This window comes from Xiphophorus maculatus, chromosome 20 (genome assembly GCF_002775205.1).
Source record: "Xiphophorus maculatus strain JP 163 A chromosome 20, X_maculatus-5.0-male, whole genome shotgun sequence".
In the NCBI taxonomy this organism is placed as follows: Eukaryota; Metazoa; Chordata; class Actinopteri; order Cyprinodontiformes; family Poeciliidae; genus Xiphophorus; species Xiphophorus maculatus.
The window spans coordinates 19,191,799-19,314,073 of NC_036462.1; the positions used below are offsets into that span (position 1 = coordinate 19,191,799).

The 122,275-nt window shown below is 37.1% G+C and overlaps 2 protein-coding genes across 5 annotated transcripts; both read left to right on the forward strand.

Moving 5' to 3' along the window:
- The first annotated feature begins 1,463 nt into the window (after positions 1-1,463).
- On the forward strand, positions 1,464-74,182 carry srgap3 (SLIT-ROBO Rho GTPase activating protein 3). Of its 3 annotated transcripts, none has more exons than XM_023324887.1 (22): positions 1,469-2,049; positions 19,962-20,157; positions 38,709-38,871; positions 42,878-42,940; positions 50,396-50,581; positions 51,996-52,124; positions 56,006-56,227; positions 56,331-56,432; positions 56,992-57,189; positions 57,396-57,480; positions 59,960-59,987; positions 60,740-60,842; positions 62,484-62,544; positions 63,096-63,173; positions 63,278-63,412; positions 63,905-64,010; positions 64,849-65,076; positions 65,238-65,311; positions 67,605-67,785; positions 67,889-68,038; positions 68,131-68,449; positions 69,315-74,182. In XM_023324887.1, exons 1-22 carry the CDS (start codon positions 1,986-1,988, stop codon positions 69,759-69,761), a joined length of 3,318 nt encoding a protein of 1,105 aa, XP_023180655.1. In that variant the 5' UTR covers positions 1,469-1,985; the 3' UTR covers positions 69,762-74,182. The 3 variants fall into 3 exon arrangements, 2 of the variants coding, with proteins under 2 accessions (XP_023180655.1, XP_005799942.1); XM_005799885.2 differs by lacking the exon at positions 60,740-60,842 and adding an exon at positions 61,307-61,337 and having other exon boundaries at positions 1,470-2,049; XR_002751856.1 differs by lacking the exons at positions 63,096-63,173; positions 63,278-63,412; positions 63,905-64,010; ... (4 more) ...; positions 68,131-68,449; positions 69,315-74,182 and having other exon boundaries at positions 1,464-2,049; positions 60,740-61,337.
- A 9,449-nt stretch (positions 74,183-83,631) lies between these two features.
- rad18 (RAD18, E3 ubiquitin protein ligase) lies at positions 83,632-112,660 on the forward strand. 2 transcript variants are annotated; one of them, XM_005799886.3, is made up of 13 exons: positions 83,632-83,772; positions 86,073-86,151; positions 88,111-88,172; positions 88,926-88,996; positions 93,449-93,855; positions 95,294-95,393; positions 96,591-96,778; positions 98,650-98,720; positions 99,028-99,088; positions 104,191-104,322; positions 104,994-105,120; positions 107,772-107,816; positions 112,426-112,660. In XM_005799886.3, exons 1-13 carry the CDS (start codon positions 83,722-83,724, stop codon positions 112,523-112,525), a joined length of 1,494 nt encoding a protein of 497 aa, XP_005799943.1. In that variant the 5' UTR covers positions 83,632-83,721; the 3' UTR covers positions 112,526-112,660. The 2 variants fall into 2 exon arrangements, with proteins under 2 accessions (XP_005799943.1, XP_023180940.1); XM_023325172.1 differs by lacking the exons at positions 83,632-83,772; positions 86,073-86,151; positions 88,111-88,172; positions 88,926-88,996 and adding an exon at positions 89,017-89,665.
- Positions 112,661-122,275: the final 9,615 nt, after the last annotated feature.

Here is a 122,275-nt window from a genome sequence, read left to right on the forward strand (position 1 = left end):
AATTATAGATTGCCAAAAATGCCTATTGCATAATTATTTTTTATTTAATCATAATTAAACATTTTAATTCGTAATAATGAGCATAGTAGTTTGAACTTAAAATGGCATAATGTACTGAACATGTGGGTATATGTACATATATTTCTCCCCAAGTTTCTTTTTCTTTTACTTTCCCTCTTGAGCTGCAGATATAAATGATACACAAACATCTCGGTGTGTGTCAGTATGCCATTTTCCACCGACACAGGATGTGAGTTAACAGCCTGCTCCTTTTTGAGCTCAGAATAGCTAAGGTGACAGATAACAAACACAGTGTCACCTCCTCCTCCCCTCACCTACTCCTCTGCCCTCAACCCCCCAAAATGATGAAGCATCATCCAGATGACACTATCTGCCAGTGAGCGTAAAGGGAGACTGTCACCATATTGCTTTGCAAAGTCCTTCTTATTTTCATGACATGCATGACAAAAGGTAGGGAAACCTTGGAGGACAATTTGTTTTCATGTATAAGAGGACTATGGCTTCAGAGAACATTCATTTTCCAGCAAGATGACTCAAAGCATCCAGCTAAAGCTACACAGAAATAGCTTAAGCAACAAGGTGGAGTGGTCCAGTCAAAGTCTAGACCTCAATCTGATTTGCTGCAGGTCTTGTAAAGGATTGTTCACGGCCAATCTCCATGTAACCTGACAAAGCTTGAACAGCAAGGAAGAATAGAGTAAAATCTTCAAGTGAAAGCTTCAACGTGCCTCAACTAAATACTGACGTAAAGGGATGAATATGTTCATACAATGCCTTATTATGTGTCACATATTTTTAATTTAATTATTATTTTGTAGAAACCAGTCTTCACTTTGATATTAAAGTTATTTGTTGTTGTTAAAGAAGGCCAACTTTGTTTATCTTGATTGATTTGTAAAAGCAATGAAAAGAGTAAAACATCCCAGGGTGAATACTTTTTTACTGACTGTCCTTACTCATTCATTTAATGTGAATTAGGTTTAGCTACTTTTTAAGGACAAATGCCCGAAATCCTCAAACTGTAGTGGTTGAAATGCACACTACTCAGATTTTTATTTGCATTTTTTAAGATGACAGTTCCAGTCTAATTTGTGTTGCCTCATCATGTGAATCTCCCCACTCCCCCCTCGCCCAAACTACCCTTTTACAATAAATGCAAGGTTTCCATGGCAGTGAAATGCACAGAGAAAGCTTTTACTCAACCATCTATGATAATTAATGTTATTGTTACATTTAATTACACTAATTGCCCAATGCGGGGACTCGCAGTTAGTCAAAGGGTGACAAATGCATGTGGAAAGTGGTGCATATGACCAGGGGAGGCTTCAGGAAATTGGTGGTAAGTCATAAGGTGATGTCCTCTGAAGTGATGCAAATGCGTGCGTGGGTGCAGGAGGGGGCGTGGGGTGGAGGGGAAGGAGATCTGGTTGGCAATGCGAGGAGGCTCACGTGATGATCTTTTAAAATTCCTGTTTCCCCGCAGCGCAGTTTGTCAGCCTCATCTCTCTGTGTGTGTGTGCGTGTGTTGTCTCGCTGCTCGTACGCATGTCTGATGATTCGTGCCACAGAAGGACCTGCCTGACTGCCTGAGACCTTCTAGCTCCGCTCATCCTCCTCATCATGTTCTTGTTGTAGTCCGAAGCTCTTTTTGTTTTTCCCGCTGAAAGCCTTTAAGTAGACTCGAAGCAGGAGGAGAAAGCAGGGGGGGGAAAAGCAACAAAAAACCAAACACATGCAGTACTGACTGGACCGATGACCAAGAGCTGTGTGTACGCTGATTTCAGGACTGCAGGACTACAATAGCGAAAAGCCCTCCTTGCCTTTTTAGAGGCCACAAGAAGGGGGGGAAAAGGAAAAGAGAAAAAACGGAGGAAAGGCGCCGCAGTCCTGCAAGTCGGAGGGGGGAGATCGACACCGAAGAGAGTCCTCGATCATCGGGGTCTCACCCTGAAGCCTGAGGAGCCATGTCATCCACGAAAATCAAGAAGGATAAGGAGATCATAGCGGAGTACGAGACCCAAGTGAAAGGTGCGTGAGGAATCCGGTGCTATTGAGTCCTTGGTGCTTACTTATTACGGGATGAAGTGGCACCACCTTTGGACTGTAAAGCGCTGACAGACCGCTCCAGTCAGGTGACAGGTAATCCGCGACAGCCACTGAATGCACTCTTGAGGCTGACATGCCTTAAGAGTGCAAAAAAACCGTAGCTACATTTCCGTGTCTCCTTCTCCTTTCACTAATTCACCAGCAGCCGGTGGGGTGGATGTGTGGATGTGGGTTGAAGGTGGCTTTGCACGCTTTGTTGCTGGGTGAAATGATCCCAGTGTGGAAATGACTGCAGGATGGTGGTCCGGTTTGTGATCTTTTCTTCTGTCAGTCTGGATTTGGCTTGTTGTTCTGGTTGCATATGGTTGATGGAAAAAATTGGGTTAAACAAATTAAATGCACACAGTGACATGAAATGCTAATTATTGCAATTATAATGGATGGATGGTTCCTTCCCATGAATCCCATTTGCTAGGGTTACCTCAACCCTCAGCCTTTGACACATTTATGCTCCCACAATAAGCTGATATATCATCAGTTCTCATGGGTATCAAAGCATACCAAGGTTTAACACAGTAACTGTTTCAAAATCACCAACATTTTCCACCATACTCTTTAAATGATTCCTGGAGCGACTGATGTTTTCTCTGGCTGCATGGATCATTGCCCTTACCCTGTTTGTTACTGCACATTGCCAGCCAGATGGCTGAAATAAGCCAACTACACATTATCTTCAGTTACAAGAAGACATTATATTCACTGTTTGGAAATATCCCTACACCATACACCCTGTTTATATTTATTCAGAGATGCTCCATAAAGTTAATTTAAATCTGTGTAAGTCTTAAAAAGTTATGGATTAAAAAATTCTGCCGGTCAGAAAAGCGACAACACACTGTTATTTAATTGAGGTTTCAGTAAGCGGTAAGGCTCCTATATATCTATATTACCCTATCACATAATGTAATTTTGCTACCTTGTTCATGTTATATGATGGAACAATTTGACTTTCCTGCTTGGTTTTTACTTGTTCCGCTCGATTATATCATTTCATTTCTCCATCTGGGATTTCTGCCATTGAAATGCATTGCGAAATGTTATAATATTATTTGCCCTTAGCACTTGAAAACTATTACTCTGTGTAAATTTATTGTTTTGTTCTTAATTCTTTGTATAAATGTTTACTACATTGTCGTAACTCAGATAATCATATCTTATATTTTTAAGATTTTGCTGCTTTTTGAATCCTTCGTAAATAACAGGATCAAGTCAAGTCAATTTATCTTTATTTGTAAAGCACATTTCAGGAACAGGGAAGTTCAAGGTGCTTTGGAAGTTTTATTTTTTTTTACTCATGTTTAGTAAGAATCTCAACCAGCCCATGCCTGTCCTGGAACACCAAATTGGACATTACGGTGGTTATTGTGGCATTAAACTTATGCTAACTGAGAAAACATATATACATCTTTGAGTGGATTTGCAAGAACAACTTTGATCACCTCACTTGTAAGTGTTCATCTTAAAAAATAAGACAAATTTTAAGGGTTAAGAGCTCTGCCCATTCACTCTCCACTGAAGCTGTAATTGAGCCACCTTTCTTTGTGTTTAAAAAATAGGCCCCTGTAAAAGATTTGTGTAAACATGTCACTGCTCATCTATCCCGTCTTGCTTGGTGCTTTTCTGCAGGCCATTTCTGGCAACTCAGGCATCATTTATTCAGCTCAGATCCGACGGTATTGTGGCTGAATTGCTCCCGTGTCACATATCCGGGCCCCGCTTGCAGCCTCTTTTTCGTTAGGCAGCACCCCTTCAAACTGTGGACGTTAATTCACGCAGACTGCTGCTTGTTTCTCATTCACAGCTGGTGTGTTGTATACGGCCTGCGGGCACATAGAGCGCCCTTGCTCTCCACAGCCACCACCTCACAGGCACAAAGGCGACGTTACGAGCCGGAGCAGGCAGTGAGTGAGCCATAATGATATTCAGATTGGAAATTGCACCTGTCTCATTGTGAGTTATTACTTTATGGTTAATGTGTAGTCAACATGGCAGATGGGGCCATATCATCCGAGTGTCACTGATTAGGTCATAACAAGGCGGCGGGGGTGCTTTATTATGTATGAGCTTTAATAGACAAGTGACAGAAAAATAGCTGGTTTCAGCAATACAACAAAGGATAAGAAACTGTTCGTGCATTTGTCAGGGATAAATAATAGACTTGTTTGAATCCACAAGCTGCAGATGACATGAAATGTAACCTCCTCCCCTTATAGAGCTGCAAACCGCTGTGCTAAAATTTGAACCCCCTGCCACTGATGAATTCCTGACGACCCCCGAGACCGGCTGCCTAAGCAGAGACTCTTAAAGACCCTGGGTGAGGGTGTTGACTTTGTTCAAGCTGTTCAGCTGGCTGATCTTTCATTTGCATGTCAATAGGGGAGGGCTCCAGGCCTGAACAGGGAGGGAGAGACAGAGTGGCTGAGGAGCTTGGACTCTGTTTTGTAGCTCACCACCATGTGGTTGCTGGACTGCGGCGCTGCCTCCTCCTTTTTGCCAAGTTTTACAGGAAGCTTGTGAAGTGGGCTCAACTAACAGCAGCTGCTTGACATTTACGATAAAATCTGTGTCCGTAAAGCTATGCTCCCTCATTATTATATACACATATGTGCTTTAAATGTTTAAAAAACTGGATAAGAAGTAGAAGCTTTCAGCCTGAATAGTCAAACACCTGAACGTTTGTTTCAGCAGGACTGGTTTTTATTTAACTGGTATGGTGTTTAGTTTTTTTTTTTTCTTTTCCTTTTGCTGCACTTTAAATTGACTTAATTAACTGCAGGATCTGTTGGCTGCGTTTCCTGAATGCCACACAGTAATTAATCACTGATTCCATCCACTGGATTGGAGTTCAGTAAAACTTCACCCCTACTGTTTTCATCTGGTGTTTTCACATAATAGTGTTTTTCTTATGGTGTTTTACATGCAAACGATGGAGTGATCTGTTTTTCTTTTGTTTCGGATTATTGCATTTAAAAGTGCACAGTAATTATCACGTTTACGTTCAATTAAATAATTTACAGTGTCTTGCAAAAGTATCTATATCTGCGTTTTGATATTTTGCCATGTTACAGACACACACTTCAGTGTATTTTTTCAGAATTTATTTTGAATTACACCAAGAACAAACAGAGCCTTGTCTTAAAAGAGAAGAATTTTGTTTAAAATGATGCTTAAATAAAACTGTAAGTTCATTGACAGTTTTACGTTGGTGCCTTTTCTTATCCGCCAAATAACTCAAGCTCAATCATATTTAATTCAGCGTTTTTGATTTGACTTAGATTCAAGCACATGAATGGGCTTTGATCTAAAACATTCCTTGAAGTCGGGTTGTATGTTTGGACTTGTTATCCTGCTGGAAGGTGAACGTCGGTTCTCAGGTTTTCAACCTGGACTGCGCTGTATTTACCTCTGCCCATCTTCCCGTTAGCTCTGAGCAGCTTCCCTGTCACCACAACTTGAAGCTGCTGCCATCATTTTTTATGAAGACGATGTGAAGACGATGGTGTGATCAGAGTGATATCCTGTGTCAGTTCTGCACCACACATAAATTAGAATAAGCTGACATCTGAAGGTATTTGGTTGCATGGTATTCTATTTAGTAGTATAAAAGTTAAGGGGGTATACCATACTTTTTAAAAACCAAATACCGTTTTTCTTTAACTTCACAATAATTTGCTACTTTCTGTTCATCCGTGACATAAAATCCCAATTGAAAATGTTGTTTGTGCTTGTAATTTGACAAAATACGGGCTTAGAGTTTTAAAATGATCTTATCTGGGCTACTTGCTCTTCTAAAGAACTGCCTTGAGTTGGTAAATTAGGACATAAAACAACTCATGAAAAATTATCAGTATCCTCCAGCTGTACAAAGTTATGACACCTTAAGTCAAAAAAGCACACTTCAAATGAACAGGAGGTGAAATTTTAATACCTCTGCGTTAAGGCTTCAGTTTGAACTTTTACTGCTTAAATTTACAAAGAGAAGTTAAAAAAAACAACAACAAAAAAACAGAAAAGCAGTGTTTTTACACTCATAATGTTGTCACCATCATGTTTTACTGTGATAGTGTTTTCAGGGGGTGAGCATTATTCGCTTCTGCCACAGAAAAAGTTTATCATGTATGTATCATGTAGCACTTCAGTGTAATCTGACCAGAGATGCCACGTTTTAAACTTCATCCCTGACCTCCTGCTGTTTTTGTTGGTCTTCATGATGCTATTTTATTAATTCAATAATTGTCTCTGACAAACCTCTGATGCCTTTACATAATAACTGGTTTCAAACTGAGATTAAGTGACATGTAGGTGGATTCTGCTTACCAATAGGCAACATCAGAAGATGTTTGGTTGCACAGGATTTTATTTATTTACTTACTTAGTGTCAAAGTAAAGGATCCTGTCAAAAAAAAAAACACAGCTTGTTTGACCTCCAAATTTATAGAAAAGTTTAAAGATCTAGTTTTCTTTCTACTTCAGCATTGTATGCTACATTGTGTTGTTCTGTCATACAAAACCCCAGTAAAGTGTATTAATTTGAAAATATTCCAGGGATACTAATGCTTTTGGAAGTAAATTTGGTCCAGTGTTAGCTGAACTCTGGGTTTTTGGTTAGTTGGTTGTTGAGGTCTTGCCAGGCAGCAGGAAGCTGCAGGAACAGACAGAGAGCAGAGGAGTTGGTCACGCTGAGTCATTTAATGTGGACCCTCCAGCTTCCTGCTTGTTGGGCAAACCTGCTGCAGACTAAGTGAACATTGGCAAAGGAAATTTAATTAATTTGCTGTTAGGGCATTAATCTTGAGTGGGACAGCTTGTTTATTGTACGGCCCAATAAATTCACCTCCTCTCTGGGCTGCTTTGGTTTGTGTGAAACTGCAGTGAGTTATTAAAACATGACAAAGCTGGAGATTGCTTCTGTTGGATTGTTGGATTCCCTCTTGTTAATCACTAAGAAACATTTATTAAATGCACTTACTTACTCTGTTGTTGAAAATAAAATAAAAAGATTGATTATCTTGATTTGTTCATAATGAAGTCTTTTTAGAGCTTTATTACGAGCATAACTGGGGCATTGGGAAATCTGTTTGCTAATATTTCCATCTAAGTTATATATTTTTTCTTCTTTTGCTTTTCTAAGCTTTGTGTTTTTTTATTTAAAAGTGTCTAATCAAGTGATAGTTGACTGACTGATGGGTAAATCAATTTTCAACATACAAGTAGGAACATGTTCTAAATGCAATGGTTGGTCTGGGGTGGATTTCCCCTCTCATTGCAGAGACAGAAGGCTGCAGCAGGCAAAATGTAAACTTTAACGAGTTACACTATATTTGCAAATCTGGATTTTCCTAACCAGTCTGTTGGACCCCATCAACAACTTCCCTCTTGCACTTTATTTCATGAATTCCCCAAGTTATTAAATAAAAGATAATGTGGTGTTTGAATTGTTAAAATAAGCAGTGATAGGCGTTTTAAAAAAGCGGTCTCAAATATTCACAGATTTTTGGCTATTAGCAATTATTCGTGACGCTTAAGTCCTTTGAATAACAGGGTTCACTGTGTTAGTAATTGTTTACCATAATGTGCCAGAAATGTATTAAATGCCTTAATAAATGTGCATCATACTTAAATTGTCCATCATAATTTTAAGTAAAAAAGATTTATAATTATTTCAATAATTATTAATAAATTGTCCTGTGCTATAAATTAATTATGGTACATTTATTTTATCTGGAAGCCTTAACCGTTGTAGTCAGTGGACGGTGGTACAATGGCTCTATGTAATTGGCTACCAAACTCGATAGGAGTAGTTGGTGTTTTTTAAAATTGGTTTACAAAAGACTGTAGCACCTACAACGTAAAATAATAAATGGGTTTCTAAAGTTTCATTCATTATTCATTTTTGTAAAGCAAATCTATTAATATTTAACAAAGTATTTATTATCTAAAAACTATCTGAGTTTTCAGCAGCACAGAAATTGGTATCGATCAGTGAAATACTATCATTTATTTGTATTTATTGGACTTTTAAAATAGGATTATTTCAAGATGTCTTCACTCATAACTGGAGCCTTGATAACCTTTAAACATTTTCAAGGGGAGATAAATATGTGAATTCAAATGTCAGCTTGCATAAATGTATTAATAATAACCGATAAATATGCATAGAAATCAACCAACCGTACATGCCGCTAATGTATTTTGCTTTTTTCTTTCATCTTGTCATTTTTATGTAGTTTATTTTTTAAACTTTAAACAGTACAGACATAAAATCACACAACATTACAATTACAAAGGGAGACCTAGATGTTTTCTTAGATGCATATAAAATAGTGTATCATGTCTTATCACTAGTGAGCTGTTCATAATATCCTTTTATTACACACTGTATGTCATCCTAAATAATAATGACCATTTACAGCAGGAAGGCTTCAAAAAATGTATTTAATATTGTTCATTTTCCCTCCCCACAGTCTAAAACTATGACTCTTAAGTTAATTAGTGTCTTTAAATTGCTCTCCGTGTGTGTGTGTGTGTGTGTGTGTGTGCTCATTGTTGTGCTGTGCGTTGCTGTTTCCCCGTAAAGAGTGTACCCAACCTTTTACCCAATTAAAGCTGGAGATAGCACCAGTGACCCCACAACCCTGCAAGAAAAGCAGGTACAGACAATCAGAATGCTGGTTGAAGCTTTGGAAAACCTAAAAATTGGCCTAGGAAATTTTGAGCAGAGCACCTTTAAAATGCACAACCAAATTTGACCTTTTACAAAACATTTTTTGAGTTGTCATGCTTGTGTACTGTATCATTCAGCTCTGTCTGTTTTGCTTCAGAGTTCAGAATCAGCTTTTATTTGGTGTCTTAAGGCTCAGTATGATGAATGCAGCTGCGACTTGATTAACAGAGACGTTGTTCTGTCTCTTTCACAAGTTCTCTAGATATAATTAGCCTTTCAAGAAAATGCAGATCTGTCAAGCGTTATTTATCATTTAACAGTATTTGAATAGTTCCTCAATTCATGTGTTGGCATTAATGAAGCTAACAAAGGCCCTTTGAAAGCAGACAAACAGCTTCGTTTTCATGGTTACTCAGTGCCAGTCAGTCCAAGTGTTCACTTTTCATTTAAGCCATTCAATTTGTTTTAAAAAAATAAAAGTCAGCATTTCCTGTAAAAGTGACCCTTTAGCCCCATTCCAGTAAGAGACTGCTGCGTACTGGGAAACTAGAGATGAATTAGAGGCAGTTTTACATATTTTTCAGTTTAAACCTATAAAAGATTTGTAAAAACCAAAATTAGACTCTCCCCACTTCTCTTTTATTGCCACCACTGCACTTCTAAAGCGAGAAACCTCAATAGGTTTGATATTTGCACCATCAACACTGATGGTTGTCTGTCCTTTTCTTTCTGTTTTACGACCAGAAACGCATAACAAAGCCAAAAAATAAAATTGTAAAAATGAGATTAATATGTCCACAACCCGAGTGACAAGAACATTAGTGATAAAAACAAAGCATCATTTAGCGTGTATCTTAAAGGTGAACTCTTTTTCTAGAGAAGTTGAAAGGTAATCTTTTAACCCTTTAAGTGGCCCTCAAAATGCTTACATGTAAGTCAATGAGGACATCAGTGTCATCGTGAGAGTTAAACACAGACTCATTTCCTGTCAGCACATACTATATTTTAATCTTTGTGTCATACCTTAAAGGACAGCAACAGCTCCTTTGCACCAACAGCAACCAAATGCAAAAAAAGTTTTTATAAGCAGCAATGGTGTTAACAAAAATTTCAGTTTCAAATGAATCGACACTTGTTCCTGTTTATGAGGACAAGGTAATGTTTGCACTGCAGCACAGGTGTTTGTTGCAGGAAATAAGGAAAAGCAATAGTTTAAGTTTGGATTAGCCATCTCTTCTGAAGTTGTTTGGTGATTAATAATCATCATAATGGAAGTTGCACTTTGACACTGTAAAAAGCTAAAGCAATATATCTGTGCGTGAGACATCTGCAGTGAGACGTTCTTGTTAAGGATGCTGCAAATTTGCAGTCAAAATAAGATAAAACTGAATATTAACTTTAAATGTTCAACATGATTTTTTTTTTATCAAGAGATAAGCAGTTAAGTTCAGATGGAACCATATTTCCCCCCCACTGTGACTGTTTACATAAAAACTGGCTTCAGCACAGCAAGCTCCTACACAAAGGTAGGAAAGTAGTAGTTAAAAATTGATGGCCAATCAGGCAGAAATTTATTGTACTCACCGTGTTCAGTGTTTTGCAACAGAGATGTTGCTGAGTATGGCTCACATTCGTGCTGCCAGCATTCCAAGGTTGGAAAAAGATAAAGTAACAGACATTGCATCAGAAATGTGCAAAACAATGTTTCCAAATGTGTCCATATATGGACTATAGGGGAATTATCGCTCCCCCCTGCAAAGCCTGCTGCTCTGCAAGCCTGGTTTGAGACTAAAGGAGATTTTATTTCTCTCTCTTTTTTTCAGAAAATAAACCTGCCTGTGACAACACTACTGATCTGTTCAAATTAAAATCTTCTGAGAGCATACAGGCACTGTAACCATAGCAACAGCTACAACAAGAATGCTCAGCAAAAAAGAAAATGCAGAAAGTCTCTCAAAGCTCACTATCTGATGAAGCAATTAGTTAAGTGGTAATATTTTAAGCTCCAGAACTGCTAGATTAACTTTATCTTAGCATGTCCCACAGAAGACTTTAGATAATTAAACAGTCCACCTATTTGCAGCTCACAAATCCCTCTTGTACACTAAGGAGTATAGAAATAGGATCAAAAGTGGCACACTCTAAGAAGCTCAAAACTGTAACATTTCACTCTATAGCTTTTAAGAGGTTAATTCAAATTTTATTTTAACTTTGATGGCGATTGCATTTGTTTGGCTAACACATTTTTAATTTGCTGCTATATCATCAATGTACAGCTTTGAAAACAGCGGTATAAAGTTAGAAAGCTAAAATACTGAGAAAATGTATCGTTTTCTGAAGTCAGAATCTGATTCCCTGACTAGATTGAAACCAGAAAATAACTGGCATTACAGAGGCTTGACAAATGGCAATGGCAGGTCTGTCATCTTAGTCTTTTCCTTGTTTCAATTTTAGGCGAGGTGAAATCTTATCTACTTTTAGAACTTGTGCAAGTTGTTTCAAAGGCTCACACAAATAAAATATTTATTTGAACCCCTAAAACATTAGTTGTCTCTATTCTACTGCATGTGAATTGGTATTTTATTCTAATTTAGCTTAATCAATGCTGTTTAGGGGAAAAGACTGTTTTACTGCTGTAATCAGATGCTGCTGCATTCTGATAAACATAAATCGTGTCCATCTAACTCCACCTCACTCAGCGTGCCACCTCTCCATGTCCGCCAGTTTTAACCCTTTCCTCCAATAGGCTTCTCCCCTGAGACTGGTTTACGCCCATGTTGCCATGGAGACACTTTGCAGCCTGGTCCTGCGTAGCCGGATGCTGGATACAGCAAATGATTGAAAGCTGGGTAGGATTCTTCAGCTTATGCCTGGATTTAACCATATATGGTGATGAAATGGCCCTCTTCAATATGGCTTGGCAGAGATAGACAAGCGTTCTGCCTTTTTATTACTATTGCAGTCAATACTATTTGTCTTGGTAGTATTCAATTTCAATACAAAGAGGATCTTTGAGGAGAGGAGAGCTTGGGGCAAGTCAAAATGATGCACAAGTCAATCTGATCTGTTGGGTTTTTTCTTTCAGTCTGGATTGATTTTTAGTTTAGTGGACAGAACATCCAGTGGAAAATCCAATAAACCAGCTGATAATTAGGAGGACCAACACAGAAACTGACAGCTGACATCTTGCTCTAAGACGCTCGACCGGTTCATCTCTACCCAGCTATTGATTGGGCTCATCTAAAGTTCTCTTATCTTTGAGCACACGTGCTGCAGCAGCCTGGACTACAGAGAGAGACCGGGTTTGATAGAGACAGGCAAAGAACTCACAGCGACATCAGCTGCACGGCCCCATGAATCCAAAATTGTGCTAATCATTAGAGGATTAAAGCTGAACAGAGAAGCAGGGGGATTTGTTCAGCACTGGGACTTGTATTCTGAGACTTAGTATAAGGGGCAGACAGAGTGAACTGAGGTCTGGATAAGGGCTGCTTTCTTCTATGTGTCTTCTTTTCACACAAATTTGGCTCTGAAGTGTAGAACCGAAATGCTGCAGAGCTGGAGTCAGAGATTAGGTTGGAGAAATTTGGCTTGTAGTTGCTTTTGTCTATTTTTGTGTGCTCCTCTTGCTGCACAGTGACATTGTGACACTTTAAATGCTGCCCCCATCTGCAGTTATCTCCAAGAAGAAAATACCCTCAAGATCAGGGTCACCCATTTTCAAAAATTATTGTAGACTTCTTATTCAGTAATAAAATGCAAACATAATGCATGGTTGACTTAAAAGGCTAAACAAAACTTAAATGGCTAAACAAAAGATTTGAGACATGAACAGATGCTGACACATTGTGAGCATAAATGGATTTTAACATGGTAAATATAAAGCTTCCATTTAAAGCTCTTAGTCTGAATGTCCTAATAAAAAGCAGCAGATAATAGTGAAGTGGAAAAAAATTACTAATGTCTTTTATGAAAAAAAAATATATATTGTGACATGGATTTGTATTCATTCCCTGTTAATTAACTTTCATTAAGATTAACTGCATTGAACCAGTTGTCTGGTTTATCACAGCTTGTTAGGAAGTCGAGGTCAGTCAGAATGTCGTTCCCCTCCAGGGTCAGTGACCAACAATCACAGCTGAAAGGTGCTCGGCATTGAACCTCTGACCTTCAATAAGTCAGAGTGTTAACTGCCCCGTCGACACCGCTCTCGAGGCAACACCAGTAAAAACTTAAAAATCACTGAAGCTCTGCATCTGGTAGTAATTTTGGTGCCATTCTCTTGCTGGGGAGCCAACAGGAAGTCAGGCGGAGCAGCTAGAGGAAGTCTCGAATGCAGATGCTCTCGACCAGATGACTGTGCTACACAAAGACTGCAAAATAAAAAAAAGATCTCATAGCACATTTGAAAGGCTAACAATCATGTAGAAATGTGTCAGGCACCAGTTTAAGATGTTGCAGTCAATCTCACTTAGATCTCAATACCTTTTCTTCAGACATTTCACAAAGGAGCTTTGTTAAATCTAAATCTTGTTTTATGAAATTTATTATAAATTCCCCCAGAATGTGGTTCAGCACTGTTGTCCCTGCAGGATTTTGTCTGGAAGGATCAAAGTTCATGCATGTCTGACATCCTGCTATTGTTTTTAGAGGTTTTCCTGTTACTGTCCTATGAGTATCCTTATGTTGATCGATGTACATAAAAAATCTCTTTATGGAGTATGTGTAGATGAGGATGATGATTAGGATTGTAATACTGTCACATATACATGATACAGATGTTTTAAAAACCTGGATCTCATAATTTAGTCACTGTAAAACTATAATTTACTGTACGTCTTCCCAGACGACACCTATTTAATTTCTGTGCAAAAGTTTTGCTTTACCATAAAATTATCTTTTGATTGCAAGTTTTAGTGAAAGTGTTATATTTGGTCATCCTGTTTAATCGTCCAGTTGACCCTGGATGTGCTCTTCTGCCACAACTTATGAAAACATTTGGATCGCAAGGGTTGACCACAGGATTATTGATTATTATTATTATTCACACTCTCACCTCAGATTCCAGTCGCTAATCAACGAATGCAGACTGTTGCCACGGTGCCAATGAAATCGCTCATAACACCTGAGGTGGTTTTGAAAAAACAGGGAGGAACTGAACAGGGTCTTTAAATAGAGCTGAATCTGGTTGGGGTGGACTGTGAGAGAACTGGTTAAAACCACACCTGTGTAGAAGAAGATTTTGTTTCCTAGGTCAGTCGTCATGGAGCAGGGTGGAGTACAGCTGCTGTTTCCCCATCCATAACTTGCTGGAGATATTTTAGATCCATTCGTGCCTGGGAATGCCATGTGATTCTCCAGACTGAGCTGGAGAGGAATGTCTGGGATTTGATCTGTTACTTTCACAAACTAATCTCGGAGAAGCAGAAAACAACAGATATTAGTGTTCGACAAAATGATTTTATGGTTTGCTGCCTCATCACACTCTCCTGTGATGAATGCAAAGTGGCATTACAAATAATTTAGGAGTGTAATTTAAAAAATAAAGATGTTGCAGAAAAGTAACAATGATAGTAGAGTAAATAAAGTAGAGTAGATGTTAGATGTATTAGATGTTGCTGGTGTGAGCAAAGTAGTGTTTATGCATTTCACACACAAAGACAAAAGAAAATGTTGCTGGGTTTCATAAATGCTCAATATAACACATTTACAGTATGGGTTATGTTAAACATTAACAACATTTTAATTGCTGTTTCTTTTAAACCATTAGACTGCAGTTTATTTTAGATATCATTTTTGTGTTTGTGTAGAATATATCAAACTGTTCATAGGTGCTATTTTGGAGCAAAGAACTGGATAAAAAATAAAATAGTTCTTTCAGAAAAGATGCAATTTATGCTTAGCTACACCAGCAAAAGTGAATCATCAAAGTCTGTGTGGTGGCCTAATTCTAATTAGGTTGTTACAAAGGTTGTAAAAGGAGAATTTATCCAAACAGAAGTGCATCCTTCATTTGTGTGATCCCACTAGACTGTTAATCATATTTCAGATGCTCTTGGCCCCCCCGCCCCTAGTCGGCCTCTTGTCACATCCGTCCCTGTTTCTATTAAAGAAAAGATCCCACACAAAAACAGAGCAGATGGCTGCATTGCTGCTTGGAGATGACAAGATCCAACAAAGCAGAAACATTAAAGGCTTAACTTAACTCGTGTTGAGTTTGACGAGTCATGTTTTTGGTTCATTGCCCAGATAATCCCTTTCCAAACTGGAGGTGTGAGGATTTTTCTGTCACTTATTTAATAGAATAATGAGAATCACTGTTTGAAATGCTAATCCTACATGAGCTGCTCCAAATGACCAAGTTATTTTAGGAAGAAATGCATAAATCAGAGATTTGTGGCGAATTTCCGATGGATTTTGGAAACGTTTGACCTGCTGATGTGAGATTTAGTCTTTTTCAACTTACTAATTTTGATTAAAATTAAAATTCAAGAATATTTTATTTATCCGCCCCCCCCCCAAAAAATAAACAATGTGTTGGTGGACCTCTCATTGTCTAAGTTTCCAGCTACTAGGAACTATGAATAGCAAACTAGTTTTAGTAAATTATTTTAAAACTAAAAATACTTTATATTAATGATAAAATAAAAACAGTTCTTTAAAAAAACATCTCTGAAAAACTGGAAATGTACAAAATAGTTAAATCTTCAGGTATTTACACAGATTAAAAATAGAACCATGTCAAAACAAAGAAAATTTCTAATCTGGATCATTTTGATTTTAAAAAAACAACTGATGCCACACTGCTTTATTAATTTGGTTTAACTACACAGAAAAATTAACAATTTCTCTCAATTAGGATTGTTGACAGTTTATCCTTATTAGCATGAATAACTTTCTCTGTGTGTATTCCCGATAGAGCAAGTGTAATATTTCAAAAAGACTACCAACTCTCTCTAATCCAACACTAATTAACTACAGAAGATTAACCCGGCAACCAATACGAGACGTTTCTCATATCTGCTGATGTCCTAAAGGTTTTCATGGTTGAACTGAAGTCTAACAATCAACCCTTGGTCACATGGCTGCAGGACGTTCGTTTCTGCACACACTATTCAAGCTCCACAAGACACACTGAGCCAAACTCCTGAAATTCCTCTGCGAGTCAAGTAGTAGGAGCTGTTTTCCACATAAACAAATGTGCAACTGCTGTTGAGCTTACAGTGAAAACTGATTTCGGCACGTCGGCCATATGCGTAGCCATCAACTCCCTCAGTGACGAAGCGTGAATGACCAGCTGGGATGCCACTGCTTTCTCTGGCTTCATTCTACATGCCTCACTACTGCTGAAGACAGCGGAGTGTTTATTCCCGCAGCAACAGCTTGTTGTCAACCAGCTACTTTTTGGTATGATGAGGTCACTGATCTGAAGAAATGGTGCGATTTTTAGATTTTGATTAGTTGACTTCTGTCAAAATGAATACTTGCATGCTTACATCTGCCTTTATCTATAATTGACTTTGATTTGGATCAGCTGTATTGAATCCACATGATTTATCTGTTCTTTAATTCTTTGATTATTTTTTTTATAGAAGTCCAATCTAATTTTACACTTCATTAAGATAATTCTTGTTGAAAATTGAAGAAGACAGCCTAAGGCAGATTTACAAAATATCTTGTAGCTGCAATAATGTAACACGTCACTTACATTGAATCTGAATTATTCTGACAGCTGCATTTACATTAGCCTAGCAGAATCTCCCCTACTCGTTCATTTTCTTTGCAGAGACCATTAAGTAAAGCAGTAAATCTTCCTCCCGTGAATGGACAAAAAGAATGACAGAACCTGCTTTGATGGTGTTCAACAAGATAAACATGCATAATCAATTTAACCACAGACATACAGTACTTCCACAACATTTCTTCTCTTCAAAGACCGAACAGAAGCACAGAGGGGTCGCTCTCTTTGAATAAGCCGCAGCGAATGAGGCTTCTCAAAGGGCTGGGAATAGCTGGGGAATAATTCTCCAATTGCTCATGGTCTCTGAGAGGAATGGGCACACTTCTGGTGAGGGTGTGTGTGTGTGTGTGTGCATGACCTATTTCTGTCTTCGATTGTGTCTTTTAAAAGTGAGGATGCAGCTTGTGGTTCAGACTTGCCTTTTTAGACAGAATGTTTTCAGAACTAAATCCTGTCACTCTGGCATATCGGTGTCACATTTTCCTCAGGCGGTCCTCTTTGCTCTCTTGCGTCGCCTTTCTCCTGGAAGAAAGAACACAAAACGGGGAACACAACGGCACGTCTGGCACCACTAGTCCTGAAAGTACTGGAGTAGTAAAGTGGTGTCTGGTTCCGAGCTTCCACTTTAAACTGAGCTTTCGGCTTTTTGAGATGGTGGGAGAAAAGGAGGCCCCTGGATAAAGTGGAAGGCAGGAACAATGGTTAACCGCAAAGTGGAGTTCAGCGTTTAGGGCTGAAGCCAGGCGGCACGACATCATAGAGGCTGCTGCTGCACAACAGCACTGTTTCCTCGTCACATATCTATGATGAGGGCTTGGCTCTGACCAAATTGCACCATCAACAGCACAAAAACACAGTCTGTGTGGTTTTATCATTCAGCTAGCAGCTCCTGTGCCTGCCAAAAATCACCCTGTTCTTGTTTTTTTTTCTGAGGCTATTACTTGCAGTGACTCACTCTGCAACAGAAGGGTGTCGCAACATGATGTGACTCTCATTATGAAGTTCAAGTTGCTTTTGGTAATGTTGTACAATTTAAGGCAGACTTGTTAAAGACAAACATAGCACAAGAAGGTGGAGTTTAGGGCACAAAGGGTATTTGCAAACAAATAACCATTAAACTGTTTTTTCTGTGTAAATCCGCTGCCTCTCGTAAACTGAGCTATAAAAGAGAGATTTAAAAAAGAAAAACAGCTAGTGCATGTATCTTTCGTTTTTATTCAGTTTTGCTTGTACGTTTAATATAGAAACCCAGATCAGATTGGGAAACTTCTCTTATCAGACCTGGAGGCTTCCTTCCTTCTGTGAAGTAACACCGTTCTGCTTCTGGTAGATCCGCCTCATCGTTCTCTTTTTTCTCTCTCTCTCTGTGGGATAGGTCTGTCTCTGTTCATGAGTTGAGGCATCGTTGCTGCTGATGACAGCACTATAAAGCGGAATCAGGTTATGCTCGTGGCTCCCACAGGCACGAAGGATCCTTGCTCTGCCTCGTAGTGTCAGGTTCCTCTTGAAGAGAAATGTGACTCGTCTTCTTTTCCGAGTGTGGGAGTGCATTACCTTCTCATTAGATCAGTCTGACAAATTCACAGGGACAATTATGAGAAATCATTGATGCAGGTCATCCTACTTGCTTTTGCATGGAGCTCAATTTTTATCTTTACTTTAAGCAGACTCTTTATAACATGCGTGTCTTTGATACTTGAAGATCAAAGTGAACTTTTGAGATTCAGAAGGGTCCATTCTTGATAATATTACAGCCTTGCACTGTTTGCTGTTTTATTTATCATAAATATTTCCTGTCCAAAACCTTTATAAATGACTCTCACTTGAATATCTCTTGTATTGCAGAGATATGTAGCACTTTTCTGTTTTAGCAGGTGTGTTCCCCAGCTTTTTAAAACATCCTGTTGTGGAACCGTGAAGAACAAAGTGCAGTTTATTTATAACAAACGTCTCCCTTTTTGGATTAATTGTGAGTTATAACAGATTTCAGTCTAGTTTCCATAAACACCACTGACTAGAAAACAGTGGCATGTTGATGAACCTTGAATGGGTTTTGAATTCTAGTATTACTTGATCTGACAGCTTTATTTGAATCTAGTGGTCATGATATTTTTGATTGGCAGTCTGTGCATTACTGTAGGAGAGTCTAGCGAAGTTTTTCCCACACATTACTGTCAGAATATGCATTTTTTGCAAACCGGTTAATCTCTTAATCTAGACGTGTTTCATGTGGAGTACCACAGGGTTCATACATTCTTCCCCCTGATGTTTCTTGCAACCTTTATTCAGATGATATTCAGATTTATTCGGTACTAATTTAAGTCCACTGCATGTCAGAAACTGTCTCTAACCAGCTATCTGTAGGGTAATGCAGAAAAGACTGAATTCCTTACCGACACCGCCAATCTGATTATGCATACTTTAGCTATTGGAGTCTTGGGTCTAAATGGCCGTTTTGGTCTAATTTTGAATTTACCCTTATATTTTCACCATAAAAACTATTTACCTTACCTTGTTTGGTATCATTATTTTCAGAACATCCTAAACTTTGTGATTTTACAGTGTTTGTTTCATTTTGACAAAATTTATTATCACATTGGAGCAAAAAACACACACAGAAACATGACGTCATGCCCGCCACAGGGCGGGCGTCGACCTCAAAGGGTTAAGACCTGGATTATTGCAGCAGCATTTTTATATGTTTAAATAAAAAGAAGCTCTGTAGTCAGTCCGGAATGCTGCAGAAAGGCTTTTAACTAACATGGGAAACAGAAAACATTTTTTACCCTCCATCTGTATGTGCTTGATGATTTTAGTGACGGCATTTGACAAAATGTACTGTTTATAGCTTCTTTCATAATTGATGCTGTTTTTATGATCTAAACTTTGAACTGCGTTGTCGCTGAAATTTGCTATACAAATAAATTTGACTTGATTTAATATGTTAGTCACATGGTACCTTTTGTAATTATATTTTTGAGTCCATTATAAAAACTTTAGTCCTCACTTTTAAATCCCTGTGTTGGTCTGCTCCTGTTTACATCTCTGACTTCTTGGAGAGTCGTGTCAAATCTGACAAAAAGAGTCAAATTGTTTGAAATGTGTTGCTAATCCTTTTATTCACTTTAATCTTTTACAAGGCCAACTTTACATTAGTTAAGGGGTTATTTTTATATGCTTTGATTGCTTTACAGTAATACGTATTTGCTTTAGAACACATTTTACTTTATTCATAATTTTTCTTCTTACCAATATTGCACGTTTAATTGCATTACTATTTTCTGTGTTACTTCTTTATATCATCTAAATGTGCTTTGGAAACAAATCCTCTTCAACACAGTCTTTAAGTATGGCTTTAATTATCAGTGCCATCATTTGTTGTTTAATTTGTCTAATAATGTCATTTCTGTGTTGTTTTATAATGAACAGAGATCCGTAACCAGCTTGTGGAGCAGTTTAAATGCTTGGAGCAGCAGTCGGAGTCTCGTATCCAGCTGCTGCAGGACCTGCAGGAGTTCTTCCGACGCAAAGCTGAGATCGAACTGGAATACTCTCGCAGCTTGGAGAAACTGGCTGAGAGATTCTCCTCAAAGATCCGCAGTTCCAGGGAGCATCAGCAGTTTAAGTGAGTTTTCCCCTCAGCAGACAAAATGCATTACATCTGCCATTATAACAGCAAGATTCTTTTTGTTCGTTTAATGGAAAATTAAAGATTTGTCATGTTTTTCAACACTATTTATTGAAATAGTACTTTGTCAGTGTGCACTTTAAGCCTGTTTCTAGAATCTATCGCTTCCTCTCTATTCAGTTTAAACTCAAATCATAGAAAGCTTCATGTGTTTTATTCTCTATTTGGAAAAAACAACAACAAAAAACAGGGTATTCGCAGCATGAGGCTGTCTGAATATACTAAACATTAAGACAGAAAACAATGAACATTCATAAGAAATTTTCAAAGACGAATATTCAAAAAAATATTTGTAATAGATTCTGGACTTTTTTTTAAATTTAAGGATCGAGGGTAAATTAGACCGATGATAATTTTGTGCCCAGTTTCTGATTCCCAGAATGCGAAAATCTTTGATGTACTGATTTTACATTATTCTGGTTTATTTTTTTTATTATTTATTTATTCAGATTATTTTTAAGAGCCATAATAAAAATATTTTTTCTAACTATTTTACAATAATAATCACAGGAGCAGAGGCAACACCCTTTAAGGGAGTTGTTGTGCTCAGTATTTTACTATTATTTCAAAACTAGAGGAAAAAATTGCATTTCATATTATTATACTGTATTTTTCTGTATATCATTTCCCTATTTTTCATGTATCGAACAAATAACTCACTGAATAGAGACTTAGATGGACAAAAACAGCTTCTGAAAGTTATGTGGTTTAAATCTGATTTTCTAAGATTTAAAGAAAATGTTTTATTGGGGCCTGCCATGCAAAGCAATGGCAGGAACCTATTACTATTGTCGGAGAGAAGCGTCTCTTTAATCTTTATTTTTCTTCCGTAACCGTTAATGCGGCTCGTACCGCTGGGTGCACACCTACAAATGAGGTATCAAAACGTGCAGAAAATTCACGCCATTGGAGCTATTACTTTTGGTGGGATTTGGGCTTAACGTGGCGACATAATTCGCAAAAAACTACGAAAAAAACCCCATTATAAGTCAATGGGAAAAATCCTAGAAATACCCTATTTGAGGATTTTCTGTGTCGTCACGAATTCACGTAGAAATGCCATTCAAATTTAATTTTGTAGATACGTCTGTGATCTCTTCGAAAGTGAAGACGGCTCGTCGATACCAGTTACGGTTTGTCCACAATTTGTCTCTAAGCGACCCAAAGTTTCTCATTTTTCCGAAAATTAGAGTGAGAGCCAGGGCCTTTAGATCTCGGCTAGAGTGAGAAATGGAGAGATTTTTTGAGCCCAAGATAATTCTGAAATCGGCATCACGCCCACAAATATCGCACGATTGGTATCAAAATCGGTCCTCACATTGATACGCATGTCTGCTCCGGTAAAATGTTTTCGAAATTTATCTAGACCGTACGGTTTTCTGTCACGGTGCTTCAGAGGAAAGTCATGCGACAGGATTTTCTAGGCTGTCTCAGGCTCTGTCACTAACAGTTCACAACTTGGTGAGAAACTTATTTACCATAGCAACGGAACTCAAGAGGCTATTGGCTGCTGATTAGGACTACAAATACGCATCACTGTAGTTCTATCTATAGTGGAACCCTCAGTCAAAATAATTTCAAAATAAAAGCCTTGAATATATTTAAATCAGATATTTGCTCTGTTGGGCATTATATAACTGATTTAACCCAATGACTGTTATACATGGTATTAGTTTGGCCCTTTGAAATGAAGTTTAACAAAAATTCCAAAATAAAAGCCTTGAATATTTTTACATGACGTAATTGCTCTTTTTGGCTTTATTTGACTTTTTCATCCAAAGCACTGTTACACATGGTATTAGTTCGGAACTTTAAAATGAAGCATACTGAAAATTTCAAAATAAAAGTCTTGAATATTTTTACATGACGTAATTGCTCTTTTTGCCTTTATTTGTCTTTTTCATCCAAAGCACTGTTACACATGGTATTAGTTTGGCCCTTTGAAATGAAGCTTAACAAAAATTTCAAAATAAAAGCCTTTCATATTTTTACATCATGTAATTGCTCTTTTTGGCTTTATTTGACTTTTTCATCCAAAGCACTGTTACACATGGTATTAGTTCGGAACTTTAAAATGAAGCATACTGAAAATTTCAAAATAAAAGCCTTTCATATTTTTACATCAACTACTTGTGTTTTGAGCATTATATAACTATTTTAACCCAAGGACTATTACGCATGGGATTAGTTTGGCCCTTTGAAATGAAGTTTAACAAAACTTCCAAAATAAAAGCCTTGACAACATTTTAAATCATACTGAATGGTGCACGTCCACCTCACTTAACGTTCTTGTGGTTCTCCGCATGCAATTGATTACGTTGCGGCGTTCTTTAGCATCGATGCTAATTTGTAGCGTGAAAACGCCGGGCCCAAACCCGACGGGCGCGCCTTGGCAGGCCCCGGCTAAATTTCTTCCGAAATTTTCTAGTTTTATTTTCTGTGTACTCTCAAAGAATCCAACATAACCCTTTGCACCAATTATGCTTTGCACAAATGTATGTCGCCCATTTTCATTCCTCTGCTCGAAAATTACAAAAACATGTGCAAGTGTAGAAATCTGGCATCATTTGCCCAGAATTTCCCACCAACTCTCGGCTACATGGCTCACGCAGGGCATGAAATTAAGCTCCGCTGCTCTCCAAATCAAATATCTACAGCAAGCAGAAGAGCTTAGCTCAGTCTGCTAATGGGAGCGCCGGGGCAGCTGTGTACTGGCAGCAGTTCTCAGGTCTGAATCTGTGTTGGCATTACATTGCCATAATGTCTGCTTGGAATTTTTTTAAGTTAATGCTGCAGGACTCTAGGTGTTCATCTTTTTTTTTTTAAATCCTCTTTTACATTTGGTAATGTGAAAAGGCGTCGCGGTTTTGACCTTCTGGAGTGAAGTTAATAGAGTTACAGATTAACACAAGCAATTATTAAATGGGAGGTTTAAAACAATTGACAGATTAATTGGTAAGATTTGAAAATGGTGTTTTATTGTGACATCAAAATATCCCCTAACAGAAACAAACAAGCAAACATAAATGCACCTTTTCAAAATAATTCACTAAGCCTAGGCAATTTAAATTAATATCAGCTGGATGCATAATTTCTAAAATTATGCATTCAGAAAGATGAAAAGATTTCTGAAATGTAACAACATACAAGCTTGAATTTTGTAATTACTTCTGCATCTTACATTTTTAAAACATACAAAAGATCAAAATAGAGACTCTTCACTTTCTCCAACTGACTTCATTTTATCAAAAATATTTGAACTTATCTTAACTTTGATGTTAGAAACTCAGAAAAACTTTCAGGTCAAACTTGTTTACCACTGTGTTACATCAGACTTCCATTGAATCACATATTTTAATCATTTAGGAACTGAGAATACCAACTGCTGCAGTTTTGAAAGGAGGTCCGGTGTCCATTTTCTTGAAGCAAGCTTTCAGTTACTCAGCATTGTGTGGTTGTAGTGTCTGATTGTGTTTCTCACACATTTCTATGAGGAGACAGATCTGGACTGGTTAATGCACACTATAATTCTCTAAGTTATGCAGGATTTGTTCTGCTAAGAATATCCATTATAGACACAGGACCTCAGGACACAGGATTCTAGAAGTCTGTGTACTCTCAAAGAATCCAACATAACCCTTTGCATCAATTATGCTTCGCACAAATGTATGCCGCTCATGCTTCATGCAACCTATGCATTCATTGATGGTGTTTTAATGAACTTGTGTTGGTCTTTTCTATTTGGCACCCAGAGCCCTAACATCAGATGTAAACTCATCTGACCACAAAACATCTGTCCGCTGACTTTCGGTTCATCCTTTATGAGCTCATGTATGGAGAAATTACAAGCAGACTGCTGCTGTTTGTGTGAAATTCACAGTGATGTACTGGGATAATTGATCCCAGACGGTTTTAAGGAGTAAAGGCTTGACTTATACTGTAGTAGATATAAATGTCCTGCAGTTGATGCATCACTGTAGTGAACCACTGGAGTCTACAGATTATCTTCTTCAATCAGCAAGGGATTTGTCAGAAAAGTACACCTAAAATGACATGTTTAAAGAAAACTTTCCAAATCCAAGATCATAATTTTCATGAGCGTCAGACACATCCACATTTTCTAACATACATATTATCATTTGGCAGCTCTGGTGATAATCAAGCTCACTCCCGATTTTTTACTATATAGCTTCACAAATAATAATAATTAAAAAAATGTAGAAAATACAGCTACGTTATAGCTCTGGAGGAGGTGCAAAAATCTGCAGGTTGGGTGCAAGAATTTATCCTGCAAACATGTGGAAGAAAGGGCTCTGGTCACATGAGATCAAAATTAAACTTTATGTGGTAGAAGACTAAATCTACAGATCCCCCTAAATACATGATGCTCACTGAGCGACACGATACTGGCAGCATCATTCTTTGTGAATGCTTTTTTTTACGAGACAAGGCAGCTGCTCAGAGTTAATGGTGAAGTGGATGGAGCTCAATACCAGGAAACAATGGAAGAAAAAACATGTTAGAGACTGGAAAATACTTAACACTGCAGCAGAGGTTCATCTCCAAGTTAGACAATAAAAATAAACATGGCACCAGTACAATGGAATGGTTTAGATCAAAGCATAGTATATGTTGGCATAAGTCAATCAAACTCCAGGCTTACATCTAGTAGACCTTTTAAAAATTAAATTAGTAAAAAAAAAAAAGAGAGATTAATGGATTTTAGTTTTCATTGAATTCACCAATTCCATTAAGAATTTGTGACAAGACTTGAAAAATACTGACTGAGCTTGAGGAAATTTGTAAAAGAAAAAAAAAAAAACATGCAAAAATGCTATTTACTAAATGACCAAATCTACCCTGAAATACTTGTGGCTGAGATTGTTGAGAATTGACTTAGATCACACTTTTAAGATTTTTATTAAATAATAAAAATAAAAACCACAAATTCCTTTACTTCTCCATCATTCTGCACTATGTTGTCAATGTCAATGTCAAATTTATTTATATGGCACTTAAAAACAGGCATAAAACTGCACCAAAGTGCTGTACAAGAATGACAATAACACAAATGAATAAAAACAGAGTATCAAAACACTAGTTTAATTAAATTGTTGTGTTGATCTATCACAAAACAATAAAATACATCAATAAAAACTTCTCAAAATAGGAAAGATAAGCAAACCATGGAGTTAAGTAGATGTATTTTCATCTTTACATTGAATGACTTCAAGACAAAATTTGACTTAACTTGCCCACACTGAGCAGGACGGTAGAATGAGGTAAAAAGGAGGTAGTAATATCTCAAGATCAATTTCACAGAGTGGCAGTAGATTTTTCAGTTTTATGTTAGAGCAATTTATTTTAAAGCTTTTGAGAGTAAATCTGGGGGGCCATTATGTTCAGATTTAATCTGGAGTTATACTCCGTTTGTAGCCAGTGCATATTGAACTGGATCAGATTGCCAAGACTGTAAAATTAAGACTTAGAAGGGTTATTACCTTCCATTTTTGCCACGTTTGCATATATTACAGGCACACTTCCTTATTTTCTACAAGAATATGACCTCTGTTTCAATAACTGATTCCTTTCTGCTCAGTGTGTGCGAACTTTTCACACTGCAACAACAAAAAAAAAACAAACATGCAAAGCAATGTTTCACCTTGTGTGGACTCTAGATGCTTGTAATCAGCTGTGACACACCCTTTGCTGTGGTTCTCTTTCTACTTACGAGTAGTTAGGATAATCACAAGCCACCAAAAACACCTAATGAGCCCAGACTTGAAAACCACTTGTGTTTGTCCAATCAGAACAGTTAGCTGGCAGAAAACCAAAACAATCTGTATGTATCATCGGAAAGAAATGCAAAGCCTTATATTCTGACATTTTAATTTTCAGAGTTTTGTTATGAACTTACTGATTTTTAATAAAGCTTTATCTCCGTCTCTATGTACATTAACAGGAAAATCGTTTTGGCTACAGCCTTCCTCGTACAGTAGCTGTCATTACATCCTATTTTATGCATGTAGCTGTGTTTTTATGCTCAGTAATTAAATATTTTTAAAGGGACAAAACAATAAAACAGCACAGCAGAGTCATCCCGACCAGGATGGACTTGCGTATGTCCTGGATCCAGGCCTAAAGTGTGTTGGCTGAACTCTTTTCCCTGCTGATTTATTATCAAGCTGTAGATTCTTGTGATTTACAGCTACTGCAGCTACAGCCACACCGCAGCAAAACCAGCCAGGAATCATTTTGCTCTTCCCACTTAACCTCACTTGCAACAATGAAATCTAATACTTCAGGAGAACGTGCGGCCCTGTGCGACGCTTTTTGTTTTCTGTAGCTGAATCCACAGTTTTCAGTGCGAAAACAAGACAAGGTTGTTAAAATGCAGCACGTGATATGCCTTCAAAAATAAAAATTAGGTGCACAAGTCTGGTTATATTGTGGGTTTTTCCTAATTGCAAAGAGTCATAAATATACATTTAAGGTTCATATTCATACACACAGTTAGACTAATATTTCAAAACATCATCCTTGCTTGGGCATAGTTCTGCCAGGATTTTGACCACGCTTTTGGTAGAACTAGTAGAAATTATTTAAACTGGTGGCTTCCTGGCACAGGTCCAGTGTTTGGGATCACTGGAAATCATTTAGAGTAAACCCTATTATGTCAAAGATATTCTGTTTAGCTGTTGATCTGAGATGAAGTTGAAGAACTTGGAAGCAGACATCTTTCTTCATTATTTCGCCCACTGGTAGATGGAAAGACTAAGCATAATACTACCAACACCATGTTTAACAGTTTGCACAATGTTCTTGTGTCTTAAAGTCTCTTATTGACTTTTTTGTACGCACTTCTTGTGATTGTGGTCAGGTAGCTCAACACATGTCTCATGCAACCCTAAATTTTTCTTCAGAAGTCTTTTAGTTTTGCTATGTAGGAAGGTACACAGTTCTATCAAGCACAAAGAGGTAGTTTTTGGAGAAGGGCCTGGGTGAACCACCTTTCTGACGCCCCATCCCCAGAAAGGGAAATTTGGGCACAATTAGGGGTTGTAATTTACAATGATCCTAAACATATGCACATTTTGGAACAAAGAAAGCAGGATAAAAGTAAACTAACCTTATTGAAACATTGCAGACTATTATTAAAAGCTTTGTCCTAACTCTGCCTGTTCTTCTAGTGACAGTGGGCACATATCCATCTATTCCAGAAGGTTGTTAATGGCTACAAATACATTTGCTAAGGGACATTCAGTTGAATAGCCTTAGGGGTGTAGTTATATATTTTAGCATATGCATGCATGCAAATGCGAGACTGCTCAATAAATCCAAATTGTTCACCCAGTGCTTGTTTTACAAAAAATATTAAACATCCAAATTATATAATCACCATACCCAGAAAAGTAAGTCTTCAATAACATAATTAAAAGCACCAGATTAATGTGGCTTTCATGTCTATGATAATAAGTAGATAAAAAATGATATTGAATTTTTTTCTTTTTTAATGGCTCCAGTATGAAAGAAATTTTTTGTTTGTTTTTTGGTATGAGGTCCTTTTCCCACTGAATTGATGTTTCTCTGTATGTCGTATTTATCAGGAAGTGGAGTTATTTGGTTTGAAGAGATTCTTGAAGCCATTATCCCCGTTAGTTACGATGTAACATTGTAGAGTGATGTTTGCTGCTGTTGGTGATGCTTCAAACACTGACACTGAGTGGCTTGTACAGCTTTATACCCATTGAGTGCAACTATGTTCTTGAAGCAAGTCTCCTTTCTGGTGGCCTGCAGGGCAGATGGCAGGAGGTTGAGCTATATCTCACCAGGGTTTGTTGGTTTGAACAGAGGAGCCAGTACTCGGCTCTTGTCAGGTTGGCGAGCCCAGCTGGCAGATGTCAGCTCATAGACGATGAATAGATCAGCTGGTTTGCAGCTTGTTTCATGTTTTTTGTATCTTTTCAAATCCCCATCTTGTCTTCACCAATGGTGCCCTGCTTTGGCCTGTATGTGTATACAGCTGTGAGATGTCAAATCATGAAACTCTTAATAGAAAAGACTGAAATGGCGACTTGTGTGTCAATGTAGAATAAGAAACAACGCGTAAAATGGAGTCAAAGTAAATTTTATTCCCAAAGCTTGAACATGTGCCTCCTCCTTGTCTTTTGAAACTATTTGTCTCTTTTTTCCTTTTTCTTTGACTGTTTTATGGAGATGTGGAAGCGAGGCAGTGTGGAAGAGATTAAAGGCTACACAGAGTGGAGCCCTGAGTTGATAAATACAGACTTCCTTCTGGAAATCCTGGCTCAGACGCATCACAGGCTCTGAGGGATTGGATGGTGGAATTCAGTACATATATAAGTAAAGCAATGACCCTGTTTTATGACTGTCACTGATGTTGGTTGCAAGCATTATGAGGGAAACTTCATTTTTGTTTATCATTGTGTGAAGGGATTATTGCAATGTGTTTCAATTTAGGAGTTTAATCCTCATCCAGAAAATTTAAGAACTTATGAATCATTCTATGTTGATCAAAGTATTATTGCTTTTCACATAGAGTTTAATGGCTTGGTGATTTGTGCCATTTTCAAATTGAAAGGTTTTGTGTCAGATGTTTAAAGCTTGGCATATTGTTTTAAAACATAACTCTGCTTTAAACTTTTACACATCTTTTTCTCTGCACTGAGGAACACAGCAAACATTTCTAATATTATCTGCTAAATCTGTGAACCCTTTACAGCTCAGCTGTATCAGATTAAATCCCAGCCCTGTTTAGTCCGCTTTAATCTATCTCTAGTTTGTTTGCCTAGAAAGCCTGTTAGTTTGGGGAGGTGTGAGCACCCAATGCGGCCAAAAAAGTGAACTTTGGTCCACCTTAAAACCTAGGTCTCTATTCAGTTGAAGTGAACTCTGGCGCAGTTCGAATGCACGTGTGAATGCCAGGCGGACAGTAGAGCCCTCCAAAAGCAAGAAGTGACAACAGTGTAGGGATTCTGGATAAATACAACCGAAACATGTGTCTAGCACTAAAGGAAGAAATAGATTGTGGCCTTTTACCAAAGACAGTAGAGAAATCCTACAACTAAAATCTGATGCCACTTCATTTTGGTTTAGATTTGGAGAATAAGGAAGTTGCGCTCATTGTCTTTATTTTTAGTGGTTTTCATGTTTTCTCCAGTGGGTCTTCGTGCAGCACCAGGAGAAGAGGTCAACAGGTTTTTCAAAAGGTTTGGTTCATTTGAGACAGTGCAGTGGGAAAGTGAACAGCAGCAGCTGAAAATTTAACATGTTGTAATTTTGGTCCCCAATTGAACTGAGTTTCCCAGACTATGAGATGTGAAAACACCCTAAGTTACTAGTTATATGACAAAATGGGAAAAAGTTCAAGGGATATAAATAGTTTTGCAAGACACTGTGGTCAATTACTACTGGGTGAAAACGATGCAGTAGAAGCAAAAAGACTGTGTATAACTCCTTTTTTCACCGCAAACGTCAACGGAAACCTTTCAGCTCAGTGTTTGGCCTTTTCTACTTGTTAGTGATATATCTTGGTTATCAGAGGGCATGCAATCTGCAGGTCCTTTGTAGGAAGATGGAGGGAGGTGCAAAGAAAAGAATTTGTGGTGCAGTTTGTCTTTCGTGATTGACAGTCCCCTGAAGACATAGAAACTGGTCTGTGTCAGTGCCATAAAACAAGCCAAAGAGCTACAATTAGTACAGTGTTAACAGACTCGGCTCCCAGAGACGCTGCTGGTGAAGCACTCCGGCCTAATTAACGGCCCTCTGCTCCTCATTTCTGTGAAATGAGGGCATCAGCGAGGGAACAACAGATTTTGTGCCCTCTGTTTCTTTCAAGTCTTCACAGCTTTTGTCCTCCGTATGAAGCATTTGCACTCTTCACATTTCAGGCTCTCTCATTCCTCAACTTAATTCTCATCCAGCTACCATGTTGAATATATGTCTGTTTTTATTCTCACTTGTCGTTGTGTTTGTTTTTACTAAGTATTAATAGGCACATCACTAAAGACACACAGTGTCTTTGAAATATTGGGTAATTGGTTTATAAATGCTAGATATACAGTATACTGTTACTTATTATTTACATAACTTTACCGTAGATGTTTGATAAAAGAGCAGTATTCTAAAGGCTAAATCAATGCATGTCTTTTAGGGACAACACTTTAGAGACAACACAAGTAATGCAACACTTGTGTTGAACAGCTAATAAGCTCATGAGGGTAGTTTAATTGATACACACATCTTCTTGTGTTTTTAAGAGAATGAAGTAGGAGGAGCAACAACAAACTAGAAGTTTAAACGGGGCCTGCATCATTCTGATGCTAAAAATTAGCATCAATGCTAAAGTAAGCTACAGCGTACTCAATAACATGTGAAGAGTCACAAGCATGTTGAGTAACATGGACTTACTCCATTCAGTATGTTAAAATTAGCATATTAGATAAAATCATCCAAAATGCTAATGTTAGCCTAAATACGTCCAGTGGCATGTGGAACTTCACTTGCATGTTGTCTTACATTGACTTCCTCCATTCAGTGTGCTAAACATGGCTAATGAATAAAAAAATAGCTAAAAAGCTTATTTTATGGAAAAGGCTACTTCTAGTAGACCTTTGTCCCTAATGTTGGTGTTAATGTTGATGCACTGCCTTCTGATTTTTACTTTAAAAAAAGTAAAAGTCAGATGTTTACTGATGAGCACGTTTTCTGATTACCAGAAAACTCGCTCATCTCCTAGCAACAGAATAACAACAAATATTATTATTGTTCAAAAAGAATAAGATTTCTTCTGCTCTTTTGAAATACCAGTTATCTTCTACTACTTAACAAGAACAGTGCAGTTGGTGAATATTACAGAAAAGTGAAAATGTTTTTTTTATTTTTTGTCATTGTTGGTAATTATAAAACAAATATTCAACACAAAAGTAAAAATCAGATTTTTACTTCGTGGCAGTTTGTTACGCAAAAAACCCCCGCTCATCTCTTAACACTAAATTAGTAATATTGTTTATAAAACATAAGCTGTTTTGAAATACTGCTTATCTGCTTAGACACAAGAAATTTACAATTGGTAAATCTTGCAAAAGATCAGATGTTTACTTCCTGGCACTTGGTTACCAGAAAAAGCACTCATCTCCTAGCAACAGATTAACAACAAATATTGTTATTGTTCAAAAAACATAAGATTTCTTCTGCTCTTTTGAAATACCAGTTATCTTCTACTACTTAACAAGAACTGTGCAATTGGTGAATTTTACAGAAAAGTGAAAATGTTTTGTTTTTTTCTATGTCATTGGTCGCAAATATATGATAAAACAGACATTCAACACAAAAGTAAAAATCTGATTTATACTTCGTGGCATTTCGTTGCCAGAAAAAAAGCTAATTTCTTAACACCAAATAATAACAAGTAATATTATTTTTTATAAAACACAAGCTCTTTTGAAATACTGCTTATCTGCTTAGACACAAAAAAATTACAGTTGTTAAATTTAGCAAAAGTAAAAATCAGATGTTTACTTCGCTTTAACTCGCTCATCTCCTAGCAACAGATTAACAACAAATATTATTATTGTTCAAAAAGAATAAGATTTCTTCTGCTCTTTTGAAATACCAGTTATCTTCTACTACTAAACAAGAACAGTGCATTTGGTGAATTTTACAGAAAAGTGAAAATGTTTTTTTTTTTTTGTCATTGTTGGTAATTATAAGACAAATATTCAACATAAAAGTAAAAATCGGATTTATACTTCATGGCAGTTTGTTACTAGAAAAAAACAAAACTTCCATCTCTTAACACCAAATTAATAACAAGTAATATTATTATTTATAAAACATAAGCTCTGTTGAAATACTGCTCATCTGCTAAGACCCAAGAAATTTACAGTTGGTAAATTTTGCGAAAGATCAGATCAGATTTGTGGCACTTGGTTACCAGAAAACATGCTCGTCTCTTAGCAACAAATAATAACAAATATTGTTATTGTTCAAAAACCATAAGATTTCTTCTGCTCTTTTGAAATACCTGTCGTTTTCTACTACTTAACAAGAACTGTGCATTTGGTGAATTTTGCTGAAAAGTGAAAATGGTTTTTATTGTCAATTTGACATGACGGCTCCGCCCCCTTGCGGAAGTAGAGCTTTCCTCCGACAAGCAAACTTATTCAGGCAGACTAACAGACCTCAATGCGTTACCAGAGACATTTTTGCCTTATAAACCAACATTGAGGCAAAGACGGCGGGCAAGAAAATTCTGTAACTAGTCCTATGTCAGGTCTATATGGTTATTAGCGGGGAAATAACGGTGAAATCAACAAAGCCCAAAAGGAAAACGAGGAACAAAAAACATCTGATTGGATGTGAGTTTGAAGCTGTCGATGCATTTTGCATGTACAAAATGGGTGAGTAATTACTTAACTAATACCGGCTTGTGAAAATCTGCCGTCAGGAAAATGCTTAGAAATAAACAGTAGCATGAAATGGTGTTTAAATGTCAGTATAACAGTAACTTCAGTCTGTTTTCATGCTGCCATAGAGCTACTGTTGGAATCTACACGCTTAAAATCCAGCATAACTACAGTACCTTAACTTATTGATCTGGAAATGATTAGATGTTTAGCATTGTTATTTTAATTTAACTGAGTTGTGCGTTTTTGACGTCGTTAGCACAGAGCCTGAGTCGTTAGCACGGAGCTAACAGTAAGTGTCATAACAAAAAAAAAAAAGAAGGGGATGTTTACTCCCGGTTACCTTCGTGGTGCTGACTAACTTGGTAGTTTCCGTCCATCAGTTTCACTCAACTGGACGTCAGGAGGGCTGCAGTCCATGATCCATTTCTTGCGTTATTCCAGACTCCTTTTTGATTTTGGAAATGTGATTAATTGTATTCCGCCCTCTACACGTTCTGGGTAACGGCTGTCGGGATTGCATATTACCCACTTGGACCGTGATTATCTATTATATTCCTCAAAATCTCTCTGACTGCAGCATGGACCTTACCAAGCTCCGCCCACAACCGACCCACGTGACCGCAAGTCTCACAAACAAAGTCTCGCAGCGCTGTTGTTTCTATGTAAACATGACTCGATTAGTGCATCAGTTTTACCGGATTTTCACAATATATCAGCTACTGCAATGGACAGAGGAACTAACAAGTTCATGTCATCGTCTGGGAGGAGGTTTCTGGTTTCTCAGTCACAAGCTGGTTGCAAACCTGAGGCCAGCAGGTGTCAGTCAGTTATGGTAGATCTGAAATTTGGTTTGATGACGTCAATATGAGAAGCTACAGACTGATAGGAGGAACCAAAGAGCTCTGTAAAGGTAAAGGCAAATCTTCTGAAGTTGGGATATAATTAATTTAATTTCACATAATTATTGCGGTAGAAGCCATTTGTTTGTTAAAATTTTATTAAATATATTTACAGCAAGGCAGTTCATTAGCATTAGCCTTTTACCTTAAATAAGCTATTAGCTATTTTCTTACTTATTAGCCATGTTTAATATACTGAGTGGAGTAAGTCAATTACAGACAACATTCTAATGATATCCCACATGCTATTGACAGCATTTAGAGAAAGATATGTTCAGCCTGCTTTGATCAGAAAAACTAACTGCTTCAAACAGAATCCTGTCTCTCCCTCTCTGTCTCACTCACACAACAGCTGAGCTGCTCTTTAGAACTACAATGACTGAATGTCAGAACTACAACATGGTGGAACTGTCAGTTACTACAGAGGAAGTCTGAGCTGGCCTTTAGAACTACTTGTGTTTTGGCTTTTTATAACTGATTTTACCCAACCATTGTTACACATGGTATTAGTGTGGCAATTTAAAATTAAGCTTAATGAAAATTTCAAAATAAAAGCCTTGAATATTTTTACATCATGTAGTTGCTCTTTTTGGCTTTATTTGACTTTTTCATCCAAAGCACTGTTACACATGATATTAGTTTGGTCCTTTGAAATGAAGCATACTGAAAATTTCAAAATAAAAGCCTTGACAATTTTTACATCAGATAATTGCTCTTTTGAGCATTATATAACTGATTTAACCCAATGACTATTAGACATGGGATTAGTTTGGCCTTTTGAAATGAAGCATAAAGAAAATTTCAAAATAAAAGCCTTGAATATTTTTACATCAACTACTTGTGTTTTGAGCATTATATAACTGATTTAACCCAATGAGTATTAGACATGGGATTAGTTTGGACCTTTGAAATTAAGCTTAACAAAAATTTCAAAATAAAAGCCTCAATATGCCCCTTAGATTAGTTAATATTATTATTCTGCATTATCTTTTTCTCTCAGGTTAGGGAACTGCCTTGCACAGCAAGGCAGTTCATTAGCATTAGCATTTTAGCTTAAATAAGCTATTAGCTATTTATTTCACTTATTAGCCGTGTTTAGTATACTGAATGGAGTAAGTCAATTATAGAAAACATCCTAGTGATGTCCCACATGCTACTGACAGCAATCACGCTAACATTAGCATTTTTGCTAATTTTAGCTGATACACTTACTTTATCATAATGAATGGTGCAAGTGAATGTTAGTCAACAGTCTTGTCAATCTCCTCATACTATTGCAGCTTTCTCTAGCATTGATGCTAATTTCTAGCATCAGAACGCTGGGTCCAAACCGACGGGCAAACTTTGGCAGGCCCCGGTTAAATTTCTTCAGGAATTTTCTAGTTATTTCTCTATTATTAATCAGCGCTTCCCTGAACACAGCGATGGTTGACTGACTAGCTGTACTTGGTGCTAGCGTGGCTAACACGAGTAACAGTTTAGTCCAAAGCCTTTTCTGCTAAAATAAAATCTTTAGTGTATGTCAGATACAGACACATTGCATATTGACCTGTTTAGCTAACGAAAGACTGTGTAGCAGACAGGCTTCAAGGTGTAGAAGTTGTATCAGTTCTGCCATTATGCTGTACTTAGCTAACGGGAAGCTAAGCGTGTTTGTGAGACGGCCACGCACGTGACCACGTAGAATGGGCATCAGCCAATGAAAAGCGGCCCCTGTGGTAAGGTCCATACTGATTGGTCAGTTGCTGACAAGTGCCCTGGAATGATTGGGGGAGGATTTTTTTTTTTTTTTCTTTCGAAAAATTTTTATTGTTACTGTAAACATTTAAAAACATTACATTGTTGCAATTATTCAGAAATTTCTAAAAACTTACAAATTCATCAATTTAGGCTAAAAGAAGCTAAGAACAAGAATTATAAAATACAAAATCTCTGTGTGTTAAAAGTTGAGCAGGACCGGGGTGACTCCCTCCCAAGTCCGGAGCCGTCCCGTCCTTCCAGACAGCGCTTGGTGCTCAGAGGGGATCCCGCCCTAAAGCTCCTTCCCTCCTGCCTCACCCGGAGAGCCAGGCCGCCGCTGCTTGGACCTCTACTCGTGGAGCGCCGGCTCCTTCGTCCACGGAGGCGCAGGCGATTCTTCTTGGTGGCTGTGTCCTTGGCGCGCCACCTGCAGCCCTTGATGTTCCTCTTTTGCTGCTGCCATCCGGAGCACAGCCACGGGGGGCATCTGCCTGCGCCTGCTCACCAGCAAGTTTCTGGAGGTCCAAGTGGCGTCTTTGGGGTGAGCCACATCTCAGCGAAGTCTTTGGGGTGAGCCACATCTCAGCGAAGTCTTTTTTAGTCATTTTCTGCTGGCTCACCCCGTACAGCACTAGCTGTGCATGGAGGACCTCCCTTGCTGGCAAGTGTGGGAATTGCAAGGAGCCGGCCTTCGCCCACAGGTCCACAGCAGCGCTGCACTCCCACAGCAGGGGCCTCACCGACTCCGGCGCGCCACAACCGGGTCGGGGGCAGATGGACGTTGCAGACATGCCGCGGGAGTGCATAACGGCTCTGACCGGCAGGATCCCATGAGCCACCATCCATGACAGGTCCTGGAGTCTGTTTGGAAGGACGGGATGGCTCACATTGCGCCAAACGGTGGAGGCGTCTCCGTACAGGAGGCCGCGCACTGGAGTCACTGGTTCCCGATCCTGCACAACAGGGACAATAAAACGATTAGTTAAAATCTTGTTCTCCTCTCCTTCCAGTCCAAAATGTTCTAAAAATTTCCGAATAAAAGCATATATAAGAGAAAGGTTAAAACCTACTGGGGTTCTAAAATCTCTTATTTTTAATTTTCTGTTTCTTTTTCTGTCTAAAAAGTCATACCTGTCGTGTTTGTCATTAAAGCCATAAATATTTAAGAGGTTAAAATCCTGTCCGTGAAAAGTCAGATTTGCTAAAAGTGCTCGTCCCTCTCTCACCACGGTGCTCCCCTCCACCAAGATGTGCGGGTTGTTTATTAAAATGGCCACGCCGTCATTTTTATTTTCGTTGGAGCCGCTCCATATAGACGGCCGTGGCCACAAGTCCTGCCACCAGGTGTAAGTCTTTAAAAACGGGAGTGAACATTCTTGTAGTAAAAACACATCTGACTGTACGGAGCTTAAAAAGGATAAAACACTCTGGGTTCTAACTCGCGACTTCACACTTCTAACATTGATGGTTGAGAAGGTGAGAGTCATGAGTATGATGGCTAAAATCAAGTACGACATTTTAAAGGATTAAAGACAAGATAAGACTAATTTAAACCCATGTTAAAAAACTGGCGGTCATTAAAACAAAGCGGGTTCAGAGACTGTCCTGTGAACAGAGCTCTTCCTTCCCACATGGTGGTGCAGGTCGGGTTGGAGCTCCATTCCCCCTTCGGGCTCTCGGTGTCGGCCGTCTTGGGGGTCTTCCCATTGTTTAATGGGGACCCGCCAAGCACAGTTCCAAATGCCGTCCACATCCCGCACCTTCATAGCCTGGCCTCTCACAGTGCAGTATCTACCCAGCCACATACAGATGTCTTCAGCACTGACAGTCTCATTGAACATCCTGACAATCACCGTTTTCAGGGAGTTGTCAGTCAGTTTCTCGACGTCAAAAGCTGAAAACTGGGTCTTAGCATTTTCAAACCGTGTCCAAAACTCCTTAAGAAGTGCGGCAGAGCAAAAACTTACGTCATATCCTTTGTTGAAAGGCAGGGTAAGGATACAATTCAGGTCATCTGGCCGAAACTTCAGCACCTGTTGGATTAGTTTTCTGGAAAAGTCCAATCTTGTTACTCTATTTTCTTCTTCTTTTTCCTTAAATAAAAATCGTACACTGTGGTGCCTCCGCATGCCGGCATGGCTAGCCGCCATGGTGGAGGCACCACCAGTTAAAGGTTTAAAACCTTTACTAAAACCAATAAATAGTTAAAAAACACCAATAAATACAAATAAAAGGTAAAAGATATTTTCCACTACTTAGTGGTCAATATCTCACCCGGGGACTAAATTTACTGAACCTCAAAATCAGTGGCAACAGCCAAGTCACAAAGACTACCGCTATCACCACCCAAAGGAGGGGACCGCTGTCTTAGCCAAAAGGCCGAGAAGGGGGAGGGGGAGGATGGGGGAGGATTGCTCTAGGTTAGCATGGGGGGGGGGGGTGGAGCCGGCGTCGAGTGCAGTTGGTAAATTTTGCAGAAAAGTGAAAATTTTTTTTCTGTTTTGTCATTGGTTGTAAATATATTATAAAACAAACATTCAACACAAAAGTAAGTCAGTCTTGTGTCAGTATTGTAGGTTAAATTAATTGTGAAAATTAAGTATAAATATATGCATGGGGCTTTTAATAATATGGCTAAAAGAGACCTAGGATTCTACCCATCATGCATTGCTATTATTTATATGTGTGCGAGGGTGCAACAATAGCATCTGTTTTTAAACGATTTGGCTGTCCAAGAGATCAAAACCCCTGACCACTTAATGAAAATGTAAAATCGCTGAAAAGAAAACCTGATCTGTGTTTTCTTAGGATGATAAGGTTTTTGTATCTTTGTTCACTTAGATATAAAGATGAACCCACTTTATTTGCCACTTATCAACTTCATTCAATGCGATCGGCATCATGAAAGCTCTCTGCAGAGGATGCCTTTGATGTTTGTGGTGCTTATCCATTTCTCTCCACAGTGAAACCCAATTCCCCACTCTGTCCTGGTTCTCTTCCTGCTTCACTCTCATTTCCCCCTTGCTCTGTTTAGTCTATGCCCCTCCCCCAGGGTTGTTTGATTGATTAAAACCCCAATGTGGCAGAGACAGGTCTGGATTGGTCACGTGTCTGGATAGATATAAATGCACCTTGCTCCCTCTGTTTGAAACTACCCAAGGCAAAGTATAAACTGATTATGCAGCAATATTGCTCTTGACTCTCTGGATTATTATGGTCACCAGCATTAAAAATGTATCCTTTACTAACCATAATGCAGTTTGGTGAAAGGGGAAAACATTCTCATTCGGGGGAAAAAAATAAAGTCTACTTGAAGTTGAGGTTATTTATCTTGCAATTCCCAGGAACACTTAGTTGCTCTGGGTTTCATTCTTATGGATCCCCTGACACCCGTGTATTGCTGTTGTTATCATTCCAGGAAAGACCAGCACTTGCTGTCCTCCGTAAACTGTTGGTATCTGTTGCTGAACCAGACAAGGCGTGAGAGCCGAGACCATGCCACGCTCAGCGACATCTACACCAACAACGTCATTGTGCGCTTGGCTCAGATCAGTGAGGACATCATCCGCCTGTTCAAGAAGGTCAGTGAAACTGTCACCCCATTGATCTTAGTGTGCTACAAGTGCACAAACATGTTTAACTACAAAAGAAGACATAAAGCACAGCTAGTTAACTTTGAGTATTTGTTTTTATAAACTGTTGTCCTCAATGTCATGTTGTTCATGTGCGTATTATTTTAATATTCTACACACAGTCGTTGGTTCATGTATAGTTGAGTGAGTTTTCGTGACACTTAAACCCATTTGCAGATATTTAAATTGTAAACCTTACAATTACTGTAAAATGTATAGGGCTGTTTTTGTCTGGTTTTGTTTATGTATGTTTGACTTTGGAGACTGACAGTGAACATGTCCAATGTTTGTAACCTACCTGATGTTTTCATGGTCTATAGAGCCTTAAAAGCCTAAATGGCTTTTAAGGCTAAATGGCTTAAAAAAGTGTCCTTCCTTATCATCCTTAACTCTACATCCCCTATGAGTGTGAGCAACATCTGGCTGACCGTCAGCACATAGCAGGAATAACTTGGGTCTTATCCAAACACCAGAATGATGTTTTCACCTTGCGGGCTTTCCTGTAGGTTAAAACTCAGATGTGTGTGTCGACACCTTTCCAGACCTGAAAAGGAAGAAAAACCAAACCAGGTTTAGACATCTGTTTCCACATATGTAAAGATGAATGGATGGCTCTGCTGCAGCTATAGTTGGCAGATATATTACACAAAAATAAATAACTTAAGACAAACATTTAGTTTTCACCGCCATTAACCATTTTGGTCCCAAACTACAGTATGGGTACTAAAGTTAATGACCCTGGAAACTGTTCACACAACAGTCCTTTTTCTTTCTTTCTTTTTTTGTTTAACTACAGCCTTATTGCAAAATAGACTTGGGATTTTCTTTTTAAAAATCTACTTATAATATTCTGGATATATCCAGCAAAACGGCTCTTTAGAGAAATGTGCAATAATTTTTATTTTCATTTTTTTATGCAGACTAGTCATAACGTTCCTGATGCAGAAAATCAACCCCACAGTATGATTCTGCCACCACTACTCTTCACTGTAGGGATGGTGTTAGCCAGGTGATTAGCAGTGCCTGCTAGTCTAATAAAGCTTTGAGTTTAGGCCAAAGAATTATATTTTGGTTTAATTCAAACTAAAAGTCTAGTTTCTTTGGTTATGAAAAACATTTTTATGATGTGTTTAAGGTGAACAGTAAATAGTTTTTGCCAAGTAAACAAAATCTGCATTTTTAAATCAGCAACGTCTCACAGCTTGCTGTACAAAAATCACAGAGAAAAACTATTTTTTTCTATGTGAAAAAAAAAAACACAGAGCAGGCTATTTTTTGCAGGCTATTTTTAAACAATTAAAAAAATTGTTTAAAAAATAAATAGTTTTTTTTTTTTAAACAATTATTTGACTATTCATATTTGGTTTAGGAAATGTGTTTTTCTCATATCTGAAAGTTTTTGATTTTACTGTTATTTTGCTCGTTATTTTCTGATTCTGTCCATGAAGATAAACCATCCTGAAAACATTTTGTTATACATATACTGTACATTAATAATTGTCACCTTGAAACACAATCGTAAACTAACTTGCGGTCATTAAAAAACATTAAAGAAAGGATTTTCGGACTTTTTGTAGATGATTGACTCCAGTTGTTTAATGAATTGTTGTAACTATGTATCAAATTTTTAATCAGTTGTCTTGTTTTATTGTGACTAGTTCAGTTTGTAATTATCCAAATTTAACAAAGCAGCTCCATAGTTTGAATGAGACTAAATCTTACGGGGAATTTACAGGGGTGTTTTTAATTTTCCAATTTTATTGGCTAACGGTACCTTTGATCACAGTTGTGAAGACTTTATGTTCCACCTGTTTGCTTCTTTTGTCTCACTTACAAAAATATAAAAGAGTATACAATGTGAAGCTTCTGTGCAGCTACATATGTCAGATTACGCCTTTAAAAAATATGCATTTGCAGACTATTACAACCCACCTGTCATGGCTCTAAGTGTGTGTTGCATCATGGTTGTTGGCTTGCTGGGTGAACCCTCCCCGCTCATAAACCTCTGCAGTGCATGCTGCAGTCTGTCTCAGCTCAGAGCCATTGATGCATACAGATGCTGCTCACCAGCTGCTAGTGCCCTCAGAGGATGCATCATGTTCATCGAGTTCAGAAAAGCTTACTTAAACACAGCTTAATGCTTGCACTCCAGGTACATTTCCCAATTCTGCAACCAGTAATGCAATTCTTTTTTTTTGACACAAATTTCATGTACACATGATAAAATAAAGATTGCCAATTTCAGACCTAGCAGCTTTAGTTGTTTCCAAGTCAGGTGTGAACAACTTTCACCTTCTTTTGAATTTATCTCTCTGGTTCTGGTTTCTGCAGGTATTGCTCATCTGTTTTACAACAGATTCCTGTCTTCCTTGTGTAAAAATAAAAAGCATTGCTCAGTGAATGCGTTTAGTCATGGCTTTGACTGTTAAACGGTTTTGTGGTTATCCTTTAAAATTATTTATGGAATTTGGGGAAATTGAAAGATTTCTTAACATAACATAACAAAGTCATTTTATATTTTACTGTTCAGTACAAATTTTGTTTGCAGAGTTGGAAATGATTCATCTAATGCAATTATAATTCATCTAAAGAAAGATTTAGTGTGCAAAGCAATAGAAGATTGGTGGTGAGAAGGGGTTGGGGGAAAAAGTGGGCAACAATTTGTAATTTGTATACAAATGCTTTCTGATTGCCCAGATTAATGCTTCTAAATAAGTTACATTGACAAGTATGATTCATGTTCTTTCCTTTGGTTGTTTTTATCTGTGGTCTCCAATGTATGTATTTTAAAATATACTTTATGTAAAAAAGTTGCTTATTAAAGAGTGCTAAGTAAGAGAGCTAATTTACATCACATCAGAATAAGCTGATTTTCTTGGTATGTTTGCAGAGGTGATGCTTCTATTAGGTCTGACACAGTTACAATGATGTGTCCTGCTGTTTGTGCACTTTCACACGTCAAATAAAGGCTTTCTGTTGCTCCTACACAAACCACTACTATTTTCAAAGTGACAGGTAAATCTCCCACTAAGCAAGCTAGCGTGAGAGCGCTAAACTTGCTGTGTGGTTTGATTGCTAGCACTTCAGTGTGGATGTGTGTCAAAAGTTATGACAATTGTTATTTTGAAGAGTTTGTGTTTGGGTATTTTTAAAGGGGATTTAGGCATTTGGTCGGTTAGTAAAGCTCTCCTCCTCCTCTTCCCATTATGATTGAGTTCAGTGTAGGGTCTGCAGTGAGACTGCCCTGCAAACCCCGCCACTGCTCTTCCAGCCTCGTCTGCAATAGTCTCTGACCTTGCTTTCATCTTGTCCCATTTCTGTTTTTCTTTAAGAAACAGAGGAAAACAAACTTTGATGGGATCTTAGCAACACAATGTGAGCTCCATGACGAGATTTTTCTAGTTTTACCAGTTCAATCCCATGTTATATGTTAGCACAAAAGTTGGATTTTGCGACATGCTGTGCAGATTTGAGCTGCCTCGTAAGCTGCCTGTGTTGTGTTGAGCAGCATATATGCTGCTCTTTCTAATATCAGTTCTGCACTTGACTCTTCAGTTTTCAACATGGGTTAAGAGAGTCAGGCTTTTAAATTGCAGTACGAACAATCACACTAATAGTGCCTACGATCACATAACCCAACACTGTGTCCTCTTTAGACAACTAAATTGTTTCCTAACAAAGTCAGGATGATACTTGTTTTGGTCACGTTTCAAGATGGGAATGGTTGTCGACTTGCCTGGAGAGACGGATCAAGGCTGCAGCTTTTTAAGGAGAATCTGAGCTGAGTCGTTGCTCCAGTGAATTATTGTTGACTTCTCTGAACTAGTTACGGACATTGAACCTGCTGCAGTAAATGCCATTTGACTCACCAAAGTCATACCTTTGGGACAGTCGACTGTGCTTGTTCCATCAGGTCACGACTGACAAACCTTTTTCCCATCTTGTTGTTTTCCAGAGCAAAGAAATTGGGATCCAGATGCACGAGGAGCTGGTGAAGGTGACAAATGAACTTTACACTGTGAGTAATAGACTGCATCTCCCGCAGATTGATCTCTCACACCTCATCTCATCGCTGTACCAGGACAACATTTTTCATCCTCACTTGATCTTTCTGATATCTTGTCCTATTTTTCATTTGATTTTTTCATTTGACGTCTTTACTTTATATTTCTGTGCATTATTGAGGGCTCCGCCTAATATGTGATTGTTCTTGTTGCCTTTTAGAAAATCCTTTAGATAAAAAGCAAACACATACTTTACTGTAAGAATGCTAACTTTGTTGAAAACTTTCCACCATATGCTTTTGATTTTTTTTGTCTTGATTAGTTGCAGAAGTTGTTGTAGGTCATTGGTTTGTAAAGAAATTGATTATTAAACTTTGATATAGCAAGGAGGTTTTTCCTTCCATTTTGTTTCACTAAATCTGCTTAATATTGGATTTGCACAACTGAGTTGATGAGAAGAAGTCCAGTTGCCTTCAATTTAAATGGTTAAGATTGCCATTTCCTGCCATCATCAGCTCATCCAACAGAATGAGCTGATGATGAACGATGATGACGACGAACAGCAGCAGAGGGAACAGGTAGTTGTGAATGACTTAAAGGAACATGTGGCACAGTTTGTAAGCTGTAATCACATCCACATCTGGATGAACTATGAGCTCATACCAACTTCAGGATGCTGGGGTGAAGAAACACCTTTATGAATTCACAGATCGCGTACTGCCACACTATTTGCCATCTTGTCATCTATCTAAAGTCAATTTATGTTGGTCTAAATGTGAAGAAAGTTAATGCATTTTGTGAAATACTATCTTCTGTTACTGACATCATATGTGTTGCTTATGATGCAAATCTAGAGCTCCACAACTTATTAAATTGTAAATTGTCATTGCAATGCCAATCACAAGGAGCTGCTTGGATGCAATGTTACGTAGTCTATAAAATTTCGTGTGCCGTACAATAAAACTCCGATCGTCTATAAATATTGGTCTGTTGGATGGACTCTCACTGTCCATAGAAATCTTTGTATTCACAATGAGCAGAGAGGACATTTGTAGTGTAGAAAATTAACATGGTAATAAAGCAATATTTGTTTTCCTAAACTCACCTAACTACAGTACCAGATGTATAGAAAGGCAATACTGAAGCAGCGCATCGAAAGGCAGATATGCAAAAGTGTGACAGGGGAATTAGGGCTAAGTCATCACTTGGAAACCCTTCCTGACAATAGTATTTACTAAGTCTTTTCTAGTTGTTCATGCAACATGTTGACTAACTAAGATGCAATATATTGCTTCATATTCAGGTTAGTATTATGACCGGTTTTATTCCCTAATATAAATTAGTTAGGTTGTCTCTGTTTACACACTTTCTTGCTTATTTCCTTGCCTTCTTTCACACATGCGAACATTTCATTCTTAATACATAGAGTTTAATATATCAGCCCACTATTTGAAGCTATAACAGCTTGAACTTTGTGTGTTTATGGGAATTTTTGGCCCTTCTCCCAGAAGTGTTTTTGTGAGGTCAGACACCGATGTTGGACAAGAAGGCCTAGTTTGTGGTCTCCCCTCTAACTCATCCCAAAGAGGTTCTGCCAGGACAAAAATAAGTCCATTAAGACTTATTTATGGACCACAACATGGTGCACTGGTGTCCTGTCATGTTCAAACAGGAAAGGACCCTCCCCACACTGTTCCACAAAGTGCTAGGGAGCCTAAAATTGTCCTAAATGTTTTGCTATGCTGACGCACTAAGAGATCCTCTCACTGGATCTAAAGGGATGAATCCACACCACAATCCACTCTGCACCAAACTTGCTACTAGACTTGCTGCAATGCAGTCAGACAAGTTTCCCTTCTCTTGGCACATTTCAGTCTCATCTTGGATTGCCAGATGAGAGACATGATTCAACAGTGTAGAGAACTTGTCTCCTCTGCTATAGAGTTCAACTGTGACCTACTTTACACCACTGCATTCGACGCTTTGCATTGCACTTGATGATGTAGGTTTGGATGCAGCTGTGTGGCCATAGAAACCCATACCTTGAATCTCTGTACACGCTGTTCTTAAACGGATATAAAGGTCATACAAAGGATTAGAGGTTTTTTGTCTTTTAACTTTCTAAACTTTCTCAATCTCTTCACACTAATGCCTCAGCATCTGCTGACCCTACTCTGTGGTTTTCCACAACCTTTCACTTTGATTGTAATCTGCGGTTGGAAATTTAATTGCATTGGGGGCATCCTCGCATGGTATCACACTTGAATTTACTGAATTCACTGAGCTCAACCATCATTTACTTGAGATTTTCCAAATATATGTTGACAAATCCAGCATGTTCCATGCCAGACAAAATGCACAAAAGCAGAAAATTACTGCAATAAGTTCAACTTTCTGTTATCTTGTGACTTCTGTCAGCTATAAAAGCTTGGATGAACAGTCAATATGATCATGCAGAAACTAGCTTCTGAATAGTTTCAGAAACTTCTTACACCTTTTGTGCTTCTTCTAGCTCAGTGGTTCCCAATCACTGATCCATCTTTTGATTCTGATGTTTTCAGGGAGAGAAGAAAAACATGCAGAATACTGGCCCTTGATGTCTGACTCTGGATACCCTATGTTTTAATTGTCTCCTTGCTGTGGTGATTAGCAGGCTTCTGCTTCCCTGATGGCATGGAGAGAAGATCATGCAGTCATTTCAATCAGGTGTGCTGGGACAGAGACACATCTAAAACATATAGGACAGGGTTGAGAATCACTGTAGTAGCTCAAGAGTATTGTTGTTGGTATGACCTGTGAGAGTTGTGAGATGCATCTTTGTATTTGCCCTGCTTCCTTGTAACATGTTTTACTTTTTTCAGCTGCAAGCAGCTCTCTTTTATCCTGCAGCTTCTATCTTAGATCAGAGGGCCTGTGAAATAACCTTATGGATAGGTCCGTATTTACTTGACAGATTTAACTTATGGATTTTTCATACAATAGGTAATTTATTGTTTTAAGACCGGAACTACTCTGTAGAAAAATAGTCAGTCACATATCAGCACTGCATAGTTTATCAGCAACATTAATGGGAGCGATCAGAGATTTTTTTTCTCTATTTATTTTAGTGTCTAACATGCTGTGGTATTACATCATCACTTTACAGCACAAACAAAATCACATTGTTTTGTTAGATCATGTGAAGTGATTTACATATTTTTGCAAAGATGTTGTTCTCAAATCTAGTATTGTTGAAAATTAGCTTGTAAACAGTGGAATTTTCTGCAGGGGAATCCACACAAAGTTAACTGTAGCACAAGGATAAGAGCACTGGGCACTTTTTCTGCTCTGGTGCATTTTTACTTAGAGAGGCTTAGTGTCCAAAACTGGACAAGCTCCAAGCAAATTCAGCAATCTTCTGCCCCCTGAGGTGAAACAGAAAACAGGGCAGAGCTGACTTATATGACTTATTCATCTTAGCAGTGTAATAAGAGTCAAAAATATCAAAGGGTAGCATTGGCAACTTTCCCCGATCGAGTCATCTGTGGGTTTGAGTGTCACAGCAACAAGCAGGAATATCAGATGCATGTGCTCTCAACAAGTATCTTTTAATATCTTTAATTGTACGAGGCTGCTCTGCTTGCTATATGTTGGCCGCTCAGAGAACTTGTACAGAACTACTCATTCAGTAGTTTTTCTTTAATTACAAATTTGCTTTCTCCATTTTCCTCCTTCAGAAAGCGTAATAAAACTCAGATGGCCCCTCTTATTATGATCTACTTGGCCTCTGCTAAGATCTGGCAGTTAACTAAGCATCCTAATGTGGACATGGAGCCTCATTCCTTTTAATTGTAACACAGTTTGTGGGAGTTACGTAAAACTTTGCAGCTCAGATGGAAAAAGAAATGCTACATCAACAAACTGTGTCTGTCGTTGAAATGAATCGTTTCTGTACAGAAGCTAGTACATTTTTGCACAAAGTACTTTTTAAAACTTTTTTTTTTCATTTGATACACTTAGTGTAAAGAGATTGTGCTTATAGTATTCTGCCTTTTCATTTTTGTCAAACTCTCAATCAGAGTTGTTAAGTATTTCCACGTTTTGGGTCATGTTCTTCATTTTGTCTGCGCACTTTACTTTTCTGAAGTCCAATTAGCTGAACAAATTGCATTTCAGAGAACTCCTTAGGTTAGTTATTATATTTTACAATATCCGTGTATTCGTGTACCCCTTGATACTTTGCATCGGTCTTTCACATAAAACTGGAAAAAACTTGAGAATTGTGTTTCAGCCAACATATTTTTAACAGTTGAAAACCCAATAATGTACATGTCGACCCCAGTGGCTGTTTACTTTTCTCTAAAGTAAAAGAAACATTTAACTTGATATTAGCACTGGCTCTGAGTTGAGAAAATGAGGGAAAGTTATGAGTCGGCACTTCCTATTGCTGGTGTCATCAACAGAGATCAGAGAATTATTGCTCTCTTGGTTTCTACCTGAATTAATATCCTGCCATGCCGACAACATTTCCTCCCGGGATCAATAAAGACTCAGCTTCTTTTATCTCTCGGATCCGCCACCTTGAGTCTCATATCTGCACGTCTGTCTCACATACAGGTGTTCTTTTGTCAACACCAGCGTCAGGTTTTGATGTAGCTTTATTCTTTTGGTTTGTGATGCTCCTCATTCATTGTTTCTGTTTAAGTCCATTAAAGCTACAATGAACTTCATATATTTTCTATGAATTTGGTGAAACTCGTAGGCCTGTTATGCAGATTGTTTTGTACGGTCTGCTTTCATGAACTGGTCCAACTTTTATAGAGATTTTTCACCATTATTGAACAGACACATCATTTACAAGGCTTGATGTGTCAATCCTTGTAAATGGCACATCATTTACAATTGAAATTGAAGACAATTTTAAGAAGTGTTAAAGCTGCCAAGGTTTCCCCTAGAAAACTTGCTCAGCCTGTTGGTTTAGGTGCAGTCGTTCATCCAGTGGCGCGTTGTGTTTTTGAGTTAAAAAATGTTATGTCATTTATTTCCAAGTTATGAACATTAGGTCTCCATGAGGTGAGAGGCAGCATGTTCCCAGGATAGGTCATCATTCTACCGCAGCTTTTTACACCTCATTATGCAGGGTTAGTGATATAATTGCAGCAGATGACTTGAAGATAAGATGTTATAGTAAAACATATTTTTAACCAGGCTGTGAATTTCTATGGTGGATGTATCGAAGTGGTTCTGAATAAAGTATTTTGTCCTCTTTTGTATTGCCCTTTATATCTATAGAGAGAGTTTTAATATATATATGTATTTTTTTTTGTTATTATGATATCCTTACCTTTAGTGATTATATCCAATCTAGGCAATGCGTATTTTGGAAAATCTGCTTTGGTTTTTGCTTTAGTGTAAGATAAAACATTGCACATTAACAAAATATCCAGCCTTTGATTTCACTGACTTTTAAATCCCAGCTTAGAGACCAGGTGGCCCTCGGCTGTTGTCACAGGACTCAAGCACACACACACTTTTTGTAGAGACAGCTAAAGCAAAACATTTCTGCAAATTACTCGGTCTTACTAGCTGCGGGTGTTGTGGATAAGAAAGTCAGTGACAACTGGAGGTTTAACAAATTTTAGAAAAAGTTCATCAAAGTTACAACAGCAATGTATATCACTTAAAATGTTGTGTATAGTGTTAGAAAAATATGTGGCTGCTCTAACAAACCTCTGTGTAATATTTGGCATTTTCTGTGAAAGATAATATGGGGGTGTCTTAATCTATTTTTCACCAATGAAGAACTTATTTTAATAAATTGTATTCTGCAAAAAAATAGTTTTACATAATTTTTTCAGTTTCAATTGTTTGGTTATTACACCTGAATTATTGTGCTTTATGACATAACATAGCATTGGATTAAGTAACATCATTTTTGGGTCATTGTTAACCGCATAAAGTCTTTTAGCAGTGCATATGTTTGCCAATACTTAACTGGAAGACTTTTTGGATTTACCAAAACATCTGTGGCAGTCCAGCTTTGATGGAGATCACATCATGCATCCTGTCTGATCAGATGTGTAAAAACTCGGTGCTGTTATTGACCTATAGAGTTATTGACCTTAAGCTGCATTTTCATAAACAACTGACATGGAAGAGGAAGTAGTGGCAAATTACAGTTGTGTAACCCAACAAAAATGTATCTGTAGCTTCCAGATGAAAGGCATCCAGCTGTGCGATGATTGTTTATATTGACTGTCAAACATCTTGAGGTGTTCATAGTAAACTATGTCCACTTGAGCTGTTTGAAGATGCCTCTCACATCTGGACTTTCCTTTATGAGGCTTAAAGATTGAAGAGGAGAGTCTCCAGAAGCATCTGGGACAGGTTAAGACATATTAAGGGCACTTCTGTGTAGTCTAATGATGATTTTTTTTAAGTCTTGAGGAAGAAGTATATTTTGTGTTTGAAGAGATCAAAGTAACAACATAATTGTAGAAAACATGTAAAACAACATCAGCACTTACAAAAAGTGAGAAAAGAGCTGGGGGTGAGATGGTAAATTGGAGATTTGACAAGTGGGACAAAACTGTAAACAACCCTGTATCCAATTAAATAATCCTCCGTTTGAGTCATCTGTGTTTTCTGGGATATTGACATCTCAAACGGATCCACCAGGCATCAACGAAAAGGCAAAAATCAAAGTAGACTTTCAAAACCATGAACTCTGGAATGGAGATGATATTTCCTTTAAAGATTTATTTTTTTCTTATTCATGCTGCAGGCTGAGATAAGGAGGTTTCAAACCAACAATAACACTGTTGCAATTCATTGCACAAGTGTGGCTCATGTGTAAATGAGGACAGCACATATTGGTGTGTTATGAATTTTGGTTTTAGGGCTCGAGTGACATATATTAATCCAACTCAGCTTGTGTTAGTTTGTGTGCACTGGTTCCAACATATTCCACCCGCAAGGGAAAAATACAAAGCAACCCTTTGTCTCAGGCTGTTAACAAATATTGCTGAAAAACTTTTCAATTTTGCATTTCTTGTTTAGTCTAAAAACATAACTTTGTAAGAGAAGCATTTTATTTTTCATTCTCTGTGTTTTTTGTCCTGTCAGTGTGTCGATGCTCTTCTGTTGTTGTGTTCACGGTAATGCACTCTCTACTGAAGATCTCAGTTTTTTGTGAGTTTTAACTGAATTTGGGCAACAAAACAAAACTGAAAAGGTGATTAGTTGTGATTAAAATGCTTGGATTAGTGCGAGCTGAATTCAAGAGAAAATGTATTTACAAACATTTATTTATTTATTTTATTTTATTTTTTATAAAATGGTGAATTGTGGAGTCATTTTCAACAATCAGTCTCTTACTTGAGAGAAGATGATCAACTGGACTGACTGTTAACAACTGTTGAAACCCCCACTTTAGAAAAAATGCATTGTACTTGTATAACTGGAACAATGTCTTTTTTGTCTCCCTCCAGGTGATGAAGACATACCACATGTACCACACTGAGAGCATCAGCGCTGAGACCAAGCTGAAAGATGCAGAAAAGCAGGAGGAAAAGCAGTTCAGCAAGTCCGGAGATCTTAATGTCAACCTCCTGCGCCATGAAGACCGCCAGCCGCGGCGCAGCTCTGCCAGAAAGATTGAGAAGATGAAAGAAAAGGTAAGCATGTGTAAGAAGAGAAGAGTGTTGTGTAATTATCCCTTGCACTGGATTCATGCATGCTATATAAATTTTTAACTCTCCACTCAGGACTTGGGCTTGAAAAAGCCTTGAGGAAAGTCTCATCAATTTTAAATGTTTATAGTTTCAGCTGGAAAATTTGGAGAGAAAAAGTCTTGCAGAGAGAGAAAGCAATTTAACATCAGACAGTCATAGGAGCAGTCTGAGGTCTTCAGCCAGATCCAAACCTAGCAATAACCCGACTCCCTCTCCAGCTTATGCAGCTTTCCGCTTTCTATGCCAGACTTGCCAGGCTCTTGTTCTCTTGAGCCTTCTGTCCTTCGGATGCGACCATGCGTTTTATATTCTTAGCTTACTCCTGAATTTCTTTATGCAAATAGAGAAACTCCTATTATCTCTGAGGAGCAGGAAATCAAAACTTCTCCTTAGCCTGCGAACGTCAGTGGCTCCACCTGCTCTGGAAGCTCCAGACTATTTATAACACAGAGTCGCAATGAGGATTCATCTTTTTTTTTTTGTCTCTCGACTGCAAGCTCGTCTCTTATTACTCTGCATGGAAGTGGGTTGAATGCAAAGGAAGGAAGAGAGTTACTCATTTTTCCTTCCTGTATGTGCACAATAGCTTTTTGAAATTGGAAATAGAAAACTCGAGTGAATTGGGAAATGTACAAAACCAATAAAGAAGACGAGGCTTTTTGTGATTTGCTTGAGAAGTGCAGAACTTTAATCTGCCAAACAATTAAAGCACTGAAAATCCAATCAGTTGGTAAACAAATATACTTGATAAATATTCAGCTAGAGTGCCATGAAAAACACCCCACTTTTAGCCACATTACATCCTCAAATATCAAGGTATTTTATTAAAATTTTAGGTGCACAAAGTAGAACACAGTTAAGTAGAAGGAAAATGATGCATTGTTTGAGCCACTCATTTGTGCAGCTCTGTTGTGAGATAAAGTTTCCCATTGCCATCTCATGTTAGCATACAGTGAAATTTTAGAAAGCAAATCTCAAAATGTCAACATACTTCTGTCATACAGGGATTTATAAAGCTGTTCAGTAATATTTAACATTGACAACTGTGTTGAGTTGCTAAGCATAAATAAGGTTTTAATCTGGTCCCTTTACCGGTTTGGTGCAACCACAGGAATCCCTTCAGTGGGAAACCTGTAGAGGGGAATAATATTAACAAAATGCAAATCCAGCTCAGTTTTTCAAACATAATACTGTCTAGAGGCAGATTCTTTTTAGCCTTCCTTCAAAATTTCTAGGCCATCTCTACCTGTCTCTTCATCCAGACTGTTTCTTTGGTGTACAGGAAGACTCCTCCATTGCTCAATTTAGAAGCACTTTCCCTTCATCTGCCTCTCTTGTTCTCTTCTCTCCTCCTCAGAGGCAAGCCAAGTATTCAGAGAATAAGCTGAAATGCACAAAAGCCAGGAATGACTATTTGCTGAACCTGGCAGCAACCAATGCAGTGGTGGCAAAATATTATATCCACGACGTCTCCGACATGATTGATGTAAGTATGCGCTTGGAGCATGTGTTTGTCTCTCTCAGCCGGGACCTCTGGTGTTGATTTTTCTCTGCAGCACTGTCACTTTTCTCGCCATCTGTTCTCATGTCTCATTCCCTCTCAGCCTGTTTGCTGTTTGTTTTCAAGCTGCTCTGCTGGCCCCAGTAAACGAAGATGCTGCCATTTCTTTATTATTAATTGCTGCGTAACAATCCTTGACACTAACTTTTGGTGACTGTCGACAGTTGACGCAATGCATTTGTTCTACTTCAACAGTGATGTGTAAGCATGTTTCTCACTGATAAATTAATGAGGCTTCATCGGTGTTGACAAAATGTTATTTGTCCTGTCTGTCTCTGTCTTGTTATTAATTAGTTGCTTTTAGGAGTTCTGCAGAGTAAAATTCAGTGAAATACAAATGATTTAGAGGCAGATCTGATGCAGTAGTGTCTTAACTGTAAGATAACAGTGCTGTAATGAACTCTTCATCAGTGTTTAAAATGGTTTCTCAGCTGCTAATGTATGCTTAAAACTGTTCGTCTGATTGGCTGTAGTTGCTCGGCACTCAGGGACCAGAGGAACATTAACAGGAATTGGAAAAGAAAAACATTCCTTTTTAATGAACACATTCTTACTTTGTCTTTGCACACAGTGCACCTTTTTGCAGTGAGGTGCAAAATTTATTCATTAATTCCATTACTTATCAAAGTTTCCCCTTCAATTACAGAGTTTGTGGCCTTTTGCCAGGCTAATTTGTTTCACCACAGTCATAATGAATTGAATGAAAATCTTTATTTTCTGCCACTTTATTCTGTTATGTGGTTCTTATTACAATGGATAATTTGTTTAAAATATTTTTGCCTTTGATTGCTTTGATAAAATGTGTGTTTTAACACAATCATGTTTTGGAGATCTGACTGGAAAAGAAAATGTAGGATGAAAATTGTAAAAAAAAAGAGTATTTTTTTTTACTCTTTCCTTGAGTAAAAAAAATATTGGTTTAGCAGAAATGATAGGTCACACCATGAAAAACCAAGCAGACTTAGCGCTGATCAATCTAAAGAGTCTGGGATTACAGCTGATAAGGAAAGTTTAAACTATGATATATGGGCTTTGATTTGATGTTATGTGACAGTTTAGCAGTAAATGTATGGTGGTAATGTTGTTTTTTTCCCAGACATAATTTTTGCATACAGTTCTGCGAAAGTTTCAGTTTTTGCTTTTTTGTCACACTGAACTGTTTCAGATTGTCAAACTATTTCTTTTCAATCAGACTAAGGTAACCAGAACAAAAACAAAAGAAAATCAGTCTTCAAAGCAAGAAAGCTTTCTAAAACAACGTTGGCCTGTGTTGAAAATAGAACTGCCCCTCTTCATATCATCATAAATTAAAACTGATTAACCACGTCATTTGAACTCTTCTTTTTGTGACTACTCTGGGCGTCCTTGTCTGACACTGACATTTGTTTCATTAGTTGATACATTTATGTGCAATAAAAAATAAAAAACAGGTTAAATATTTTTCCCAGTACTGCAGCTCCTCATATTTCAAGTCAGCTTACAGTCCAATCAGTTTAGAAGCGCTGACATGTTTCAGTGAACACATCTTATTGAAAAACTTGTTGGAAGTTATTTGCAGTCACTTAATAATGATAGATGAACATTTTGAGAGCATTTGCCCTTTTGCCTCATTGTGTGGCTGCTGCTGTGGATCTGGTTTCTGGACACTAAATGGTCCGTGTCATTGCAAATCCTGGTGAACTGCATCTATTTAAACTAATCCTCATTTATCTTTTCACCACAGTAAGTGAGAAAAAAAATGCATTGTTTGTCATATCTAAGTCACAGCGAGACATTGTGCACTTGGGCTTGATTATTTACCTCATGGAAGCAAAATGCGTTACAGGCAATAGATTGTTCAAATTCAGCTGGTGAGTTATGATCGCTTTGCAAGTGTTTACTTAGTAGTGTCAAGACATGGAGTATCAAATATGGGTATCAGGATATCTTGAAAACTAATATGTTGTGAATCAAACTAGCTCAACTAGCTCATGCAGTGATTAAACATGCAGTTTAATCACTTCATGTAAAACAGTGATGAGAATGAGAGACACCAACAGTGCTTGGATTTACTGTAAGACATTTGAAGGTGGTTTAACTTGAAAATGAAAGTCCACCTGTTGCCTTGAAAATGCAATTTCAGTCAACAAGAAATTTGATTTTGCTTTAACTCAGAAATTAAAGTTCATGAAATTGATTTAACAACAAGAAACAAGTGTCTAAACATTGTTTTTTTTAGCTAGAAGATTAATAATGGCTCATTAATCTTGAATTGTGAATTTTAACTTAATGTTGCAATTTAAACCAAATAATCATTTCACAATATGAAAGGAAAAAACTCACCCTAGTTAAAGATTACACGTTTCTGTATTATTTTTACTCACATTATCAAGTTAAAATAACTAATTATTTTACTTCATTTAAATTCTTGTTTCAAAATACGTGAACAACGTTTCTGATCTGATAATAAATTTCATTTAACATCACAGGACATTATCCTCAAGCTTTGCACACTGAAAATTGGCTTAAAATAAACATTTGCCTTAATAAAACTCAAGAGTCAGATCAAAGTAATGCACTTCCATCTCAGGACACAATAATTGCTTTTTCAATTGCTAACCTAGAAACTGTAGTTTATTCAACTCTTTGAGGTTTGACAAAATTGATAACAAGTTAACACAACTTACTGCCGTAAATTTGTCTTTCACAAACTCACACATTTAGGTTCAAAATCTAAAACCTGCTAAATTCATTTGACTTCAAAAGAATATAGTAGACACAACTAAATTCGGCTCAAATGTTTCACAGTGTTAAAGCTTTCTCAATCATCTTCTGCTCCCAGCTGCTTCTGGATTTGTATGCACACATTCTCAGTGTGTTTGCTTGTTTTAAAAAAGGGGCCAATTTACTCCCCTTAGATTTGGGTCTAGTGAGCCGACTTGACAGAGAGTCGAAATGATGCTTGTGCAGAAGAAGGGGGTGAGACAACTTCCTCAGCGCTAAAGAGTTTTAAAGAGTGTTTACTTGGTGATTTACAGTGCTGTCAGCTGCCCCTAGCTCCCTTTAAACGTCATCAGTAGCATCCTCTGCCTAATTAGGTTACTTCATACAGCTCTGTGTGATAAGACTCTGTAATTATCCCTCGTGTAGCGCAGTGCCAGCTCCTGTAATTCTGCTATTTTTAAGCATTACCATGTAGAGGAGCATGATTAGGCATTTAGTCAATTAAAGAGGCTTGAACATACACTCTGAGGTTCTCTGAATAATATACAGTATTTTACAAGGGCTTTCTATACTATCATAGTGAGGAAGATTTTTGTATATTTTTGCATTATAAGATGTGTAATTAAAATATTACAGTTTCAGAAAATAGTACATGGTTCTAATTCATTTTTGTCTTAACAGAATAGAAGTAGTTATTCCAACTTTAAAGGTGAAGGTAAAGGTAATTTTATTTATGTAGCACATTTTCAGCAACAAGGCAATACAAAGTGCTTAAGCACCTACTATATACAACATTATCACTTTGTTTTATACTGTTTATATCTGAATAACACTATTCATTACAATAAACCTTAGGAATCCTTATAACAGAAAATCTTAGTGCTTTTGAGAATGTGACTTCATATATCATTATAGGGACCAATCTGTTCTTGCCTAAACACCTAAACAAGCTGAAGACACAGTATTTTAACTTCTCATGTTGTTGAAACTCTGCTAAGAAGCTATTAATCCCAAAAAGATTTTTACTCCTTTGCAGTCCCTCTTAAAGATACCTAATTATAATTTTTATTGTCATTTGTCCTTTATATCTTTTTCTGTCAAAGTGCTGTGATCTTGGCTACCATGCCAGCTTGGCGCGCACCTTCAGGACGTACTTGTCTGCAGAGTACAACCTGGAGACGTCGCGCCATGAGGGACTGGATATCATTGAGAATGCGGTGGACAACCTGGACTCTCGCAGTGATAAGCACAAGATCATGGATATGCATAACCAGGTGTTCTGTCCTCCGATGCGCTTTGAATATCTGCCACACATGGGAGATGAGGTGAGAGGATCTAAACACTTTCATTCCCTCGATCTGGCTTTTATAAGGTAACTCTGAACACTTCAGGTTGTTTTGTGTAACCCAACCCATTTGTCCTCCATAGGTGTGCCAGGTCAGCGCCCAGCAGCCGGTGCAAACTGACCTCCTGATGCGCTACCACCAACTGCAGTCTCGGTTAGCAACACTAAAGATCGAGAACGAAGAAGTAAGGATTTATGAGATTTGTCTGAATGCTTCTCATTTTCCCTAGACTATCACACCGCTGAAGGGTAAAACACCAAGCAGAATATCTACATCACCATCTGTTTTCTTTGCAATTACTCCCCAATTCCCTCAGCTCTGCAGGAGTCGACCCTATATGTCCCTGAGATTGGCTGTTTTGTCAAGAAGCCAAGGTTTTCTTTTATAAAGAGCAGACAGATGTAAACAGAGGTGGTAATGACTCTGGAGCCCTATCTTCTCGTGTTGTATTAACAGGGAAAATTGAACAGCCGCACCATTACTGGGAACGACATTTATTAATCAAAAAGCCTCTTTGTCATGTCAAAAACATTGTGGTTCATCATAGTCTAATATGGGTCTGCAGGATTCTCTCAATTTATTCCTTTATTATATTCTAATCTACCTAATTCAGAATTCTAGGCAGATTTATTATTATCATCAAGTCAGAATTCAGAACAGTTACTTGAACCGCTGATAAAACCCCCCAAAATAAAACAAAAACATTTTGTTATCTTCACTCCTTCCACTCTGCTGGTAACCAGGTGAGGAAGACCTTGGATGCAACCATGCAAACACTCCAGGACATGCTGACAGTGGAGGACTTTGACGTGTCAGATGCCTTTCAGCACAGCCGCTCCACTGAATCCATCAAGTCTGTGGCCTCTGAGTCATACATGAACAAGCTCAATGTAGCCAAGAGGAGGTCAAACCAGCAAGAGACCGAAACCTTCTACTTTTCAGTGAGTCTGTGTCGACCTGTCTGCTTTCTAATGACCATCGGCTCGCTGTGAGCATCACTCTGCTCTTCCACATGGTCTGAAAATAGACTTGGAGCTACAATAAATTACATTTCTGCCATTTCTTTGATCTTGAACTGTTTAACTTTTATGATAGATTAACTCCGTTTGACTCCTTTAACTCATTTTACTTCCATCTCCCCTCCTAGAAATTTAAAGAGTACCTGAATGGCAGTAACCTCATCATCAAACTGCAGGCGAAGCATGACTTACTGAAGCAGACGCTGGGAGAAGGTAAATAGACTTTTTTATTTATCACACGTGTTTTTTTAAGAAGATCAAAAACATTTTGGTTACATTTATTTAGTGGTACAGATAATTATAGCCACATTAATTTTAAAAACAATAGTTTCTTAGCAAGGGTTTTTGTCCACTGCATAAATATATTCAGGTTAAGTGATTTTTGCTGTGAGATTATGCTGATTTATTTTAGGTCTTTCTACTCTTCTTTAATATGGAGGCCAATCAGTTTGTTTGTTTGCATTTCCACAAAAGGCATTTTTTGAAAGGCAGCAGGAAACAGAAAAGAGAAGTGAGTTTCAAAAGGAGTTATGTCACACCAGAAACAGACCACACTTTGAGGTGTTCATTTCTCTCTCTGCTATCTCTGCTGGTTAGAGTGTTATCCGTTTAGTGAATATACTCACTAGTCACTGCGAGGGTTTCTATTTCCAGGCTGGAGGGGGAGGGATTACCTTGGCTCCACCCATTTCCCCAGGGGCCTCCTTGTCACCTCAGTCGTGATGAACAGCTTTACACCCAGTCAATCAGCTGGATCAAACCAGGGCCCATTTCTGCAGCTGCTCCTCCATCAGGGGTGCACCTAATATGAAAATGGGCAGCTGAATTGCTCACACGAACGCAGCATATTTTTCGTGTATTTCACACTCAGGACCCATTCATTTATGACTTCAAATTGCCCTTTGGTTGGTACCATGTTCCATGGCAAAATATTATAGTCTTTTTACATTCATAAACACTTTATTCTGTGGTCAAGAGTCCACAGTGGAGCAGCTGAGAGAGCGCAGGAGCAGACCATATGGTGCCCAAAAGGTACCACCCATGTTTAATTATTTAGTCGATAAATCACGGTTGAGTCGTGCTCATTAGCTGGCTGCCTCACGCTCAAAACAGGGTGTTTGTGCATGTGTGTGGGTGGTGTCAGGATGACAGAGGGAACGGGATCAAACTGGTTAGTGCCACATGGCGTTTACATCTTGCTGTGTGTGTTAATAAAAACATAATATCAAGGTCTGGCACCAAGTGGTTCTGTGATAAATATATATGTATGTATTTATCTGAACCTAAGTTTCACAAGTGGTCATTCAGTCTATCTGTTTTTGTCTTGTCAAAAGTTGATTACTATTTTGAACGTTTGAAAAGGTCTTTAGTTTTGAGGTGAGCTGTTTAAAAGTAGAGACAGCTTTCTCTTCATGGATTTTTTCTGTGTGGAAATTTTAAGTTTTGAAGGCTACTGACACTTCCCAACATTTCAAACAAGTTCATGTTGAAAGCAGACCTTAAGATGCTAAAATAAGTCTCCAAAAATGCTAAAATGTCAGCAGGCTCTTGCTACTCTTGATTAGAAAAGTATTAGGTTTACGTTTAATGTGAGTTAAATAGGAGGGGAACCTTTGCTCTCTAAGAAACTTGGAACATGGGCAAAGACCAGGACTTCTGAATTAACATTATTTGGAGAGAGGAGTCTGAAGTTGAATCATCAAGACACCATGATAGATAACAGGAAACATGTTTGGCTTAGAATAAATGCAGCAATCCAGGAGAAAAACCTCACACCAATATTGAAGTATGGAGGTGGAAAAGTTGTTTGGAGATACTTTGCTGCAGCAGAACCTGTCCAAGTCGTAGAATCCATTAAATCTACCGTGTATCAGAGGGAGCTTGAATAAAATATAAAACCGTCTGTAAAACAGTTGAAGCTGAAACATAGTTTAATTCTCTGCTACTGTTTGACAGATTTAATGCTGTTTTAGGTCATTGTCATTTTTGAAAGGTCCAGTTGTGCCTCATTTTTATCTGAAATGAAAAGTCCTGGGGCAAGTCCAGACCTTTATCCTTTTAAAATGTCGGTTGACTTGAAATGGGTTGTAAAAGTAAGGAACCACTCAAACGTCTTATGGCTGAAAGGAGGATCAAACTTTTCTTAGACTGATGTCAGATACTGGTGTAATGCAACAAGAATAATCTCACAGAAGTTATTTTGCCTAAAGGGAGTAACCAGCTATTAGGGGTGGGGTGTCGTAATGTTTTCCTGACTTTTAAAACACATTTTTGTTCAAATCTTTTGTTTAATGAATTAAACGAGGTTATTTGTGGGGAATCAATCTGTGCCTGTGCTGTTGGAAAGCCACAACAAAAGGCTCGGTGAACCAGTACAGACATCATTCAATGTCACCACAGATGGACCCCTCCCTCCACAGCCTGCGCACACTGCAGCTACCCCTGTTTCATCATCTCCAAGAGACCGCCTGAGACCGTTTTAGGGGGGCCTCTTGTGTCCCCTGGGGCCCAATGACTGTTTGCTGGGTTTGTCCCTTGAATAGTGTTAGCACAGCTCTATTTATCCTGTCTTCAGCAGTGATTCTGTCTGTTTTGAAATCCTTTAGTGGGATAGGACCCTGATTGGACTCTGCATAATGTGCAACATAAAGACACAAGAATATGACAAGTTCCTCTTTTGTTTCTTCCTCAGGGGAAAGAGCCGAGTGTGGAACAACGAGGTAAGATGTTGGTCCTAGTCTCAGCTTTACTGCCGCTGCATTTGACTCAATTAATTAAAAAACATGGTTGCAACATATTCAAGACTACTTTTTCACATCTTTGGGTCCCTACAAAGTTTGGAAAAACAAAAAAAAATATTTAATTACTTTAAAAACAATTTTGTTTTTAGGCATTTTACCTTGTATCCCTTCCCTAAAAGATTTTCCTTTTTTTTCGACCAAAGAACCATCCATATATGAAACCATTTGTGTGTCTTCATCCATCCATCCATCCATCCATCCATCCATCCATCCATCCATCCATCCATCCATCCATCCATCCATCCATCCATCCATCCATCCATCCATCCATCCATCCATCCATCCATCCATCGATTGGAGATTTTTTTGAAATTTGTCTCTAGAAATTTGATAAGGAAAGGTGTATGAACCCTGTAATTCTAACAGAGTGATCTGACAACCTTATTTATTGTTTATCTTCCTAATTTGAAGTTTTAATTTTTAATTACAATGTACAGAATCAAATGTAAAAATCCAAAATGTCATATGATTCTAATGTAAGTGTTTTGAAGTATTTTTCTAAGCCAAATTCCTGTTTGTTTCAGTTTTCTTCAGTTTAAAGGTCAAATTTCAGTGAAAGTTTTATATATATATCTAGAGCTTTTGATTAGTAACTATGTCTGTATGTTTTTATTTTGCTTTCTCCCTTTTCACATTGTGGTATTTTTGTCCCCCTTTTCAATTATTCCTAGGCCGCCCACCCTTCCCCCTAAACCACAGAAAATGCGGAAACCTAGGCCACGCTCCATGTTTAACCATAAACTGTTTAACGGCAATATGGAGACCTTCATCAAGGTACCAATGGTGGCGGTGGTGGTGTTGTATGACTGAGCATCCCCTGAGGATCTGAGGGAACGCAGCCAGAACCTTCACTGTTATTCTCTCACAAAATTTAGCTTTCCGCTCCTCCCTTTTCCAGCTGCCTTTTGGTTATAACACCCTGGTTTAACCTCTAATGCGCCTTCCTTCCATAGTCCTACTGGTATATATGGACTTTATTTCCCTGCAGAACAATTTAATGTCTTCAGCTTCCTGTCTAAACCCAGTCAGTCTGTGATGACTGAAATACAGGAGAAAACAGCATCTTTGCTCTGTCCCTTTCTGCACCCAGTCCTGACTGCACTCTGTAGCGTCCTTTTGTGAATCCCTGTGTTTAACCGCCCTTAACCCACAGCAAGGTCAATAACAATCTGAGTTTTTCTTCTAACCCTGTGATTTCTCTGTCTCTTCTTCCTCTGCTTTGCTGCTTTCTTTCCCAGAGGAAGAAGGAATGCCCGTACTCGTATTCAGGTATCACTGTTATTAGAGAATGTAGTCCTGGCTGCAAGGGACACCAGACTATTGCTATACTAATAGAACTTATTGATAGTTCCTCTGCTGTGCTGCACCTGAATAATATTTAGCATAACTTCCGGGGGTTTTTTTGTCGCTTTCCTTCTGTTATCTAATAAAACATGTTCTACTTGTTGTGTTTTACATATTGCACAGTTAAAGATTGATATGCATGCCAGATGGCTCTGGTACAGTGCTTGCCAAAGTTTTCATATTCCTTTCATACCCCTTGAACTCATCTACATTTTTATGCCACAGCCAAAAACTTGAATGCATTTTATACAGATTCTATGTGATTGAACAAATAGAGATGGGAGAAAATCCATAAGAGGTTTTATAATTTCTTTTCAAATAAACATCTTGTCTTCCATACATTTGAACTTAGCCCCTTTACTCTGGTACTCCTAAATGCAATCCAGGGCAACCAGTTATACTCAGAAATCACCTAATTATTAAAGAACTCTGATTTATTCAAGAACATTAGTGAACAAACAGCATTTTGAAGACCAAGGAACACAGGGAGAAAGTCGTTGAAAGGCTTAGTGTAGGGTTAGGTTATAAAACAATAACTTAAGTTTTAATATCTTACAAAGCACCATGCATTCTATTGTTTGAAAGACAAAAGAGGATGCCAGAGAACCTACCAAGACATTGACATCCAACAAGTCAAGTAAGCAGAGCATTAACCAGAAAAGCAGCCAAAAAGAATAACTTTTAGATTATCTCTCTACACATTTGGCCTTTTTGAAATAGAGGCAAGAAGAAAGTCCTTGTTGAAAGAAACATGCAAGAAGTTCTATTTGCAGTTTGCCAACATGTGTAAAGAGCTCTCTGGATCAAATAAGATGCAAGTATTGGCTCAGAAGGTGCTGAATGCTTATGCATGCCACACTTTTTACAATTATTTGTAAAAACAAATTAAAACTACATATCCTTTTACTTCTACTTCCCAATTGAGGACTATTTTGTGATGGCCAAGGGGAATGAATCCTTTTGCACGCCACTGTACATGCAACAAGAATCATTATTTACAATTACAATATTCATAAGATTGAATGTGTCTTTTATATCCATATATTTTTCTTTTGTTTCACAATGTTTCAGGATTCAGGCCAACCGATTCCGCTTGTTGTTGAAAGCTGCGTCAGATACATCAATCTGTACGGTAAGTTTCACTTTGTGCTTTTATCGCTGTTGAAGGGATTGCAAAAAGGCAGTAAAAAGAAACAATAAAATAAGTTCATTGTGCTCCTGTTTAACCTTTACAAGGGACAAGAACTGACCAACACGCTCTTTGAAGCTCTCAGCTGGCTGACTGTAACTTGACAACAGATCACACACAGAGTTTTGAGTCTCCAACTGGTCTTTGTTTCATCGGGTTCAGTCCGCCCCCTAACCTCTTTAGACTTCCTCCCTGTCTACCTTCACATCTGTCTTCAGCTCGTTGCTGTGGCCTGCAGGCCTCTGCTCTGGATCTGGACCTAATGAAACTACAAAAAACTGATTAGAAGCCTCTAACTAAAACCACATGCTGCCGGCTCACTGAGGGGGCCCTTGCCTGGAAAAATACGTATCTCTCTCTTTACGACTAGATTACATTTCCTGCCCTGTGTTATATGTTTCCAAAGCTCTGTCATGAAGCTGGTGATGTGGTTTCAAGATAGTGACAGCCAGCGTAGTTCTAAATCAGTGAAATCTGGTTTGGATTTCTCCCAGGGTTGCAGCAGCAGGGGATATTTCGTGTGCCAGGATCACAGGTGGAAGTCAACGACATCAAAAACTCATTTGAAAGAGGTGAGTTTATCTTCTGTGTTCCCAGTTTTTAATATCCAAAGCACTTAAACAGGACAAACCAATTCAGACCAAAATTTGGCTCATCAGATGTTGTTCTCTCTTAGGTGAGGACCCACTGATTGATGACCAGAATGACCACGATATTAACTCAGTGGCAGGAGTGCTGAAGCTGTATTTCAGAGGGCTGGAGAACCCACTCTTTCCAAAGGAGCGTTTCCTGGATTTCATCTCCACTATCAGTGAGTCAGCAGAAAAGACTTAAACAAGATGGGATTTTCACAAGATGAAAAAAGGAAAATCGACACCTTACGTTTCCTTAAAAGTAAGACTGTGCCATGCCCGACATGGACCTAATCATACCGCCATGTGCCTATGATCTGCCTCAGAGAACCAGGCTGATGAGAATAGCTTAATACACAATTGCCAAAAGTATTCCCCAAGTCTGGATAAACATGAAAAAAAAAGTGAAAAAATATGCGGGAAATAGTCACATTTCTAAACTCTACTTCCAATCCCATCATTCACTTCTGATCTCAGATTATTTCCAGACTACACTGTCAGGCCTGATTAATAAAAAAATACCTAAATAAGAAATGGGAACTAAAAAAAACTCTACAGTTTTAACATAAACATTTGTAGTAATTCAATGTTCTTTTGCTTAGCAAGTGGCCATGTCAAAGTGAAATAATTTTTAATTGATGTTTGCCATCTTTTACTTTCTGCTGTTTCAGAGCTGGAGTCAGAAGCGGAGAGAGCCCATCACATCCAGCAGATAGTCGTTACTCTTCCTCGGACCGTCATAATCGTCATGAGATACCTTTTTGCATTTCTCAATCAGTGAGTTTTAGTCCTTAAACCTCAAGTTACACCTCCTCCCCTGTAACAAACAGCGTGCAAAAATTAGTTTGTGCTTTGCATAGTCCCTACACAGGATACGACATTGAATCTTGTACCTTATTTTGCATGCAAATGTAATTCTCCTCTGGGTTGAGCAAACACCAAATAGATTGCAAGTAAAGGAAGGAAAAGACCAGATATGCAATCTTACATGTGTTTGAGAAGTTATGTACAGATCTGAAAACTCATATCCTTCGGCTCGGTGTAATATTCCTCTAATAACAGATGTTATTAATGCTACCTTTACTTTCTGCCTGCAGATCAAAGACACTGACTTTATATTATGCTCTGTTGGAGCAATTCCAGCTGCACTGTTTCTGCCCACACTTAGCCTGCTAATAATGTGCAAAGACTGATTATGATTTCCTGTTGCTCCACTGAAAGATTTGGTTAAAAAGGGTTACTCTGTAGCATAAGCTGTATAAGTGGATTTCAATATGTTGGATGATTGCAAATGCTTTTAAAGCAAATGTCACGGCTGTGAAATGAAGCTTGTGAAACTGTGTTCCTTTGAAACAAAGTCCCAATGCAAGATTTATCTTTTATCACTGTCCCTTTCATAGAAAAGCTCTGATCTTTCCCAACAACTCCAAATAAAACATTATCCTCAATTTACAGACATTTCTTTCTTCTTTCATCAGATTTTTTCAACTGCTTTTTTGTCTCTCCAATTTCTCTTGCTATATGTTTAAAAAAATAAAGTGCTGCTCTCTTCAGCAATATCACAAATCAGCCATATACAGGCTGAATCAACAACCTCTGCTTTCTTGTTCCTCAGTCTTTCCCAGTACAGCGATGAAAACATGATGGATCCCTACAATTTAGCCATCTGCTTCGGCCCCACTCTGATGCCCATCCCGGACGGCCAGGATCCTGTGGCGTGTCAGGCCCATGTCAACGAAGTCATCAAGACCATCATCATCAACCATGAAGTTATCTTCCCAAATCAGCGTGAGCTGGATGGGCCGGTCTACGAGAAGTGCATGACGGGTGGGGAAGAGTACTGGTGAGTGGTTCCCTTATCTGGGAATAAACTTAAGAAAATTAGAGTAGTTTTCCAATTCTCCTATTTGTCAGCAGGATTTATTATTTCAGTTTGTGCATGAAAATAGTTTTGGCTGTATAAGTTATTAGTGATGAAATTTCACTTCACATTTCTTTATGTAGTGACAGTCCCCACAGTGAACCAGGAACCATCGATGAAGTTGATAATGGAACTGAGCCACACACTAGTGATGAAGGTAAATACACTGTTGAGGTGTTAAATAGCAAGATGCATTATTATACGTGTATGCTTTCAGCTTTAATGGCATTTGAAACAAAAGCCTCTACAATACAATAAGCCAATCTCAGTCCCTAGACCTAAATCCAGTAGAAAACATGTGGAGTGAAGAACCATTGAGAGAAGGCCCAGGGGGAAAATGGTCACAGTTTAATCTCACTGTCTGTTCCAAACCCGTGAAATGCTGTAGAATCCTGAGTGCTGTATTTTTCATTAATTTTTTTTCAAATAACGGTTATACAAATGACTGACACTAGTAAATTTGCATAAAAAAAAAGTCAAATAAAACATTAAACTACAAAATAAACAGTCAGATTCTTCCCATGTGGCGCTCTGCGACTGCAATAAAAGATGAGTTTATTATAATGTGTTTTACACATATTTACCAGTGGGGCCAATAAATGCGGGAGGCACTGTACAACATTTATTTTAGACAAGAGAACATCCTTACAGACTTTTTGGCTCAAAATACTTTAAAGTGTAGACAGGCTGGTTGTATCGACTATATTTCCACTCTTGAGTATGTGCAGTATGAGCTGCAGCAGCTTCTGAAGGCAAAAAGGCTTAGGTGATGTTTGAAGCTAAAGGCAACTTGAGTAAACAGTGCTGGCATGCAGTGTAGTGTTTTTGATCTGTGTTGCTGTGTGTATGTGAGCGCGTGCCTCCCCCCTCTCTGCGCTGACTCTTTGTTCGGTGTTATTCAGCTATTCTCTCGGGACATTCTCCTTTGTATAGTGTTTCCTCGCTCGTCCTCTGAGCTTTGAATACATAACCGGGCCAGGCACAGGAGCCAAAGTGTTGCTTATACACTGAGGCATCTCTCCAGTGCTGTCTCTTAAAATTTCAGCTTTGTAGATGACTTGTTTTTTAGGGTGTTAGAAAGTGCTGACCCTATCTATTTTTTTTCTTGTTCTCACTTGAAAAAAGGAAGCAAAGCCTTTCTGGTTGCCCTTCATACATAACAGTTTTTAGTGTCCTCTGGCAGTAGCTCGTTTTTCATGAAAGCAAAACAGGCTCATGTTAATTGGGAGCGAATCCCCTGCAGTGATGAGGGTAGCATCTGTCTTTCAATTTAGGTTGCATTTGAACTATAGCTCTGTTCCGTTTTGCCTCAAATGGCAGCTCAAACATCCATCTCTGGTAGGTTCAGAACATCAAACTTTCTGGGCGTTTTCTTTTTAAATTGTGTTTTTCCTGCTCACATATGACCGCTGTTGAACAGTTAACTTTGACTGACCCCTGCTGGCCTGTTGGAAAACACTGCAGGGCACTTTTTTAGCTGAGATGTTGTAAAAAAAAAATTATTCAAAACATAATTTATTCACTTGTTTAATTGTTTTATTGAAAAAAATACAAAACAAGCATGTATTTGAAATGTCCATAGTGAAATAATTTTTAATTAAATTTTCATTTCAATGTAAACTTCAGCCAATGTAAAGACAATTTTCAAAAGGTTTCTACTTAAGCACATAGATTATTATTCCCTCTGTGGATAAATTAACAGTGTTATATTATATAATATTAAAAAATAACATCAAAATAGGCACATATTTTCTGCAATTTGAAGTAAATTATGCAGTTTTATCAGACTTTCTTATATTTGTAAAACAATATAGACAGATATCTTGGATAAAGGAACCTAAATGTGAAAAAATGCAAATTGCCATGTTCAGTAATTGTGGTCTGATAACTAAATTGCACACAAACTGAAGTGTAGAAAAATTTGGATATTGGTCACCAATGTCAGTGCTTTTGCAAACGTGTAACTATTTTATTAGAGTCAATGCACCTCACTCCGCCATGGATTCTTCCTTTTTGGGATAGTAATAATCCAACTTCTCCTTATCTTCTTCAGCACAGTGGCCAGAGCATACAAGCCTCATGAAAGGAGACACGAGTGCACACAAGAAAAATAGAACAGTTGTGTTTTTGTCTCTGTTTGCATGGAAGACTTTGAAGAATAGATGTCCTGAACAAGCCATGATTTTCATTTTGAAATTATAAGTTGCTCATTGAGCAGTAAGAAGACTCTTGACTATGATAACAGAGCATGATTGGTTTGAAAACAGAGAAAAGAACCAAAATGGGGCAGAACTATTTTACTTATTTATTATTTTAACAATTTATTTTTTTTTTTTTTTAACAATTTTTGCCTGTTGGCTTAAAAAAAAATAAGCCACTATGTCTCTAATCATGTGTTGCTTCATTTTCTGAAATATATCTTATGTAATTTTGCTCGCGTGTGTTTTCAGAGGTCGAACAAATTGAAGCCATTGCCAAGTTTGACTACACAGGACGCAGTCCCCGGGAGCTGTCCTTCAAGAAGGGAGCGTCTCTGCTTCTGTATCACAGGGCCTCTGAGGACTGGTGGGAGGGTCGTCACAACGGCGTGGACGGCCTCATCCCCCATCAGTATATTGTTGTGCAAGACTTGTACGTAACAATGTCATCAGTTTTAGTAGTGGCTATGTTTGAAAAGGGATTTTGCAGGGCTTTGATGAAGGTCCGCTGAATAGATCTGACTCTGCTGTTTCAGGGATGATGCCTTCTCCGATAATCTCAGCCAGAAAGCAGACAGTGAAGCCAGCAGTGGACCGTTACTGGAAGAGAAGGGTTCCTCCAAAAATGACATCCCATCGCCATGTGAGCAGTCAGCAGATTACAACTTTGGAGGAGTCATGGGGAGGTGACAAAAATATAAAACCCACATTTTAAGTTCTAATGGTCTGAAATATGCTGCAGTGTTTCTAATTGATTTGTCTGGCTTCTCCTCTCCAGGGTCAGGCTACGATCAGACGGCGCTGCGGTCCCGCGCCGTCGGAGCGGCGGTGCGGAGACCCACAGCCCAACCAGAGTACCTGACACTCCGCCGCGTGCCGCTGCCTGTCCCAGCAGTCCTCATAAAATATCCATTAGCAAGGCTCGCATAGAAAGTCCAGAAAAAAGGCGACTTGGCACTTTTGGTAGTGCAGGCAGTATTAACTATCCAGATAGGAAGGCATATCCAGAGGGCCACCCACTGAGACCAGTGCCAGGGGCCACTCGCCACAGCAGCCTGGGGGACCACAAAACACTGGAGACCGAGGCTCTGGCTGAGGTCAGACATTTTTTACCTTATAGCAGCAAACTCTTATCTTCAGTAGCTTATTAGTATTTGTACATGACTTTAACAAATCAAAATCTGGAAGGATGGCGTGCCCTCTTTACTCTGACACCCCTTACAAAGTCTGAGTGTACCAGTGGTCACCTAATTAGAAAAAGTCATTTAATCTGTGTATAATTTAATCTCAGTGTTAAAACCAGCTGTTCTCTGAAGACCTCCGAGGTTTGTTAGAAAGCATGAATGAAGAAACAGATTCAGAAACGTAAAATGCAAACATACCCAGGCGCAGACCTCAGCCTAAACCAACAGACTGGACATGGAGGACATTAATCATAGAAGGGGCCCAAAACCACTTTGGAGGATTCGTAGAACAAACAAGTGGCCCTGAAAATTATTGTTGACAAAAGACTATAAGTCCCATTTGACGTCCAGCAGGACAAAAAGCCTAAGAGCCCATCCTGAACTGCAGTGACATAGTTTTGATCAAATCCAAATCCACATGTTACAATAGTCTATAGTCCAAAACTAAATCCAGAGAAATATTATCTATTGTATTTTCTCAAATGCTCTTCATCAGCACTGAGATTAAGCTTTTTTGAGTGAAATGTCTCTAGATGTGTAAAAATAGTAGAAACTAACTGTTAAAGACTTTACACCTATAATTGATATCTTAAAAAAGAGAGATCAAGGGTTATGAGTACTTTCCTGGACACTGTCGTAAATCGTAGTTTTTTAATATACGTAGTGTATTCTGTGAATATGATCTGCAGTTCATAAATTAAACTTAGCAGAGTCCTTCTGTTTTTAAGGTGCTTTAATACAGTCTTGAATATCAAATTCTGTCTCTGACTTTTTTCAGGACATTGAGAAGACCATGAGTACTGCACTACATGAGCTACGGGAGCTGGAGCGCCAGAACACCGTGAAGCAGGCCCCTGATGTGGTCCTGGACACCCTGGAGCCAATGAAGAACCCGGCAAGCTCAGAGCCCGGCAGTCCACTTCACACCATCATGATCCGTGACCCGGATGCAGCCATGCGGCGCAGCAGCAGCTCCACCTCTGAGATGATGACCACCTTCAAACCCGCCCTGTCTGCCCGGCTGGCCGGGGCTCAGCTGCGCCCCCCGGCCATGAGACCGGCACGCTCCGCTCCGACGCAGCACCGCTCGAGCAGCTCCAGCTCTTCAGGGGTTGGCAGTCCCGCCGTGACTCCCACTGAAAAACTGTTTCCCAGTAACAGCTCAGCTTCAGGGTCCAATGTGAATGTTTCAGGTGATGCCGGTGATAAGACTGGCAGCATGTAGCAGAGGTGGAATCTGTTGTAAAAGAGAGAAGAGATGATCGAAACAAGAAAATATTCCTTAAAGTAGAGACAAATATTGTCCTCACTGTACAGGAGTCTCCAGGTTACCATGGTGACAAAGCAGCAGATGATGCTGTAGGGGTTTAATGTCATACAGCTCTTTGAAACTTGACCTACTGTGTAAAAGACTATGTAAACTTCAGTTATACCTCAGCTTCAGCAGAAATCTATGGCCATGCTCTCGTTTCAGAGATTTGTTGAAGGCCATTGAAGCAATACTTGAGTGAAAAAAAAAAAAAAGATTCCCACTCGTGACATCCAGTCCAACTGATGTTTTCCATCTCTCCTGTATGAAAACGTCACGTGGACGAGTGTCAAACCACTAAAACACATCCTTTGTTTACCGTCCAGGGCTCAGACCTTATGGCCCTGCATACAGGTGCATCTTGATAAATTAGAATATCCTTAAAAAAGCAATTTATTTTAATAATCATTTCAAAAACTGAATCGTATTTATTCATTACACACAGAGGGATGAATTCATTACACACAATTGTTTGTTTCTGTTAATTTCTTAACATGGTTGTGGCATACAGCCCAATGTTCAGTTTCTCACAAATTACAACATCACCTTTGGAAAAAAAAAAAATTAATCCAGAAATATTATCTTGATATAAAGTTAGTGAGTATCCATTTTGGATCCCTCATTCTTCTTCTACTGTCACACTGTTGTGTACTTGATATTCTTTGTAGTATTTGGGCCTGAAGAATTTGTTGGCTAATCAAGCAAATGGTGTCATGACTATCAAAGCTAGTATTCATACTTTTGGCAGGTGTCCAGTCCTGCTAGAATTTTAAATAATTAAATCTATAAAGTGTCTCAGCAGAGGGAAACATAAAGTGCTCCAAAATTTCCTGGGAAATGACTGTGCTGACTTTGACTCCGTTAAACAGAGTGGACCAACACTAGCATTTTCTACTTGTCATCACTGACTGACAAAACCTCACACTAGGCCTCAAATAACTTAGTACGTTTCCTTCCAGTACCTTTTCCTTCCACTTAACTTTCTAATAATATGCCTGGATACCTTTATCTTCTGTATTAATTAAATTGTATTGCATACCCTCCTTCTGAAGGGTGGCTGGACTGTCTGTTGCCAAACTGTCCAAGTTATCAATCTGAAGCTTGATTTTAAAAGATTTAACATATTGTTAAAATCCCTATATTAATATATAGCAATATTATATTATTGCTCTCATGTAATATTTAATTCTTTGAGAGACTAAATTTCTGGTTTTTACTAGCTGTAAACCATAATTTTCAAAATGATCAAAAATTAACATTTCAAATTTATAACTTTGTTCTTAGTGAATGTCTATTGTACTTTCAATTCTCGAATCAGATTAAAGTAATATATTTAATTTTCAATTATGTTCGTAGTTATTGAGATGCACTTGTACAAACCTACTTAACATCATTATGTTTTCTGGTTTTAGTACAAGAACAATGTGACACCAGGATGATATTTATTTCTGCATGCATTGAAAGGAGAACAAAGGGCAAACTTTTAATGGAGCTTGTTAACCATTGTAGAAACTTCTATATATTAATCACTATGATGGAAAAAATGCAACAAGCTTAAAGTATCCAACATTTCTAGGAAAAAAATGCCTTGTTATCTTTATGTGTTGGATTTAAAAATTGGCATGAGTGTGGCAACACTGCAGCAGATGAAGCATCTTGGCATGAAGAAACTTGACAAATCAGTGCCATGGTACTAGAGCAAAATATTTTCCCTCCATACTGCATGGTTAGACAGAGCAGACTGAACACGGCCCTGTCCACGGTTTGTTCTCATGTGCTGTATATGAAATGCAGAAAATGAACAAACCGCCTAATGACGGAATCCTGTAGGGAACTTGTACAGAATATAGAGCTAGTAATTTGTAAGTGTTTTATTGTGTACAGGTTAAAACAAAATAAAACAAAGATGGGTTGAGCTGCGCTTAGATCTTAAAACACATTTGTATTATTTTCAGTAAATTACAAGGAAATTATTTGATAGTAAAATACAGTTTAGATCTTCTACAATGTACTCTGTAATTAGAGTGTGTTTGGAAATAGCATTGAAGCGCAAAGGCTGAATAAAGGATTTTTTTGTTTATGTTGCTTAAAATATTTTCTACCTTGACACCATTTTCATCTAGATTGTTTCATATTAAAGGCGTATTTTATTTTATTTTATTAGTTACCACAGCTTTTTTAAAGTTCTTTTTCAAATTTACATTTCTACAGTAAAATCTAGTATGGAGGTCAGAATTTGCCAAAATTGTTTAAATAAATAAATCATTAAATTGTTACAGAATTGTATCACTAGTAAATTAAAAATGGAAAGAGCTACATTGATGATTTTAAACATGTGTAATTAAGAGTGTCCTAAATATATATATTTTATAGAATAAAATAATAATTATCTCAATATTTATTGTTTTTTCATGGCTATTTGCTGTAATAGATCATGAATTTCTTTTATCTGTCAGTAGGTGGTCAGAGCCATTTTATCCTGTTAAACGAATTAAAACTGACTTACTCTGCAGGCTCACCAATCAAACGTGAGGTTTGTTTGATATATATGCATGTATATATATATATATATATATATATATATATATATATATATATATATGTGATTTTCTTGAAAATGGTATTTAATTTGGTATTAGTTACTGCCTTTTAAATATTTGTAGACACATTTATTCATGTATTACATGTATTCATTTCCAATGTTATTTTTTCAGCTATAACCTATATATTACAAAAACATCTGATGATTTATTTATTTACTACTTTATGACATTTTGGACCTCCATAATCCTGATAAATGTGAGAAGTTTCTATTTTTTATAAGTAGCATAGTCTGGTGTTAGCAGACTATGCTATTTACTTCAAGCGTTGTGTTTATTTTTCCTGGCTGACACAGTAATGCTCAGAGTTAACACCATTCCAATTTTTCTATTGCTGGATTTGATCCACGTCACAATATTTCAGTGTTTATATCTGCTCTAACTTCTGTCTTTTGACATATGTACTCCAGAGACCTTGTAACCTGCAACCCAAAGAGCCTGCTCAGTTCTGCATGTTTTGCGCTGTAATGTGGGGCTCATGATATCAGACTCAGTGACTGTGTCGTGGTGCCTTTTCATGGTGAAATGCACAGATTGAGTCCATCTGGACTTCCATAGATTTGGGTGATGATTAAGCCTAACTCACATCCTAAACTGGGTACTGATTTCACAGTTCGACCACAGATACACCATGCAGGCTGAAAATATTTGCTGGATGTAAACTTCACTTTTCAACTCTCATAAAAGGATGGATTGGTGTTTCTGTGGCGTTGTTGTTGAGAAGAGTGATCTTCTAAAGCTAAAATCAATGGTGTTTCAAAGACATAAAGCGCCCTCTTCTGGTTCTTACTGGTATCACTCTGTGTCGTAAACCAGCTATCAATTCATCAAGGGCATGATGGGAACTATCTGAATCTAATATGACTCTTAAACTGATCCAATAAGTTTTTACTGTTTTCATTTAATATTGTATTTCAGATCTTTTTAAATCCACGAGAAAGAAAAGTTCCATAAAGTATATGATTACATGAATGAAGCATATTTAACACTTTGTCTTTATTTATGTGTAAGTAGAACACATTTGAGTGCCTTTTGTGCACAATATAAATTTTTTCATTAGAATTCAGCTTTTTGTTCCTTTTTTTACTTTTATACTGTAATATGTTGCCTATTGGTTGCCATGTTATTTCAAAGTGATGTTTTCTTTTTGTCCTACTTTCTATTGCTACTCAGCTATCAAGCCACAATGAATCATGGAAGATTCATAAAAAAATACTCATCTAGAGTTGTGTGAATCCAGGGTAAGCTGAAAAAAAATAACTGCTGTAAACATGAACTACCAGTAAAAGTTAAAAGATTCATCTTGAATGTTTCTTTTTTTTTTCTACTATAATTTACTCTGTGATCTGGCTATGCTGAATGTGAGCCATTAGCTCCTGTTCTTTTAGAGATAAGTTGTTGTGGTGTTGTTGGCAACGGCTGAAACAGTTCAGACTTTTGTTGTGCGTTCGCTACAAGGCACCTGGTGCGCTTTCATTTTCCCTATACATGTGATGTGATGTACCTGTGGTTCAAAAAGATGGCATCAGAGTCAAAGAGCAGAGCGAGGCCCTGTCTGGGACTAGTGTGTGAATTATTGTCACACTGTTTTACCTTCTCCTTTACCTGTTTGTCTGGTGATGCTGTTTGTTGATGAGTGTCTGGTTGGTTGAAACCTGTAATGTAGTGTACTTGATCCCACTGACCGGATGTTGAAAACTCCTGTGTCGAAATAAAACCATAAACCTCTGTGATCTGCTTTCTGACTGAGGGGTTTTTGTGGGTCTAGAAAATGAATTGTGTGCCAAAAGTCCCAGTGCTTAAAAGTTGTGTTCACTTGTCAAACAAAAAAAACCAAAATGTTCAAATTAATAAAAACACTTGAAATGTACATAATATAGTTTCACCTTTTGAATTGAATTATTAAAACAAATTGCTATATTTTATTGTACTATTAAGTCTAGTTTTCATCACTTTCACCACTAATATTTAGATTATGGCAAAGGTAAATTAATTATTTATTAAAGCTACATTAAATGGAAGTTAGATATAAAGGTTTTTGAACCCTGGTGGATCTCACTTTAGTCATCTCTCCTAAATTAAGAATGGCCATTTACTCTTTTGACCATTTTAAATTCCTCCTTTTCAACAGTGGTCAAGAAAGACTTCAGCGTTCAAGTTTACAATCAGATTCGTAAAATGTGGCTTCCCTCATCATTCTTTACCCTAGATCTTGACGTTGATAGTGGGGACATTATCCTTTAAAAAGAGCAAAGTTGTGCCAGGTCTTTGGTAAAGTATCTGGGCAGACTTTTACATTTTCTTCCAAATTCATGTCTTTCCTCTAATTCTCTGTTTTGAATTCATGAGGAATGCTTTTAGTCAATTTTCCCATCTATTATTGTCTTTCTTAAAGCCTCTTTCAGGATAGCATTTTTTAGTCTTGGTCTAATATCTGCAGGATCTCCCAGCTAACTCTACTGACATAGCTCTGTTTTCTTTTTTAATGTTATTAAGCTTTAATAAACTCTCATTAGAAATGCTTTTTGTTCTCCCTTTTCAAGCTTTGGGCTTCTGTGTAATGCTTCTCCTAAGTGAATACACATTGCAGCTGAAGATAGCACACAACCTGAATTCTTTATATAACTTCAGCAGAGAGGCATCTCCACAGCCCACATTTCCAAACTTATCTCTTTCACTGAACATGTGATTACAAGTAGCTTATTAAAAGTTTTTAAGTAAAGATCACTTTTTTTTCACGTTGCCTCTGAAGAGTTTTGTGGCTTTAGTAAATTCAGACAAGTCAAACTTTTTAGTTTTTTTCATTCTCCTCTGATGTATTTTTAACATCACTCTAAAGAGAGATGAAACCACATTGCAAGTGTTTTTTTGGGGGGGTTTTTTAGAAACTGTGACCATTCTTGTCTAAAATTCTCATTATATTTATGTTCAAAACTATGTTTTGCAGTTCATCCGCTGGCCACATGATGGAGAAACTGCAACAGAGAAATGGTTTGTGACTATCAGCATTAAACTGCTCGTCATTTTTCATTTTATTATTTAAAGGTTCACTAAAAGTGAGGTGAATATGGCTATACCTTCAGTTTTGCAACAGCATTTGCATAAATTAACTGATTACATCTCTGTGTGGAATTGGCTTTCTAATCTGTTGGAAAAGAGCCTCACACCAGCAGAGCAGGGCATAAACAAAATTCAATTTGTTCCACCTGAGAAACAGCTGCTCAACAGGAACATGTAAAACAAGCAGCTGGGTTCACATTTTTCATCAGCCTGGAAGGTATTTTACTAACAGGCATGAAGGATCTTACGCAATCACATTCCCAAAAGTCCTGTGCTGATGGGCTTCAAATACATGTGAAGTTGTAGAGTCAGACTTTAATATTATATCAGAGTGTTAAAGAGGTTGCACTCACACACACAGATACACAGTTAAAACATTTCTTTGTCAGAAAAACAATAAAATCTACATTTTGGGTTTTTTTGTCATATTTCTAGACAATGTAGTTACAGGTGTTCATCAACAAATTGTTGTGCTTTTCTATTAAAGTGGACCTGACTCAAAAGGCTCATTTTATAACAGAAACATATTGGCTTAGATAAACACTGGAAGAACTTATTGTGACGCAATTATTTTCACAAACGTTTTTTTCTGGTCATCCAGACAAAGCGAAAAATAAGTTACATAAGTTCTCTCTGGTGGCTTAATTGAGAATATATTTCATTGTAATTAATGCACAAATGAAGGTCAGCACATCAATAACACACTATCACTGTCCAAGAGTCAAAGAACAGCAAAATTATTACAGCTTCTTGTTTGAGCCTTCAGTGTCTCTTTGTTCCTTTCCGGTTTAAATATCTTGAGGACTAGTGTTAAACCTAGGAAGATTTGTTAGAAACCTTTATTATTAAGAGTTAAAATAATGCAATTAGTTCTCTAATGACTTAGAAACTGGTACTTTTTAGAAAACTATAGTTTTTTTCAGTGTTTGGACTGAAATTACTTGTCTCTGGATCAAAGCAGAGACTCTCCAGATGATAGTCCAGACCAGATCAAAATACATTTCCAAGAAAAAAGTCAAAATAGGATTTTTCTCTCATGTTTAACAGTCTCGGGGTATCAGACAAAGGTCTCAGTGGAATCCAGTCCAGCAGATGCTGCACTGAGACTAATGGACATATCTTTGATGTGTTCAAATGTTAAACTTTTTTTTTTCTGTTTGTGCGCATATTTGAATCAAATTGTGCCGTGGCAATGCATTTAGCTGAATTCCATCAAAAGGTTTTCAAGGTCACAGAAGAATGGCAAAAGCTCCAAATTCTGTGGCATTTCCAGTCATGCCTGCATCTTTGAAGTGCTATAGTGCAGCAGGGTCCTGTTCATATTGCATGCATAATAAATTAAGCTTGAGGACAGTAAGTCACAGACAAGTTGGCATGTGGTGACACTGTTGTGCAAACTTTTAGCCAGAAAAGGAAACATACAATATGCTGCAAGATGAGCTCAAATATTTATAGGGATTGAACTGCATGGAAGACATCCATGGTGTATAGGCAGCACAGAATACATAAATACTGCATGACATCATGATATAGTTGAACTGAGGCACAGATTTTTGGCCATGATGATAAAATTACACATTTTATTCTGTTTCGTAGCTGTTTAACTTAAGGACTTATTTCAACTCTTGCTTTATTCTTGTAATGTTCAAACTTTTCTGACTTTCCAACTGTGGGCAGAACTTTTGCATAAAGAAGAAAAAAACTCAAGCAGCATAATAATTTTCTCAGAATTCACTGATGTGTCAGCCGACAAGTTTCTTTTGGTTCAGTGAGGCTAAAGCTTCATGGCCAAGAGGAATATAAGATCAGGACCTTGCAAACTTACTCAAGTTCTTTTAGACCTATTTTTTTATTCAACTTTGATTCTTTAGTTGTATTCATAAATAAATTTCAGTTTGTGTATTTCAGTAACTTATTTCACAAAGTGAAACAAATCAGATTAATTACACAGACTCATTTCAAGCCTTTATTTCAATCTTTCTGATTTTCCACTTACAGCTTATTAAAATGCAACATTTAAGATTAAAATATTACATCAGACCAATAGAAAATAACACTCATCATAAAGACAGGCGAGCTTAATGAAAAGTATGTTTAGCCCGGAGGCTATTTTCAAAGGGTGCCTTTATTGATCATGACTGTAAATAAAAAGTCATGACAAACTAAGAAAAAGGAACGTGTATAGTTCTCATTCCACAGCATCTTTAAATACTCGGCTACAGTGCTGGTACTTTTTACCTCTGACTTCATCTGTTTTTTTCTAATTCTCCATGGTGGCCACCATTGTTAAGATGCCAAGCAGGTTTGGCCTTGTGCACTGGGCAACACAGGGTTAGATGACTCAGTGCTAAGGGTCTCATTAGATACAGACACACCAGTCGGGAAGAAACAATAGCATACTGCTGATAAGGCCAAGCACAGTACAGGACTATAACACCTTGTTAATCAAACTCAACTATTAAATCATGGACTGAATTTGAAGCATGACAATACCACATTTCAGCTTTTTAGCATCCACGTTTGCAGATCTGATAAATTCTTAATGTTTTGCTGCCTGTGTTGTGATTCCACAGAGTTACTTTGCCATATCTAAAAATCAGCACAAGTGCTGTTGCACAGCAACTACATGGTCAGGTAAAAAAATAAAAGAAAATGCGGTGCAAAAACCTTCTCCTGTGAAGAAAACATTCCATGTTATATTCTTATGGATGGTTTGCTCCACACCAAGATAATACATGTGGGTGTAGAAAACCTTAACAAGGTTTCTTATTAATATCTCAGTCATGCCTTGTTTGTAGATAGAATAAAAAATAATGTCTGACAACAAATGCAGCCGAAATTCATTAATTGGTCAATAAAATTTTCAAAAGAAATAGATTAAAAAAAACATATGCACTTATAGTAATAGTAATTCCTTTGCTGCTGAGGATGTAATTGAATTAAAGATATTTTTTTATTTGTATATCACTTTTCTTGCCAGTGGGACTTTGTATCTCCTGTCTGATGGGAGGAAACTGACTGAGTGATGGAGGAGATAAGAAGGTTCCTCTGTGATCCACACAGCGCTCATACTGATTGGACAGTTTGTGATGTATCAATTATTTTACTAGCTTGATTTGTTATGCATGAGAGTTTTGTTTTCTGTGTGCTAACGATAGAGTTGTACCAAGATGTTATCTGTGAACATAAAGTATATCACATCAGACAAAAACACACAAGTAAGCACATATTATATACACTTAGAAACTTTTGTGAATCAGGTACAAAACTATTGAAGAATATACACACACACACACACACACCCACGCCCGCGCCCACCCACCCACACGTACACCCACGCCTACACACACCCCCCTCCCACACACACACACACCGTGCTTTGTGAATTAAAGGCAGCCTTTATTCTTTATCCGTCATCTATTCTTTTCTTATACACTAAAGTTTACAGAACTCTAATGTAAATCATCTGAAATTAAAGTGATCATAAAGTATAGATACCTCTTTGTCAACAATGAAAAATTAAATTATTCTAAAAATGAAAATAGATTTTGAATCCTACATTATTCATTGCAGTTCTTATAATTTTGTCTTATATTTTGAGACTATTTTTTTTATTATTATTAAAAAGGAGAGTTAATAAAAAAGTAAATGGTGAATCAATAAAATACAAATGAAAACTTAAAATCTATAATATGTATATTTGGGGTTTTTTGTACCAACTTTTAAACATCCACTGGATTATGTTTAACACTTTGTCTAAATTTGCATGAATGCTACAATATATACAAAAATGCTTCAAGCAGTCACATATTTAGTGAATTAAAACAAAAAGTAGAAATAAAAGTTATGTCCTGATCAGAATAAGCACTGCGCCAGTTTCCCTTTTTAAGGATTGACCTCCACATAGACCAAAAGGATTCCACTGCACAGTTTTTTTGGAAAGTGCATTATCCAACCACACCGTCACTGATCTGGATCATTGTAATCTTATTTTTCATTTGAAGAAACAGAAACTTGAAAACAAACAAAAAAATGTATAATAATAAAATCATCAAAATACCAAAAGACATTAAATGAGGCATTTTGAACTTGTAAACACACAGGGTCAAAAACTGTTTAGAAACTCTGGACTGGCCAAATTTATCAAAGAATACGTGGAAATGGGTTTAATCTGTAACACAATACCAGTAAATCTGAAACCTGGAGTCTAATCACACAGGAATCCAATGCATTATGTCATCTAGCTAATATAAGTCTGCTTGGCTGAGTAACCAATGGATAAACACTCCTATTGTCCAAACCCATCAGTGTCTCTACAGGCCGATGAAAATAGGCAGAGGTTGGTCAGACTCCAGCTGAAACGCTGAAGCAAAGCAGCTTTTTGCTGAGTTTATGTGATGTGACTGAGTATGGCATTTTTAAAGCTTTAATTTGACTTCCGCAAGTTTTTGTCTCATCACAAAAGCTTGGAAGAAACTTGGATGAATACATTTAAAATTTAATTATGGTTATAGTTAGAAGAGTCTTTGTCTCCTCCATAAAGTGATTTTCCAGAACACGAGTGACATTTTCATGGTCATAGCTGCACATTTCAGTTTTACTTGAAAGTCCGGGAAGGGAAGGCAAGTTCGGCTGAATTACTCCTTTCACATACAGGGTAACTGAAAGCTATTTAATGGAAAAAAAAAGAAACACTAAACAGACAAAACAGTCCCCCTGTCTTCCCACACACACACACACAAACATGCACCAAATAGATGTAAAACATGTTATCTGCATTAAAAACAAAGCATCTTATAAAAGAAAATGGAAGTTAGACAATCACATAAAGGAAAGAAAAAAATAAATGACAAAATTTTCATCCAGTCTAAGGTCATTTGAAATGATGAAGCTGCCCTGAAAGTAGACTAATGCTGGAAGAATTTCGGTTTTCTTACATTGCTGTCGGACTGTAATTCTACATAAACAAAAATAATGTATAGTATTAAATATAATAATAATAATGATGTGTATTTAGTAAAAGACAGCAATTTATTGTATCCATTCACCATTTCCTCTGATAAATGCCAAGCAACAGTACCAGTGGTCAGTGAATGATCCAGGGTTTCTCCCTGAAGGCTAAATAATTGGTTCAGTGTTGCTGCAGGCGTAGTCCTCAGTGCTGACAGCGTGGCAAAGATCATGTAGGTCTGACTATGAAGAAGTTGTGCAGGAATGAGAGTGCTTTCCTTCATGAAAAGTGACTGACATATGAAGAGGTATACATCCTAAAGCTTAGTGGTGTTTTTGTGCATTTAGTTTCTTATTTGAACTATTTAGTTTAACATGATGCCTAAAATTCTCAGGTATTTTTACAAAAAGTATTTTGATAACTGCTTCATATAAGTATTAATGAGAAACAGAATATATTTTTAAATGTTTTTACAGGTAACTGTTACTGCAAAACCAAATGCTAATTCTCACTCAGACACTTTACTTTTGGTCTATTTCTATGTTTTATAAATGTACTTTCTGGTAAATGTATTCACCATACAAAAATATGCTCACCTCACAAACAGAAGTATGGAAACATTGAACTACAGTCTGATCAAACAACAATGATGACAAGATTTTACAGGTGATTCATAGTTTTTCACAGTCATTTAAGTGGTACTCATGAAGGACACTGAGAATTAAAAAGCCACTTTAAATCCAACTCATGCATTGAAAACAACTGACTCCATAAATCAAACAGAGAAAGTCTAAGTGCCTTGTTAAGGATACATGATCAATGAAAGTGGAGTCAGTAAGGCCAACACAAGCTAAAAAGTGTCAGTAAGCAGTTGAACCACATCGGCTCTTTTTCCCCCTCACAGCTAATTGGTGAAATCAAAGAACCAATGCAGGGATTTCACAGTCAAGGTCAGCATTTTATCTGATGGCTCAGTACTTACAAAGCAATAAACTTAATTTGGCCGTTCTGCAAAGTCCACTTAAGCTTATCTTAAAAGTCTCGTTATTTTTTATAGAAATAATTGAATGTCTTTCAGTGCTGTACGTGACTGAAGAAAAAGATATTTTAGACTGAAACATCAGGAGCTAATGAGTTGTAAGCAAGGTTCAACCCTGATGACATGATGCTGAAAGTTTTGACCCAAATGGAGAACTACACTTAGACCCAGAATAAAGAAGTGGGAGTTTATTTAGAGATTGGTAGATATTAAGAGGAGCTTCTGGGTCCAGGCTTGTGACGTCTGGAGAGGACAGATTAGAGTCAGGAAGCAGATGAATGGATGAAAGTTTTAACTAATTAAGTCGGAGAGCTTAGTTTCCAGGATAGGTCTCTGGAGAAGAGGAGGGTGGAGAATCCTGACAATTACTGGTTAAGCAAGGTGTGAGATGAAGATGATTTAGGAGATGGCATTAGAGAGCAAGCAGGCAGGTAGTTGTTTTTAGATAATAGAGCAGCACTGGAGGACCAAACACATGTGAGGATGACTACATTAGAAGATCTTGACGAATGGAATCAGAGATGACTGATTAAAGCAATGACTTTAATAACCGAGGACACAGTGAACTCAGACAGTGAGCAAGAATCCGTTTGGCAAAAATAACCATGTACTTCACTGACTAAAAAAATCTCTTGGCTTGACCTCACCAGTAAGAATGACCATCAGGTCTCCCAGCTGCTCCTTAATGGTGGCTCAGGGGATACGAGTTTGTTCTGGCACTGGTCAGAGGAGGGGTTTTGCAGCTGTAAACAAACTTTGCTTAGTGAAAAACAGTCAAAGATGTCTGTATAGATCATTTAGATTTCTCATATTGTCTAACCCCATTTGTGAATGAGACCCCAAAATGTTTGGAAGTCTCCCACTTCGGTCAGCAGCTCAGTCATAAACCATGGCTGAGGTTTGGCTGAAAAAGTTGGTTTATTTAAATTTGCTAGAGCATTTTCCAGCTTAAGAAAGAAACTGATTTAATGATTTTTCCAGGTCCAGAAAGGGGAACTTGAGACAACTCCTAAAGGCGTGCAAGCGTAGAATATGTTTGTTTTTGATGGTCAGCTTGGAACTTGTTTCATTACATGCTTAATACTTCTATTTCATTATAATGTCGTCCAGGTTCAGCTATCTCTTTAACAAATCAAATGAGAGTGTGAATGCTGTCACAACATGGCCAACAATCAAAGTCAGTGGCTCTGGAATACAAAATTTCCATCCTCTGATATTCAGATTGGGCTCAGAAATGACATCCTTTCTGCTTTTTCCCCCAACAGAACCAATAACGTTTTACTGTTAGAGCCTAATGATGAATGGCTCATATAACAATCCCTCATAAAAAAAAGAAAAGGATATTATCAAGGTAAAATGGGTAAAAAGAAGTCATGGTTCTTCATTATGACTAGTAAAACTAAGCAAAATAATCAGTAATGATAGCAGATTCTTAAATAACAATCAAATAACCTCAAACTCCCTCGCAGGGAAAATTTTACATTACTAATCATCCAAAACTCATGTTATGCTATGTTGATGCATAACACTCCATGGCTCGGGCTTAGGCAGGTGAGTCAGTTGTCAAATCAACCACAGTGATGCCAACATTAAAATAGCTAAATTTATAGAATAGGCAGCGTGAATTGTACTTTCAGAGTCCAGTAACTGAACTGCTGATCTCATGTTAAAACCTTGCATTTTGACAGTAAAGAAAAGCTCTTCTCCAAATACTTTACGTACCCAGGTGCTGCATTTGGGTGCAGCACCTGGGTACAGGTTTTACAAAACATGTAAATTGTTTAACATGTTTATCAAGAATTTGTTTTTCTTCAGTGGAGAAACTGAAAATTAAACAAAAGGGCAAGTCATATCCGATACGTTATAAGAAACGAAACAAGAAAAACAATAGCGTTTATGTATTACAGGAACAAATGGTCAGGTAACACGCATCAACGTGTAAGCAGAATAATATAAGATGTTGAATAATATGTTACCACGGAGCCCGTTCCGAAATACAAAAACGTGTAAAATATAAAACTGAATTTGATAATTCTCAACTGGGGGTGTGGCGTTTTTCTGTGAATATGAGATGCCCCACTGGCCGTGAATACAGCACCAGTGGCGGAAGTCGTTTATTGACGTCAGTTTGCGTCTCTTAGGGCGGGAGCTGGTCGAACGAGTAGCTTTGAGAAGAGCTAACTTTCTTAAATCTTTCCCGAGAGCTATACAACTTCTCCCAGAGACATGGCCCAGCACATTGAAGAGGATTTACCGCTCAGCCTTGCGTGTTTAAAAGTAAGTCATGGCGATGTCTGTGCTGAAATATTCATGTTTTGATGTCAAAACTAGCCCCATTAGCTGTGCACCCTCTCAGAACGTTAAGTTTATTAAGCAATTCGATGAAGAAAAAAACAAAAACAATCACAAAAGCATTTCCGCTCAGATGTTTGGTCCTATAAGTAACCAATCAGTAATAATTGATATTTTGTTAGCCTACATTCATAACGACATCGCGTTAATGTCGACATAAATCACAGTTCATGTATTTACTTTAAATCTAACGTCTGTCAACGTTCATTTTGGAAACCCCATAAAACCTGACGCTGACGTGACTGACCAGTTATCAAGAGAATGCTAACAATCGATGTTTTTCAATTTAGGTTATTTCACAACCAACGCCGACTAAACAAACAAGTTCTACAATCTAAGTGAATTCAGATCCACCCGATTCATTCCAATACGGCCTTAGTATAAGATTCAGAACCATTTCCATATAGTTCAGTTCTATCCAAGTTTTTACATAATAGTCAAACCATGATTTAAAAACGTGATTTTTATGGCAATTCCCACCCATTAAAAACACTGGAATTACAGAAAAAACACAAGAGCATGTGAGCCTAATAACATGTTTGAAGAGGTTTTGTTTCATTTGTGAAACTCTGATGCCAAGTACTGCTGAAATTTTATATTTTAGTCTCAAACAGGTCAATGTTAAATTTAACAATCAGTCTAAGTATAAAGATATTTTATTCAGTTGTGGAACTGTAAGTAAATTCCTATTTGACAGAAATTAGATTTTTTTAAATTTGGTGCACCTGATGAGCTGATGGGGTTAAGAAGGCTGTCTTAAGGATTTCAGCCACCTTGCAATGTGTAACTCTAAAATGCTTATTTTTTTGCAAGTATGTTTTCAAAATAACATAATTTCATAACATTTTCAGAGTTTTTAGTGTAAAAAAGTTTGGGATGGTCATTGAACCTATAAATAAAGAAATAGGGTTTTGGGCTTTAATTTATGACTGTTTTCCATCAGCCACATTTATCAAAACCTTTTTGTTTGCACTCTGAATTTTAATTGATAAAAAGTGGAGGTTTTCTTATTATGTGTTATGTATCTAGCAGCTTTTGATAAATGAGGCGCAGTAGGCTTGGTGTTGTTGGAGATTTCTTCCAGTTGAAAGGCTGTGCCTCCTCCTCACTGGTGTCTCTGTACCTGATGCTGAATTGCTGCATTGTCAGTGGCTTAATGCAATCAAGGTGACCCTCTTACAGATAACATTTAATCAATTTGCACCGTATAATAAAACAATCAGATTTTACTGGACAATAACTAGGATTTTGTTGGACAGCATTTGGTTGGATCTGAATGCAATTACATAAATGGATTTAATAAAATCAGTTGGATTGATTTTTAACTCAAGTTTGGACCAGTGTTTATGTTGTCTAACTGGACATGAATTGGATGTGTTTTCCAGGTGAAGGGGTTTGAGTTGAGATGACATCTCTTGTAATTTTACGCTATATAAATAAAGCTAAATTATGATTTTTAATCTGTTAATTATTTGAATTAATTCTCTTCTGTTTTAAAATATCCATTATTGACTTCAAGTTATGCCAGAAGGGGATGTTTTGATTTCATACAGCTGTTTTTGTGTGAACTGAAACAGTTTTAATTTTTAAGTAAATATTAGTGATTTATTATACATCAAGTAAAGTAATTTCTTTTAGACATTTACATAAAGATGTATCAATCCATCCGGTAGTGACAGAAAGGGCCCCACACAGTCCGAATATTTTTTTCTCCATTACGTTTATTGAAACTAAAATTTTAATTTTTCAGTCTTTAAACACATCAGCAAATCAATATTGGCCTGACAGAGCTTGGAGCAGGTTTGACTTTTCAAGGGTATTTATTATAGGCATGATCGTTTATATGCAGCAGCAGCAATTGGCAAACACCTGGTGGAACTGCGCGTCTGCTTATGTTAAAAAACAAAGTATTTCTCAGTCCAACCCTCTTCAGAACAGTTATAAACAGCATAATGGAGAAACGTTGTGATGACATGTCAGAAAGAATATGAGCTTCTTAAGCAAACTGAGGCCAATTTTAAAACATCAAATTGTGAAATCAAATTTCTTCCAAGTTGTGTTTGATTTATATAGGATATAACAACTGAAAGTAGCATAGTTACTTGATTGCGTTATGCAACGACTCTATGTGCCTGAAAAATGCATAACCTTATTAACCCCATTAACCCTTTGTATTGCACAATGTTTTAGTAATTAATTCACAACTCTGATGTTTTTCTCCACAGACGGTTGATACCCTGCTACGTTGTCCAATTTGCTTTGATTTCCTCAACATTACAATGATGACTAAGTGCTCCCACAATTGTAAGTCTTACGCCGAACCTGAAAAATGTCAATATTAGTGCAACTTGAAACATTCTTAATAGCATTTTAATTGGATTCTTGGGCTTTTTTTTTGGAGCACTGGCATAGAGAAGTACATTGGAAGGGAGTAGACTTACTTTGTACTTTTAATTTCTCTTTCTGACAAATCAGTCACTTCTGGTTTATCTTTGTTATTTTAGTGTTGCCCTCAGAACACTGGCATTCATAGTCAAAATGTTTATAAAGCCCTAATATAAACAATCTTTAAGTCCAGTTTCATAATTTTGAACATAAAGCCACCTTTTATTTGACTGTATTTGTATAGTGGGGAAAAAGTTACATAAAACATCACCGGTGACACACTTGTCGGCAGTCCTGCTGTACAGCTCGCCTTTTGCAGATACCATTCAGTCTTCTGCTATAACTTTGGAGCAAACAAAGATAGGGCTCATTCACCATTCCTCTATGCTCCACCTCCCAGCAGTTCCTGCTCATACTGTTACTCGAATGCTTGTGGGGATGTTTGTGACAGTTCTCACTAATATGTGTACGGCTGGCTGTCTCTGTTGGGTATGAACAAAAAAGTCAGAGTCCTCAAGTTTTCTATGAGAAGATTTGGGGGCACACAGGCTTTGTTCAATGGGAAAACTTGAGGGCACAGATTACTTACAAAGTGGTTGTCATAGAGACAGTTTGTCACTAATTTGATTGTTTGCTCAGTCAGTGTTCAGTCAGAAGACCCATTTATGCTCAAGCTTTCACTTCTTGCCTGATGATATGGAACTTTGATAGAATATTTACTCATTACTGTCTTTTCCAAGGATGCCATCTATTTTGTGAAGTGCACCAGTTCCTCCTGCCACAAAATACAGTGATGGCATGATGCTATGAAGTACCTGCATGTTATTGTTTATATCCGGACATTTTGCACATGCGCACAATGCATTTATTTTTAGACTGTTTGCACATTTGTACCTGGTACGCTTAAGTGTTTTGGGTACTGCATAAGTTGTATTTAAAAACACTTTTTCAAGTGCTTAATAAATAGCTCTACTTTGAATAAAAGTAATTTTAGAGTCATTGAATCATCTCATTAAGTAAATTGAGCTTAATTTGCTGTTTGTTTTTGTTTCAAAAGTTAAATATTTTTCTGAAAATACAGGCTTGTTTTTAGTTTGTCAGTGTTAAGCTTAGTGTGTCTTCAGAATTTTCTTGCTACACATCAAATTTAACAAGTGCACAAACCTCCACAGAGGCTGAAAGGGGGGGGGACTTTTTATCTGAATGACTCGCAGCACTATAATTAGGCTTAAAGCACCAAATGCTGAAGGGAGACATGTCACTGTCTGTCATAGAGATGCTCCCATTTTCTAGCATCTTGTCTGACAAAGGAGAGACAAAACCAGAGTTGGAAAAGCACAACAGGAAAGGATGGTTGTTGTCTGGGAAAAACAGACAGGTGACCAGATCTTTATTGTCCAAATCAGAAAGTCCTTTCTGCAACAACTTCACCATAACTTTCCTCAGCTACTATGCTGAAATGTTTGAGTCTGTGTGTTGCTGTGCTACAAAAAAAGAAGGCCGAACAAAAAAAGGAAAAAACAAGAAATGAGTGGGGAGATGTGTTCAAATCAAAATACCGTGAATCTCAATAAATTATTTTAATTATTTAACTTATTGATGGAAAGTCCAAAAAGGTTAGAATTTGCTATTGGTGTACATGTATAAGTTAGTTTAGAATAAGAATGCATCAAATCACCAGTCCATTTCAGATTGCAGGGTAATAATGTTACAGCAGTATGATCTGCATCCGTACAGTCTGGATAAGTATCAGATCAAAATAAAAAAAAATAAAAATATATATATATAATTTTTCTTTTACCCAGATTAATTGAAACAAAACCTGGATCTATTTGCTTTTAGAATAAGTACAAGTCTGTTTGTTTTTTCATCTTCCAGTTTGCTCTTTGTGCATCAGAAAATTTTTGTCCTACAAGCTGCTTTGTCCAGTTTGCAACTCGGTAAGTATCGACATGAATTATACATTTTGTCATTTATGTGCATCACAATAAATTAAAATATATTTGAATACTTCATTTAATTCATTAATTTGATTCAAGAAGTGAAACTCAATAATAGATTTATTCGACAGTCATGTATTTCAACCACTTCTTTCTCTTAATCTTGTGGGTGATTTCTGGTTTGTTCAATCAACAGTCTTTGAGACCCGTTGAATGAAGGGTAAGCCACAAAACGTGAATGCTAATGAAGTGCACTGTTCAGAGTGCTGCATGCAGACATATTAATGGAAAGTTGAACTGAGGGAAAAAGTGGTAGGAAAAAATGCACAAGCATGAGGAATAACTGCAGCCTTGAGAAGATTGTGATGCAAAGCTTGTTCAAAAAAAAAATGTGAAGAAGATTCACAACGTGGAAACAGCGCTTCAGGAGCCACTAGATGAATGTAAATTTGCATTTCATTTGGAATCAAGGTCTCAGAGGTGGAAGGTAGGATAGAGAGACCCTGAATCCTCGTTGTTTGAGGTTCAGCGTGTAGCTTCCACAGTGATCATAATAAGCATCAAAATGATGGAAAAGAAAAAAGGACTTGATGTATATCACTGTGTGTGTAATGAATCTATACGAGTTTCACTTTTTAAATTTAAATTAAAGAAATAAATGCAACGTTTAAGTTCTAATTTTCTCTGAGTGAAATGTCAAAATTGTAACTCCAATAAGTGTTTTTAATGCTGTATTTTTCATCTCTCTTTTAGCAAATGACAGAACAGGACTTACAAAACAACCGCCTGTTAGATGACTTGGTCGTTAACTTTCAAGCTGCAAGGTTAGGAACCGTTTGTGTCAAATATGAAGTGAACTGTTACGTTTAGAGAAAATGAAGCTTTCTTTCCAACGAAAACTGCAGGGTTGCACACAGCATCGTCCGAGTAAATTATTCTTTCCTTTTTTTTAAAGCTTTTTCTCTGACAGAGCTTGCACAGCTAGGGAGCAAGGATCAAAACAATGCAAATTGTTTCAGCCAGACATGGCTTGGTTTTTATTTCTGGAGAGATTTATTGTACTTCTTCCTTCGAAGGGGTGGGTAACCGGTGGGTTAGCTCAGCTTAGGGGACACTCACCCACTGCATGGAAGGAGAAAACAATGCAGCAAAGCTAAGCTTATTCAACTAGATCTACATTAAGCACATAGACAGGAATTTGCAAATATTGTATATGTATATTTTTGCTTTAAAATTCCCCTCTCATCAGTTCTTGTCATTCAAAAGGTTTGTGGAGTTGGTGTGTGTCAAGAGTCACTTCTTTAGAGGGAGACTAGCAGAAATACCAGTAGCAGAGCAGGAAATCAGGCTGACTTTACTGTGAACATGAATGCGTTGCCTCAATATATCGTCTATTTGTTTTTAATGCTTTCAATACCTGGGAGGAAAAAGGATTGCCATGGTGATTTCATGGAATTACAGTTATTGATGGGATGTCTCGGTGTATCCCCAAGGTACCAGCACTTTAGGAAATAAAAGCTGTTATTGGTTTCTTGTAATCTTTCTAATTTGTTTGTAAATCCATTGGGATTTATTCCCCTCAGCTGAGGTCATGTTGTCATGTTCTGTATAATATACTTTTACACACACACTTGAGAGTTTTGTAGATTTTTTTTTATTACATCAGGGTATAAATACTGGTAGCAGTGTCCGAGCTGGGTTACAGGAAGCTTTGCAGAAAAGTTGAGTTTTTCCCAAGTGACGTGTAGACAGTGTAGGAAAAAAAAAAAATAGCCTGAGACCAGATCGTCTTGTTATAGTTGACACCTGCCTCATGGGTGCAGCTTTCCACTTGCTTTCATTCACTGCCTGTCATGGACAAACTGATAAATGCTGGCCTGCTTACATGCAGTGTGACACTGTGAGCAGAAAAGTAAAGTTATTTCCAGTAACATAAGAAAAATAAGCTGCTCATTTAGGCCTCAGGCCTGATGTTATTCCTTAGGTTTAAGATCACAAATTAATTTTACTAGAAATAAAACAAATTAATTGTCTTATTTTGACTCAATAAGCTCACAAATGAGCTCTTCTCTCTTGGGGGGGAATTCTCATACTGGTCTTTGAAACTGTGTCTTTAATATTGTCTTCATTGTTTTGGCTGAAAGGCTGACAGCATGCTTGAGTGCTATTATCTGTCAATAAGCTGCAATATTTGTCTCCTCCATCAATCATGTCACACCATTGACGCGATGAAGGGTTTCACCGCCAATAGCAGAACCTCTGATCTTCATCGCTGTTATGAATAAGTGGGTTACGTTGCCGTTCTGTGCTCCAGAGTTTAATTTCCTGTTGTCCGGCTCTGGGCATCTGTGAGGGGAAATTTCTTGTAAGTGGCTCAGTCGTAATAAAGTGCTGTTTTTATGTAGACATAGTTCTAGATCCATATTAGAATATGATGTGGTTTCACACCCTGTAACCAAGAGAGCTTTTCTTTATTTCATTCTTCTAATTCTTATGTTTGAGGAAAAGAGACAAAAGACAAAACTGAAAATAACGTAACGGCACCAAAATATTCAAAACTTAAAAAAAAGGAAAAATGTTCATCCTTCCTTCCTTTCTGGATTTTGGTGGGGTTTGTGGATACCTGCTGTGGTCATCGGGCAAGCGATTGGCTACACCCTGGACATCATAAAAACAATAAATAAATTAAAAAGAAAACAAATCTCTCCACTGGTACAGCATGATTGATTAAAACAGAGTTATTATGTGTATTATTTTAGTCAAAAGTTTAAATTAAAAAAAATTTACAGAAAGATCTCGAAAAGTAATAACTCCAAGTGGGAAAGTTGGCAGGTTTCTCAGCTATTCAGAGCTCATTATCCACCATGTGAACCTCGCATGTCTTTTGTAAGATGATCTAAGGGATACTCTATACAAAGTTGAATTTTGGGCATTCCCAACTGTTATCTTGAAGTTTCAAATTATTAAAATGTATCATATTAAATAACCACTGCACACACGTCCGATCTTATCTAACCTTGCAAGCTAAGCAAAGTCTGACTGTTTTTTAATGCTTGAACATTAGAGCATGTTGGAATGCCAGGTGCTGAAAGCTTACAGGGATTGGGGCCACACTGCCCTTTCTATAGGTTCTAGTTTTTCCTGCAGTTGAAACGCATCAGTGTAGAACATGTTTTAAGATAATTATTTCAAACACCTGTTTAGTAGAGTTGTATATGTTCAGGGATTGGCCTCTCAGTGTGAAAATACTGCTTTAAGTAGTTTTTGGATGAAAACCATCATTTACTGCCATTAAAGCAGAAGCCGAACAGTCAGTGGTTACCGCAGTAGTTCATTAATATATAGCTACAGCTACCACTGATCATACAGTCTCTCCTCGCATTAGTTTACTTCTTAACTGGTTTTGAACATTGCTGGTAAATGTGTTTAATTTCCACCAAACATATTTGTACTAATTGAGGCACTTTTAAAATGTATTTAAGCCTACTCTCTACACACTTACCAGAGGACTAGAGCAGACAGTCTGCCAAATTGCTCAGAAATTGCCATTTTTTATCAGAATTGTGCAAGTTTCTGTTCACTAAAAGATGAAGTTTCCTCAAATGCACTTTATAAATTATATTTTTCTGAAATGTTCATGATGCACTTGTAATTCACGACAATTATTCCGCACTACACTCTCAAAAGAATCACTTTGGTTGCGAGTGAAAAACTTAAATGTTCAGTCATTGCTGTCAAGGGAAAACTTGATTCACGTCCGTTTTACTTTTGATTTCTGCCCCTATTAGGACAGTTGTATAATTTAACAACAGGTTACAGACACTGCAGATACTTCTCATCTTCATATCAGAAACAATGAGTGCTCTCCTTTCTGCTGCTCACTAATGAATTATGGATGTAGTCATATTTTATCAGGAAAGAAACGAGTCGAGGCTGATCTAAACATAGATTACATTTTTAATAAGTTCACAACATATTTAATATAATTTTTTCAACAAGAACTCCACAAACATGGATTATCTGGTCTCTACCACAGTCATATTAATAAAGAAAGAAAACATACTACCTTGTTAAAAATTCCAAAAGGTTGTAAAATGTATTAATGTGTCTTCACAGTAGCAAAATAATGTAACTGAAATTGTTTATTAAAAAAAATAACTTGATTACCTTTTTGTTGTAGTTTGAAATCCAATTTAGATAAAAAAGTTCAGTAAATAAACTTTAGTGAAGTTTAGTAAAAATTTTATACTTCTGCTAGATTTTGATTTAAAATGATTTTTATTCCAATAGGAGTTTTTACTGATAGGAGATGAGACGCTCAAATATAAAGCTAAAAACGGTTTCAATTTTGAAGACAGTAAATTGTTTGTTTTTTATTTTTACATTTTTAAAATTGGATTGTAGTTGTTTATGCTGTTCCTCTATAAAAACGACACATCATCAATAACATTGTTATTGGCCTTTAAGTGTCATTGAGACTGTAGTCTAACAAACTGATATTTTCTGACGCTACGAAGGAACGGCCTTTGGTATTTGAGCACTAAGAACCATTAAGACTCCTGAAGTGCCGAGAAACTGAGTAAATACAATGCTGCATTGCTTTTAAGTGGTTTAAATTTTCTGCGGTTAAAAATACAATCGATAACAGTGAATTCATCATTAGATGTACTGCAGGAGGTATGAAAGGAATTTATAAGATTAACAACTCATCACTCATTTTGATTTGGGTTTCTTTTGTGACTGTGTTGTAAACTCTACCTGTCTGAGTGTATGAAGTGTTAAGGATGAATGCTACCAGGAAGAGTGTCATGGGAGGAGCCTGTTCCCCCCATCACACTGGTGGTGTGTGTGTTTGTGTATCTGGTAACACACATGCATGAGCATGAACCTGCTCTAATGGAAACAGTAAGCACCAAGGAGTTTTAGATATGGAAAGCAGAACATCACACGCCTCATTGAGTTCGTTTTATTGCCAAGCGATGGCCCCGCTGCAGTTTGTTTGCTTTCCACTTTTCCAAGACGGTGGCCAAAGTGTCTCCTTTTTTAGCTCTGTAGACGAGCCATAGAATAACAGAGCTCCAGCAGATTTCCTTAGAGTGCTCTCTCAAATGTCACAAGCAGGCACTGGTGGATATAGGTTCTTTTAGATGTGCTCAATATGCTTAATGGGGATTCTCAGTTTGTTTCCCTGCATGAACTATACATATGTATATACAGTATATCTATATATTTATATTTAATTTTTATTTGCTTTGCTTTTGTTATTTTTTTTCCAGGGAGCAGTTGTTAAAAGTTAACTTTGAATCTCCTCCAATATCGCCAAAGACTCCAGCTTCCGCTGTCAAATGCAAAACTTCCAGGGAGAACAGCCAGAGGTCCGGCAGTTCCATTTTAACTCACTTTTTCCAAAAGAAGCCCAGAACACCTCCCGGTAAAGAAACTCATCAGGATGTTCATCGGGGAGAAGTGCAGAGAACACCAAGCCGTAGAGCAAAGGGCTCTGACCTACATTCTGGAAAAGCTCAAATGTCAGCGGTTGTGAAGGAAGAACCGGTGGATGTGGAGGAACCGTCTATCAAGGTCCTGATGTCCCTGAAACAGCAGGTCACGCCTTGTCTGACTCCTGGGTTTGAGATGGCACATTCGTCATCGCCATCAAAAGATGTAAAGCCTGGAATCAAAGGTGCAGCCATTTTAGCTTTGTGCTACTAGGAGCATGTTACCCTTTTTAGCTGCTTTTTTGCTCCCTTTCATATCATTTTCTGCCTCTCTAGCCACTGCATGAAATGAGGAAAAAACAAGGAATGGAAAGGCACATTTAGAGCTGCAATACAGCAACACATAATGATCCCATGCATAGCCCTGAGTATGAGAGGGGGTACAGATCTTTAAACTTCCAGGAAATAAGATGATTATACTTTATTCATATATTTTTTTAAAGATGTACTGATCAGGCTTTTTCTGGTCAACACCAGTTTCCTGTGGATTGTATTTTCTCTTTTGTTTCTAAACATAAGGCATACAAGATAAAATGTGCAGCAGTCTTTTTAATATAGAACATAGTTTTAAATATTATAGAACATTTGAGTTTTAAGATTATTTGCATTTATGCATCAAAGCACAATTAAAAACAGTGCATCAAGATATACTGTGTTGGTAGATGTTTTTTTTACTAAAAATGCAGCAAGCTCTCAGTCTTATTTTGTTTGATGCAGAGGGACAGATTTGATCCGGTTTGACCCGTCCATCACTAATCAGTCAATCAGGGGGAGACAAGATTGTCCAATCCTGGTCTTTGACTGATTTGATGATTTCTTTTAAACAATTTTTCAGGTTCGAACAGTTCTACTTCAGATGATTTCACCAACATATCTAAAACTGGTTTTCTTGCCACATTGATCTGATGTTAGCTTTGCTTTTTAAGCTTTGCAGTGATGAGTCAAATTTAACATGATCATAAATAGTCCTGAACAATTTTAGAAATGCAGGCATGACATAAAAAGATAATGACCATTCAAAAGGTGCCAATATAATATTGGTAAATAGTTTGAATTCACAGACCAAGACATAGAAACTTACCAAATATTGCATTCATCTCATCTGCATGAGCGCAGTTCAGTGGGTGTTGTGCAGCTCTAAATATAAATGTTTATTTCTGCTGTATTTCAGAAATTTCAGTCAAGCTAATTGTAGTTTTATTCTTTTAACTTTAGATGTGATGTATGAATTTTTATGAGTTATGAATTTTTAAGTGGTTGTATGCTTTTACTAAGTGATAAATATAATGTCTTGTAATTAAGGAGACATCTTATTTACTGTTCCTCTGTAAGTATTGCTGTTCTTATGGCTTGTAGTTAATTATTAGAATCATTAATCATGGTTCTCTGGTGGTTATGATAAGTAATTTCACATATTAACCCTTTTGAATGAGTACGGTCAGCAATGCAGTTTGCTGTGACAACATAAAAGGCTGGGACCGAGTTAAGATTCATTATGTATGCTCTGCAGTCAAATTAAGCTTGGCAGTAAAGAATCTAAAATGATTAATTAGTGTTGAGTGTCGATTAAGATGCTAACAAAGCCGTCAGCCTATCCTTTTTTTTTATTATTTTGTTTTCCAGTTGAGTGTCCTGTGTGCTCTGTTAGTGTGGCACAGCACTTTATCAACAAACATCTGGACACGTGTCTTTCCAGCGGGGAAAAGAAGGAAAGCCTAAGAAGGTAAAGGAGTCAAGTTATTATACTTTAATAATTTTATAAACTCACTGGAAGCAAAATGGATGACAACTCCTTTTTGACTGGTGATGTCCTCTACTGTTCTCACCACACTCTGTTGTGCTTTCCGGCTCTGACTAGTGCAATTCCAGTAGCCCACTGTGATGCAGATGCAGCCCGCTGACAGGCTGCATCTGTAGAAGTTTCCTCATGTTGCTAAAATAATTATTGATAATTATAAAAAAAGTTACCTTACACATTTATTTACCTTTATTTTGAATTTGATGCAAATTCCTAAGCAAAAATATAGATGGAAACGGCAGAATTTTTTGTTTAACATTAATAAAAAATGACGAATCAAATTCTGTAGAAACAATATACTTTTTAATAAAAGTAAGTCTAAGATTAATAGATTTTAGGACCTGTTTTTGAACAAAACTACTTTATTTCTGTATTTACTTGAATTTGATACAAGTTGGATAATAAAACAACAAACAACATAAAGCTAAGGTTACCTGATAAAAACTTGCTGTGTGCTTTAATGTGCTGAATCATGTTGTGTTTTCTGCCTTATTAGTGACATTAATAAGGCAGTTGAAATATGGAATAAAATAACAGCTGCATTGGCCTCAATTGTAATGCAATCTTATTGATTTTAAACCAGTGGTTACTAATGTCACGTGTCTGAGTTTGGCAACAAATGAGTCAAAACTTCTAGGCTCTCATTTTCATTCTTGCTGGAATTCTGCTTTAAGTCTCTTCTGTCCCTTTAGTGTTTGTCTTTGTACTGGTTGATGTTGGGGTAAATGATTATCTTGTATTTGCAAACCGTCTGTGCCTGTAAAACACATTTAATGTCACAGACCTCATCTTGGCTGCAGGCTGCATCAATATGCAGTGTGTGACTTTATTAAAGTGATTGATCTTTTTTAAAGCTGCCCTTGAAATCGTTTTGATTGTTGATTTGTAAAGCATCAATGTGCTTTGATAAGTGAAGCAGTGTAGCCACTGCTTTATCATAATTAGGGGCAGGTGTCTTATTTATCTATAATCATTCCACAATATAAGTTTAATATATGTGGTGTATTTGATTAACCTTGCATTTTCATTGTTATTCTAATATCAGTAATTAACTTGACCATCCTAGAAAGAACCACATAACTTTTTATTCCTGTGCATAAACTGTTCATTTCTCTCCTTCAGCTCTCAAGGCACGGCCATGCGTCCGATGGCAAAGCTAGTGTACAATCTCCTTTCAGTGCAGGATCTGAAGAGGAGGTTGAAGGACTGCCATCTGTCAATGCAAGGTTCTCGGGACCAGCTGATCAAAAGACACAAAGAGTTTGTCTACTTGTACAACTCGCAGTGCGACTCCCTAAAGCCTAGATCAGGTGAGACAGCCTCATCTTTGTAAATGCATCTGAAACCAGATAATTACAAGTACTATTCTTTCGTTATGATGCCATCTATTTTGTGACGTTCATCACTCCCTCCTGCAACAAAGCTACATAGCATAATGCTGCCTCCCCTGTACTTCACAACTGGGAAGGTCTACTCATGCTGGCAACTTTCCCCCTTTGTTCTCCAAATATTCAATGGTCATTATGGCCAAACACTGCAGTGTTGGTTTCATTAGACCACAGGAAATGTCTCAAAATAATAAGATCTTTGTCCTTCACTACAAGCTGTAATTTGGCCTTTTTTTCTGCTGCTGTTATGCTTTTGGAGTAATAACTTCTTCCTCACTGAGTTTCCTTCCAGCCCCTGTCAGTACAGGTCTTATTTCACTGTGGATAATTACACTCCAGGCTCAGCCTGCATCTTCACGGGGTCTTTTACTTTTATCCCCTAATGAACAGTTTGTTGACTCCACTTTCATATTTTGTCTATATTTGTATATAATTGTTTGAACAGATCAACCTGGCACTATCAGGAATTTATGGAATACTTGTATAAAAGGGCACAATTTCCAAAGACATGGGAATGCACTTGAAGAATATTGTTTAAAAACGATGAGAACATTTTCTCCAGGGAGTCATTAATTGTTAAATTGATTGTTTTACTTTTGTGTATGTCTTATGTTTCAGTCATGAGCACCATTTTGTTTTTGTTTCTCTCCAATAAGTACTGAATAAAAATTAACTACAACACACAAGTTTGATGTATCAAGCATTTCCTTGAGAGCTGAGTGGCTGAGCCTGGAGTGTAATTATCCACAGTGAAATAAGACCTGTACCGACAGGGGCTGAAAGGGAACTCGGTGAGGAAGAATTCATTCTGTGAAGGTGGTTATCAGCTCAGTAGGTGAACCTGAACTCACTTTGTATATGTGGGGCGGGGGGTTCTCGCAAAAAATGTGCAAATAGAATCAGAGGACTAACCACAGTAAGGCAGGATGAGTGTAATTAAAAAAAGAGAAACAGTGATTGAATATATTAATGTGGTTATGAATATCAATTAAATTATTAGACCATGAAAGCTCCTACCATTTGCAAGAATTCCAGTTGTTATGAATTCTTTTTGCATTAATTAACTTACAAAGATAAAAAGGATTCACTACAGTAGGTTGATATTGTAAATGTCATTTTCTGCTGTCCAGATGTGGTGTGTAGCAGTTTGAGGGTACTATGGTATGCATTGTGATCAGACATTCTTCTCAGAGGATGAGATCATTTCAGAGGTAGTAATTTTTAATTCAGGGATGCAGTTGACATTAATTTATAGCCTTCTTCTAACAGGAGCATCCTAGAGTAATTTGTCTCTAAGCTCAGTATCAATTCTTCTACGATTTCTCTAAAGCGTTTTCTGGTCACAGTTGGACATAAGGATGTTGCCTGTTGAGGAGGAGAAAAAGATGAGACGCCAGTCATGCCCTGCCTTCTTGTTTGCATTTTTATTTTCTCAGAGCATTGATTGGTTGAGAGAGAGTGCATTCTTAGTTTTGAACTCAAATCTAGAAACTCAACATTCTCCAGGGGTTAGGTATAAAAGTGGTATGCATGCCACACCTTTCAGATGCTTAATAACAGAAAAATCTTCTCTTGCTACTTCAGATTTTTTTTTTTTTTATCTCTGCGAGTCTATTTAATAAAATTCCTTTAAAATATTGTGAAGTTTGTTGTTGTAACAAAATGGAATACGAATTATTTTGCAAGGCACTGCTCCCACTGGTTGTTTCTTTTGTTTGCACTGTAACATCATTGATCACCCTTGCATTTTATAATACTGGTGATTCAAAGATTTCTTTCTATGCTGTCAACAGTTGAAGAGCTTGCTAGAGAGGTGGAGGCCAATGAGAAGATGAGAAGTCAGATGCACGAGAAGACTAAACCTGTAAGTATTTATTGACCAAAGACAGCTGAAGATATATTATTCATTTTGATGGTTCTCATACTTTTTTCATAAGAGTTGCTAATCCTAGCTGTAAAGATAATTGAGTATTTTTATGACTGAAGAAAAACATGGCATTTTAGTTACAAATTCAGAATTTGTGAAACATTTATTTGTTCCAATTTCAGAAAAGAAAACTTTTTATACCATAGAAGTTATAATTAAAAGTTTACTGTTACTGACAGTTTAACAAAGACTTTGCCTGCCATTTTGTTTTCATAAACGTTCCTTTCATCTTATTGATTTGCAGGTCATGGTTTTCACAAAGAATCAGTCTGAGGAAGAGATTGAGGAGATGCATTCAAATTATAGTAAGTGCTGTTTCTTTCTCTCTGTTGTGATGTCTTTTTCTAGTTTTACAACCAAGTAGTTTCTTTTAAACTGAAGATTTTAAATACTGCTACACCTACTTATATAAGCCTTTTGCGTCCTTTCCTATTACCAGCTGTGGAGTCTACCCTCCACTTCAATCTCACAGGAGGCTGTGAGCTATGAATGTGGATGGTATAATAGTAACCTGCAGGCTGTTGTGTGCCACAGTTCCTGATAAGCATGTCTTTCTGAGATATTTAGTGTTTATTAATTTCGGTTCCCTAAAGCCCATCTGTGAGAGTGAGCTGCCAGCAGCGACTTAAATCAGCCAGTTTTGTCTTCAAACACCATGAGAAACACTGCAGCCTTTAGGTAATTCTATAAATACAAAGTGACTCAAGAAATGGTGACGAATACACAGGTGGCTGTGAGAACGTCTTGAGGGTTGTGGAGCTGCTGTTTTCTTTGTTAAAATGTCAATGCAGGTTTTACATTCTCAGTCAGTCTCATTCTAAAAGTTTGGAAACAGTGTGAACCAGATTTTCATCAATCAGTGGTTTTGTGCCAAATTTACAGTTTTCAAATTTATTGAAAGATTTGACCTGTCATTACAGATTTAAGTGGATTCTGGTTTTCTTTTAACAAGTTTATTATCAGTAACATTAAGAAAAAGTACACTTGTACTTGTGTTTTTCTTAATTTAGACCCTACTTTTATTATATTTATGCAGGGACGACAAGTAGCGTTACCAACTCATTTAACTTGGTTTGGAAAACCCTATAACACATTTTCATAGACGAGACTCTTGACTTATCTCGAGAACTAGATTACACCTCAGCCTGCAACAGACAGTACAGATATTTTGTGAAGCAATTTGAATAAACTGGTAAAGCTAGTAAATACACTTTCATTAGAAATGCAGATAAATAATTCCATATATTGTCCCAACTGTCCTTATGATAAATATTCTACTTGCACCAAGTCTTAAACGTTAGTTCTCAAACTTTATTGGTTGGGCCATAGGACAGTTTTTTTCCAGGCCCTCCAACAAACAACAACAAAAACTGATTTTTTTTTTCCTTTTACAGAAAAAAGGGGGAGTAAATCAGTACTGAGCAATACGGTATTCATTTGAAGTGCCTCTATTTCTGCATAAAATGAGACTATCTGAAAAATTTGTGAGATTAATGAAGAACTTAGCATATGTTTGAAACACTATCAGTAATCTTGAAAAAATAAGTTTTATTTTAGAAAATAAGATGCTGTTTTAAAATTCTTCTCTTTGAAATGAAGAAGCAAACGAGCCTCTACGTATTAAAAACTAGAGGTAAAAATGTGTTGTATTTTTAAAACATTACAATTTATGTAATTTATTTGTGCAAAAAAAACGAATGAAACCCATGATTTCACTACACTGCATGTATGTGTTAAAAGAAAAACATTTGTGAAGAAGTTTGATTCTTTTGACAGATTTATCTGATTGTTTATTTTTATAACTATGTTTAACAGCAGGTATTCATCCTTGTAGCTCTTTCATTTTCTTTCTATCCTTTCTCTGTGTATTCTTGATATTTATACCGCATCACATAGCGATACACTGTGATCATTACACAGAAAGATCATGTACCTGAGCCCTTTCATGATAGATGGCAATATTTGCTCCAAAACTGTCAAGAAAATATACTCCTCCTGCGCTGTGGCTGGACAAAGGCTCTACTAAGTACTTGAGCTTTTCCAGGTTGTGCCTGTCACCCTGGAAACACTAATTTGGTGAATGTACTATATTTCTAAAACAAATCCGGGTTGACACATTTGAAGAAAAAATCGGAGGAAAAAAAAACTAAGTAAATATCCAGAAGGCTTGTTTACTCCTCTTGTTATGACACCTTACTCTGAGAATCACAGGACTAAACAGACTTTTTAAAACTTGGATATTAGCTGTCTAATGGCTCAAGTGTCAAAATCAACTGAGATTCAATTTTGGTCACTTCAATTACGCTCTCTTTTTTGTGTTTTTTGTTGTTATGAGTCTGATATTCAAACTTTCTACATTGAGAATTGATCATCAAAAATTGATCATAAAATGTCATGTTCATCTTATTTGTATAAGTTACTTCTGAAAAAGGTTATTAGGTGATATTACTTTGGCTGCAAGCTGTTAGTTTGTTACCAGGACACAGGACTGGGCTAAAGTGGTATAGGAAATCTGCTGTATTTCAACATCGAATTGTTCTTTGACAGTTTCCTGAAGTCTAAGGTTTTATAAGTGTCAGCGCTTGTATTCGGTGCTCTTCCAGTCAGCTTGTTCATCTGGAAAACAAACCCCTGCCTCATCCATTGTAGCACAAAAGATTCACAGAATCAGCAGGGTGCTGTTTTATGTGGAATAAAGTGCAGCATATTAATACAGCAGAAATGTACGCTGTTCCTTTGAATACGTGCTTGTTCATAATATAAAATCATTTCACGTCTGAGACAGGACCATTGTAACACAACCGTATCCAAACTTTTAATCAGTGTAGAAAGCCTCCGTCTGGAGCGATACCCTTTATCAGTGCAGTACCAAACTCGGTGCAGATGAATAGGTATTATTTGACATTTAGAGGTGATGAAATAGAAAGTGTGTTTCTTACTTTTTTGTGACCATATATGTCTAGATAACTGGCTTAACCCGCATCTAATGACAGATATTTTTTTAGTATCAGAGGACATAATTCTAATCACAATTCAGGTCATGTTGACATAGTTGGATAAAGAACTTGTTGAAAATAACTTTATAGAGCTAACTTTAAAAGTGTTTGAGAAAAGGATGTGACTCACAGGAGGTGGGTTCTATTTATAGCTGCTCTGGTGTGATAACCTCTTGATTTATCAGAGGAGGATGTGGATGAGTCACTCTACTGGCGTGGGGAAGAGTGAGTGAGCAAATAAGAATGTGGAAGCAGACTATACTCATGCAAACACAAAATCCTTCAGGACATTGTAGACATTATTTTTAGTGTGACCTGCTTATTTTTGGCATTTGTTTCGAAGAAAATTATCTTACAACAAAAACCAAATACAAAACCTGGGCAATATTGCCCAAAATTCACATTATATAATTTCAAATACCTCTTAACGATATCACAGATGATTTATTGATTTTTTATTTTTATTTTATTTTTTTGTTTAATTGGATTTGCCCATGTATATATACATATATATATATATGTGTGTGTGTGTGAGACCAGAGACATTTAGTCTGTTCATAGAAATGCTGCTGTATCTCTTGTCAGTATATAACTTCTAAAATAAAAAAAATACAAATCTGTTATTTTAAGTTATTTAAACATTAGTCCATTTAAACAGCAGTAAATCATAAGGTCTAACAGAGTAAAAAACATACATTTAATTAAAAGAAAAAAGTTTTATGCCAGTGGTCAAATCTGATATAATTTAACTTGAACAAGCATTATATGGATCCTGGTTTGGCTGCTGCAGACGGACTCGGGCTACTCCAGCAGAGGAAATCATGACACTCCCCAGCCAGTGAGGCCTAATCTCATAGTGTGTCGTTGTTTTGCCCCCGGGTCTTTTCCTGGTGAAACATGACAGGAATATCTTATTTGGAAAGCATCACAGAAGCATCTTTGACAGATGCCTATATAGCATCAATTGCCTTCATTCTCCATTTGGAGAAGTCGTTTTCACTACACCATGAAAAAGAACGTATCCCGACATTATATACAGCACTTTGAAAAAGTATTTTCCACATTACATATTTATTCTGTTTTTGTCACACTTAAATGTTTCAAATCATGAAACAATTTTTATATTCGACAAAGATAATCAGTGAAAAACACAAAGTGGCTTTTAAATGAGAATTCAATTTATTAGGACAAAAGCCATTGAAACCACCCTGTCCTTCTGTGGAAAAGTAATAATTTTGGTCTTAAATCACAATTTTTTTAAAAACTCATAATTTATCTATTTTTGCAAACCTGAGATGGATTTCACAAGCCACACCCACACCGGGTCACCACCAGACCTGTAAAGTGATGATGTCACTTGAAAAGAACCTATAAATAGGTTAAAAGATCACAAAAAGCCACACATCATGCCATGAAATGAATTTAAAAAAGTCATTTATATCAGTTTGTCTGGAAAGGGTTATTGACCCACTACTGAAGCTTTTGAACTTGAATGAAATACCTTGAGAGCCATTGTACATAAAACAGTGGTAAACCTATCAAACTTACTCCTAGAGAAGCTTAATGACCCATCCAAGAGATCACAAAGTAAACCAGACAATCGTCTAAGCACTGTAGGCCTCATTTGTCTAAGGTCAGTGACTTAAAACTAGGGATTGGATGGCAAGATGGCATTCAAGGGAGAGACCCTTTTGAAAATATTTGGTGGGCGGATGAGAGAAAATTAGAACTTTATGAAATGCGTGTGCACCATTGCATCTGGCATGACGCTTGCATATTATTTCACTAAAATAAAATTAGGCTTAAGAGGTAGTTACTGTTTCACACAGGCATATGTTGGTTTTAATGGCGTTTTTCCTTAATAGTTGAAATCATCTTAAAAAAATTTGTTCAAATCAGGTTTTAAACTTTTGTATTTACTCAGCTTACGTTTGTCTTGTGTTAAAATTAGTCTAATCGGAAATATTTAAGTTGGACAAAAATGCAAAAGTGGAAGAAATCTTCCACAATGCTCTATTGTGATTTGCATCACTATTTTCTGTCTGAAATAGAAGAAAAATCAATCTTTTTATCTTTCCAATCTTTTGAATATTTAAATAAAGAGAAAATCAAAATTAATCCAATTGAACTGATGTATTGCAGATGGTTGTCTCGCATTAAAATATGAATCCACATATATATTACTCTGCATTAGTTTAAGTTGTCCAGTTGTCTGCTATGATGTATTATTTTCTCTAATGCATCTTGGTGTGTGGCTTTAGCTCTTTACCAAGCAGTGCAGCTCAGCCACGTGGTTACCACTTCAATTATCGAAATACATTAAGTTTATAGCACTGAAAGACAAGGCATGTTATTGTAACATAATGCACACAGGTATTTCTATGGCTCTTTAATATATCCTTTGTCCACAGGAAAGCAGCACAGTGGTGACTTCTTTCGGCTAATTGCACAGGTCCGAGGCCGACTGCAGAGCACCAGACAAGCCCATATGAAGCAGGATGTGAAGGTGGAGAAAGAAGAGACCCAAGCTTCACATTCTTCTGGTATTACAACAGTGATAATTATTGATCCTATCAACTATCAGCAACAGTTGGCTTGTTCCAGTTGAAACTTACTAATTCTCAAAATGCCCCTTAGATAATTTTTTTGCTTAGAAAGCAATGGAAAACACAAGTGCACTCTCTTAAATAATAAAACACTGTTCACAACACAATATCATCAGGATTTTACTGGGTCTTAAAAGGTCCTAAAACTCCAGATTCTTGTTATTATAATTCATGTTCTGGAAATGTGCTGGCAGCAGAAATTTGGTACATATGTTCTAGTTCAGAACGGCCTAATAAACACATTTAGGGTATTTATTCAGTCTTTCTTAGAAATCCGCTATAGAGATCTGTCCACCTGTCCACCTATCCTGTACCAGCTGCTTCAGGAGAATGCTTGTATAGTAAAGTTGATCTTACTAAACACAGACTTGCTAAAACTTGTTGCTAATGGATATAAAGAAAGAATAACGTTGAAGCGCAAACACAGTTGACTCACATGCCAGATCAGACATCTCCATAAGTTCTGTGAACAACTTCACTTGGTGAAACCCTGGATAAATAAGTCAACATTAAAACTGACCTTTTTGTTGCCAAAAAACATATTTTTAGGTACATATTTACATACCTGAAAATATGTAATGAAAATGTATATCTTGTATTATGTGCAGTCCATGTTGGAGAAACAAACCATTCTGTAGTGATAAAGGTTGAAGATGAAGAAAATGATGAGGATTCGTTTGCAAGAGGAATGGAGTTGCCATCCAGCCCCAGCTTTAGTGACGTGTCCATCAGCAGGTGAGAAATCACTTAATTATTATACAGTTTGATAACCTAACTTGACTTAACTGTTTCCATTGCTTGATTATAGTTCTCATGGTTTGACGAGTCTAAACAAAATTTGCATTGTTTCAGGGTATTTTGTTATAAAAACAGACACATTTTATGATCTATTCCATAATCAGATTACTTTTATTTTAAAACAGAAATACTATAAATTCTATAAATCAAATTAATTATTGTTATTGTTCTTATAAGAACTGTAGGATTTAAGTAGAATTATTTATGTATACACTGTAGTGCTTTACAGACACATTATTAAAAGTAAAATAAATCATGTAAAGTCTGTGTGCAACTTAAAAGTGTTGAACTGTAAGATTATGGTTTGGAAAAACAGCCAATCTTTTTTATTTATGTTGATATCAGCCACTTTACAGTTAATTTAAGGCAAAGGCAAGATGTACAGACAAGTTGTAGACGTCTGAACCAGTTAGCTCTATCTTTTGTTTTCCAATCAGCAATGCAAAGTGCTACAGTGGAGCAATGCAATTATTTCATCTTAGCTCAGTAATTGCTCAGAAGGTAATCACAATAATCAAAGGTAATTAAAGCCCCAAATTACAGACCAGGTCAGCATGTACCAAGCTATTCCACTAATACTTATTGCCTCTTGTTTCAACTAAGTGCTGCAGCAATTAAACAAATCTGCTTTTTAAAGTTTACCTTAAATATCCCTAAAGTCCATTAAGCTTTATTTATAAAACACTTTCTACTACCATAAGGAGAAATGTTCTGCACAAAATGCATTACAAAAATGTCATTACAAAGACACAGAAGCAGAATACTAAAACAGAGACATATTTTTTTCAAAAAGGATATAGCAAGCTATGCAATAAATATTGTAATAAAATAAAACAAACTAAACTCAAGATCTCATTGGTTGTCAAAAGCCAAGGCAAAGCAATGAGTTTTAAGAAGTGATTTAAAAACAGTGATTTATCCTACCTGCATTCCTCTTTTTAGGACCGGTCACAGGAAAAGCACACCCCTCTCATCCAAGCCTAAGTTTTGTTTTAGTTGCCCTCAGGAGCAGCTGGTCAGCTGACCGGAGTGAACAAGTTGCGGCACCATGATATAGGATATGTAATCAGCGTGTAAATGGGTGAATGAATGGAGTGTGAAGTTATTTGGGATCCTCTGGACTTGATTAAGCACCATACAAGTACAGACCATTTGCCATTAATTTAATGGTGCAGCAGCACCTTGGACAGGGAGGAAGGGGCAAAGCCATGTATAGCTATAAAAACAAATAAATAAACTGCAGCGGTTAAATCCAAAAGGACATGTTACGTTAGAAGAATTAAAATTTCCTAAGGACTTAAACCAATTATGATGAGAAAAGGATTAATGTATGCTTAAAAAGCAGAGTTGGAAAATAACTCTTCAAAATAATAGTCTGTCATATGATTGTTTGAGCCAGACATTTTAGTTGGTTTTACAATCCTATTGACCGCAGACCAACACAAGATTTATTTGGGCTTTCAAAAAAAAGTTCTTGCTACTTTTCAAAAAAACAATTTAAAAAATAGGTTAAGCCTTTTATAGGTTAGATAATAATAGATTAATAGTAGGTTCCATATTACCAAAGGAACTAAACCAGTCATGAATAAGGGATTATGTTGGCCTTTCAGATAAATCTTATAAATATTCTTCAAAATAAAAGCCAGAATCTCTCATCGAGCAGATGAGAGTGTGTGACTTCAAAATTAGTCTTTCTCCATAATGGGTTAAATTATTAATGAATTTTGCTCAAAATATAATCATCAGCTATAAATATTATAATGTCATTATTAAAAAGAATGTTGTTAGTGAAATGACCAACACTTTTTCTGCTAAAAACTAGACAACTCTAGAGCTGATTAATAATGGGGAAAATATGCAAAAATATTGGTGAATATAACAATAAATATATGATTTGAGATAAATAAGTATTCATAAGGGGTTAATTCTATCTGCCTTCAGTTCATAGCAAACTTACAGTAGGTGATGATGATTAGTTTGTTCAGCTATTGGAAACGGACAAAACAATATATTTTCATCTCAAAAAGATCTCATTGAAAAAGTTGCTTCTTCCTGACATCTGCTGTTGTGGTGTTGAAACTACTCTGTTGAAGTTTCTTTATGATTTGACCACTTTCACATCTGTTTTCCTGTAAAAAATTTCATTCTACATTAAGCAGTAAGTTTCACTATTTATATTAAAGGCGAAGTATAGAGAGCCTAAGTGAAGGCTACACTAATACAGTCCTGGAACTTCTTTGAGATTAATATGTTGTAGAGTGTTATAGTAATAAAAGAAATAGTAATAATGATAAATTTGTGATATATGGTTCCACCTCTAATTAAGACAGTCTAGTCCTTAGCCCCATCAGCTTAGCTGTCAACACAGACCCAGGGTGTGATATGGCGTTGCCTGTGATGAATAGGTCAATTGGACATGTCAGACCCTCAGTGGGGGGACAAAAACCCATCTGGGTGTAAAAGATTTGCTATGATTCATAGATTAGAGCTATTTAGGTGGAAGTCGGATTCTGTTCCAAGGCAGCAAATTAAAGCTGGTAAATTAAATCATATTGTTCTGTCTCTCTTTCCTCTTTCTCCCTTTTCAGTTCTATTTCAGACATTTTTGGTCCAGAATCTTCCATAAACATTAAGTAAGTGGCTCTTTAGTTATTCAACTTTCTTTAACTTTCTATTTTGTCTTCTGCCTGAAAACAAAAAATTACTTTTTGGTGTGTCTTCAAACAGGGTAATAATGCAAAATGTGTACAAAAGCAGCACAGCATTGTTTCACCATACACAAAAATCCACCTTTTACCAATTTTCAGTGTGCAATAGAGTTTCTGCAGTAAAAAAAAAGATCTTTTGAAAGGATGCCAATAAGTTAGCTTAATGACAATATATTTTAGTATAATTTGGGGAACTAAATCACCGAGTTCAACAGTAGGAAATTAATGCTGTTTATCTTTGAAACAGTTTTTTTAAAATTAAGTGAAACTCAATATCAGCTGTTAGCATGATGGAAGCCAAAACTCTGAAGAAAATAATGAATATGACATGATGGAGCAGAAATCAACTTTAGAACCTCTGCATTTTACTGATCATAATAAAATCCACATAACATGTTTTTCTTATATGCAGCGATCCCAACACACTTGATTTAATGCCACTTAAGTGAACAGGGAAACATATATATGACATTTATCATTTCTGTTAGTGTTTTTTTCTACAGAAAAATCTTCTTATTAAACTAGAGGCATGTGTGAAAACACCCTGATGCCATCAGTAAGCTTCCTGGGTCATGTTTTCTTTTTTATTTTTATTTTGGCTTTTTCGTATCAGGCTGTTCTGTCCAAGGTGACCTGACAAAGGGAGATTGAAAACCCTGCCCTGCAGCAAGAAACCACGAGTCAAGTCTGCTTTCATTATCTAAAGATACCTTGTGGCTTTTTCAGTAGCTTCAGTCATTGAATGCATGTTGTCCCTTTGCAGCCCAACTGATTTGTGGCCCACTCGGAGCCTTGCAGAGTTGAAAGCTTTGTAGATCCCCAGCTTCCCATACAGAGTCCTCAAGCTTCCCCTGCTAAACACTGCAACCTGACAAGTCACGCCTGTAAACAGATTGTGGAAAAATATTGGACAGGTTTTCGGTCTTCATATTCATCTTCTTGTGACTGCCATTTTTTAAAAACATTATTTTATTCCTTTATCCACATTAAATAATTAGTTATGTTGATGATACATGTTAAAAAGTCATGCATCTTCATGGTCAAATAATCACCAAGCTTTCTTCTGACAGACAGCTCTGTTTATTCCTTTCCATACATTGATATGTATTTTTTATCATTTATATTCCTGCTAGCCTGCTGTCATTTCAATCAAACGATTTTGACAAGCAATAAGACCGTCACACATCTGCTCACCCCCAAAGGACACAAATAAATAACTGCACCTACCTGGAGCTCATTCGCTTGCGAACCACGATCAAGGACACTGAATCATATCCTCGTATTAGTGGGGTGGTGTTGTTTTCAGTGCACACACTCAGTTCTGTCACGTCTTCTTCAGGGTTTGTTGTGCTGCTATTTGTAACTTATCTAAAATGAAGTGGGTAAAACGCAAACAGGACAAAGACGTTTTGAAATCTGACTTTTATTTTCTGCATTTTTCGACCAATGTTGAGATAGCAAAGCTGTTTTGTGGATTTCACGTTTGTTTCAACGAGTTCCCATTAAATACTTGACCAGTATGCATTCATAATTGACCGGTACTGTGGGTCTTAAAATGACTCATCAATTTTATAGACTCATAATTTAAAGAGTGCTTTTGAAGCCATCCGGAGAAGGAATTTTCTTTTTATCAAATACAGCTTTAGCTCCGTCCTCTGCCTTTAACCCACCAGTAACTCTCCCCACTTGGATGCCTAACCAAACTTTTACCACTAACACCTGGTGTTCTGATGAAAATTCCTTCACCGGAATTGTTTTTCCCATCCATAGAACTGAAAGAACAGGGTTTAAATACATTACATAAGGCTGGAGGGTTCTGTATACATCTATAATAGAATCAGCTGCACAGAGCACCCGTCATGTGCAGCTGAAAGGGATTCAACAAATGAAACACTGCTTTTATGGGTCCCTTTTGGTTTTCTAAGCCATGTTATCTGAAGATTTATTTTAGGAGAAGATTGGTGAAAGTCAAGGTTGAGCTAGTAATAGATCTATAACTTGACACAGCCACTGGGCTTCGGAGCCCGCTGGGGGCACCCATTGTATGGACTTGGTAAGGAAAATCAGAAAAACTATTTTATTTAAAGGCATTGTATGCCAAGTCCACATGTGTCTTCTGAGAATAGAATTTGATTGAACAGTTTAAAGTGTATAAAAGCAAGTTAAGCAAATAACTCTTAAGATTTCCTCACAGTGTGTAAGTTATGCCACTGAAAAAATAGTTTTATTCTAATAAAATCCCTAATTTATTTTAGTTTAGCAAAAAAATATGAAGATTTTCTTTGTTTTAAGATTCCCAATGTTGTAAACTTCACTTCTCTATATAATCATAAGCAGTTTTTTGGCTTGATTAGTTAGACTTTGGAAAAACCTTACATTCACTGGCAAAATTATTATTCCGTTATGCAAATTTTATTTTAACATTTCTAAAATTTGTTAATAACCCATTGTGGCGTAAACATTACTTTTTGGGCTGGGGGAGTCAAACCGTCCAGTTTGAAGAGAACCAGATGTGATGCTCTTTGTATTCTGACACCTTTATTTGAAAACCAACTTTAATTTCATGATGTTGGGCACTTTGAATTGCTGAGATGTGCTATACAAATAAACTTGATTGATTGATTTGATTCAGAAATTTGAGCAATAGCAGCTCATCTGGTAAATTGGAGTAGATCAGTCTTCACTGCTTCATGTGTATTGATCAGCCTGTCACTAGTTTACCACAAGTCTTTCCTTGGACTACTTTTGAAAGATTTTACCCATTACTGACCTTGAACACCCCACAAGTGCTGTCACTTTGGAGATGCTCTGACCTTTAGTAACCAATCACAAATTGCCCCTCGTTAGATTCACTCATACCATTATGTTTTCCCATTTTCACTTCTTACAGATAAACATTAAGGACATAATGTTCACTTGCTACTTAATATTTGAAACTCATTAAGAAGTGCAATGATCGAGGCGTTATCATGTTATGCCTGATCCAAAAATTAGCTAAGGTCTACTGTAATACCGCTGCAAAGAGTCTATTATAGCATTTCTTGATCACTTGCAACACTATGCAGACACTCCTTCTATCGGGCTGAAGGTTCACTCACCTTTGTATGCAGAATGCTTGAAATGGGTCCAATGGAAGGATAGTTGGATCCACTTAATGATTAATTTGGCTAATTATTTCATCACTCAGGTGTGCTGTCTAGAGCAGTGATTTTGAACTGATAGGTTCAGGAGCCGCCATCATGTCTTGCTGAAAAACACTGTCCTAAGTCAAGAGAATTTTTTTTTTTACTTCAGTCACCTGAACTGAGAGTAGTTTGTCTCTATGAATTTCAGCACACACTCAAATGATACCCCCCGGCTGACTCTGTTGTTGCTTGGCGATGTGCCAATTTCCGTATTGTTTTGAAAGCGGGCGCCCATCCAGTCGTTATCCCTTTGCTTCTTGGGTGTGAGAATGTTAAACATCAGCCCTAAATGCCTGATGTTGCCTGATCAACAGGTAATGATCAGGCAATCATTACCTGTTGACTGAAATACATGAAACTGTGGCTCATGGCAAAAATTAACTTGCTCTCCCTTAATGAAGTAACATGTAGTAACGTTTACACCAGGGGGACGGTCCTCGAGGGCCGGCATCCTGCACGTTTTAGTTCTCTCCCGGGTGGTACCCGTTGTACTTAGTCCTTCTAATGAACCAACATTGGATCCAGGTGCGTTAAACCAGGGAGAGAACTAAAACATGCAGGATACCGGCCTTCGAGGACCGACTTTGGGGACCCCTGGTTTACACTTTCAGCCAAAAATAAATGCATTACAAGCAACAGTGGTGCATTAAAAGCCACAGACAATTACCACATATGTTACATGACATCATAATCCAAAAAACGCGCTAAATATGTTCAGGGTTAGGCCCATGTCAAGCACGAGAAGCAGTTCAAAAAAGGTGATTTTATGAGGAAACATAATGGAGAGTTGTCTGTTGATGAAGAAAACTTAATTTTTATGTCTTTTGCAGCCGAGTCATTTTTTAACAGGTTTTTCATATTCCTTTATTTCTCCTGTAGTCAAATAGTCTGCAGAATCTCTACTATATTTGATCTAAGTAAATGAGCTTTTAGTGTTAATTAACTAAATGAACATAGGGGAAACTGAAGGAAAAACCTTTATTTGTCTTCCACTTGTCCATCCGCTTTGCATCCTAATTATGCTGATACGCTTGTTAAACCTAAATTATTGAAGAGGCAATGGTTAAAGTAATCGTCTGCAGAGAAAAACTGATTCTCTGAAGTGATTAAAACGCGAGAAAAGCAAGTGACAAATTTAGAAAGTCTGTTATTGCCTTTTTTTATTGATCAGCCTAATCACGGCCATTTTTATCATTTTTATTTTCTTCACATTTCTAAACTACTTTGTGTTGGTTATTTACCCTGAACCACAAATAAAACACATTAAAGTTTGTGGTGCTGTGTATCATTTCACTTTTGTCTTTTTTAAATAAAATAACCTGACCCTCTCGGATTGTGTTCTTTCACAGAGACACAGAGACGTCTTCAGCAAAGAAGCGACCGTCGAGCTCCAGAGGCACGGACACAGAAATGTCACCCGATACGGGAAAACGACAGCGTAAAACATGAAGGGTCGGGCCAAGATGCAGTGTTAGTGAAGGTCTCATTCATTTGAAAGGACTAGCACATTTCAAAGATTTCCTTCCTTTTCATATGTTATGGTTTACTTTGTAATTACTTTGAAATAAATTCTATCGCATTTTATCATATTTTGTTATGTGTTCAGTATTGAGGTAATATTTGTATTTCACTGTTTATTCAAAACGAGAACTGTGGAAACAGTACTTGAAATGGAAATACGTTTTACGTGCTGCAGGTTTAGTTTGTTGCTGCAAATCGACTTAGCACTTGTTAAATATTAGACTCATGCAAATTTAAGAGGTTTCTGCTCCCAAAGGTTTTTCCTCTGAAAAAAAGATTTCTGGTGAAGTTTTATTCCACTGAAGTTGTCCTTTTCTTCCCCCATTTAATCCAGAGTTTATACCACTGTAAATTGCAGCCTAAACCCAAATAAAATTGAAGGAACACTAAGTATTTTTCCAAAAGGCACATTTCCAATTTTTTTTCTTGCATTGAATTGCTGTATGTCAGTCTGTTTGCTAATCTTTGACCTCCATCTTCTAGGTCTCCCACATGTTTTTAAAACTCCACAGAGGAGCTGTGCTGAACGCAGTTTCAATGTCATTTGCAATTTGAAACTTTACAACAAATCTGCACCTTTTGAAATTGATTGTTTTTATTGAACGGGAAGAAACTAGGGTATGTTTAATTTAATAAACGCAATGCTTGTGGAAACCCCAAGTTTGGACAAGGCAGAGTGTAAACACTTAAGAAGCGGAGGGAGTGTTTATGAGTGCGTGCACAGAAGATTTGGCAGGAAATCTTTTGGGAGCCGACCCTGATTGAAAACAGAGCTAGCCTGCAGTCAGGCATATGGCCGATCAGACTGCTGTGATTCTCCTCAGATAAAGCAGACACAAAAATATCTGTGGACTCTTAATATGAACAAGGAACAAACCCCACACTCCTCATTCCTACTGCTAGTGAGTCGTTTCTTCCTGCACTATGGGACATTTTGTCTTTGCTGTTTTAAGCCGCACTGCAAATCTTCAGTGAAATCAAGATGAGACTAAATTGCTTTTGATAAAGGTTCGATTTGACCAGCTGTGAAGCAGGAGGAGATCTCATCAATCCAACATAGCTCACTGTTTGGGAGAGATCCATAGAGTGCATCTGTGTCAAAGTCACCTTATCTGTCTGCGCCTGGGTGGTATTGGTGAAGAGGACATCTTATCACTCGTCCAACATAAGTCTCATAAATCTCTGGTCCACAGTATCTAAACATACATTATATTCACTCATACTTCAGCTTTTCGTGAGAACCTTGACCCCCTTCATTACTTTCAAAGAAAGGGTGACCAATCTTTGTCTTGGTGAGGATTCAGTGTGATTCAGGAGATCATTAATCCTCAGAGCAGAGTGTTCTTTCACTCATCTGCAAGATCTTTCTTTAAGCTCAGACTGTAAACAGCGGTGAGAATAAGTGTATTTCTTTGTATTTACTTTGTGATTTCTTTTTTTGTTTGTCACATCTAAGAGTATACGATTCTCAAACAAATACAAAAGCCAGACAAAGATGATGCAAGTTCATACAAAATCCACCGTTTAAATTAAGGTGTTTGTTATGAAGGGGTAAAATCCAAATCTATATGGAACTGTCTGGAAAAAGCAATCGCCCGTAACCTGGGAACTGGTTAAGCCACACCTTAAAGTAACAACCGCAGTCAAGCCTTTGAGATAATTAAGTTAATTTGTATTGCACATTTCAGCAAAAAGAAAGTTCAAAGTGTTTTACATCATGAAAACATCATAAACGCATCATACCTTCAACACTGAAAACCAGTAACAGACATTTGGTCAAGTGCCATTGTTAAAATTGTCAATACACATCAATATACTGTATATCAATGTTCCATTTATTATGGTTCAAAAGTATCTAAACAGATGGGTTTTTAATCTTGATTTATACGAACTCAGTGATAACTGATCAATTCGTTTTTTACAGTGCTGTGGAGGCATTTTTAACCCACCCATCTTAGAAAACAGCTGCTTTCAGCACACTAATAAACCTGGTTTACAGGTTTATAATTTCCTTGAGCTAGGAAAAAAGGAAGGACACTTGCTTTCTATTTTCCTCCATGAATATGTTTTCCCTCTGGAATTAGGAATGAGGTAGATGTTTTTCTTTGTTGTGCTGACTATTCTCTTTTTCACTGTGTTTACTTTGGCTCGAAATTTGAAATTAAACCTCCAAGATATCATTTTATGTCATAGTTGGAAACAACAAATTGCACACTGTCCAAATCTGTATATACATATGTTTTGACAGCTTGAAGCAAAACAGGAATTTCTGCCTTCAACCTCTTGCAAAAATGTTTGGGAAAGAAAAATATTTCTTATGATGACCCCGATGAACCCCTCTATGTGAATTCTTACTGCAAAGAAGTTTAAATCCATTCAGTAAGGGCATAATTGTTAACATTTAGGGCATTTTTTCCCAATGTGGAACAATTACACAACTTTAAAGAAACTTAAAAACAAGAATTCAGAAGGCAAGTGTCTTGGCTGCCTTTTGTTTAATCAGAATTAGTGAAACTGGTTGGTTTCCAGACCTGAACCAGAGTTTAAAGCAAAGTCCATAAATCTTAGGTATGGTTGAAGCCGGAGCTGCTCTAAAGCATAATGCTAACCTATTCTAGTTTGTGGGAAACACAAGTTTGGGCAGTTTCTGGTTTACTTTTGAACATCCTGACCAATTTCCTTATATTTGAGTGTGGAAAGTGAGATCAGAGAAGTTTATTTTGGGCAAGTCTGGATGTTGTAACAGGACAGTTATCAAAAACACAAATGAAATGGTTTTGGACTGAATAAAGCAGGTTAGGACACCAGTGATATAGTCCACAGTGAAACCAGTTTAAGATCGCAGTGGATGAGGAAGTTTTTAGCTATAAAAGAGCTACCTGCTCCAAAATGAACACCTTCAAGCCAAATGGCAGGAAGTGACAAAGTGAGATATTAAAAACCTAAACACAATGTTCTCCTTGTTCAGAACAGTAGTGGAAGTGATCTGCTGTGGGACTGTTTCACTGCCGTTGGCACTGGTACTGACCCGTGAATAGAATAATTAGCAGCACCTCAGAAATCTTTAACTACACCTCAAATTAACAGTAAAAAGTATTGACACAGCTGGTTGTCCCAGCTGCACTATGATACAAAATGCACATCAAAGCTGATTTGTTGGACAGCTTTGCTTGACCACAACTTTTGTTGAAAATTTCTGGCCCATGATTTTTATTTTATTTTTCATTTACTGTTACCTGTCAGCAATTTGCATTATTTGTATGGGTCTGGTTGTGTGTGGATTAAGAGCAAGAGCCACATTAAAATGTTCATGTTTCACCTTGTATGTGAACGTTTGACCCTTTTTAAAGATATTCACAATAAAATGAGGCTTGTTTTTAAAATAGTCCACACAGTTTAAATTAATATTTAAAGATGACAATAAACTAACACTCCAAACTACAAAATATATGACATTAAGTAATTCATCTGGCTATAAATACAAACATAAAGATTTAAACAGTGTAATTGTTTGAGCGTGGTTCAAAGCTCAAGCTTAATTCAAGCTTTTAAAGGTTATAAAAACCACAATAAATGCAAAAATTAGGACTTTTCATTTTCGAAAATTATTTCCAAGTTTTTAATAAAGCATGGAATAAATGTTTAGTCTGGTCAAGATTATTTATAATAATACAGAGATAAAATCCCAAACGTCCACACTGCTGGGCTGCCTGGAGAAAAAAAAAAACTTTATTGGTAACAGTAAATAATTTTACTTTTGGGGAAATCTCGAGTGCAAAGAGCTAAGTTCACATAAAAATGAAATCATGCAAAAGTAAATTTTAAAAAACACTTAATTTCTTAAAATAGTGTAAAAATAAAAAGTTAACCTTAAATTTGTCTTTATGTTTCATGTGTTGTACACTGAGCATAGCTAAGACTCAAAGTCCAACCTGAAGAGAGGTATTTTCTCTTTGGAAAAGAAAAACTGTAGGACTTGTTCATTGTGCAGATTTGGTCTCTAATTTATCTACATCACATTTGCATTACGCTTTCCTTGTAGCACATTTGGCTTATCTCAAAACAAGACTGAGCATCTGTCTCAAATACAAGTCTCCATTTCAAACCAATCAGCTGGCTAATCAGTGCAGACTTGTAATCTATGAAATGCAAGCTGGGGCTTTTTGCAGAGCATGACAAAAACTCTGTAAACATAAGCAAAACACTTTCTATCTATAATGTTTGATTATGACAATCTGGTATTTGTTTGGTGTGTTTTGATGCTGCTGCCTACAATTTCTTGGAAGTATTTTCATTTTTAACAAAACATTTAATTCTGATAATTCTAATGTTTTTGGTTTTATTTGTTATTCCTTTTACTTTTTTACAAGTACAAGTGTTGCATTGATTGGTCAGTGGACCACTTCCTCCTACCTATATGTTTGTTGTCTGGTAGACCTGGACGGTACCAGCAGTCGTACCGCAAGATGCAGATCCCATTTAGTTACAATAATGCTGCCGCATCCTTTGAACTTCACTCACAATGCAATCAAAGGCCACCATTTGATGGCTGCATCTTGGTCACAAAGGCATCCCATAATTACATGCTGTTTGTCCATCCATTAAGAGACACAAGCTGAAGCACAACCTTTCAAGAAAGATAGAGTAGAAAGGAGCTTTATTGTCCCACAGAGGGAAAATTCAGGTGCAACAGCAGCACCAGATATATTTAAGTACGCACTAAGGTTCCAAAATGTAAAAAACAAAATATAAAAAACAAGATTAGCTATAATAACAATGCTACATTACTATGATTTTAATAGAAAAATTAATGTGCAGTTATTAGATTTGAAATATTGTATTCATGATCCAAGGGATGTGCAGCTGAGTACAAATGAACACATGAAAAGAGCTGCAGAAATCTACAGCATGGTGGTTTATCTGACACAGCCTGGCAACAACACTTACAACCCATGAGCTTTTCTTACATTTTATCACTTGACAACAACCTTAAATCTCATGTCTTTTCTGATAGACTAACACAAAGCATTGCATATTGTTGAAGTTGAAGAAAAACGTTTTTAACAAACAAAAATCTAAAATTGTGATGGATAAATGTATTCTGCCCCCTGATTTGTTTGTGAAAATGCTTTTCACAGCAATTACAGCTGCCATTCTTCTTGGAATATAAATTCTTTAGTTTATTGTTTAACGTGTTAGTTTTTTTTTTTCTTTTACAAAAGTTAAAAAGACCAAAACATTTTCTTTTGTTTTTTCTGTGGCCCCTACACAGCCCAACATTGGCTCAAGAAAAGTTTAGACTTGTAAACCACATGTTTAGTGAACTGTTCAATATGCAGTATGTAGAGATTTTGTCTGTGGGAAAGCAGACCAAATAAAAAAATAAATAAATAAATAAACTGAATTTGAGAGAGTATCTGTGATATTTAAGTTGACTTTTCTGCTGTCTTCATTATGCTGTTTGTTCTCTAATGTTCTCCAACAAAACCTAAGAGGCCTTCATAGCACATTTGGATACTGGGATTAAATTACACACAGGGAGGTTATTTGATAATTGGGTGACTTTTGAAGTCAGTTGCATCCAATAGATTTTATTTAGGGATAAACGACTGAAAGAGGATGATTGCAAATTAATTCTCATCAGATTTTTATTTGTAACAATAAAAGTTGAAGAACTAATTTTTGTATCCCTAGCAAGTCACAATTAAGCAATACTTAAACTTAAACTGATACTACTGTTGGTTACCTTTGTAATGTGCAAATGAAATTGCAATCAGACATTGCAGGTTGATTGCAAGTTTGATTGAAAGTTGCAATCAAAACTCCCTCCATCATCTGTATTCACTTATCCTTGCAGGGTAGCGGCGGGGCTGCCTGTCTCCATCGACAAGAGGCTGGAACAGGACACCAGTCCATCACAGGACAAAACAGAAAACACAAAGACCCCAGGCTAGGATTCAAACCAAGGACCTTCTTGATGTAAGCCATCAGTGCTACCAGCTGCCAGTGCAGCCCACCAATAAAATCAAAATCGAACATCACATACAGCTAAACTTGTGAATGACAAGCTAGTTTTCAAATGATGATTTCATTTTTATTTTGCTCTGTATATTGCAACAATGTGCACATTTGCACACAGTGGTTAGTTTAGTGAATACTATTGATAGAATATGTATAAACACAAATGCCGAACTATCATACTGTATATGCTAAGCTATGAATGCAAATGATATGTTTTGAAACTCCTCTGATCTGATGTCAATGTTAAACAGTTCTGAAGCATCCACATCTGAAATCCACAGAAATGATGCAATATTTATTTTCCATTTCCCTTCAATTTATTGGTTACGTCAGCTGCTTAAGCTTTTTAGAGACAGACCAAATCGGATCAACATGAAAAGCGACATTTTTCTTTGGATCAGTTTTTTCTTCTGAACTTCACTGAACTTTGATTATATAATCAGCCTCCTTTTCAGTATGAATAACAGTTTAATTTGTACTGCTCAGATGAAGCAGAAGATTTCAGTAGCAGAGCTGCATTAATTTTTCTCCTTACAGTAAAAAAGGAAACCGCTAAGACCTCTTTCAAATCAAGGCAATCAAATGTCCTGGTGAAATCCCAGCAGTCATGACAATGACATGAAGCAGAAGCATATGTAAGACAGAAAATAGACGGTTCACCTAGATGGGTCACAATCACTAAATAGGTAAAGAATAGATTCTTACCTGAAGCAATAATATTAATATTCCTCATTCCTTAGTTTTAATTTTCGCAATTTTGACTGTCCTCTACACCATAAAATAGTTACAGATCATAATGGATTTAAATATTCAGTTAAACTGAAATTGGAATATGTTAAAAGGAAATAAAACAAATGAAGGAACCTTCTTCTATGGAGTTTGTCTAATGTTTTAGAAAGATTTATCTGTACCTTCTAAATTGGTAAAATTTTTCCAGGTAATAAGAAAAGAGTGAAATAGCACAGACTGAATTGCTGTCATTTAAAGGATTAGATTGCTATTTTCATTTTCTCAAAAATCAGGGACATGTAACTCAACATAAAAAAATGCATAAATGAACCACAGAAGATTTTTCAAGTGCTATTGTCGTTCTCTACAAAAGCCCCAAAATATGAGCAATAAGCAAGCTTTGGTTCTCTGGGTTCAACTGGCAGGATGATTTATTGGATGCAATAATACAAAATGAATCAGGACTTCCAGTAAGTTGGCAAGAAGTGAAAACAAAAACCCACCCCCCGTGGTTTTCCTGTGATTCCCTGATGCTCAGCAGATTGCTTGAAACAAATGACGAATTAGATGTAAAAGGTTCAGATCAGGTGAATGTCTTTGTTGGTATTCCTTAGGAATTGTAAGTATTGATATAATGCTGTGAGAAAGCATTTGCTCTCTTGAAGTTATTTTTTTTATTTGTCACACTTAAATGTTCCAGATCAACCCCTTGTTAGTAGCAGGCAAAGATAAACTGAGTACATAAAAATAGTTATAAAATGGGATAAAGGATCCTTCATGTTTTTAGAAGGGGCTGTTTTCAATAACATTTTCCTGTAGTAAATCAACTGTTAGATCATCAGGAGTCAGACAAATATCTTATTTTCCAAATATATGATTTGTACAGATATTATTGGTTGATGGGTTTTTTAAAATTATCTGACAAGAGAAATTCAACTTTTGCAAAAGATTATAATGGACTCTTAAGGTAACACTGAGTAAAAAATTATCTTTTTAAATGTTTTCCAACTCTGAGTTTGGAAACAGCATGTCACCTAATGACATGATAAAAAAACAACACTCATTTTGTACCATAACTCTGTAACTAATTTACAGTCGCACCGCTGCAAGAGCTGTTATGCTCAAAAGATAAAACTTTTGGTCCCTTTAAAATATGCAATGATATAATCCTTTTCAACTTTGTATAAAAGTCTGAAGTTGCAATCCCACATGGAAAAAGTCTTAGGTAAGAGAAGAAGGACATCTGTTTGTTTATGTGGATTCAGTGCCAGCCGACAGATGCTGGATTCAAATGTGCAATTTGCTCATCAGACTGCGAGTCTTCTGCTGCAGGTATGAGAGGCAACAGATTTCTTCTTTTGTTAAATATTCCTCATTAACCCTAAAACCCAAAGTAATTAAAACCTGCTGTTTAGGTGACACGAAATCAAGTGGAGACACTTACCAGCATGGAGACATTTAATATGCCAGCTTCTGTGTGCAGGTTTGAACAGGTGAACTCATTACCTTTCTGCATTTACAGCCAAGTTATGCTCAGAATCCATCCTGTTGAAACATTAGCAACTTTTAGGTTTTATTGTGTATTTGCTGATGATACACAACAACAAATAAGCAAAGGTTGTGCTTTGTTGCTTTGAATGAAGTTGTTAGACAGCTGTGTTGACTCAGAGGAGTGACTGACTGAGGCATATTTGTTTAACATGGTACGTGATTATATTTTAAATGATTGTCTTCCTGCTAAAAGCGGAGCAGTTCGAGCAGAACTACTGTATGTCAAATTGAAACTCCTAATGATATTTCACAAACTATTGTTGTTTTTGTGAACACTGACATCACAGAATTACACTTCCTAGGCAAGTAAAACATCTGTTCTTTTTCTGGGCGAAGGCGTTGCACCTCCATTGATTGTAGGATATTCAAGTCTTCTCACGAAGTGCCTTGCGTCTAATTCAGATTTTATAACTGAATTACTAGGCCAAATTCTTTTTAATAGCCTCTTTAACTTGAAGAATTGAGAATAGGTCCTTGAAGAGCTTGCTGTAATGACTTGAGAAACCTTTTGTCTGGAAAAGTAAAACAAATGTCTTTCAGCCCACATTACACAGATAAGTTAAATGCCTCTGCACACTCCTTCTGTCCTTCAAAACTACAACCTCAGAGCAAAAACAGAAAACTAACGGAGATATTCTAGAAATGCAACTTCCTTATTAGAATATTAATTTATGCTGGGCAATAATCCTAAAAAAAATAAAGAGAGATAATATACGATGTGTTGTGAATTTGCTTTTATGTAACCAGTAGAAGACTTGTAGAAGTCACCTGATAATCCACATCTATATAAATTTTTATCTTATTATAAATACAACTTTTCAGTGAAGAAAACAGCGCATCAGACACATAATGCAAACTATAAACCTAGCAAACGAGACAGACATTTGTCCAGACATTTAGTCAATCTTACAAAGATTGGTTTGTTATGTATAGCAAAAGGGAAGGACGTCTAAAGACCTGCAGCTACTAGATAAAAGATAAAATATCTTTAATCCATAAACCATTTTCATTCCACCACAAAACAACATAGATCTTCTTCATATAAGACAGAGTGAAGTTTGTGACTGAAACATAAAAAAATACTAAAAAACCTAAACATCGATACATTTGGATGGTATATTTGTAACAGTGTTGGTTTAGTTGAATTTTACAGAATGTATTAAAGGATACTGCCTTGGCTATGAGCTAGTGGGAAATATGAGATAAAAGTAAGACTTGCACAACACAAATTTGAATTAGCATTGAAAATGAAATAAACAAAATATACTCTTCCTGTCTCCAACGCCTGCGGGGGAACATGACAAATTTGCAATTTGTACCGCAGCTGGTGATCTGCAGCAGCCTCTTAATTTCATTCTCTGTTGATTAGTACACCGT

Coding starts and splice junctions, on each gene's coding strand:
- srgap3 (XM_023324887.1), top strand. CDS start 1,986: ATGTCATCCACGAAAATCAAGAAGGATAAGGAGATCATAGCGGAGTAC. Junction 42,941..50,395: donor TGACAAATGAACTTTACACT/GTGAGTAATAGA, acceptor GTCTCCCTCCAG/GTGATGAAGACATACCACAT. Junction 65,077..65,237: donor ACGGGTGGGGAAGAGTACTG/GTGAGTGGTTCC, acceptor TTCTTTATGTAG/TGACAGTCCCCACAGTGAAC.
- rad18 (XM_005799886.3), top strand. CDS start 83,722: ATGGCCCAGCACATTGAAGAGGATTTACCGCTCAGCCTTGCGTGTTTA. Junction 95,394..96,590: donor AAGAAGGAAAGCCTAAGAAG/GTAAAGGAGTCA, acceptor TCTCTCCTTCAG/CTCTCAAGGCACGGCCATGC. Junction 107,817..112,425: donor GAATCTTCCATAAACATTAA/GTAAGTGGCTCT, acceptor GTTCTTTCACAG/AGACACAGAGACGTCTTCAG.